Raw genomic sequence first — 106,292 nt, forward strand, 5'->3', positions numbered from 1 at the left:
AGGACACGTCCTCTTTTTCAGGATGAGATTCATCAAAGATAACAACATCAACAACAACAATGTGGTACCTCGGGTTAAGAACTTAACTTGTTCTGGAGGTCCAGTCTTAACCTGAAACCATTCTTAACCTGAGGTACCACTTTAGCTAATGGGGCCTCCCACTGCCGCCACCACGCGATTTCTGTTCTCGTCCTAAAGCAACTGTAACTTGGCTTCTCGCAGTGAGGGAATCGCCAGAAGGCCCTCGGCGCTGGACCTCACACACATGCCCACATACCTGCATGCTTCATGCATGCCATCTAGGGCTTTTTAAACAATTTTGTGTATGTGTACACATTCATCCATTTAGAAACAGGACCTCAACCATTTAAAATAGTTGCAATAATAATAATAATAATAATAATAATAATAATAATAAATTTTATTTATACCCCGCCCTCCCCGGCCAAGACGGGGCTCAGGGCGGATAACATCAGGTACAAAAGCAACTGATTAAAATGCAACTTAGAAACAGAATTAAAATACAACTTAAAATGCAGCCTCATTTCAGTGGAAGCCCAGATCAAAAACTGTTTGGGGGGAGAAAATGTCAAATCTTCACCAAGGCCAGGTCCTATCCAGACTGGTCCTACGTGGGCCAGAAAAAAGCCTGGGAAGTCCCCAAATAGGGGTTCCATCACAGAAGGAAAAGGAAAGAGGGGGAGGGGATCAGGCTGATTCCAAGCCAAAGGCCAGGCAGAACTCTGTCTTACAAGCCCTGCGGAAAGAAATCAGATCCTGCAAAATGTACTGAGGAATGCATTGGAGGTAGGTTGGTGCTGTCATGGGCGCTAGCCCTTCAGTGCCATTTACAAAGTTGGCTTTTCTCTGATGCAAAATGGCCCAGCCAGGGCTTTCAGGGCTCACCTTTGGAAGAGAAATTGGTTTGTCTGTCCTATCCATCTGTGGTGGTGCTTCCAAACCAGCCTTGCTAGTCTGAAACATTACTGCCTTCCCGGGCTGGCTCAGGGTCTTTTGGCACCTGAGGGGAACCACAAAATGGCACCCTCCAGTGAAGAAGGGGTGAGTGGAGATCTGAATAAGGAACAAGTGGGAAATGAAGTTCTACACTGGGATTTGCTGTCCCTGTGGATCCTGCACCTGCCCTGAGGTGGTCACCTCGCCTTGCCTCATGGGTGGGCCGGCCCTACCGCCTTCCTTCACCTGAAAGTGTTCTCCCGTTGCCTGTCAGAGCAATTGCTGCTGCAGGATGTGCCCTTAGGAAGACTTTGTGGTGATTCTTGAGAGTCCCTGGTCTCACTGACCTTCCCATATCCTTTTCAAAACTTCAGTTCCGAGGCAAAGCACTTCCCAGAGGAAGTCTGCAATCAAATTGCTGAGTAGAACTGAAACGCATGAGGCTTTTTATATTCATGAATCAAATTCAAGAATTCATTTCCTTTGATGAATGCCCACATTTTGAATCTGGGAACCTTTGAGAACCTCCACAGACTTCAACAGATGTCAAATAACTCATTGATTTATAGTTTGTGAACTCACTCTTTGTAATTTGTTATTTCTATATTTATATGCTATGTGGTTGACAACCTGCTTGCTTTTGCTATTGAAGTAACATTCGGCAAAGAACAAAATGCAGATAGCAAAAAAAAAAAAAAAGCACCGTGATTTTGCAGTTGGTTGAACCTGCAGATGAGTCTTAACAAATGAAACACTGTGGGCTATAGGGGTGGGGGCAACAGGCAAAATTTACCGCATCAACTCTTTACTTCCATTCTTTTAGCATTTCAACCATGAAGTTAAGTACAGAGGTATCAGGAGAAAGTTCCCACGGCCATTCATGGTGGCCAAGTGTCTTCGCACAAGACAGCTTTCTCAAGACCTTCTGTCAATGAGCGGCTGATATCCTACCTTGGAGAAACAAAACACGCCCCGGAGTCCAGAATAGTGCTGGATTTAGGGCAGTGCAGGCAGGTTTGAGCCAAGGTGACTCACTATTGTTGTCGTTTGTTGTTGTTTAGTCGTTTAGTCATGTCCGACTCTTCGTGACCCCATGGACCAGAGCACGCCAGGCACTCCTGTCTTCCACTGCCTCCCGCAGTTTGGTCAAACTCATGTTGGTAGCTTCGAGAACACTGTCCAGCCATTTCGTCCTCTGTTGTCCCCTTCTCCTTGTGTCCTCAATCTTTCCCAACATCAGGGTCTTTTCCAGGGAGTCCTCTCTTCTCATGAAGAGCCAACTAATTCTACTTTTGTTCCCTTCCTCTGCCTGCTGAATTTTACACTGCCAATCAGCAGTGCCACTGGCTGTAAGAAAGAGGGCAGACTGGTGGGGGCTGGCCGAGGGCAGGGCAAGGTTGGTGGGGCAGTGCCCATTCCTCTCTAATAGACAGCCTCCACTGGCATCAGCCTGATTGCTATAATAATAATAATAATAATAATAATAATAATAATAATAATAATAATATTGAGAAGATCCATCTATAAAGCAACTGTACTAAAGGGAATTATTTGGAAAACAATAAATATTTAGTAGGCGGTGCCAAATTTTGTCCTCGCTAAGGGCGCCACATTTCCAAAGTCCATTCCTAGCCAGATTGCTGTAGATTGGGGATGGAGGGACCCATAGTCTTCTCTATGTTGTCATACTCCAACTTCTATCAGCCCCAACCAAACTGGCCAATGGTCAGCAGTGATGGGAGCTGGAATCCAACAGCATCTGCAGGGGCTGCTCAGTGGTGGCACCAAGGCTCTGGAATGCCTTTGGTTGGCTCCCTCTTTTTTAGCTTTTAGGCTAGTATGGATAACCTGCGATCCTTCAGATGTTTCTGGCTCCAGCTCTCATCAACCCTGATGATTGGCCACACTGGCTGGGGCTGATGGAAGATAGAGACTAACAACATCTCCATACTAATGGGATCCTCATTGATGCCTTAGGCAAATGGTCAAGATGTTCTTATTTTTCCAGGGCTTTTGTGTGTTCTAACTTTGTATGCTGCTGCAAATACTTAATAGCATTGCTCTAGTTTTTTTTTTTAAAAAAACCTCTCTGATCTTTTCTATTTTATTGTGATATCATTGTAATTTTAATTTACAGTGGTACCTCAGGTTAAGAACTTAATTCGTTCTTGAGGCTCATTCTTAACCTGAAATGGTTCTTAACCTGAGGTACCACTTTAGCTAATGGGGCCTCCCACTGCCGCCGCGCCGCTGGAGCGCGATTTCTGTTCTCATTCTGAAGCAAAGTTCTTAACCCGAGGTAATATTTCTGGGTTAGCGGAGTCCGTAACCTGAAGCATCTATAACCCGAGCTACCACTGTACTTGGTTTACTCTATGTTGTAAGTCACCTCAGGGTCCCTGTAGCTGAAATTTGGGATCTAAATCTTCTAAATAAATAGACAATCTCTTCAGGGCTGGATTCAGACACGTAAAGGCCCTAAACTATGCCAGGTTTAAGAGACCCCATTGCATTACCTAAAAAATGTGTATTATTCTAACATAAAGGAACTGTGGGATGAGCGTTCTGAAGACTCTCTTTGAGATCCCTAGCCTTCCCCATCACCCGCAATCACAGCACTACAAATCCCAGACTTCCCTGGAAGAGTGTATTATTATTAATAATCATCATCATCATCATCATCATCATCAAACAATAATTAAATTACCCCCTAAAAACAGGTCAAAATCAAATTAAAGTCTAATTAGATGGCTTTCCGCAGGGTTAGGGTTGGGAACAGTAAAGCTGAAAGTTCAGCCACTGTGACTGGTAGGGTAATAATAATAATATAATAAATGTTATTTATACCCCGCCCTCCCCAGCCAAGATTGGGCTCAGGGCGGCTGACACCAGGTATAAAAACAATTGATTGAAATACAACTTAAAAAGAAGATTAAAATACGACATTAAAACATTAAAATGCAGCCTCATATCAGCAGGAACTCAAATCAAAAACTTTTTTGGGGATGAAAACGTCAAGTCTTCACCAAGGCCAACTATACAGACCGGTCCTACGTGGGCCAGAAAAAAGCCTGGGAAGTCCCCACATAGGAGTTCCATAACAGAAAGAAAAAGGAAAGAGGGGGAGAGGATCAAGTTGATTCCAAGCCAAAGGCCAGGCGGAACAACTCTGTCTTACAGGCCCTGCAGAAAGAGATCAGATCCTGCAGGGCCCTGGTCTCATGAGACAGAGCGTTCCACCAGGCCGGAGCCAGTGTTGAAAAGGCCCTGGCTCTGGCTGAGGCTAATCTAACTTCCTTTTTTTAAAAATAATAATATTTTATTAGCTTTTATCAATAGAAGAGTAGGAAAAAACAGAAAAAAACCAAATACAAAACAAATACAGAATACAAGGATACAAAAATACAAAATACAAAAATACAAACATTAAACACAAAGAAGAAAAAAAGAAAAAACACATATAAAAGAAAAACAAAAATTCCCTCTTTCTTATCTCCACTTTAGTTAACTTATTTTCCTGACTTCCTCACGTCTCCCTAATTTAACTTCCTTAGGACCCAGGACCTCTTTGTTGTTGTTGTTTAGTCGTTTAGCCGTGTCCGACTCTTTGTGACCCCATGGACTCCTGTCTTCCACTGCCTCCTGCAGTTTGGTCAAACTCATGCTGGAGAACACTGTCCAACCATCTCGTCCTCTGTCGTCCCCTTCTCCTTGCACCCTCCATCTTTCCCAACATCAGGGTCTTTTCCAGGGAGTCTTCTCTTCTCATGAGGTGGCCAATGTATTGGAGCCTCAGCTTCACGATCTGTCCTTCTAGTGAGCACTCAGGGCTGATTTCCTTCAGAATGGAGTGGTTTGATCTTCTTGCAGTCCATGGGACTCTCAAGAGTCTCCTCCAGCACCAGAATTCAAAGGCATCAATTCTTCGGCGATCAGCCTTCATTATGGTCCAGCTCTCACTTCCATACATCACTACTGGGAAAACCATAGCTTTAACATTGCAGCCTTTAAAAGCCTCTACAAAAAGGCAGGACTTCGGCTAGTGCCGAAGGTGGTACAACGTGGGAAGCCATCTTAGCTTCCAGGGGCAGGGAAGGTATTTTCGCAAGTTAAAAAGACAGAATGGTTCTCCAAGCTGCAACCTAAAAAAACCTCCAAACCAACACACATGCTGAATTTGGGTTATAATCTACTACCCCTCTCCTCGCATTAATGGCACCAGAACCCTGTCTTGTCTTGAATCCTTTTGAACATTACCAAACTTCTTTGCTTTCCTTGAATCCTATTATCCGAGTGAGTGCCATTCTTCTTCCAAAGATGGCCTCAAGACAAGACAAGAGGCAATTTTAAAGTTTCCCAGAGTCTAGCATATCTAAATGATCCTGAAAAGACAGGTGGGGTGGAAATCCCATTGGGCACAGACCTAGAGCCTGGAGCCCTCCAGATGTGGTTAGACTACAACTCCCATCATCCCTGGTCATTGATCATGTCATATGGGGAGGATGGGAGCTGGAATCCAACAATGTCTGGAAGGCTACATGTTCCCCACTACTGTGCTCAATTCTCTGGTTTAGAAAGTTTGGAGCTATTGTTTCCCAGACCAGAAGCTTCTAAAGGAACAACAGGTTTCACCCCTTCCTGGCTCTCAGCAAGGCCCTGATCCAGACAGTTGCTTCCATGCACATCCCCACTCCATCCCAAATAGCCTCTCATACAGCTGTGTGGGCATTTTGGTGGCAACCCTGAATCTCCCACCTAGCTTGCAGTCTCCTTGACTTCTAGGGCCCAGAGGGAGCTATAGGGTCAGCCAGAAACCCAGTGTCAGAGACCAGGCTGAGAAGTACTGTTCTGATGAGGAATGCTGAGAGCCTCCCCCTCGCCCTGCTCCTGACCAGGATCCTGAAGCTGCCCAGGAGCAGTATAGATTTGGACCAGTGGTTTGCAGAGGGGCACAGAAGTTGGGAAGAACTGGGGGGGTGAACAGCAAAGCGAAGAAGAACTGGAAGAGAGAGAGCTAACAGACTCTCTCTCGCTGGAAAGTGTCCAGCCTATCAGTCCAAGGTCACATAGAGCAGATAAGGTGGGCTACACCAAAAGCACGGTGGTTGCGAGATCAGGTTGCAAGGCATGGAAGTGACCAGGCGGAGAAGTGAGTGAAAACCTTAATTGGGAGCACCTTCATTCCGAGAATGGCTGCTTTGTTCTTTTGCTGTGATCATTAAAGACTCCTTAAATGATAAGGGACCCTTTTCACTTTGTCCTTTGCTTATCTACGGCCAAAGCGGGGGGGGGAGGAAACCGAGGCCCCACAGACTGACACCCAGGCAGCCGGTGCACTGATGCAGTGACCCCTAGCCCTGCTCCAAAGACCCTTTAGGGTCCCTGGGAGGGTGGCGATCTGCTGCGGAAGGAGTAGCCTTCATCCCCTTCCAAAGCGAGGTCAGGTTCCAAATCTGGCCAAGGTCAGGGCTGAACCCTTTGGCAAGATGGCAGTCCTTGCGAAAGGTATGAACTCGCAAAACAGAAGGTCATTTTATCCACCTCTTCATGCACACCACCAAAACGCCAAAATATCTGCCACAACTGAAAAACAGCAGAGAGTGGGGAGAGACCCCAATTTTGCATCTCTGTGTCTTCTTGCTTTTCCTGCGCCATCATTTCCACCTTTGACCGGTGTTGCGGGGGGGCAGGGAGGCTGCGTCTGCCAGAACTTTTATTTCCCAGTTTGTTTCCATCTTCCCCCTTTGCCTCTTGTCTTTCTCTCTCTCTCCCCTCCACACACTCTGCTCCCCCTCACTTTCCTCCTCCTCCTCCTCGCCCCGCTTTCTCCTTTCGTCGGGCACCGTAATGCGGATCCAGTTTTCAGGTCATGTTTTCAGTAATAACCTTTAATGCAGCTGGCTGAGGTCCAAATTGTTGCTATGGTGCCGTGCGTGTAACTGATCAGATGGACTATGAAGTGTTAAGCTGCCTCGGGGGTGCACTCCCACATAAAGCTATCATTAATTTCTCTGAATTACACCAATTCCGGGACATTCTTTATGGACAGATAGTGAGGGAGACAGTTATATGACAGGACTTGCTGTGCTAAGCAGATGTGCCTGCTTTTCGGCTATTCTATGAATACTAAATGACTGCTCTGGAGAGCTTACATTACAGCACGGCTTTACTGCCAGACAGGAAAATGGCCGACCACGTGCCTCTCTGCCAAAAGGGGAGGGGAGGGCAGGGTTTATTTCGGGGGGGGGGTCTTCAGAAGTCGACTTGCGTTCAGATGCCAACTTTGAGGGGATGAGCTGATGGGGAGAGGACCAAAGAAATGGGGGGGGGATGCTCCCCCCTCCCCTCCCAGAGAAACTTCAAGCAGCCATGGGGTCATTAGCATATGTGAAGTCACCGAAATGCCGACAAATATAAAAAAAAATGTGCAGCGAAGCTTTGTAAAGGGAAAGGGAAAGGATGAAGGCAGGTGGCAGAAGACGAAAACAAACCTGTCGAGGTGGTTTAAAAATTGGCCAGGTGACAGCTCCAGTTTTGGGGTGTTGCTCTGACAGGGCTGCATGTTTTCCCCCTCACAATCGCCTCCTTGTTCTTTCCCTCCTTCCCCCAAATTTCACTCATCTTCCCTAAAAGCTGTCCCTAATGGAGGACAGAAGGCCTAAAGGTGTATTTGGGCAAGGTTAGGATTTATCAGTGGTGGAAGAGTGCCAGAGCAGTACAGTGGTACCTCGGGTTACATACGCTTCAGGTTACAGACTCCGCTAACCCAGAAATAGTACCTCGGGTTAAGAACTTTGCTTCAGGATGAGAACAGAAATCGTGCTCCGGCGGCGCGGCGGCAGCGGGAGGTCCCATTAGCTAAAGAAGAAGAAGAGTTTGGATTTGATATCCCGCCTTTCACTCCCCTTCAGGAGTCTCAAAGCGGCTCACATTCTCCTTTCCCTTCCTCCCCCACAACAAACACTCTGTGAGGTGAGTGGGGCTGAGAGACTTCACAGAAGTGTGACTGGCCCAAGGTCACCCAGCAGCTGCATGTGGAGGAGCGGAGACACGAACCCGGTTTCCCAGATTACATGACTACCGCTCTTAACCAACAGTTTCAGGTTAAGAACGGACCTCCAGAATGAAGGTAGCACTGTAAAGGGATGAGGTAGCTGTGGAGGAACACAGGATGTTGTTTATCATCAATGGGAATTGGAGAACCTAAGGGCAGACATCATGACACCACACTGTATCGACTCCCATGTCTGTCTTGAGATGCTGTGTGCTTCCAGACTGTCACTACGGTATTTTAGGGGGGGATTTTGGGGTTTTCCAAACTTCCCTTTGTCCCACAATTTATTCCAGTTGCCCTGTGATTCCTAGGCATGGGTCTGAGAGGTTTTTACTTTTGTCCTTCCATTTTCACCTGGAAAACCCATGGTTTACTGCTGGATCGGAACAAGCAACAATCTGCAGAAAACTCGATAGACAGTTGGTCTGATTCATTACTAAACTGTGAGTTTTCCTGGGGAAAGCGGTGGGCCAAAGGAAACCTAGAAATCACGGGGCAAACGGATTTTGCTCTGAGTCGCGTGTCGGCAAATTCAGGTTGATTTAGAGCTCCTGCACAAAAACCCCACTTTCCCCTCCAAACGGAGGCTTTTTGCAGGAAGGCAAAGAGATGAGTTAGTGTGCTGGAAAATGCGGGCTAGCGATTTCTGGTTGCCATGGCACAGAACCTCCCTGCAAAGCAATCAGAAGGACCACTCATCCTCAAGCCTCCCTGCCAACTTTGTGCAAACAAATCAGGAGAAATGTTCAATAAGCAGGTTGTGTGGGAGAGACCTCTGGGCAGCCACAGTGACAAAAGGAGTGACATCATTTTATTTTAATTTTTCTATTTAACAAGTGCTTTTCTAGCATTGCAGGGGGTTTGGAATAGGGAACCCTTGACGTACCTTCCCATCTCTGCAATTGTAAGATTCTATGATTAGCCTTTTGTGTACAAATGCATTGATTTGCCGCTTCCTGCTGAAAGAGTATGTCATATTTCCATAAAAAGAAGTTGCAAAACTGACCAAACACCCCAAAAAAACAACCCCCCGTGTCTGAACTTGAGACTTCCTATGAGCATCAGGCCTCAAATGACCCTCCTTTCCTTCCCGATTGGCCCTGCTGGCATATGCTGAAGATGTACCTATGCTATACATTATACTGCCTTCCCTCCCCAGAGGAATCCTGGGAAATATTATCTGATGAAGGTGCCCAGAATTTGTTGCTGAATGTTACTGACATACTGTCCAACTTTGGGAGACCCCAAACCGGAATGTGTGTCTTCTGGGATGTACTATTGGGCAAGTCACGTGACCCATGCCTGCTCTCACCCCAAAATTGTGGCCCCCAAAAAGTTCTTTTGGGTGGCAAGAGCACAGAGTGAGAGTGCATGTGATTGTGGCACCCAAAATGGCTGCCGCAGTCTTGCACAAAAGACACGATGTTGTGTTTTTCCTGGGACACTTGGAAGGAATGTACTAGCCTCCCTGCTCCTTGCCAATTTGTCAAAGAATCAAAGTTCCCAGCATTCCCCAGGCAAGGGATTGATTGTGAAACTAGTTGAACTCTGTGTAATGCAGATATACCCCCATCTTCAACAGGGTTATTGTTCCACCAGCACTAGAGAACCAGGGTGGTGTAGTAATGGCCTGGGAGATTGGGGTTCAAATTCCCATGTGGCCATGAAGTTCGCAAGATGACCTTCATGTGACTGTCTCTCAGCCACGCTTCGGCTTGCCCCACCGCTTTCTCCCAGGAAAACTCATTGCTTACCACTAAATCAGAATAAACGTCAATCAGCTTTTCTGCAGATTAATATTTGATTCGATTCAGCAGTAAGCAGAGGGCTGTCCTGGGAAAAGAAGCAGGACGAATGAAAAACCACTCAGACCCATGCCTAGAAACCTCTCAGACCCACGTTTTATAGACACGGGAGAAACAGAAGTGTGGCAGATCACCAGTGTCAAAGCAATGATTCTTCAACATCAACCTCGTTGGGCTGGTCATGTTGTGTGGATGCCTGATTATCAACTTCCAAAGCAACTACTCTATTCCAAACTTAAAAATGGAAAGTGCAATGCTGGTGGTCAACAAGCGAGGTTTAAAGACTCTCTCAAGGCAAATTTTTAAAAATGTAGTATAAACACCAGCAATTGGGAAACACTTGCCTGTGAGCGCTCCAATTGGAGAACAGCCTTTACCAAAGGTGTCATGGGCTTTGAAGACACTCAAACTCAGGACGCCAGGGAGAAACGTGCTAAGAGGAAGGCACGCTTGGCAAATCCACACTGTGATCAACTCCTGCCTGGAAACCAATGTCCCCACTGTGGAAGTATGTGTGGATCCAGAATTGGCCTCCACAGTCACTTATCATTGTTAAAACCCTGTTTATGGAAGACAATCTTACTCGGCTACGAGTGATCGCAGAAGAAGAAGAAGAAGAAGAAGAAGAAGAAGAAGAAGAAGAGGAGGAGGAAGAGGAAGAGGAAGAAGAAGAAGAATTCACCTCATAGCGCTGTTGTGAGGCCATTTGCCCGAGGTTTCCTTTTACACTGTTGCATTGTGGAACGGTGGCTTTTTGAGCGATTTCCTACCATGTTGCGCTGAATTTCACACACATCAGCGAGCATGGTGTGACATAGCAGCAGGAATCATGAGACATGTCATTACCCCTTTTGTGCATGTGTGCTTCTGTTCTCCCATAATTCACCCATGAAAGAACTGTATGCTAGAATACCACCACCCCCTCCTCAGCTTCTGTCACATGGTGTGAACTGTGAAAACTGCAGGGAAACTATAATGCAAAACTCCCATGATCTTCCAGGTTTGCGGGTTGTAAACAGGGTTTTTTTCTGGAAGTGATTAAGGCAGAAATCACCTCTCCCTAGATTTCCAGAAGTGCCTCTTACACCCTGTGAAAGATCACGTAAGATGTGGACATTATCAGGTAAGGAAATGTTGCAGAAATGGAGTGTTTTCTGAAGGCAACCTTGGTAAGAAAGCTCAAAGTGACTTATGTGGAGGGGAAAGACCCCATTTGCTTTGTATGTTTAGGGAACTGAGTGACCTGCCACAGGTGGAGTGATGGGTGAGCTGGCCACGAATGGGTAAAATGGGTTGAAATCAATACTCAGATGGTGATGGAAAAGGTAAATGGGAGCCCTTCCTGAAGCACACAAACCCCGCTCCTTGACTTTCCCCTGTTTTTTAAACAAATATTTGCAACCCCACAAAGCATTCTAAAAAATGTAGCTAAGGGGCTGTCATGGAAGAATAGGGGGCTGCCCCTCTTATAGCTTGCACAGTACTAGAAATGATTTCCTGGCTTTGCCAAACTTTTGTTTTTAACATATACAGTGGTACCTCAGGTTAAGAATTTAATTCGTTCTGGAGGTCCGTTCTTAACCTGAAACTGTTCTTAACCTGAGGTACCACTTTAGCTAATGGGGCCTCCCACTGCCGCCGCGCGATTTCTGTTCTCATCCTGAAGCAAAGTTCTTAACCCGAGGTACTATTTCTGGGTTAGCAGAGTCTGTAACCTGAAGTGTCTGTAACCTGAGGTACCACTGTAGTCTGATCTTTTTCACCTGGAGCCAAGAAGACCTTTTTCTCTTAAGAGAATTTATGATACCCCCCCCCTCCACCACTGTTGAAAAAGAAAGTCACTTTTCAGAATCGTCTCTGAATATTCCTCACCATTCCACGCCCCGCCCCCCGGAGGGCCTCCATTTGTCACCCACAATGCCCCGGAACGATGCTAGGCCCAGGGCATTGTGGGTGATGCAATGGTGACCAGGCTGCCAGCACAGTTGGTGAGGTCATAGAGGACAGGGCTTCTGACAGTCGGAGTACAGTTTCCTGCAGAGTCTCTGCCCCTCAGTGTAGACAATACTGAACTAGAAGGGCAGGTAGGCTGGCTCAATAGAAGGATGCTTTTTGTGTTTTCTGTTCCTCTGCAATGGCAGCGAAAAAACTAAATACCTAACTTTGGTGTTGGGGGGAGAAGCTATTGATGTGAGCCTGCTGAAGAATTTCTTCTTTCCCTGGAGAAATTCGGTGAAATGGTCCCCCAATTTCAGGACAGTTCTTTTTTTCACACAGTTTCAGTTTCACACAGTTCTTGTTTTACCAGACTATACATTATGGTCTAATAATAATAATAATAATAATAATAATAATAATAATAATACATTTATTGTCAATGTACAACCCGTGTACAATGAAATTAACCGAGCCTCCCTCTTCCCCACACAAACACTCAATCTCATTGCACTCTGTGTGCTTGTCGCACAACACACCAACCCCGAAAGTCAGTTGCACTATATTATTTTCCATTCAGCAGCCTAACAGCCAATGGATAGAAACTGTTTTTTAGCCTGTTGGCACGACTGATTATACTTCTATATCTCCTGCCTGGGGGTAGAAGATTAAAGAGGTGCTGGCCGGGGTGTGATTCGTCCCTGAGAATTTTTCTCGCTCTCTTAAGGCAACGATCCCTTGTGATGTCATCTAGCAGGCTCAGGGGACAGCCCATGATATTATGGGCTGTATTCACCACAGTGGCGTAGCGTGGGGGTGCAGGGGGGGCGGCCGCACCGGGCGCAACATCTGGGGGTTAGGGTTAGGGGGCGCAAATCCACGGGTTAGGGGCGCAAATTACTTGCCTTGCCCCGGGTGCTGACAACCCACGCTACGCCACTGATTCACCACCCCCTGTAAAGACGTTTCTGTCAAGCCAACATATCACACTGTGATACAATATGAGAGGACACTTTCTATTGTGGACTGGTAGAAGGAGGTCATCAATTGTTGTTTAACATGTATGTGTGTAGCTCCCTGTTAACATTTGGTTAAGGAATTCAGAGTTCTCCTGTCCCCTCCCCTGAAAATGAGAGCCAATGAAATGGAATTGAGATAATGACTTCATGTTCTATGTCAGCCTTAATGAAAGATTGCCTGGCAGATTCAGGTGGAGAGATGGATTCGCAGCAGACACACATTCATCACTCATGTCCATGTGTCAGTTGAGCCTGACGAAGACAATTCCTGCCCTCTTGTCGGACCTGGCAAGGAATACACACACACACACACACAATTCCACTGAAGGGAAAAGATAGTTGTGTGTGGACGTGGTCTGAGGCAGGTGGGTGGGATGACAGGATTTACAAAAAATAAATTCTATTTCTCCCTCCCCAGCAAAACAAAACAAACCTCTTCCTTCAATACAAACAAATCGAAAAGATATTTGGCTGGCTGTTTTTCCCCCTGTAAAGGAAAGAGCTGGGGGGGGGGAGAGAGAACCTTCACCTGAATCTCTACCTTCCCTGAATAAGAAAACAATTAAAATTTCGTAAAAGAGCCTTGATGGGTCCCTGAGCTCCATTCAAAGTCATCGGGTCTCTGCCGCCGAAAGGCTACGATGCACAGAGACTTATATATAGCTGGTAATTTACGTAAAGCAAGTCAGCAGATGGTTCAGCAATTTAGCAATTACCGGGTGTTAGAACATGTAGATCTCGGCTTTATGTAGAATTTTATTATTCCTAATTGTCTCACTTTTTTTTTTTTTACCTTTGGCTCTTTTTTTTTAAGGGGGAAAAAATCTTAAACAATTTCTGTGGCTTTTGGTCTTCCTTGCTGCTGCTGCTGCTGCTTCAGTTGAGGGGTTGGCTGAAGGAGGCCTTCCCAGGAGAATCTGTGGAAAACCCTTGTTTGTCTGGGGGGTGGGGTGGGTAAGAAGGGGCATTTAGTTACAAGGTTGTTGTTTTTTCAATTTGTCCTTAAGGATAAGTCACGTTAAAGGTGTAATCGTAAAAAATAATTGCCAGGCATAAAGCTTTCGCGAAAATGTTGTGCCCATTACAAATTGCCGTTGCTTTCTTATTGGGCTCTGGTGGCACTGCACGCTAATGCACTCAGCTATTTGCCTGGGGAGAGGCTGGGTTCAAATCCTGGGTAAGGTCGCTCACGAAATGAGCCCACAGGGCCTCGGCGCTGCTGCCGTAGAGGGCATTTGGCTGCTGCCTTTAACAGCCTGGTTCCGTAGTAATTGGAAGGAGGACGGTCTATTTAGTTACAGCAAAGAAGACCAGAGAGGGAGGGGGACCCAAGAGGGCCTTAACACAGCTCCTCTGAACTTGTTGTGTCTCTGCCAACGCAGCGAGAAATTCAAGAGGAAAGAGAGAGAGAGAGAGAGAACGAGAGAGCCCGCTGAGCAGGAAGTTCTTTGGCTCAGATTGCATGGCAATTTGGCACATGGTCGCTTGATGCCCACGTGCTAAGGAACAACCCTAACCTTCCACAAGGACTTGAGGTACAATCGTACCTCGGAAGTTGAACGCCTTGCAAGACGAACATTTTGGCTCCCGAACTCCGGAAACCTGGAAGTGATTGTTCCAGTCTGCGAACGTTCTTTGGAACCCGAACGTCCGTCGCGGCTTCTGCAGCTTCTGATTGGCTGCAGGAGCGTCCTGCAGCCAATCAGAAGTCGTGCCTTGGTTCCTGAATGTTTTGGAAGTCAAACGGACTTCCAGAATGGAATCTGTTCAACTTCCAAGGTATGGCTGTACTTTGCTCCAGGGCCAAATCAGTGGGGTTAGGGAGGGGGCAGGTGGGTTAGGCCCTCAATAGTTGAGTGACAGGGCCTGGAAGCCTGGACTCACCGAGCACCTAGGGGAGGAATTTGATTTAGCCAAATTTCCTCAAATCCGCACTTTCTGAAAAAATGCATGAACCGAAACAAAGCCAGCCTTCAAAATTCGCACTTATCTGAATTTTGTAGCACAATTATCCAGCCAAGCAACAATTACAAAATTGTATATATTTGCGAGAAATGTGCAGAAAAAGTGAATATATTTGTGAAAATAACATGAAAATGCATTAGATCATAATAGTCAAAACTACAGACAGAAATGTGTTTGTAAGTCACGAGGATTAAAAAAGCAAAAACAAAAATTGCTGCAAAAAAGTGGGCAACTGAATTTAATATTGGAAAAATGAGAACCAAATTAACATATCCTTCTATCACTAGTGTGGTGAGAGAGACAAAGGCAGCCAGAAAAAGAGGGTGCATTGGTGGGGGCCACAATCTGCCTCCCCTGAATCTCACCCCCCCCCTCCCCAAAATTGTGCTCCCCATTTTGTGGCCGGAAAATTGGCCGGAAAACCAGAGGAGTGGGATTAAGGCCCAACTCAACAAAAGCAAACTTGTGGAAAGTGGTGACTGAAGTGACTATGAAATTTTGCAAAAATATCAGGTTGAACTTGGAGACTCTCAGATGCTTTTACCATTCACTTCTGACAGAAGAAAAACTAGATTTCAGTTAGACCAAAGAAATGATTGGGTTGTATTTTCAGCTGTACCACAGTGTCATTTACATTTTGAAGATTTTGAAGTGTTGGGCTACTGTCATGGGACATGTTGGGCAATTCACAAGATGGTTTGCTGCATCAGAGATGGTGTCAGAGAATGCTTATAGAAAAGAACCCTAGATCAAATTTACTTGCAAAAAATTAAATCTGTTTTCATAACTCAAATCTCCTCCAATTCCATAATCCATCTTTCCTCAAAAAGTCAAAGTAAAATTGGAGAATGTTCACGTTTTAGAAAGTTACCTCTGAATTCTGAAGTTGTAACAAATTTCAAATTTGTGTGAATTTCTTTCTTTTCTTTCATGGTCATCATGATTTTTTAAAAAAAGATTCATCCCATAGATAAATCCACCCCCTTCATTGTATCAGTTGACTTGTTACTAACATGGGGAGCTGGTGGCAGTCAGGGGGTGAGGACCATGTATGCTCTTCAAAGGAAGAACAGGACACAAAATGGGATGATGAAGACACAGGAAATCTTAGTTAAAGGAAACGAAGATCTGGGTCAGTTCTGAGCATCCTTCTTTGTTGTCAGGTCTGAAGAAGAAGAGGAGAAGCGTTTGGATTTGATATCCCACTTTCCGAAGGAGTCTCAAAGCAGCTAACATTCTCCTTTCCCTTCCTCCCCCACAACAAGCACTCTGTGAGGTCAGTGGGGCTGAGAGACTTCAGAGAAGTGTGACTAGCCCAAGGTCACCCAGCAGCTGCATGTGGAGGAGCGGGGAATCGAACCCGGTTCACCAGATTACGAGACTACCACTCTTAACCACTACACCACACTGAAGGACTAAGATTCAGGTGGTTCGACAAAGGATGATGAGATCTGTGGTCCAGGAACATCTGGGAAGATTCCCCACCCCTTTTTCCTAGCACATAGCAATAGCATCAGCCAGGATGCTCCGTGAATAAGGACCTGCAACATCAGGACTTTTTTGCTTCTGCCTCTTTAATCTCCCCTTCGGGTCCTTTCTCCAAGCTTGCTTCTCTCCCCTGATGTTCCTCGCCTCACCCTTGGCCACGCTTGGCCTTTACACTTGAGACCCAGTCAATTTTTTTTATAAGCTTCACAACAAGGGATGCAGCAAGGAGACACAGCAAGGTCATCCAGCAATGTCGTTTTTAACAACATCAACATACATGAGAGCTCTTAAGCAATGAAGGCAGCGGCTTTAATGGGATGATCAACAGAAGCATATGTACAATTTAAAAGAATAATGGAGAAGCTACAGCTTTTGACTACTGAAAAGGCGTCACAAGTATTCCAGCAGGAATGGATTGTAGTTCATCAAGCTGTAATCCTAACCTTTGGGGAAATGGAACATTTGTCCCCAAGCCAACGCCATGAGGTGTGCCCTCCTGACTGCCCTTCATGTGTTGAGCTGTGACTGAATGGGGAAGGCCAAATTTAGACAAAGGGGGTAAATAAGGCAGCTAACACCAATAGTATACTTCTTCTTCTCTGGCGATCACTTGTAGCCAAGTAAGATTGTCTTCCATAAAAACGGTTTTAACAATGAGCCCGTAAGTCACTGTGGAGGCCAATTCTGGATCCACACGTCCTTCCACAGTTGGTTTCCGGGCGGGAGTTGATCACGGTGTGGATTTGCCAAGCGTGCCTTTCCTCTTAGCATGTTTCTCCCTTGCATCCTGAGTTCTAGTGTCTTCAAAGCCTGTGACGCCTTTGATAAACTGGAGCTCTCACAGGCCCGTGTTTCCCAGTTGTCTGTGGTTATACTACATTTTTTTAGATTTGCCTTGAAAGAGTCTTTAAACCTCTTTGTTGACCACCAGCACTACGCTTTCCGTTTTTATGTGCTCTAATAGTATTAGCACTGAGGCGTCATTTGAGCCAGGACTCATCAAGTCTTTGCTGACATGGGTGGGTTTGTTTTTTTTCCATCTTTCATCTTGTTATTTATTATGGGTGGTTGTTGTTGTTGAAACCCAGCCCAGTAACCATTTCAAACTGAGAATGCTTCTGAGCAGAAGAAGTCAAGACAGTGATGATACAATGGGCTAGAGATTTTGGATATAATGTTCAAATTTCATCTTGGGAAAAGTTATGGAAAGAGGAAATAAAATTTACTGCATGCTGTTCGCTTAAAGAAAATTATATGAAAATGATATATCGCTGGTATCTAACACTGAGTAAAAATGTATAAAACTAGTTCAGATCTGTCTTGGAAATGCAAAGGGAAGGCGGGTACTTTTTACCATATGTGGTGGACTTGTGCACTGGTAAAAGTTTTCTGGGAAATGATACATAATGAATGAAAGAAAATGTTTAAAAACACATTTGTTAAAGAACCAGAAGCATTTTTGTTAGGTATAATAGGTGAAGAGATACCAAAAGAAGATAAAAGACTTTTTATGTAAGCAGCAGCGGCAGTGAGAATGCTTCTAGCCCAGAGATGGAAGGAAAAGTACCAACAAAAGAAGAATGGCAGACGAAACTGATGGAGTATGGAGAGATGGCGAAACTGGCAGGGAAGATCAGAAACCAGGAAGATCAAGTATTCTTAAAAGACTGGAGTAAAATTTATTTAAAAGACCGTTGTAAACAGTTAAAATCACTGGCAGGGATGTAATGGCACTTGTAATGTGGAACTAAGTATGGGAACTATAGATATTTATCAGAAGGATAAAGGGAAAAGATACAGAAAACTTTATATTGAATATGGAACCCACGGAGGGAGGGAAAGAGCTCCGAAGGTTCAATAGAAACTTTTATTTTAATGTTTGAAATGGTTAAAGTTAAAATGAATAAAATTTTGTAAAAACAATAAAAATGCTATTTAAAAAGAAAGAGAGAGAATGCTTCTGAGCATATGAAAGATTGATATCCCTCCCTGGTCATTACAAACTCAAGACTTTGGGGGGTGATCAGTGACGTGGGTTTTCCAGGAAATTTTCTGATGCAAATTACTGTAAAAGTTTCTGAAGCCACAGAAAAGGATCCAATCTGTCATGTGTTGTTTACTTGTATTTAGTAAACATCCCTTAAAAACGTTGGAACTGATAAGCTTGCTTAGTATTTATTTGCAATTGACATCCGCAATAAACTTAAGGAATGGATTCTTTTTTGCCCGCAGAAAAAAATAAACACTGGAAATGTTTCCATTTTGGAACATTTTCCACCCCACATTCCTGGGGGGTTGAAGGCAAGAAAGCTTTCTGTTCTGTCTGATTTCCGGGCAAATGTTGTTCTGGAGAGGTCACATCCAAGCAAGATAATTTGTGTGGCCTCAGTTTTTGAAGCAGGAACCTCTGTGCAACGCTTTCTCCTATACAGTATTGCTGACATCCAGTGTATGGAAAACCTGTTCTCCTTCTCTGTCCAACCGGCTTCTCTCTTTTGCCTTATCCTTTTACTCTCACACCATGCCTAGTTCCTGGCTCCAACTTTACCCTTCCTTCCCTTCTCCAGGGGCATATGACTTGACTCACTTGCTCGAGTCCTTTGGAGCTATTTATTCATTAGATTTCTTTCCCACCCTTCCCCCCAAAGGAGTCCAGGGCAGCAAACACCAACGTCATAAAACAATGCGTTTTAAATTAAAACACAACGTCTTATAAAAGATCTAAGAACATCAAGAACAAGTAAAAACATGTAAAAGCGCCAGCCTCTGTCTCATCTGGGAAGTAGACACAAGGTTTCTTTCCTCCAGCCCTTTTCTGCTTAATTAGGGTTTTTAAACCCTAATTAAATAGTAGCCCCATCCCTAAACTTAATTGCAATTGGATCCGAGGCAGGGGCAAGGTCACCAGGTTATTCCACTGTAGGCAAACTGATACCCCTTGAGTCAGAGCCATGGGGCAGATTGGGCAATGTCTACACATACTTATTTAACAATTTGATTCCTCATTGTGTACTTTATTTATAGCCTGTTTCACAACTTGGATGCACAACTTATTCACACAATTTTATACTTTGTTGTTGTTTAGTTGTTTAATCGTGTCCGACTCTTTGTGACCCCATGGACCAGAGCATGCCAGGCACTCCTGTCTTCCACTGGCTCCCGCAGTTTGGTCAGACTCATGCTGGTAGCTTCGAGAACACTGTCCAACCATCTCGTCCTCTGTCGTCCCCTTCTCCTTGTGCCCTCCATCTTTCCCAACATCAGGGTCTTTTCCAGGGAGCCTTCTCTTCTCATGAGGTGCCCAAAGTATTGGAGCCTCAGCTTCAGGATCTGTCCTTCCAGTGAGCACTCAGGGCTGATTTCCTTCAGAATGGAGAGGTTTGATCTTTTTGCAGTCCATGGGACTCTCAAGAGTCTCCTCCAGCACCATAATTCAAAAGCATCAATTCTTCGGCAATCAGCCTTCTTTATGGTCCAGCTCTCACTTCCATACATCACTACTGGGAATCCCATAGCTTTAACTATACGGACCTTTGTTGACAAGGTGATGTCTCTACTTTTTAAGATGCTGTCTAGGTTTGTCATTGCTTTTCTCCCAAGAAGCAGGTGTCTTTTAATTTCATGGCTGCTGTCACCATCTGCAGTGATCATGGAGCCCAAGAAAGTAAAATCTCTCACTGCCTCCATTTCTTCCCCTTCTATTTGCCAGGAGGTGATGGGACCAATGGCCATGATCTTCGTTTTTTTGATGTTGAGCTTCAGACCATATTTTGCGCTCTCCTCTTTCACCCTCAATAAAAGGTTCTTTAATTCCTCCTCACTTTCTGCCATCAAGGTTGCATCATCTGCATATCTGAGGTTGTTGATATTTCTTCTGGCAATCTTAATTCCGGCTTGGGATTCATCCAGCCCAGCCTTTCGCATGATGAATTCTGCATATAAGTTAAATAAGCAGGGAGACAATATACAGCCTTGTCGTACTCCTTTCCCAATTTTGAACCAATCAGTTGTTCCATATCCAGTTCTAACTGTAGCTTCTTGTCCCACATAGAGATTTCTCAGGAGACAGATGAGGTGATCAGGCACTCCCTTTTCTTTAAGAACTTGCCATAGTTTGCTGCGGTCGACATTTTATACTACACTACACAATTTTATACTATGCTACAATAAATATGGATGCATGGATCTGATCATAATCCCAGGCATGCACACTGCTTGTTCAGTGGGCAGTGAGGCTGCAATTTAACAAACCGTAAGAAAGAATGTCAGTTTGCCAGCCATGCAGGTCAATGTTGCCAGCTTTACAAGTGAACTTGAACCGTTTGCGCTGCTGGTTTCAGCCGTTGAGTGGCAGGCAGCTGGGAAAGGGCTGGAGCTCAGTGGCAGGGCATCTGTCTTGCACGCAGAAGGTCCCAGGTTCGATCCCAACCATCTCCAGACGGGGTTGTGAAAGACTCCTGCCTGAAACCATGGAGAACTGCAGTCAATCAGTGTAAGCAAAGCATACAGATGGAGCCGTGGGTTTGACCCAGGAGAAGACTGCTTGTTCCTAAAGCTGAGTAGACAGCCAGGGCACCTTCTCAAGTCTTGTAGCCACAACGGTTCCCTGCAGCACCTGCCCTTAAATTCAGGCCCGGCCTGTTGCATGCAGCTGCATGGAACAGGAAGGTTCACTGCAACGCTGTGAGTTTCTGCTAAAGAACTCTCTTGCAAAGAAACTTCTGGTTCTCCTCTTACGTAGCCAGAGATTGATGGAAGAACTTTCACACGGTTCGCAGATTGATGGAGCCAGTTCCAGGAAAACAATTGCAGGTTGATGGCTCAGGGCTTCGCTCGGAGCCTTACCCTCTGGTCTCCGCAGCAAAGATTTAATTCCTCCAGCTGGCAAAGAGGGGCCAGATGGGCAGGGCCAACAACCTTTCCCTCCCTGGCTTCAGCTGGTGCAGGACCTGCCCAATCCGAGCTGCCAAGATCCGACACTTTGCCCCTTGACTTCCTCTGACAGATGGGACAGACTTTTCCAAGACTGGCATGCTACTTGCCAGAGGAGGGGGGAAGCCATTAACCCCGAGGAGGAACCAAGATTTCATTTCTCCAGATGGCAAAGAACTGCCAGCTGGGCAAAGCCAGCAACCTTTCCTCGGATTTATTGCTCTTGGGGCCAGATCTTCCTCCCCCAGCTGCCCTCTGATCCGAGCTGCCAAGATCCAGTGCTTTGCCCCCTTGCCTTCCCGTGACAGATGGGATGGCCCTTTTGGAGAACAGCATAATGTCCCTTCAGCGCATGCCAGAATCTACACATGCACGCACAGACAGAAGAGATCCTATTCATGAAATGGCGCTGAGATCCCTCAATCAAAGATAGAAACTCAGGATGAGCAAAGTTTGCTCAGAAGGTGAGCTTCGCCCATCCATCCCCAAATAGATAGAGCAAAGGTAGGCTTGGATCCTGCCGTCAGGGCAGGTCATGAACTAAGATATGCAAAGGACTATGGATACGGATACACCGCAGGTGGGGAGACTCAGGTTCCAGGGCCAAATAAGCCCTCCAGACCTCTCTGATCTTGCCTTCAGCACTCTTCATTGTCAGGAGTAAGCCAACAGTAACTCACACCGTGTGCGTTGAAGTTAGCTCTTTATTAGCAAAAACCCAATTTGCACAGGAGTGTCAGGCCTAACGAGCACAGCAACCCATCTATGGTAGGTCTTGCCCCTATGAAGCAGGTGTTGAGGCTGAAGGTCCATCCCCCCTCCAGGATTCCCCCCCCCCAAGCAATCGGAGACTGCATCTACGGGTCGGCAATCTCTACTCCGCACTTTTCATGCCTCATCTGGTTCTGGGAGGCAAGTGAGGAGGGAAGCTTGTCACAGGAGGGGGAAACACTCGTGACTCTTTACCAGCCTGGTCCATCTCTGCCTCTTGGTCTCTCTCCTCCCACCCTCCTTGTTTCAGCTTCTGCCTCTGATTCTGGACTTCTCTCTGCCACTGACTCTCCCAGCTCTCTAAGACCTGTTACCTCTTCACCTTCTGAAACCTCCTCTTCCCAGTCTTTCCCCTCTTCTCCCTCGGACCACTCACTGTTGTTCTGCCACCACTCCCTGGGTTCTGAGCCTTCTTCCCCTGGGGGTTCCCCAGCTGGTTCCTCCCACCATTCCTCTGTATCCAGCCAGTCCATGACACCACTATTTCTTCTCCCCAAGCCCTGTCCATCACTGGTCCTGCTCCACCCACTCAAATGCTTTCGTCTGGCTGGAATCTGTTTGTAAACTGCAAGGGCCTCTTGCTTGCATGGATAGAAGGTTGCGTGGGTGGGTGGGTGGATTTGGCAAGAGGGAGAGGAGAAAGTGGGGGGGGGAGGTGCATCTTGTATTTGCATGGCTGGAATGCAACCTATTTTACACATCCTTCACTCTTCCCACTTTTCCCTCTGGCCCTGCCCATCTCTGCCATGTGGCCCTCAGAAGGTTTCCCCATGAAGGAATGTGGCCCTTGTTTCCCCATCACCCACACCAGCACCCACTCGCCCTCCAGGGTAGTGGAGACAACCCTGTTGACAAGTGGCAAGTGTGCCACCGTTCAAATCTAAGCATCCCACAAGTTCTATGACGATGGTTTTATGGGAGAATAAGTTAAGGTTTGCAATGGTACAGGTCAGGCTAAGGTCAGATTGCCAAAGGAACAACAGGGGTTTCAGAACGGCATCAGGGGTCTGACAAAAGCTGAGATGTCTCAACAAATGGTGTAGTGCGGGGTGTCCCAAAGTTGGGTCTCCAGCTGTTGTTGGACTACAACTCCCATGATCCCTAGCTAGCAGGACCAGTGGTCAGGGATGATGGGAATTGTAGTCCAAAAACAGCTGAAGGCTGTTTGGGAAACACTGGTGTAGTGGTTAGAGTATGGAACTAGGACCTGGAAAACCAGGGTTCAAATCCCTATTTGATCCTGGACCAGTCCCCCAGTGCTCAGTCTAACCTACCTCACAGAGCTGTTGTGCGCATAATATGGAGAAGGGGAGAGCCACCTTGTGCGCCATCTTGGAGGAAAGGTGGGATGTGGACGTAATGACAAAATAATAAATAACCTTTTCTACTCAGAAATAAGTCCCACTGAAGTCAATGGGGCTCCCTCAGGTAAGGGAGTTAGGCTTGCAGCCTTACTCATAGGCAATTGTGTTCAAGGTTGCGACCCGAGAGCCTGAAAACCTTTTGAGGATGTGCAGTGCAGGCTGGCAGGAACTCAGTACGCAGGAAATAAAAACTGTGTCTCCTGTGATACCAGCCCAGGAGATCCTGCAGGCAAAAGCTGGACTTCCGCCCTTCCAGAGGATGCTGAGGAGCAGTGTGATTAAGCAAGCCACTGACTGGATAATTGCAGACTGTGCATGGTGGCACTCTCCATGTTGCTCGTTCAGCTGCAGCGGAGAGCCATTACCCGCCAGAGCAGCTCTGCAATAACACACCGAATCCCGGGGACAACAGCCACCATGTGCAGCCTGCAATTATCCAGTCAGTGGCTTGCTTAATCACCGGCTGCCCAAACAACACGGGGAGAACCAGGAGGCACAGAATAACTCTGGAGTTCCAGAAAGGTGGCTCCTAACAAGAAACGAAAATTCACCAAGCAGAGCTAGAGAAGGCATTGGATTCCACATTGATGGCAGCGGGCGAAGGCTCAGCTTCCATGTCGTAGTCTCAGGTTCTGTGCTCTTGGCTGCGAGCACCAAGATAATCAAGGCATCTCTCAGACTGATGAGACATATCGTCATAATGTGAATAGCAACTGTCAGGTTTGGTCTTGGATGGCTTTGGACAAATTCACAGGGTTGGACAAATTCACAGAAGACAAGGGTGGCTATGACCCACAATGAATATACAGTGGTGCTTCACAAGACGAAAAGAATCCGTTCTGTGATTCTCTTCGTCTAGCGGTTTTTCCGTCTTGCGAAGCAAGCCCATTGACGGATTAGCGGATTAGCGCTATTAGCGCTATTAGCGGCTTTTAGCGGCTTATCGGCTTATCGGATCAGCTGATAAGCGGCTTAGCGGCTTAGAAAAAGGGGGGAAGGGGGGAAAACCCGCAGGAACTCGCAAGACATTTTCGTCTTGTGAAGCAAGCCCATAGGTTTTGCGAAGCACCTCCAAAACGGAAAACTCTTTCGTCTAGCGAGTTTTCCGTCTTGCGAGGCATTCGTCTTGCGGGGCACCACTGTAATGTCTCTGAATAGCAGTTGCTGGAAACCATAGGAGGGGAGCGTACTGTTGTGCTCATATCCTTCTTGTGGGCTTCCCACAGACATTTCTAATGAGAGGTCGGATCCGTCATGAATGCATTAGTTGAGATTCCTGCCTTAATAATAATAATAATAATAATAATAATAATAATAATAATAATAATAATAATAATAATAATTTATTATTTATACCCCGCCCATCTGGCTGGGCTTCCCCAGCCACTCTGGGCGACTTCTAGCAAAACACTAAAATACAGTAATACATCAAACATTAAAAGCTTCCCTAAACAGGGCTGCCTTCAGATGTCTTCTAAAAGTCTGGTAGTTGTTGTTCTCTTTGACATCTGGTGGGAGGGCATTCCAAGGGAAGGCGCCACTACCAAGAAGGCCCTCTGCCTGGTTCCCTGTAACTTGGCTTCTTGCAGCGAGGGAACCGACAGAAGGCCCTCGGTGCTGGACCTCAGTGTCCGGGTAGAACGATGGAGGTGGAGACGTTCCTTCAGATATACTGGACCTTGCAGGGGGTTGGACTAGATGACCACCAGGACCCCTTCCAGCTCTAGAGTTCTATGTTTCAGCGATCTGGTTGGTCACCGTGAATACAGAATGCAGGGCTAGATGGGGCTGATACGGCAAGTTTTTCTTATGGTCCTGTGAACATTTAGACTGGGTACACATGATGTTTTATTCTAGCATCAGTAGAGACTTAGTACTTGAGGGTTTTATTTTGTTTTTAATTTAGTCTGCACACAATTTAGATCTACTGCATATTTTTTGCCCCTGAAAAGCACTTACAATGGTACCTTGGGTTACATACACTTCAGGTTACAGACGCTTCAGATTACAGACTCCGCTAACCCAGAAATAGTACCTTGGGTTAAGAACTTTGCTTCAGGATGAGAACAGAAATCGTGCTCCGGCGGCGCGGCAGCAGCAGGAGGCCCCATTAGCTAAAGTGGTGCTTCAGGTTAAGAACAGTTCCAGGTTAAGAACAGGCCTTTGGAACGAATGAAGTATGTACCACTGTATTGAGAAACTGGCTTCATTCCAAAAATAAAAACTCAATTTGAAAATGGATGTAGGTAACTCTGGCAATGGGTGAGGGGCTATATCTACACCTGTCCAATAACATTGTGGGTGGGCATATAGCAATATCACAATCCCCACTTCCTACTTCATTTGCCTGAGATGTGCGTAGGGAAGAAAAAGGTGTGGGTAACCTAATGGGGGGGTGGGGCAGGTTTTCAAATGCTATCAAATGGCCATACCCACCCGGAGGCATACCTAGATGGTGGCCCCCAGAAAGGGCACAAAAATCACACCTCTCCACTCTGGTTAGGCATCTGCCCACCCATCCAAGTGCTCCCTGGGCCACTCCTCCGCTGCCCTGGGTGGCTGGGCAAAACACACAGGTGCCTCAATACGCCTCTGGTCACTGGTAGAGTTTCTCATCCATGATCTCTCCTGGCTTCAGAGCCACCGATACATCTTGCCAAGGGTGCAAGAGATGCCAGATATGCCTCTCTACTCACTCTTGCAGATAGCAGGATCTAGAATCAATCTAGATTGAAAGCAGCATGTTGTGGATGCGGGCGAACCATTTCAGATTGGGGGGAAACTACATTTTTTGTGCTGCAAATGGGTTAGTGTGTATGCAGGCTGACTTTGAAGGAAGTACCTCTGAGTTCAACATGTACAACAAGGATGGGGGTGGGGGGCATCCATTGACCACGCTGGTTGAGGTTGATGGGAGCTGAAGTCCAGCAACAACATCTGAGGAGGACAAATGGTAGCCATCTTCAAATATCTCAAGGGCTGTCACATGGAGGGTAAGACTCAAAACACCAATGGCTTCACATTACAATGAAGGAGATTCCAATTAAACATACAGAAAAACTTTCTGACAGTAAGAGCTGTTTGATAGTGGAATGGTCTCCCTCTGGAGGTTGTGGGCTCTCCTTCCATGGAGGTTTTTAAGCAGAGTTGATGGACAGCTGTCATGGATGCTTCAGTTGAGATTCCTGCATTGAAGGGGGGGGTTGAACTTGATGGCCCTTGCGGTCCCTTCCAATTCTACAATTCTATGATTTCACAAAGAGCCACTTGTTCCCTACCTCTGGCACAAGGTTATGACCATCAGTAGATTTGACTGTGAGCCTAAGCCATTTTTCTGGGAGTCAGCCATACCAAGTTCAGTAGGACTTACTTCTGAGCAATACATGTATGAGAGTATGTTTCTCAGTTATTTTATATCTCAGGCCCAAAGTAGTTCAGTTTCTACTGTGGGACTGCATAATGTCCTTTTCAGAATCATTATCTGGACTCCTTCCCCAATCCCTGCTGAAAGCAGAGAGTCAATACATCTGTGTCAAATAATTTGGTTTATCCGTATCATCCTATTGAAGAGCTATTAAAAGCTAAAACACTCTCCTGTTGTCATATTTTATTTAGCGGTTTGTTTGTTTTGATTTATAACCCACTCAGGGCAGCAGATCTGAATTGTACAGCAGTGTCCACATCCTTAAAGGACTCTCAATAAATAAAATGTCCCCATAAATATATGCAGGAGTAGAGAACGCAAGGGGGTGGTAACAGCAGCAGGGGAGGGAAAGAGAATTTTGTAATGTTGATTTCAGAAAAGGAAAAAGCTTTCCAACACACAAAGCAGTAAGCAGCAGCAACAACAAAAAATAGATATTTACCCCACTGTTCTTATTAATCTATGACAAGTTGTGCACATGTTTCTCTAAAGCTTATGTTAATTCAACTGCAGAAATGTTGGGCAGGTGCACAGGCACCGGGGGTGGAGAGTGAACATGCCCACAACGCTAGCCCAGCCCTTGCCGCTGACACTGCAAAGAGGCTCAGGGCTGGCAGAGCAGCATGAGCAGTGCCCCCCACAAAAATATGTCCAAGGCCATTGCCCCAGCATTCCCCATCACCACGCTATGCCCCTGCATTGAAGGAATAAGTACCTGTTGAGAATAAGGTTACTTTGAAGAAGAAGTTTGGATGTACAGTGGTACCTTGGTTTAAGAGCAGCTTAGTTTATGAACAACTTGGATTAAGAACGCTGCAAACCCGGAAGGAGGTGTTTTGGTTTGTGAACTTTGCCTTGGAAACAGAACATGTTCCGCTTCCTGTTGAGTGTGTTCCATTTGTAAATTGAGTCCCTCGCTACTATGGGAAAGCACGCCTTGGTTTAAGAACGCTTTGGTTTAAGAACGGACTTCCGGAACGGATTAAGTTTGTAAACCAAGGTACCACTGTAACGGGCTACAAAATATTAGATGAAGGTGGCCTGTGCTAGAGAGAACACCAGTTTTTCCTTAGGCCTGCTGCCCAGTAAATATCAGGTCACACCTATCCTCTCAGTACAATAATGGTGGCTGATCCCACCTGTTGCTGTGGTTTGCGGTGAGAGCTCAGAGGAAGAAATGGGTCTCTAAACTCACTGCACTCCACATGACCACAATATTATCTCATTTGAGTGTTAAGGTGGAACAGGTGAATTCTCCCTGACACCTTGGTGAAGGTGAACTGGCCTCTAGTTTGATGGAATCTGTAACTTCGTACAAGAAGGAGCCTGTGAAGATGTGCAGCTATTGCCAGCAAGCCTTTGCACTGCAGCAAAGCCTGTCTCACTGTGGCATGGGTCCCATCTGGCATTCGCCACACTCACACACAGCCTGGCCAAACAGGGCCGTCTGCTCAGACCAGCTGGCCCCAAACAAGGAGGTGCCAGCAATGTGGCAGTGTGACGGAGCCTTTTGAACCCCCCCCCCCCCGCAGATGCCTTGAGTGATACCAGCCAAGCATCCATGTAGGCAATGCGCATGGTGAGGTTCAGATGGAAAAAAGCTACCATGTGGCCCAGCCATACTTTCTCCCGACAAGTCACTCGGGTAGGAGATAACATGGTAAATTCGTGTTCAGACTGTAAGTTGCATGTTTGAATGCTCCTGTGTCGGGAAGGGAGAATCCTGCATTGAGAAAACTAGTGTTTTAGGGAGAAGGCTCAGCCAGAACTTTGATTCCTAACATCCAGTGCAGGGAGATTAGTTGCAGAGCCTCCACGTGCCCCTATTTTCCAGGGACAGTCCTGGATTTACAGATGTCATCCCATTTTCTGATTTGATCCCGGAATGTCCCGCTTCCCCTATTTTCATTGGAGAAGTGTTGGAGAGTATGGTTATGCAATCCCTGAGCCAAGGAGATAAGTAACTATACAACCTTTTGAAAACTGCTGAAGGCAGCCCTGTAAAGGGAAGCTTTTTAATGGTTTGATGTTTTAGTATGTTGGCGCTGTGGTGTAAACCACTGAACCTTGGGCTTGCTGATCGGAAGGTCGGCGGTTCAAATCCCCAGGACGGGGTGAGCTCCCGTTGCTTGGTCCCAGCTCCTGCCAACCTAGCAGTTCAAAAGCACATCAAAGTGCAAGTAGATAAATAAGTACCGCTCTGGCAGGAAGGTAAATGGCATTTCCATGCATTGCTCTGGTTTTGCCAAAAGCGGCTTAATCATGTTGGCCACATGACCCAGGAAAAACTGTCTGCAGACAAACGTCGGCTCCCTCAGCCAGTAAAGCAAGATGAGTGCCGCAACCCCAGAGCCATTCAGGACTGGACTTAACTGTCAGGGGTCCCTTACCTTTTTATGTTTTTATATATGCTGGAAGCCACCCAGAGTGGCTGGGGCAATCCAGTCAGATGGATGGGGTATTATTATTATTATTATTATTATTATTATTATTATTATTATTGACGTCCCTATTTTCATTTTTGACTGTGTTGACCACAGCAAACTATGGCAAGTTCTTAAAGAAATGGGAGTGCCTGATCACCTCATCTGTCTCCTGCGAAATCTCTATGTGGGACAAGAAGCTACAGTTAGAACTGGATATGGAACAACTGATTGGTTCCAAATTGGGAAAGGAGTACGGCAAGGCTGTATATTGTCTCCCTGCTTATTTAACTTATATGCAGAATTCATCATGCGAAAGGCTGGGCTGGATGAATCCCAAGCCGGAATTAAGATTGCCGGAAGAAATATCAACAACCTCAGATATGCAGATGACACAACCTTGATGGCAGAAAGTGAAGAGGAATTAAAGAACCTTTTAATGAGGGTGAAAGAGGAGAGCGCAAAATATGGTCTGAAGCTCAACATCAAAAAAACGAAGATCATGGCCACTGGGCCCATCACCTCCTGGCAAATAGAAGGGGAAGAAATGGAGGCAGTGAGAGATTTTACTTTCTTGGGCTCCATGATCACTGCAGATGGTGACAGCAGTTACGAAATTAAAAGACGCCTGCTCCTTGGGAGAAAGGCGATGGCAAACCTAGACAACATCTTAAAAAGCAGAGACATCACCTTGCCAACAAAGGTCCGTATAGTAAAAGCCATGGTTTTCCCAGTAGTGATGTATGGAAGTGAGAGCTGGACCATAAAGAAGGCTGATCGCCGAAGAATTGATGCTTTTGAATTATGGTGCTGGAGGAGACTCTTGAGAGTCCCATGGACTGCAAGAAGATCAAACCTATCCATTCTGAAGGAAATCAGCCCTGAGTGCTCACTGGAAGGACAGATCGTGAAGCTGAGGCTCCAATACTTTGGCCACCTCATGAGAAGAGAGGACTCCCTGGAAAAGACCCTGATGTTGGGAAAGATGGAGGGCACAAGGAGAAGGGGACGACAGAGAATGAGATGGTTGGATGGTGTTCTTGAAGCTACTAGCATGAGTTTGATCAAACTGCGGGAGGCAGTGGAGGACAGAAGTGCCTGGCGTGCTCTGGTCCATGGGGTCACGAAGAGTCGGACACGACTAAACGACTAAACAACAACAACATTTTCATTGGAGAAATGTTGGAGGGTATGTAGATGGGATTAAGTCATGTGAGCCCCTTAACTCTGAAGTAGTACCAGCCCTCATTCTCAGCCTTAAATCCCCTACTGTTAAATGGGAGCACTGGTAATCTTTCTCACAGGGCCGCTCTGAAAGTCTGCTTTCAACTTGAGCCTCTACGTGGGCTATCAGTCAGAGCAAACAAACATAAGCACCCATTTTAAACTTTCGCGCACAGCCAAAAAAGAAGGCCCACCACTGCTTCAGTGGCCCAGTTCATACAGTCAACAGTGTCAGTGATCCAGTAACATGAGCCATGGTTTATTGAACTATGGCTTAGTTGCTATGGTTTAGCACATGGGCCAGCAACCTTTTTGGGGACCGGGGGGGACATCTGAAGTTCTGAGGAAGTTCCATGGGTGCCAGTCACAAAGGGGCCATGACACAAAATGGCCGCCAAAGCTAAAAGAGCAGAAAAACGGAAAGGACCACAAAATAGTGTGGGCATGACCCCCCAGCTACCCCTCAATGGGGGAGGGGGGAAAGCACCTACATCAACCACCACCACACTTGCTCTTTGCACCTCTCCCCTGTTCAGGACAGGTGAACATCCTGATCTTGCCATTCAATGAAATGAAATCTGTTCAATGGTCAAAGGCCTGGAAACGATGCCTTATGAGGAACGGCTAAGGGAGCTGGGCATGTTTAGCCTGGAGAAGAGGAGGTTAAGGGGTGATATGATAGCCATGTTCAAATATATAAAAGGATGTCACATAGAGGAGGGAGAAAGGTTGTTTTCTGCTGCTCCAGAGAAGCGGACACGGAGCAATGGATCCAAACTACAAGAAAGAAGATTCCACCTAAACATTAGGAAGAACTTCCTGACAGTAAGAGCTGTTCGACAGTGGAATTTGCTGCCAAGGAGTGTGGTGGAGTCTCCTACTTTGGAGGTCTTTAAGCAGAGGCTTGACAACCATATGTCAGGAGTGCTCTGATGGTGTTTCCTGCTTGGCAGGGGGTTGGACTCGATGGCCCTTGTGGTCTCTTCCAACTCTATGATTCTATGATTCTAAGGCCCATCCCACTATGACTGGCAGATTAAAGCAAATATACACTTGTTTATTTGTAGGAGAGACTGAGCCAATGCAAACAGGAACTGAGCAGGAAGAGCAATCAGTCTTAGGAGGTAGTGGCATGCATATTGGTGCCTGCAGGCAGAGCCGTCTTTCCCATAGGGCTTAGTGGTGTGTTGCGCCAGGGCACCGGCCTCTCAGGGGCGCCCCAGCGAGTGGGGGAGCTGCACAGCTTTACCGGCGGCCTCCCCTTTCCCTGCACGCCCGCCAGCTGTGCCTCGCCAACCATATGACTGCCGAGCGCACAGCTTGCCTTCCAAGCCTCCGCGGGAAAAGAGCGATCCTTGCAGAGGCTTAGGATGGAAGCTGTGCCCCGCCAACTATATGGCCGGTGGGTGTGCAGCTTCCTTCCCAAGCCTCCCTCCCTTACCCCACACCCCCAGTCTTCCCTCTGTGAAAGTAGCATTTATTACTACTCAGGAGGAGGAGGAGGCAGCAGCAGCAAGATAAACATTTGGGAGCGCTGGGCGGATCCTTGCACCCCTGCGCCGCATATGCTAAAGACGGCCTTGCCTGCAGTTGTGGTGTTGGTGAGCCCCAGTTTCCCATTATCTGTGAATCCAGCGGCTTAACTATGGTTCATTTACTGCCAACAAACCACAATCTGAAACCATGGTTTGTTGTTGACTTATGAACCTTGGTTTTAAGTATACGGCTTCCAGGAATTCCCAGAGTTCCCCGTGAACAGGGATTGATTGTTAAGCCACTCGGAGAGTTACAGCTCTGTGACAGGAATAGGGGTCTACTATCTGTTCTCTGTGCCCTTAGCAAACTATAGCTCCCAGAACAGATCTAGTCCCAAGGAATTTATAGTAGCAAAGGAAGAGAAGAAGAAGAAGAGTTTGGATTTGATATCCCGCTTTATCACTACCTGAAGGAGTCTCAATGCGGCTAACAATCTCCTTTTCCCTTCCTGCCCCACAACAAACACTCTGTGAGGCGAGTGGGGCTGAGAGACTTCAGAGAAGTGTGACTGGCCCAAGGTCACTCAGCAGCTGCATGTGGAGGAGCGGGGAATCAAACCTGGTTCACCAGATTACGAGTCCACTGCTCTTAACCACTACACCACACTGGGAGGCAAAAGTGATGGGATGAATGTGAGCAAGACCCAACCTTAAATACATACAATAATCCCACAACTTAAGTGGGGGTTATGTTCCAGAGACCACGCCTAAAGCCAAATTTGTGTATAGTCAAAACCCATTGAGTTCAACGGTGAGTGAGATTGCCAAAGTCATTTTTCCCCAGGGCCCTGTACACTTTAAATATATATATATATATTTGCCACGCATGTAAAGCTAAACGTGCACAAATTAAATGCACATAAGTTGTGGACTAACAGTATATATTTTGAGATGGGGGTGCTGGACTCGGGTAGCATCATCATCATTATTATTATTAGTTCAGTTTACCGTATTTTTCGCTCTATAACACGCAGATTTTTTCTCCTAAAAAGGAAGGGGAAATGTCTGTGCGTGTTATGGAGCGAATGTGTGGTCTCTGGAGCCGAAAAATAAGGCAAAAATCAAACCGCGCTTCAGGGAGAAGGGAGCTCCGTGAGACAGGAAGTTGCTGCTTTCCTGCATTCTGCCTCAGGGTCTTACTGCCCACCCTCCTCTGTTTCCTTGCTGTGTTTGCTCAAACGGAACAAAGAGCAGGGGAAGCCCCTCCCCTCCAGGCAAGTAGAGGGGAAAAGCAGAGCGTCGCTCTATCCTGTCCCTGCTCCGGAGGGAACAATGTATGTGAAGGGAAGAGAGATTACAGGTTCGGCTTAAAATTCTGATTTGACTTCCTGCTTTTTGTTTTTGGAGACACACAGCATTCAAATATGCTTTCTTCCATTTAAAAGGATGAAATCCTTAAACAGTGGCTGGCTTGTGTGGGTGGGTGGGGGGAAACTTTTGCCTTCCTTTCCTCACGTTATAGCCCTCTCCTGCATTCTTAGCCTTCTGTGTTTTTCCTTCCCTCCCCACTTAAAATGTGGTTACAAAGCATGGATCCACATGGATCCTCAGGATCTTTGCATTGGGTCACCCCAAATTCACCATCAGATCACATGTCTGTGGCCACAGCATGAAGCACAAAAATGATACGTCCACTGTTTCATTCAGAATATTTTTTCCCTTGTTTTCCTCCTCTAAAAACAATGTGCGTGTTATGGTCAGGTGCGTGTTATAGAGCGAAAAATACGGTAAATATCAGGGTTGCATTTCCAGGTTTGCTCGTTCTGTATGATGTGAAGAACGAGAAAAACAGTAAATCAAATCCTTTAACTCGCCTCAGGAACAAATTGAAGGCTGGCAGAGATGATAGATAGATATAGATGATAGATAGATAGATGATAGGTAGGTAGGTAGATAGATAGATGATAGATAGATGATAGATAGATGATAGATAGATAGATAGATAGATAGATGATAGATAGATAGATAGATAGATAGATAGATAGATAGATACAGATAGATGATAGATGCTGGATGAATACTGCACTGCCAAATGTTCTTCTGATGAGCATTTTCACTTTAAGCCCAGTGATTGGCAGGCTAGAGGAGGACAGGAGCAGCCTGGCGAGACGAGGCGAGCTGGCACTCAGTGCGGGGCTGGCCACGGAATGCTGAGCCAACAACCCCTTCTGTTCACTTTAGTGCCAGGCCTGGCATCAGAGGCACTAATGAGAGGCAGATGAGCCAGCCGGATCGAAGACTAATTAGGTCCCTATCAAGCCGTGGTCTCTGTTTTTTAGCACTGCGCCGCGTCATCACCCTCCAAACGGCAGCCCCATCTACAGCATGCTGGGGCGCAGGAAAACATTTTTTATGTCCAAGTTACGACGCCCTCAGCCTACCCACCAGCGCATAGACGCACACACTCATGCACTCTCAGCACACATCCATGCGCTCCATGCTAGCCTGAAAGCTGCTGACATGGGGCTCTACGGGATCTTAAAGCACTCTCTCAAGATACTCCAACTCCAGCTTAAAACCCAACAAGACTCTTGTTGCTTTTTACGGCACGAGGCCCCAAGCAGCTATAACAAGCAAAGGCTTATAGCGGCAGATATTTCTTGCTGTTTCTTCTCTTCCGCTGAGCAAAACCTGTGCAGCGCGCCGTCAGAATTAACTCTGGCCAAAGCACATAAGCAGGGTTGTGTCCTCTGGGGATGAGGCTTATGGGTCCAAAATGGTAGGCCTCTCTGCCAGCGCCCACAAGGGGAGCAGCAGTGTTTGAAACTCCCTTTGTTCTAGGCGCATTTTGCAACAGGGAATTTCATTAGCGCCAGTAGTTTCTGAGCTCTGGGCGCAGTACCGCGCCTGAGATTTCAGATTAAAACTGCAGAGTGGAAGGAAAGGGGGACCTTTTTCTGCCTCCCTACTTCTAGCTACTCTCTGAAGAATGGAGAAGAGACCCTCTTAAAAATATTAGGGGGCTGGGCAGGGGCAGCATGGCTTTGGTTGTTCTTGTTGTTCTTGTTGTTGTTTTTTGCAGTCTTCAGTTGAAGACTAAACCATGTGAAAAAGGAACATAATACTTTGAGCTGCCATTCATTCATTTTCATCTTTGTATTCTTGTACAGTGGACGCTCGGGTCGCGAATGTGACTCATGCGGGATGCACGTTCGCAACCCGCAGCATTTGCAACCCATGTCTGCGGGTTGCGATTTGGTGCTTCTGCACATGTGCAAAGCGCGATTTAGCACTTCTGCGCATGCGCGACTGCCGAAACCCGGAGGTGACCCATTCCAGTACTTCCGGGTTTCGGCAGTCCGCAACGCGAAAAAAATGCAACCTGAAGCAGACGCAACATGAGGTATGACTGTACTAAAAAAAGTGTGCCTAGACATTCCATTGTTGCTCCCATAACCGAGGTTTGAGGAGCCATTTAGCTCCTAGCTCTCATATCTCAATTTCTAACACTGGGTAGCAGTTCCTGCGCGATCATCTAGTCTGGCTGCTTCTTCCAAGTGGTTCTGAAACAACAGGAGTGCTGTTTTTGTGCTGCCATTTCCATTTAAAACTGCAGGATGCTTCATAATGCTTCCCATCAGCCCATCTGCCTGACAGGAACCAGGAGTGTACTCATATGCCCCAGCATGGGCATAGCTGAGATTTATGTTAGGGGGACACGATGACACCCACCCGTCATCATCCTCTGTCTGGCTCTGTACAGCAGATTCAGAATGAAATGTCTCAACAACAGTTGTTTTAGATTACTTTCTTTTGACCGCAAGTGCTCAGAAAAATCTGTCAAAATCTTTCTACAATTCCTACTTTTAGTTAAGTGTTTTGATTTGTTTACTTGATGGGGGACAGCTCCCCCCTCCCCCGGCTATATTCATGTGCCCTAGTGAGATTCAGGACAGAGTGCAGGGAAACAAATGAAATTCTGCATCAAGGTTCACCTAAGCTAACACATTCTGCAATCTGCATAAATTCAGCCAATTAAACACATTTGTGTTCGTTCCCTTTATTTTGTATGATTCTGCCATTGTTTTGCACATTATTCTGTTTTGGAGAAAAGTAAGGGACGCGGATGGCGCTGTGGTCTAAACCACAGAGCCTAGGGCTTGCCAATCAGAAGGTCAGTGGTTTGAATCCCTGCGACGGAGTGAGCTCCTGTTGCTCAGTCCCTGTTCCTGCCAACCTAGCAGTTCGAAAGCACGTCAAAGTTCAAGTAGATAAATAGGTACCACTCCAGCAGGAAGGTAAACGGCGTTTCCGTGCGCTGCTCTGGTTCGCCAGAAGCAGCTTAGTCATGCTGGCCACATGACCCGGAAGCTGCACGCTGACTCCCTCAGCCAATAAAGGGAGATGAGCGCTGCAACCCCAGAGTCGGCCACGACTGGACCTAATGGTCAGGGGTCCCTTTACCTTTACCTTTAAGGGAGCCTCTGATGGATGGAAATCATATATAAGCAGCTACTTCTTGAGCTTTTAAGATTTCACCAGACATTACACACATGGACACACGCATACTTTTAAGTATATATTTGCAGCCATAAGGACTAGAAACTTGTTTTGTTTTTGTTTTTAAGCATTGAAACCTGAGATGCCTGCAGTCAGTTAGTCTCATGGTTTATGGTATTTCTGCATTCCCACAAAATCACAGCATGAATAACCTGGCCCAGGAGTGTTGGCAGGGAGGAAAACAAGCCCCTACCTAGCTCGGAGGACAGAGAAGCCCGTCAAGCCTATCCTCACCTTCAGTGCAGGCAGAGTCATATCTCTATCCCTTGGCACCCTCTAAATTTATGTGTGTGATGCCGGCCACAGCATGACACAAACAGGCTAGGGATGCCTCACGGAAAAGTCCTTGCAGAGCCACTTCTTTCAAGGAAGTAGCTGACAAGGCCTCCCTCTCGCCCCCACCTAGCAGTGCCGCCAATGTTTGGATTGGCTCTGCTTTCCTGCTTTAGTCAGCAGCCTATCTCACTGACATTTTCCAGATGACATTTTTCCTGGCATGGAGACGGAGGAAGCTTAATTTTCTCCCTATCTTTTGTCAGGCTTCTATTAGGCATAAGAGCATGGATGACCTCGCTTCCTCTTCCTCCTCCTCCAATTGTTGCTGGATTGGTAGCAATGGTAGCTCCCCTTCACAATAGCCAGAGAAAAGCGGGAGGAGAAGGAAATGAACCCATCCAATAGGGTTTGGCTAATAGAATGAGTATCAAACACTGATGATGGGAGTCAGGTTGCTGTCACTCATGATAAGGATATGAGGGAAATGCTATTTGGCTCAAATTTAAAGGTTAATCTACCTATTTGGCACTTTCTGAAACACAACGTGAACTGAAGTGCAGGTGTCTTTCAAAATTCACTTTTTTCGAATTTTGCAATGTACTGCAAATAACGTGCACCAAAATATACCAAGGTGACATGTGCCTAGAATATGTATTAGTGGAAATAACTTTAAAATCATGTGTTATATTGTTGCTGTTGTTTAGTCGTTTAGTCGTGTCTGACTCTTTGTGACCCCCTGGACCAGAGCATGCCAGGCACTCCTAACTTCCACTGCCTCCCACAGTTTGGTCAAACTCATGCTGGTAGCTTCGAGAACACTGTCCAACCATCTCGTCCTCTGTCGTCCCCTTCTCCTTGTGCCCTCCATCTTTCCCAACATTAGGGTCTTTTCCAGGGAGTCTTCACTTCTCATGAGGTGGCCAAAGTATTGGAGCCTCTGCTTCACGATCTGTCCTTCCAGTGAGCACTCAGGTCCGATTTCCTTCAGAATGGAGAGGTTTGATCTTCTTGCAGTCCATGGGACTCTCAAGAGTCTCCTCCAGCACCATAATTCAAAAGCATCAATTCTTCGGCGATCAGCCTTCTTTATGGTCCAGCTCTCACTTCCATACATCACTACTGGGAAAACCATAGCTTTAACTATACGGACCTTTGCTGGCAAGGTGATGTCTCTATGTGTTATATTAGGGGAAATATAAATCTTGGGGGAAATCCGCTTTGCAAAAAATGTGTACATTGGGGGAAAATGTATACAAACATGTACGTATTAGGAGAAACGCGCATTAAATCACTGAAGAATTTTCATGAGGACTTTTCGAAACAGAATTTGCAAACTGATGTGGAAATGAGGACAACTGAATTGAAGATTAGAAAACTAAGAAAATGTGAGAAACTGTAAAGGACAGATTCACCTGTCCCTAATCACAGATACTCTCCCTGAATTCTTATCATGTTAATAATAATAGCAAAAACACTAATAATAAAATCCTGCAAACCTGAAGTCTTTCCAACCCTCTTTTTGTGTGCATGTGTGCATGTTGTTGTGTTCTAGTCAATACCCATCTTGTAGGAATACAAAACCCTGCTTTCACCTTGAAATCCTTATCCCCTAGCTTCTATCTAATTCTGGTGACTTTCCCCGTCATTGAAGTTGTGTAAAGACCTGGTCTTGCTAAATCAAAGCAGTACCATGCAAGAGCTCAGCTCCTCCGCTAGTAAACTGAGCTTTGCAAAAACCCAAGTTGCCACATCGTGAGCCCTTTACATAGCTGTCAACTTTCAGATTTGAAAAGAAGGGATCATATTGATTCCATTGTTCCCATCTAAAAGGAACAAATTGTTCGCATCTAAAAGGAACAAAATATTGACAAAATATCTGAAAAAGGAAACTTTGTTGTTAGATTTGCTTTAAAAGAGAGAGAGAGAGAGAGAGAGAGAGAGAGAGAGAGAGAGAGAGAGAGATGGATACAAATAGAAGCTTTTTCCCCTAGAGGGAGCTTGTGAAACTGTTATTAAATTCAAACTGGGGAGCTTTGCAGCTGCAATAGATTAAGATCGTGGGAACAGACTCTGACCTTCAACAACAATGTATTCGGAGACTCTGGTGTTGGCCTTTTGTAAGACAAGTGCTTTATTGGAACAGTTACATGAGAAGATGGATTTGATGACTGTTGGGATCGGAAAGTTTGGACAGGCAGTGGGCACTTATATAGAACCCACTCAGGAATTAACTCAGGAGTGTGCTTTGACAGATCAGATGAGGGAGGAGGTTGTTGCTGGACCTAGTGAGGCAGAGATGGAGGGAACTGTGGCCTAGCAGGAACATGAGTTGTTGGACTTGACGAAGGAAGCCAGATTTGGAGAGACAGAGTTCTGTTTGGTTTGGAGATGGGGGGCTGGATAGACCCCCCTATGCAGGGATGTTTTGACCTTTCAAGTCTGGCTTTGGGCCGGGAGGCGTTTGGAGTTGTGCGGGCCCTTAACTTTGGAGGGACTTTGAAACATGCTTATAAATACCACATGGAGTTCAGTGCTGACTTTGGGAAAGGGGCTGATCTGTTGAGAAGGGACAAAAACATTGTCAAGCAGGAGTCTCCCCGAGTGAAAGGAACAGAAGACAAAGTAAAGCACAGGTATAAATATGAAGAAGATCTGCGGATGGGACATGGAAGAGAGCCAAGGGCCTCGGATATAAGGTTACCAGGTTGATGGACTAGATGGATGGGATAGAAAGGACTGACAAAACCCGAGACCAGGAGAAAGAGACGTTGGATGACGATTGGAAGAAAGTTTTAAACAATTTATTTAGGAAAATCTTGTAAAAGTAAAGAGTATTAGAAAAATGTTGGAATGAAATTATTTGGCTTTAGCAGAAATGTTTAAAAGAATTATGTAAGAATATGTCATGGTTAAGAGAATTTGGTATAAATAAGATTTAAGTTTTAAGTTTTAGGGCCTTTTATGGTAAGATAAGTTTAAAATAGATTAAGGTAATTTAATGACAGAATATTATGAAAGATGGAAAGGATTTGCTGAGATAATTAATAACTAGAATACAAAAAAGGGAGGTGTGAGGAGGTCGATGAAACAAGGTAATGACAGTTAATGATTTGGGAATATTGGATTTGTTTTTAATTTTTTTGTCTATTTTTGCTTTTTGATCTTGATGTATTATGTGTTTTGTTTTTTTTCCTTTTTGACCTTGTTTTTTTTTATTCGTATTGTTTAAATGTTACTAGTTTTTTCCTTCTTTCTTTTTTTCTTTGTTTCTTTGTAATCTTAAAATTCTCAATAAATATTATTATTTATTTTTTAAAAAAAGAAGGGATCAGAAGCCTCGAAAAGAAGGGATCAGCAGCCTCACCTGTACCAGGGACAGTCTACGGGATATCTAACAATCTGGGAAATGGCGCACAAAGTTGTAATGCTTGCAGCATAGGTCAGAAGGGCCATGAGCAGCAAGCCCTGCCATTCCTCAAGCTACACAAGGCCAGGAGGAGAAAGAACTTGAAAGCCAGGAATTCCAAGGAACAGGGAACAGGAAAACCGGAGACCTGAAAATGAAGAAGGGCAGTGGCGTAGCATGGGGGGTGCAGGGGGGCCGGCCGCACCGGCCGCAACATCGGGGGGGGGGGGCGCTCGCCGCCTCTGGAGTCGCCGAAGAGCCTCGGGCGCAGGCTGTAGCAGAGCCCCATGTCTCGCGGAACCGACAAGCTGGCAGCGGCTCTCAGCGCTGGCGGCGGTCCCCGCGCGTCAGGGCCGCGGAGGGCGCGCCAGGCAGCCCCTCCTCACAGCTCCGCCGCCGCCACCACTGCTGCTGCAGCTGCTGGGCCATGTTGCATTTCCCTCGCCTCTCTGCCCTCCTCCTCCTCCTCCGGGCAAGCGGCGTCGTTTGGGCGTCAGCTCGCCTCAGATCACCTGACACGGACCCGCCACCGCCGCCGTGGCTACCTTACCGTAAATACCCCAGCCCAGGCAGCAGCAAGAAGAAGCTGGCAGCGGCGGCAGGTTAGGGGTTAGGGGTTAGGGGTCGCTAATTACTTGCCTTGCCCCGGTTTAGGGGGCGCAAATTACTTGCCTTGCCCCGGGCTAGGGGGCGCAAGTTACTTGCCTTGCCCCGGGTGCTGACAACCCATGCTACGCCGCTGAAGAAGGGAACAGAAAGCAGAAGGGGCAGGTGAAACTTGCCTGAGGCTTTGGAGGCAGGCAACAGCTTTTGCATGAAACACCGAGAGCTTTGCATTGCATACCGCCCATCTTTTCCTATCAATTACACTAGAACAGGTGCAGTTTGGCTCTGGCGATGACTCATCACACATGACACCGACTTCCTGTGCACGATTTCGCTCTCTGCGGGTTTTGGGCGGTATTTGAGAATGCCTCTCTATAGAGTTTCGCACACCTGCGGGTGCACGCGCATTTGTTTTTGTGGATGCGGCTGCAAACCAGCTACTCCCTTTCATCTTTGACTGCATGTATAAACTCTCCATGTGCATGTCGGGGGTGTATGTGTATGTATACATGGAGCTGCACATTTTTTGCACGCGTCCCTCCGCTTATCCCTTGCTATCTGTGCTCCATCGTTGTGCTTCCACGTCTCTTTTCCATCCGTGCAATTGCCCCCCACGAACCCGCGTGTAAACTGCTTGCAATGTTCTTAAAGCACCCAGGCCAGAAGCGGGGCCCTTTACTCCACAAAACCTCCTCAGGATCCCTCTCTAGGGCAACTTGTGCCCCCTTCTGCATTATCTCCTTCCAGCAAACTGCGCCCGTGTTCCCCCCAGCCAATGCTGCTCCCTGGAACTTGGAGTCCCCGGGGCCCCATCCTCCCCTTGGTTCTCCGAGCCTTGGGACTACGAAGCCCACAATCCTTAGCGGCCTCCCCTGCCTCGCGCGGCTCTTTGGGAGATGCAGTCTCTGCGCTGCGCTCCTGCCCATTTGCGAGCAGGCGGCGAGGACTACAATTCCCAGCAGCGCTGCGAGCCTCGCCTGCCTCCGCCTCCCCAGCTGGCTTGAAGGCTGTTATTGTTGTTGCTAAAAGGTTAGTGGAACAGCTGGTTGCTCTCTGGGTAAGAGACGTCTTCGGGATCGGGGAGGGGGACGTGGCTACTTTCTCTCCTCCTCGCCTTTCCTTTGCTGCTCGGAAAGCGGATGGCTCAAACGGACTCGGGGTGCAGTGGGGCGCAATCCTCTATTCCAGGAGCTTTTTAACCCCCCCACCACACTTCCTGCGAATGCTGTGAGCAAAACAATATGTAAGCAAAGAGGGGGAGTGACTTGCCTCCCCCGCAGTCAAAGGAGTCGTTTGCATTGATTTCCACTCCTTCGTCGCTGAAATGAATCTGGGGAGGGCTGGGGAAGGCAAGAAAGGATCCAACGGGCCTTTAATCCTGAGCTTGCGGCACAAAGGGTTGAGGTGGTGATGGGGGAAAAAGACCAAGGGAATCTCTGAACCCCTGTACCAGATGCTAAGGTCTTTCCTGGCTACTTTTACTTTTCTTTCTTTCTTTCTTTCTTTCTTTCTTTCTTTCTTCCACCCCCCTCTTTGCACACACAAGCCTCCAGAATCTCTCAGTTTGGAGACAGCCCAAGCCCTCCTGCCTCCATACTTAATAGGCCTGGGATATTCTATGCCTGCCATGCCTCCCTCCCCTCTGTTCTTCTTATTACTCTCTCTGTCTTGGATATTATTCCTGTCCTGGGGCCTCCCAGAAAATGTATTAACTGCGAATGAGATGCGAGGTCCGCTGCGCGAGAGGCTTGTGTTTATTTGAAGACAGCCTGGGACTTCTGGTTTCTTGAAAACAAAGTTTCACTTTGTTTGGCTTCCAGCCGCAGGACTCCCAACCCTGACGCCTGCTAGGAGGACGCTTTTACAGGAGAGTCATAATAGCCTTTCCCGAAACAAGGTGGGGATTGAGCACTCCAAATGGCAAGCCATTTCACCATCCCCTTGTAAAGGAGGAGGATGGGCTCCTCTTGCGTAAGCCTTGCAGCAGGCCAGCCAGGTCCTCTAGGCTTCTCCTAGAGCCTTCCCACGCTTCTGCCTGTTAGATGGAGAGATCTGATTGCTGGTTTGTTTTGCTGTGCCCTGCACAGACATGTCTGGGCTCTCTGCTGGGCTCTGATTGGTGCTCCTCTTGCAAAAGCACCACCCAGATGCTCCGGGAGAAGGGAATTTGGCCAAAAGTGCTGGGAGCTGCCAGGCATTCATTACCCATGTGGTTTGGCCGGGACTCTGCCTGGGTCATGGGGCATATTGGGATAAGCTTGTTGCCTTGACTTGTTGTGTAGATCCGAAAGCATCTCGTGTGACAAGGTTTCATCACAGGCTTCCGCTACTGAGAAAGGTTGGAAGGCCTATTTAGAATCGATCTGAGAAAAAGTGGATTGGTGAGGTTGATCAAATTACGTATGGTGTGTGGAAAGTATATAGAGAAAATGTGTCCGTCCCCCCCCCCATTCTCTCTCTCTCTCTCTCTAATGTACAAAGGGACGCGGGTGGCACTGTGGGTTAAACCATGGAGCCTAGGGCTTGCCGATCAGAAGGTCAGCAGTTCGAATCCCCACAACGGGGTGAGCTCCTGTTGCTCTGTCCCAGCTCCTGCCAACCTAGCAGTTCGAAAGCACGTCAAAGTGCAAATAGATAAATAGGTACCGCTCTGGCAGGAAGGTAAATGGTGTTTCTGTGCGCTGCTCTGGTTCGCCAGAAGCGGCTTAGTCATGCTGGCCACATGACCCGGAAACTGTACGCCGGCTCCCTCGGCCAATAAAGCGAGATGAGCGCCGCAACCCCAGAGTCGGCCACGACTGGACCTAATGGTCAGGGGTCCCTTTACCTTTACCTTTACTCTAATGTACACACTACCTGGGGTCATCCAAGGAAGCTGAGAGGTGGGACAGCCAAACAGACAAAAGGATGTACTTCTTCACATATTCATGGAGGGTAACTCTGGCAGTCTGGTCACGGTCGTCATAGGGCTATTTCTCTCCTGCTCTGCTGTATGGACTTCCCATGTGCCCCTGTGAGAAACGAGATGAGGAACTAGATAAGCCTTTGGTCTTTTCCAGCAGGGCTGCTGTTAGGTTTCTGTGCACTAAACGATATGTTTGTATGTGTTAAAGTAATTGTCAAGGGTCCGTTTCATGCGCTTGCAAGCACCCAGCCAAGAGATCTGTGCTGTGCACTCCCATCCCTGTGCAACACGCCTGCTACTCCAGCAGCAACATAGAACTTGGTTATTTGATCCTTAAGTTACGCTAATAAGAATCTAAGAATTGCTTTGCCCTTGCCGGGTGACAGCAACGTTCATATCACTCCGCATTCCCTCTTCCATCCCATTGTGCTAGCACAACCATTCAGTTGAATATCACCCATATTTGTGCAAAGTTTGGGGTGACAATAATAATAATAATAATAATAATAATAATAATAATAATAATAATAATAATAAATTATTATTTATACCCCGCCCATCTGGCTGGGCCTCCCCAGCCACTCTGGGCGGCTTCCATAAAAACCAAAAATACAATAAAATATCACACATTAAAAACTTCCCTGAACAGGGCTGCCTTAAGATGTCTCCTGAATGTCAGGTAGTTGTTTATCACCTTGACATCTGCTGGAAGGGTGTTCCACAGGGCGGGCGCCACTACCGAGAAGGCCCTCTGCCTGGTTCCCTGTAGCTTTGCTTCTCGCAATGAGGGAACCGCCAGAAGGCCCTCGGCGCTGGATCTCAGTGTCCGGGCAGAATGATGGGGGTGGAGACGCTCCTTCAGGTATACTGGACCGAGGCCGTTTAGGGCTTTAAAGGTCAGCACCAACACTTTGAATTGTGCTCGGAAACGAAACCCTCCTCTTTCTAAAAAAGCTATTGTGCTACCATGAAGACTAGAAACTTTTCATTTTTTTAAAAAATACTCAGTGCTGCAGCATGCCAAAGTTTCACATGAGACCTCTTCATTACTAGTCTGGGCAGGCTCCAAGATTTGCAGGCAAGGGAGCAGAGAAGTATCAGATATGGTTATATCATTAGGAAACAAATCAGTTCCTTGCATTGTCTCAAGGCCAAAGTTAATAATAATTGCTGTATATGGTAAAAGTCAAGAGTGCTGGTATCTGGACTACATTCCACCGTAGATGACTGATGCCTTACCTTGATGACAAATAATTCTTTTCACCCTGCCTTCAAATTTACAATGCTATGAGCCTGGGTCTCTGTTTAGCCGCTTTGCAGCTGGTCTTTATTGTTACAGTGGTGCCCCGCAAGACGAATGCCTCGCAAGACGAAAAACTCGCTAGACGAAAGGGTTTTGTGGTTTTTGAGCTGCTTCGCAAGACAAATTTCCCTATGGGCTTGCTTCGCAAGACAAAAACGTCTTGCAAGTTTGTTTCCTTTTTCTTAACACCGTTAATACAGTTGCCACTTGACTTCGAGGAGCAACTCATAGAACGTGGTGTGGTAGCCTTTTTGGGGGGTTTTGGTGAGGTTTTTGAAGCCTTTCCAAAACTTTTCCGACACCGTGCTTCGCAAGACGAAAAATTCGCTAGACGAAAAAACTCGCGGAACGAATTAATTTCGTCTTGCGAGGCACCACTGTATGTTTTGTTTTTATAAATGTATAAGCTTGAGGTCCCCAGTAAAACGCATTTTCTCTAGTGCAGCAAATTCAAATCAAAATAAATAAACAAGACCAGTAAAGTCACAAAACCAGCAGGCCATAGCCAGATGACAAAACTCTAGAAAAGCCATCCCATTAAAGAAAAAAGAAAAAGTTGGAATGTCTGGGCAAATAAGCAAATGTCTCTTGCCTAGTAGCAACATCAGTTTGGGTACCAGATAAGCTTTTCTGGGGGAAACGTCCCAAATATGCAACACCACAATCAATAAAGACCTTAATCTTGTTATCTCCCACCTGACTTTTGATGTTCATATGTTGACCCTGAGGATGCATATAAGGGGACTCTTATAATGACCTCTACCATGCGCCCAGTGAGTTCCAGCAGCCCAGTTTGTCAGTGGGATCTGCTCCCTTGTAGGCAGAGGCCAATAGTTAACACCTGGGAAGACCACGGATGAGGGCAGGAAATGCCAGCGAAATAATCTGGGCACCCTAGGGACGCCGTGTTATTTCTGTTGCTGAAACCGGACATGAATGTTGTTTTTATTCTGAGAATCTTCTGTGAGCCTCTTTGAGAGCCTCTCAGGTCTATGATGCGGGAAATATTAGTGTTCTAAAATAAATACATATAGAACAGGCTCATATTGTAGGAGCAGTCCTTTATATATGCTGTGCTCTGGGCGAAACTAAAGAGAGTGCTGTCTGCCAGTGGCCCACACAAGAAAGAAATCTCCAGTTCCTCGATTCTTTAGGTTAAGTCGGTGGTTTTCAAACACTCTGCAGGGAATTTTTCATCTGTTGACTTCTGTGCTAAGGAAATCCTATACTGTACATTTGCCACAGAACCAATTAGTATTGCAATGCATTCTGGGATGCGTGCCAGTCGCCCAGTAAATTTATATGCAGTGCCAACTGGGCCTGTTGGGTCTAGCTGTTGCCCCACACCAAGAGTGGCTACAGGGGACACAAATAGTAGTGGGTAAACTGTCTTTCAAGGAAATTTGGTCACCTCTGTTGGTGTTTTGAGTGAGGAGCCCGCAGTGAGCTGTTAAGGAACCCCTGAATTTCTCCTCACAACACAATTTGAAGACTACTGGGTCCAATGAAATCAGTGAGTGTCCGAATTCTTACTCATCTCTAAGCCAAGTCTATACTAGTTTCTAGTCTCTTGGCTTTCCCAGCTATATGCCATGGCACTGCTACCAGGGGCTGGGGAAAAAACTTCATGGAGAACACCAGCAAATCGTTCTCACCTCCGTCGCTGGTCTTTCAGTTCCAGTTATGGGCAGCACTGGCAAAACCTGAACTCTTAATTTCTTTACTGCCAAAAGCCTTTTCAGCCGTGCCCCACCCACTTGACAATGGAAGTGCAGCAAATCTATGTGAAGCAGTGGAGACCTATCTCCCTATTACATAATATTATATAGCATTTTTGTAAGATGAAATGGAGCGTTTGAGCAAAACAAGCAGGCCAGCGGCTCCAGTAAGCAGAGGAAAAATGAGTGGCCCAGGCTGGCTTTCTCGTGTTCCCTTGGTTGTTGCCGCCACCACCCGCATTAATAATAATAATAATAATAATAATAATAATAATAATAATAATAATGTCCCGTCCATCTGACTGGGTCGCCCCAGCCACTCTGGGCAGCTTCCAACATACAGTACAGTGGTACCTCAGGTTAAGAACTTAATTCATTCTGGAGGTCCGTTCTGAACCTGAAACTGTTCTTAACCTGACGTACCACTTTAGCTAATGGGTCCTCCTGTTGCCGCTGCACCTCCGCCACACGATTTCTGTTCTCATCCTGAAGCAAAGTTCTTAACCTGAGGTACTCTTTCTGGGTTAGCGGAGTCTGTAACCTGAAGCGTATGTAACCTGAAGCGTCTGTAACCCAGGGTACCACTGTACAGCCATACCTCGGATTACAGAAGATTCAGGTTGCGTTTTTTCAGGTTACGAATGCGCTGAAACCCGGAAGTATTGGAATGGGTTACTTCCGAGTATTGGCGGTCACGCATGCACAGAAACGCTAAATTGCTCTCTGCGCATGTGCAGAAGTGCCAAATCGGAACCAGCGCGTGCACAGATGCACGCTGCGGTTTGCAAACGTGCCTCCCCCATGGATTACGTTCGCAATCGAGCGTCCACTGTATATGAAAACACAACAAAACATTACATGTTAAAAAGCTTCCATATACAGTGGTACCTCGGGTTACATATGCTTCAGGTTACAGAGTCCGCTAACCCAGAAATATTACCTCGGGTTAAGAACTTTGCTTCAGGATGAGAACAGAAATCGTGCGGCGGCGTGGCAGCAGCAGTGGGAGGCCCCATTAGCTAAAGTAGTGCTTCAGGTTAAGAACAGTTTCAGGTTAAGAACGGACGTCCAGAACGAATTAAGTTCTTAACCCAAGGTACCACTTCAGATGTCTTATAAAGGTTATAGTTACTCGTCTCTTTGACATCTTATGGGAGGGCATTCTGTACTTGTTTGCATGCATGCACAGCAGGGTGAGGGAAGTCTGGGGTCCGAGAAATCAGGCATCCCAGCTGAGCAAGCAAGCTAACAGGTGAAGGGGGTGATCTAGAGCGAGCAGGCAGGCATCGTTGTCACCAAGGAGGGGGAACAGTTTCCCCCCTTTGTCTGCCACCACCACCATCAGAAGGAAGTGTGCCCTTCAAAATGCACCCTTCCATCTGTCGGGATCAGCACAGGGCGAAGGGGAGAAAGACTTTCTCTTCGTTCCCTTCTCCATGAGTGGTGTCAGCAGTGGGATCCTGGGATTGGGCAAGCTGTGAGGGGATGGGGGATTTGGAAGAGGGTAGGGGATAGGCAGGATTGGTGAGCAACGCATTCAGGGGCATAGCTGTCAAGCGTCCCTTATTTGGAGGGATAGTCCCTTATCCCAGTGCCATGTCCCGCTGCTGTCCCTTATTGATGGATGTCCCTTAAATTTCCCGGGTTTCAAAGGAAGCAGCTCCTCTCCCTGCCGGCCAGGGAGGAGGGAGGCTCCAACTGTGTTTCTTGGCTGCCCGGCCCGCCCCCCTCCGGCCTCCTTTCATCAGCCTCAACCCCTGGGAGCCCCTCCCCGCCAGGACTGGCGGGAGCCTTGGGCCTTTCTGCCGCCATCCTCCTCATGGCCGTCAAACTGAGTGTCTCTGCCTGGGGCCTCACCTCTGCCTGTCGCCGCTGCTCCCGCTCCTGTTAGGCCGTACTGCGTGGGCAGCCTGGCATGGCCTATGAATTGCTAAGGAGCCTTGAGAGGAGAGTGAGGGCAACCATAGAGAATGCAGTTCAGAGAGAGGAGGAGGCGAAGGAGTAGGCGTGGGCAGGTGTTCCAAGGGCTACAAGGGAAGGACCGCAAGCGCTTCTCCCATAGATTTGTAGTGGTAGACTAGCATAGATGGTCTGATCTGCGGCTTTACTTCGGGCGCTATTTCCCCCCCCCCTTCCTCCCACCCCACCTGATGGAATTGAGAGCTGCAGATGGAGCACGAGAAAAAAGATACAGAACTGCAGCAGCGTCTTTGTAGCTTGGACTTCGTATTTGTGCAAAAAGTGGTTGCTGCTTGTAGTTATTTAATTGCAGTGTTTCATCGGCTGGTGTCTTGAGCAGCAACCTCTGGAAACGAAGGGCTAAAAACCGGCGCTGCTCTCCCAAATTATCTGGTCCCTTTTAACTTTGTATTTCAGCTGGTTGACTAAAATCCCTTTTTTTGGCTGCTCTTCCCTTATTTTCAAATCTTTAAGTTGACAGCTATGCTCAGGGGTGCCAGCCCCACTTAAGAACACAATACAAACCCTGCTAGATAAGGCCAATGGCCGATCTATTCCACCAGCCCGTCCTCACAATGGCCAGTCTGTGGGCAGCCTACACGCTGGACCTCAGCACAACAGCACTTCCACATTTCTCGGCAATTGGTATTCAGAAGTCTATTGCCTCTGACAGTGAAGGGAACTGTCGTGGGAGATCCTGATTCAAATCTCTGCCCATTCAGTAATGAAACTTGCTGCGTGGCTCGGAGGCAATGTCTCCCTCAGCTTATCCTCCTCCTATCATATTGGTTGTGTGAATAAAAGATTTGGATGCAGCCATGTGCCCTTTCCACTGAAGGTGCCAGAGACATTGTTACGCTTAATTATAATAATGCCAAACGAACACCGATAAAGGTGGCCAACCTGTCTGGGTGTGGCTGTTCACTCCCTCCCACAACTCTGCATTGCACAGTTATTGTCATTAGTTTTCAGGACAGGAATATGACCTGGTTGTGTCATTTCCTGTAACCAACATTGGTCTACCTCTGTGATTTTACAGAGCGACGGAATCCAATCTCACGCTAAGTCTCTTGTTCTCCTGGTGCAAGGATTTCTCCTTGCCTGACAGGGCATTAACCCATCTCTCCTCCCCACCCCCAGTCTAAGTCTGCTGTAGGGGTTACCTCAACCCTCTAGAGCAAATTTGGGGAGGGTGTGGCGTGCACGATTGGGGGTGCGTTGGCATTTGTGCTGCACAAGCAAAATTCCTTGCATTGGCAAGGCACAGTTGGTGAATAATCCGGAATCTCATGCAAAAAGTGGATTCCAGGCATGTTCGTTTTCTAAATCCCTCACTCGCAGAATATCAACACATGATCGCCTCTCTCTTTCTCCCACCAAATTCCCCACTGCCACCACCCCTTGAAGCCTCATAGCTGCATATTCCTGCACTGATCCTGAGTCCCTTCCAACTCTATGATTTTCTGCCATGTCCTTAACTTAACCCATTAGCCCTACTGAAACAACGCCTTATACACAATGGCGCTGAATCACATTCATTCACTCTTTAACTTTGCCTCTCCTCTCCCTCTGTTGACTTTCCTCATTGTCTCAGGGCAGACTGTAAGCTCCTTGGAGCAGAGATTTGCCACACACACACACTGCAATGCAGCGGTATAAATCAGTTGTGACACTTTATAATGAATAGGTCCTCGTAGTTGTGGAAATACAATCTGCAAAAGATCGAGGGGGTGATATTTCTGTGTCCTGCGTAGCTCTGACCTTTCCTCGTGATCTCTATCAACGCTGCTCTGCAAATGCATCCCCCACTGCCCATTGCATCTTTACATTTCCCCTTCCTGCCTGAAGGCAACATTTTGCTGAAAGTTTCCTAGTTGCGCAGAACAAAAACACAAAACCCAGTTATTGGATTGGGAATGAAATGCGTCAGGGGTGAGGGACCTCAGGCCTGGGCCCAGAATGTGGCCCTCCAGGGTTCGCTATCTGGCCCTTAAAACTCTCACCAGGCCATGCTTCACAAACTTCCTTGAGTGCTTTGACTGCCGGAATGAGTTCTTGTTTGCCTGGGTGGGAGGTTAGAGAGATATGTGCAGAATCTAGCCTACTTTACAAAGGTGAAATTCGTGTTCATTCCTCACCTGCTTTTGCATACTCTCCAATATTTATCTGATGAAAGTAGGGATATCCTATTCCATCGTTATCATCATTTTACTATTTATACCCCACCCATCTGACTGGGTTGCCCTGGCCACTCTGGGCAGCTTCCAAAATATATTCAGATATAATATAACATTAAGCATTTTTTTTTAAACTTCCCTATACAGGGCTGCCTTCAGATGTCTTCTAAAAGTTGTATAGTTTCTTCTTGGCTCGGGGGTAGCATAACTCCAGACCCTCCAACATTTCTCTGATGAAAATAGGGACGTCCTTAGGGAAAGCGGGACATTCCAGGATCGAACTGGAAACCAGGACGGCTTCTGTAAATCTGGGACTGTCCTTGGAAAATAGGGACACGGGTCTTTTTTGCCCTTGATCCCTCCCACCAGTGATATTTGGCCCTTGAAAGATTGCCCAGAATGTGGCCCTCAGACGGGAAATAGTTCCCCACTTCTGAAGTACATGGGATTAAGCACACATGCATAATAAGCAGATAATTGCACTGCAGTCTTATTTTGAGCCACGGAATTTGTAATTTGTTGGGGTAGGAGAGGATAACAAGGTCAGGCCAGAGCTGCGTGCCTGATGCAATCACATCATCCAGATGTGGAAACCGAAACTGTGCTGAGAAGTTTGCATCCAAAGCATAGTGCAATCCTGTTTATTATTACAATCGTACCTCGGATGTTGAATGGAAATCCGTTCCGGAAGTTGGATTGACTTCCAAAACATTCGGACACCAAGACGCGGCTTGTGATTGGCTGCAGGAAGCTCCCGCAGCCAATTGGAAGCTGTGTCAGACATTCGGGTTCCAAAGAACATTCGCAAACTGGAACACTCACTTCTGGGTTTGCGGCATTCAGGAGCCAAAACATTTGACATGTAAGGCGATTGGGATCCAAGGTACAACTGTAAAGGTAAAAGACCCCTGACAGTTAAGTCCAGTCGCAAACGACTCTGGGGTTGCGGCGCTCATCTCGCTTTACTGGCCGAGGAAGCCGACGATTCTCCGCAGATATTTTTTCCGGGTCACATGGCCAGCATGATTAAGCCGCTTCTGGCGAAACCAGAGCAGTGCACGGAAACGCCGTTTACTGCTGGAGCGGTACCTATTTATCTACTTGCACTTTGACGTGCTTTCAAACTTCTAGGTTGGCAGGAGCTGGGACCGAGCAATGGGAGCTCACCCCGTCACTGGGATTCGAACCACCGACCTTCCGATCGGCAAGCCCTAGGCTTAGTGGTTTAGACCACAGTGCCCCCCACATCTCAGGAATAAATTCCATATTATTCAATGCAGCGTACTCCCATAAAGGTTGCGGCCTCGATGTCCCCCCCCCCAAGCTGGGCAGATATTTCTGTTGTGGAAGACAACTTTCCACCCCACCGCCCTAAAAAGAAAAAAGACTGGCCCCTGCCCCACTGAGCTTATAATCTCGATTTCAACAGTGGGGAAGAGAAGCCTGATGAAATGTCCAGATGTTTGGTGGGTGGGGTGTCCATGCCTATGGAGCTAGTTCAGATTCATGCCTTGCAGGGGGTTGTACTAGATGACCCCTGGGGTCCCCTCCAACTCTACAATTTTGTGGGCTTCCTTCCCCCACTAACCACCCTCATTTGCCTCACAGCCGCCAAGATGGAAGAAGTACAGTCCCAACCTGGCGTGGCTTTTCTGAATGTGACCTCGAGCTACGTGCCCCACACCAAGGTGGAGTGTCACTACAGCCTGCCGCCTGGCATGAAGCCGTCCGCCAGAGACTGGATTGGGATATTTAAGGTATTTCAGCTGGGGAGTTGGGGGGAGGGAAAGTGGGACACACGGCAGTGTTAGAAACTCAGATATACAGTGGTGCCCTGCAAGACGAATGCCTCGCAAGACGGAAAACTCCCTAGACGAAAGAGTTTTCCGTTTTGGAGGTACTTCGCAAAACGAATCTCCTATGGGCTTGCTTCACAAGACGAAAATGTCTTGCGAGTTCCTGCTGGTTTTTTTCCCCTTTCCCCCCCTTTTTCTAAGCCGCTAAGCCGCTTATCAGCTGATCCGATCAGCAGATAAGCCGCTAAAAGCAGCTAAAAGCCACTAATAACGCTAATAGCGCTAATCCGCTAATCCTTCAATGGGCTTGCTTCACAAGACAAAAAAAATCCGCTAGACGAAGAGAATCACAGAACGGATTCTTTTCGTCTTGCGAGGCACCACTGTATAAGCTAGGCGCCAAATGGCTCCTTAAACCAAGGTTACAGTCACCAAAACGGAAAGTCTAGTTGCCCTTTGGGGGCAAGATGGCTCTAAAGTCTTGTTTTTTCAAATGATGGACTGACTGTGATTGAGTCTCAGTTAAACACCTGGCTAATTCAGATGACAAACTTGAGCTAGGTTAAGAGCTTTGAGAACTTGAAGAAGAAAAGGCACTTGATCCAGGGATAATCCAAATATCTATTGGCCTATTCCGACTTCTTTTTCTTAATGGTGACATGGTCCATTCATAACATAAGAATGTTCTTCACAATTGTGAGGTGGGGTAAGCTAAGACAAATGGCAAGAATTTTTATTTTATTTTTTGAAATAATTTTGATTTGATTTTACAACTGTAAAATTATAACAATACAGTGGTACCTTGGGTTAAGTACTTAATTCATTCTGGGGGTCCGTTCTTAACCTGAAACTGTTCTTAACCTGAAGCACCACTTTAGCTAATGGGGCCTCCTGCTGCTGCCGTGCCGCCGGAGCACAATTTCTGTTCTCATCCTGAAGCAAAGTTCTTAACCTGAAGCACTATTTCTGGGTTAGCGGAGTCTGTAACCTGAAGCATATGTAACCCGAGGTACCAATGTATGGTAAAAAGTGCCTTCCTTTTCTTCACATTTTCAGCTGATATTTGTACTTATACATTTTTGGTGACATACAAACTGCAACAGTTGTTCACTGCTCCTGCTCAGTCTGCACAGGAAAGAAGCATTTTTGTTCCAGAAATTCATTCCGGTTGTGCAGACAAAATATAACAGATAGAATTCTACAGGATGGGGTATTAGCGTGTGAAAACAGTCCAGATTCAATGATCCCCAGGCATGCCTCTCCAGACAGTGGAGGTGTCAGGCATCTTTACTTGGTCATAAGTGGTTGGAAGCTAGGTGTGAAATGTGCCTGGCACCTGGCTAATTTCGAACACAGGACACATACCGTATTTTTCGCTCTATAAGACGCACTTTCCCCCTCCTAAAAAGTAAGGGGAAATGTGTGTGCGTCTTATGGAGCGAATGCAGGCAGGAGGCTCTGCTCAGCACTCCCTTTAAAGAGCCGCGTGGAGCGTGTGTGCGGCTCTTGGGGGCTTTTCCCCGAGGAGGGAGAAGGGGGAAAAGCCCCCAAGAGCCTCACACACGCTCCACGCGGCTCTTTAAAGGGAGCACGGCTCTTGAGGGAGCCTTCCTCCCGCTGCCCGGGAGAGGCTGTGTGTGGCTATCCCATAAACCAGGACAGCAAGCGGGATTGCTGCGCAGCGATCCCACTTGCTGTCCTGGCTTCTGGCTTAGCCCTGAGCAGCCTCTTCCGGGCAGGGGGAGCCTTCATCCCCCTGCCTGGGAGAAGCTGCGCGCGGCTATCCCATAAGTCGGGACAGCAAGAGGCTATCCCAGAAGCCAGATCCCTCTTGCTGTTCTGGCTTCTGGGATTCAGAATATTTTTTTTTTCTTCTTTTCCTCCTCCAAAAACTAGGTGCGTCTTACAGAGCGAAAAAATGTGGTATGTTCTTGTGATGAATATGGGTTGCTCGTGCGTAAGTTACCGCCACTCCTGGCTAAGTTGGCTTGTTAAACCTTTCCTGTCTGGACAGCCCTTCACTTCGTGGCTGCCTCAGTCGCTAGCAGAATCCGTCAGTGGGCGTTTCTTAAACCTTTTCCAGCATAAAAGCTGTTTGACGCCAAGTCTCCTCCTACTCTCCCTGCGCGGAAGTCTTCTGCGCAGGGAGGGTGTGGGTAGCGGAGGACCCATGCTCTCCCCGCTGGTGTCCAGCGAAGAGTCCTGGAGCCCTCTCGCCGATTCCCCCATCTGCCCCCCCTTTATCCCTGGTGTTGCGCTGATTTCCTTCCCCAGCTGATGAGCTGCCTCTCTCCCTGCTGGGTCCCTCTCCAGCATCAGTTGAGAGCCTTCCCTCCGCCTCTGGCTCCGATGTCAGTTCCCTGACAGTTCTCATTTCCCTCAGCTGTTGCTTTATTGCCTTTATATATGCCACCCTTTTCTCCAAAGAGCTTGAGGCGGCATATCCTGCTCTCCCCCGCTCCATCCCCACAACAACCCTGCGAGGTGAACAAGCCTGATAGGCTGTCATTGACCCAAGGTCACCCAGTGAGCTCTATGGCCAGGTAAGGATTCGAACCCTGGTTTCGTGGATCCTCACTCAGAGAGGGCCTTGACTGCACTGTTGATGCACACAATTGCCAATTCTGGTCTGCACAAAGAGCAGAATGAGATGTGAGAGTCCTGAAGGTGGAGAGTGGGCTATACCACTTCAGACTGCCAGTGAAGAGGGTGTCTCATTTTCACAGTGCTCTTCTGCATTTTATTTTTTTAGGGAGCTTTGTAAATAGAACACCAACACAGTAGGAGGTTGATTTTCTCGTTCTCCCGCTTTGAGCCTGCTGTTACAGGATGTTCTATATACAGGGGAGCGTTAAAAATGCCATTTCTTCCCTTCCACCCTGCTCCATGTCTTAAGACCCAGCGTCCATCCAGTGTGGTCCCTGGGGGAAGGGGAAGGGAGGAGAGAGAAAAGGAGGAACACAGTCCCTTTGTGCAGCACAGTGGAGGGCTGTTTATGCAGGCGCAGGCTGCGGGTTTCCTTTTCTGTCCCGCTCTCATTAGAAATTGAAATTCAGGGACCCAAGTCAGTATTCTTCCTTCCTTCCTGCCCCCAACAGTACTGGAGAAATGGCTTCCCAACTCAAACTAAATTTTTTTTGGGGGGGGCAGGAAAGCCTGGGATAGATAGATAGATAGATAGATAGATATAATTTATTATGGCCAAAGACCAGCTTGTATATCAGAATAAAAACAGTGTTCATAAAGATAAAATATACAATTAGAGCAGATTGCAGCAATAGCTCATGAGTTAAAATTGAGATACAGTGTAAGACTCAACTGAAGAACTACCGCCCAATTTCGTTATTGAATGTGGATTACAAAATTTTTGCAGACATTTTAGCAAAAAGATTTAAAAGAGTATTGATGGAGAAGATTCACAGAGACCAAGCAGGCTTTCTCCCAAAAAGACACCTCTCAGACAATGTTAGGAATATAATAGACATTTTGGAAAAGTTAGAGGTGAACATAAATACTAAAGCAGTTTTGATATTTGTGGATGCGGAGAAAGCCTTTGACAATATTTCGTGGAGTTTTATGAAAAAGAATCTTCATGGGATGGGGGTAGGACAAGGATTTGAGAATGGTATGGGTGCAATATATTCCGAACAAAAAGCTAAGTTGATTGTAAATAATGTAATAACTGAGGAACTTAAGATAGAAAAAGGAACACGACAGGGGTGCCCAATTTCCCCATTGCTTTTTATTTCGGTCCTGGAGGTGTTGCTGAACATGATTAGAGACGACCAGCAGGTTAAAGGTGTAAAGGTCGGAACCAAACACTATAAGTTAAGAGCGTTCGCAGATGACCTTGTTTTGACCTTGCAGGAGCCAAACACTAGTACAAAAAGAGTGTTGGAAATAATCCAACAATTTGGACAGGTAGCTGGATTTAAATTGAATAAACAAAAAACTAAAGTCTTAGGGAAAAACCTAACAGATATGGAAAAGAATAAGTTTCAAGAAGAGACAGGTCTGACGGTGGTTAAGAAGGTGAAATATCTAGGGGTTAATTTAACATCTAAAAATTTGAATCTGTATAAGGACAATTATGAAAAATGTTGGTCAGAAATTAAAAAAGATTTAGAAATATGGTCAAATTTGAGATTGTCAATGTTAGGCCGAATTGCAGTGATTAAGATGAATGTACTGCCTAGAATCCCCTTCATGGATCACTGCCTTGCCGTGGCGAAGGGGCTTGAAGAACTCAGAGAAGCTATGAACTACGCCGAGCAGGGCACACAAGATGAACAGGTCATAGTGGAGAGTTTTGACCAAACGTGATCCACCTGGAGTAGGAATCGGCAAGCCACTCCAGTATCCCTGCCAAGAAAACTCCATGGACAAAGACAACAGGCATATAAAAGTTATGACACTGGAAGATGAGCCCCTCAGGTCAGAAGGTGTCCAACATGCTACTGGGGAAGAGCGGAGGACAAGTACAAGTAGATCCAGAGCTGATGAAGCGGCTGGGCCAAAGCCGAAAGGACGCTCAGTTGTGGATATGCATGGAAGCGAAAGGAAAGTCCAATGCTGTAAAGAAAAATATTGCATAGGAACCTGGAATGTAAGAACCATGAACCTGGGTAAGTTGGATGTGGTCAAAAATGAGATGGCAAGAATAAATATTGACATCCTGGGCATCAGTGAGCTAAAATGGACGGGAATGGGCGAATTCAGTTCGGATGACTACCATATCTACTACTGTGGGCAAGAAACCCGTAAGAGAAATGGAGTGGCCCTCATAGTCAACAAAAGAGTGGCGAAAGCTGTACTGGGATGCAGTCTCAAAAATGATAGAATGATCTCGATACGAATCCAAGGCAGACCTTTTAACATCACAGTAATCCAAGTTTATGCACCAACTACTGGTGCTGAAGAAACTGAAATTGACCAGTTCTATGAAGACTTACAAAACCTTATCGAAGTGACACCAAAGAAGGATGTTCTGCTCATTATAGGGGATTGGAATGCTAAAGTAGGGAATCAAGAGATAAAAGGAACAACTGGCAAGTTTGGCCTTGGAGATCAAAACGAAGCAGGGCAAAGGCTAATAGAGTTCTGTCAAGAGAACAAGCTGGTCATCACAAACACGCTTTTCCAACAACACAAGAGACGACTCTACACATGGACATCCCCAGATGGGCAACATCGAAATCAGATTGATTATATTCTCTGCAGCCAAAGATGGAGAAGCTCTATACAGTCAGCAAAAACAAGACCTGGAGCTGACTGTGGCTCAGATCATCAGCTCCTTATAGCAAAATTCAAGCTTAAACTGAAGAAAGTAGGAAAAACCACTGGACAGGTAAGATACAATCTAAACCAAATCCCTTATGAATACACAGTGGAAGTGAGGAACAGGTTTAAGGATTTAGATTTGCTGGACAGAGTGCCTGAAGAACTATGGATGGAGGCTCGCAACATTATACAGGAGGCAGCAACTAAAACCATCCCAATGAAAAAGAAATGCAAGAAAGCAAAGTGGCTGTCCAACGAGGCCTTACAAATAGCGGAGGAGAGAAGGCAAGCAAAATGCGAGGGAGATGGTGAAAGATACAGGAAATTGAATGCAGATTTCCAAAGAACAGCAAGGAGAGACAAGAAGGCCTTCTTAAACGAGCAATGCAAAGAAATAGAGGAAAGCAACAGAACGGGAAGAACCAGAGATCTGTTCAAGAAAATCGGAAATATGAAAGGAACATTTCGTACAAAGATTACCATAATAAAGGACAAAAGTGGTAAAGATCTAACTGAAGCAGAAGACATCAAGAAGAGGTGGCAAGAATACACAGAGGAATTATACCAGAAAGATATGGATGTCTCGTACACCCCAGGTAGTGTGGTTGCTGACCTTGAGCCAGACATCCTGGAGAGTGAAGTCAAATGGGCCTTAGAAAGCACTGCAAATAACAAGGCCAGTGGAAGTGATGGTATTCCAGCTGAACTGTTTAAAATTTTAAAAGATGATGCTGTTAAGGTGCTACACTCAATATGCCAGCAAGTTTGGAAAACTCAGCATTGGCCAGAGGATTGGAGAAGATCAGTCTACATTCCAATCCCAAAGAAAGGCAGTGCCAAAGAATGCTCCAACTACCGCACAATTTCACTCATTTCACATGCTAGCAAGGTTATGCTTAAAATTCTACAAGGAAGGCTCAAGCAGTATGTGGACCGAGAACTCCCAGAAGTGCAAGCTGGATTTAGAAGAGGCAGAGGAACCAGAGACCAAATTGCAAACATGCGCTGGATTATGGAGAAAGCCAGAGAGTTCCAGAAAGACATCTACTTCTGCTTCATTGACTATGCAAAAGCCTTTGACTGTGTTGACCACAGCAAACTATGGCAAGTTCTTAAAGAAATGGGAGTGCCTGATCACCTCATCTGTCTCCTGCGAAATCTCTATGTGGGACAAGAAGCTACAGTTAGAACTGGATATGGAACAACTGATTGGTTCCAAATTGGGAAAGGAGTACGGCAAGGCTGTATATTGTCTCCCTGCTTATTTAACTTATATGCAGAATTCATCATGCGAAAGGCTGGGCTGGATGAATCCCAAGCCGGAATTAAGATTGCCGGAAGAAATATCAACAACCTCAGATATGCAGATGACACAACCTTGATGGCAGAAAGTGAAGAGGAATTAAAGAACCTTTTAATGAGGGTGAAAGAGGAGAGCGCAAAATATGGTCTGAAGCTCAACATCAAAAAAACGAAGATCATGGCCACTGGGCCCATCAACTCCTGGCAAATAGATGGGGAAGAAATGGAGGCAGTGAGAGATTTTACTTTCTTGGGCTCCATGATCAGTGCAGATGGTGACAGCAGTCACGAAATTAAAAGACGCCTGCTCCTTGGGAGAAAGGCGATGGCAAACCTAGACAACATCTTAAAAAGCAGAGACATCACCTTGCCAACAAAGGTCCGTATAGTAAAAGCCATGGTTTTCCCAGTAGTGATGTATGGAAGTGAGAGCTGGACCATAAAGAAGGCTGATCGCCGAAGAATTGATGCTTTTGAATTATGGTGCTGGAGGAGACTCTTGAGAGTCCCATGGACTGCAAGAAGATCAAACCTCTCCATTCTGAAGGAAATCAGCCCTGAGTGCTCACTGGAAGGACAGATCGTGAAGCTGAGGCTCCAATACTTTGGCCACCTCATGAGAAGAGAGGACTCCCTGGAAAAGACCCTGATGTTGGGAAAGATGGAGGGCACAAGGAGAAGGGGACGACAGAGAATGAGATGGTTGGATGGTGTTCTTGAAGCTACTAGCATGAGTTTGATCAAACTGCGGGAGGCAGTGGAGGACAGAAGTGCCTGGCGTGCTCTGGTCCATGGGGTCACGAAGAGTCGGACACGACTAAACGACTAAACAACAACAACTGCCTAGAATGTTATTTTTATTTCAAACTTTGCAGATTATTGACAAGATGGACTGTTTCAAGAGGTGGCAGAAAGACATTGCGAAATTTGTCTGGCAGGGCAAAAAGCCCAGAATAAAATATAAAATTTTAACAGATGCAAAAGAAAGAGGGGGATTTGCCCTGCCGGACTTAAAATTGTACTATGAAGCAGCAGCATTCTGCTGGCTGAAAGAGTGGATGCTCCTCGAGAATACAGATATCTTGGACTTAGAAGGTTTCAATAATGCATTTGGCTGGCATGCATATCTATGGTATGACAAAATCAAAGTGCATAGTGCCTTTAAAAATCATATTGTAAGGAAAGCGTTGTTTAATGTTTGGATGAGATATAAAGATCTGTTGGAAAACAAAACCCCTAGATGGTTGTCACCCTTAGAGGCTAAGGCCCACAAGAAAGTTAATATGGAGGTCGGATGGCCAAAGTATTGTGAGATCTTAGAACAGGATGGAGAGAAACTGAAATTAAAGAGCCATGAAAAATTAAAACCCAAAGTACAAGATTGGCTCCACTATTATCAAATAATGGAGGTTTTTAAACAAGACAGGAAAATTGGCTTCCAGGTGGAAAAATCAAAACTTGAGACAGAATTGTTAGAACCCAATACTAAGAATTTGTCAAGAATGTATAACTTGCTGTTGAAATGGAATACACAAGACGAAACAGTTAAATCAGTTATGATTAAGTGGGCAAAGGACATTGGTCATAATATTATGTCTGCTGACTGGGAAAGGTTGTGGAACACTGGTATTAAATTTACGGCATGTAGTGCTTTAAAGGAAAATGTGATGAAAATGGTCTATAGGTGGTACATGACTCCAGTTAAGCTAGCAAAAATTTACCATTTGCCTGATAACAAATGTTGGAAATGTAAGGAAACTGAAGGTAATTTTTATCATCTTTGGTGGACATGCCCGAAGATTAAGGTTTTCTGGGAGATGATATATAATGAAATGAAAAAGGTATTTAAATATACCTTTCTTAAGAAACCAGAGGCCTTTCTCTTGGGCATTGTCGGCCAACTGGTGCTAAAAAAGGATAGAACTTTTTTTATGTATGCAACAACAGCAGCAAGAATACTGATCGCAAAGTATTGGAAGACACAAGATTTACCCACCTTGGAAGAATGGCAGATGAAAGTGATTGACTATATGACATTGGCGGAAATGACGAGCAGAATTCGTGACCAGGGAAAGGAGACTGCGGAAGAAGACTGGAAGAAATTTAAGATTTATCTTAAGAACTATTATAAACTTGATGAAGTTTAGAATGTCGAGATTTTACAGAGAGAAAGGGTTGCAGTAATATAAGATTAGATTAAGAAAGGACTATGATGAATTAAGATCGGAAAAAACATTTATAAGTTGCTATAAAATTTGGACATGAGGATGCAGAAAGGGGAGGTATGGGGAAGTCCGAGGAAAGAAGTTTATGAAAGGACATTTTGAAATTATATTTGTTTGTTTGTCTGTTTTTCTTTTATGTTTGTTTGTTACAAAAACTCTTGTAAAACCAATAAAAAATTTTATAAAAAAAAAAAATTAGAATTAAATTCAGAATACAATTGGAAAAAAAAAAAATTGAGATACAGTGTTACCTCGGGTTAAGTACTTAATTCGTTCCGGAGGTCCGTACTTAACCTGAAACTGTTCTTAACCTGAAGCACCACTTTAGCTAATGGGGCCTCCTGCTGCCGCTGCACCGCTGGAGCACGTTTTCTGTTCTCATCCTGAAGCAAAGTTCTTAACCTGAAGCACTCTTTCTGGGGTAGTGGAGTCTGTAACCTGAAGCGTATGTAACCTGAAGCGTATGTAACCCGAGGTACCACTGTATATACATACACCCTTACAACTGAGAATTGGGCTGCCATAAAAGTTGACCCTGAGGTGCCTCAAAGGGTGACGTCAGCATTTCCCTAGTAAGCTATTTTATTCCAGAGGATGATCTGTGCCTACAAATCTGGGCGCAGAATCTGGCTACCAGCCAGGTCGTCTTGTGATCTTTGCCTAAGAGGAGAGAATTAAGTTTAGACTTGTCTGAAAGACCGGCGAGCCTCTTCAGCAAAGGATCAATGGTGTCTCTACGAATCTCAGCTTTAAAAGGACATCTAAATATATATATATGTTCGGGGCTTCCTATTTCCCCTAATGGGCAGGCGCAAAGTCTCTGTGCGTATGGGACTCTTCTATAGGAGCCTTCCAGAACCGGTGAGGGCAAGGCTGAGCTTCTAGCAAGAGTGAAAGCCCTTCTTGGGTTTCTGGATGCGAGGAAATAGAGATATGTTGCTGGAGCGGCTACGTATCTCCCGTTTTCTATGATTTTATAATCGGGGACCCTTGTACAGTCCTGTTGTCTCCCTATGCCCATGATTCTTTGCCTAACCACGGAAGCCTAGGTTTGCGTTGAGACTCAGGACTTGAGAAATTCCTCCTCCAACCTGGAGGTGCCAAACAGTGGTTGTTTAGTCCTGTTGCTGCTGGTGTTAAGGGTGAAATGTAGATGCAGTTGTCACTGAGACAGTTCAGAATGAGGCAGAAGATTCACAGAAGGTTAGAGCCAGGTGTGACCTCTGAGCTCATCTGCTCTGCTGTACCCAAAGAACCCCGGCTCCTACCGCGTTTTGAGGATGGGGGGGGGGGGCAAAGGGTAGCCCAAGCCAGATTCAAAAGTGAACGAGTCTGTAATATTCCCTGAACCTCTTGTGCGTCCCTCATCCTGTATAATAATGTGCTGATCTAAGCAAGATGCCCTAGGGACGCGGGTGGCGCTGTGGGTTAAACCACAGAGCCTAGGACTTGCCAATCAGATGGTCGGCAGTTCGAATCCCCGCAACGGGGTGAGCTCCCGTTACTTGGTCCCTGCTCCTGCTAACCTAGTAGTTTGAAAGCACATCAAAATGCAAGTAAATAAATATGTACCGCTCCAGCAGGAAGGTAAACGGCATTTCCGTGCACTGCTCTGGTTTGCCAGAAGCGGCTTAGTCATGCTGGCCACATGACCCGGAAGCTGTACGCCGGCTCCCTTGGCCAATAAAGTGAGATGAGCGCCGCAACCCCAGAGTCGGTCATGACTGGACCTAATGGCCAGGGGTCCCTTTACCTTTAAGCAACATGCCCTTGGGGAAGCTCTGGGGACATGGGCTACTCTCCTGCTCTCTTCCCATTCCCTTTCCCAGCTGGAGTCCTCTTATTTTTTCCCCCAATTTTTTTTTATTCATTTTATAACACAACTAAACAACCCAAACAGAAAAAAACAAACAATACAACCAAATTCTTGTCTTATCCTTATTGTTTCTAAACATTGTTAGGTGGGCTTCCCCAAGTCCCCCCTATCTGATTTTCATTTTACCTCATCTTTAGCTGTTTACAGTGGTACCTCGGGTTAAGTACTTAATTCGTTCCGGAGGTCCGTTCTTAACCTGAAACTGTTCTTAACCTGAAGCCCCACTTTAGCTAATGGGGCCTCCCGCTGCCGTCAGAGCACAATTTCTGTTCTCATCCTGAAGCAAAGTTCTTAACCTGAGGTACTATTTCTGGGTTAGCGGAGTCTGTAACCTGAAGCGTATGTAACCCGAGCTATCACTGTACATATATCATAATTTTTAACCATTTTTTAATCACACTTTTACCATAAAAATCTTCACATTTTATCACTAGGTGGAGTCCTCTTCAGTGCGTGATTATTATACCTTTGTGTGGTGCACAGTTCCAGATGGAGGAGCTTCCGCAGGAGCCCTTCTTCACTGTAATGTTCAGTTCCAAGGTGGGTGTTAGGAGTCCAATGGTCCGCATCAGGTTACTCATGGCTAGAGATGCCAAAGCAATGCTTAAATTGTGCTTTTCTAAAACAAGGCGGGTGGCGCTGTGGTCTAAACCACAGAGCCTAGGGTTTGCCAATCGGAACGTCGGCGGTTCGAATCCCCGCGATGGGGTGAGCTCCCGTTGATCGGTCCCATCTCCTGCCCACCTTGCAGTTCGAAAGCATGTCAAAGTGCAAGTATATAAATAGGTACTGCTCCGGCAGGAAGGTAAATGGCATTTCCGTGCACTGCTCTGGTTCGCCAGAAGCGGCTTAGTCATGCTGGCCACATGACCCGGAAGCTGTCTGTGGACAAACGCTGGCTCCCTCCGCCGCCATCGCCATCAACCCCTGCCACTTGCAAGACACAGGTAAGCAGGCACCAGGGCTCATGGTGCTCTTGAATCATTCCCCCCAAAAAAATATAGTCTGGCCCCCTACAAGGTCTGAGGGGCGGTGAACTGGCCCCCTGCTGAAAAAGTTTGCTGACCCCTGCTCAAGAGCCTCATTTCTTTCCTTTGCTGCAGTGTCAACCATTTTGCTTTCTTCAGACTGTACGTAACGCAGATCAGTAAACAGACCAATTTGTTGTGTTTACAGCCAGCTACCTGCCCAAGCCAGGCCCCCAGCAGTACCAGTTCCGCTATGTGGATCGCCGTGGGGAGGTGCGTGGTCAAAGCTCCCCTTTCCAGTTCAGCGAGCCGCGGCCCATGGATGAGCTCGTCACTCTGGAGGAGGCGAGCGATGACGGTGGGGGCACCGACATGTTGCTGGTGGTTCCCAAGGCCGCCCTGCTGGAGGTAACGTACTCCCAAGCAACACCCTAAATTTCAGAAGCCCCCTGACTGTTCAGCCTGGCGGATCATTTGCCCAACGGTGCCCATCATCCATAGCCCTTGGCTGTGCCGTTCAGTGCTGATGGCAGCTGTGAGCCCAGTAAAATCCACACAGGTTTCCCAACACTAAAATAATGACTTGGCCTTGAAAGCAACATGGTATGGTCTTTCCCAAACTGTACCACATCGGTATGCAGGAGGGAAATCGTATCTTTGAATTCTCCCTGTGGAAGCAAGTCTTCCCGTAGATGGAAAGCTAATTCATCTAGTAAAAGACTACGCTAATCTTCTTCTCTGTGATTTCCATGTCCAGCAGGGGTGTGTGTCTCTTTTAATAAATTTAGAGGACTCACATATCTGCTCCTTCAAGTCTATTTTTCCCATTTCATTTCACTTTTAATTTGTATACCGCCTTTCTAAATTACTATATTCAAGGTGGTTTATGAGCTCTGGAAACCACAAAAGAGACAGCAAAGATCACACACCTAACAACAACCTGATCTGATGATCTGATGAAAGCCATGATAAAAGCATAACTTTAAAATAAACAGCCTGTATCAAATAAAAGCAATATGCAACAATCCATTAGAATGTAATCGTAAACAGTAAAATTAAATATCGGCAAATAATTATTGAACTGTTTACACTGGACCATTACAATAATCACTAAAAACAAGTCACAATGCATACAAACCATACAAAAGAATCAAATTGAGGGGAAAAGGGACACACAGCTTATAAATATATACAGTGGACACTCAGGTTGCGAATGTTCACAACCCGCAGCGTTCACAACCCGTAGCGCTGCGTCTGTGCATGCGCGGGTTCTGATTCGGCGCTTCTGCGCATGCCCGACCTCCAAAACCTGGAAGTAACTTCCAGGTTTTTGGCGGTACTTCCAGGTTTTTGGCGTGTCCATAACCTGAAAAAACCCAACCTGAAGCGTCTGTAACCCGATATATGACTGTGTGTGTGTGTGTGTGTGTGTGTGTGTGTGTGTGTATATATATATCCCTGAGCTTCTGTTTTCCCAGCTGCTTCTGCTGTCCTCAAAGTCATGGTCTAGGAAAGGCTCCAGGACTGGAGGGTGGGGCAAGGCAGGTGGAAAAAGTCCTTACCTGACAACCAGCACAAAGTTTCTTTCCGCTCATCAGTTAACAGCCCAGAGGGGCTCTGTCATGCTGTTTCTTCTGAGCCATCTCTCAATTCCAGCCCTGTGTGATAGCAACATAGGGACAGTGACTTTAAGGTAGCGGCTTAAGCCAGTCTGCTGAACGTGTTCCCTGGCCTCTAATGAAGCCTCGCGGGTGTCTCTCCTTATATCCTGCACAGACACAGTTGGAAGAGAGCCGGCAGGAGCAAGGAGCCCTGCTGCAGGAGTCATGCCGCCTGAAGGATGAGGTTCAAGAGCTGAGAAGCCGTGTGGCGGAGCTGGAAGCAGTCCTGGGCACGCTTCGGGATGAACACACCAAGCTGGCTGCACAGTACAAGGCAAGAGAGGAAGCCCAGCGATCTGGGAATTCTCAATCTCTCCAGGTCCCGAAAGCTACTCAGGGCTAGAGGGGAATTGTGCCCTGTTCTCCTGCCCTGAGGTTCATTTCAAGGAAGGTCAAGGAACCTTCAGCTGAAATTTGCTATGACAGGGTCTGCCTGTCATAGCCCCTTTGTTAGACACGGGCAACTCCTCACGCTGTCACCGTGGCTCGTGGGATTCATTCCTTCATTCATTTAGATTTACGCACTGCCCTTCAAGCACTTTGAACGTTAAAATGTTTTAAATGCCATGAAGTACCTAATACACAAAATAAAAGCATCTGATCTGTGAAAATAACACCAAACTAGTCCGAGTAAAATGAATCAACGGAAGTTATAAAGCCTGGAAAAAAGAAAAAAGTTATTGCTTTAAAGACATCAGAGTAGTTGTTGCTCTTCAGATAGCTGGGGCAGTAATGTAGCGGGGGGGGGGCGTGAGGGACTGTTGGCAGTAGTGTAGCGGTGGGGGTGTGTGTGAGGGACTGCTGTCCAGGTGCAAAATTGGGGGGAGGGCGCATGCCACAAATTTCAAAAGAAACACAAACCACTTTGAGGGGTATATTTAGCAAACAAGTGGTGTAAATATGTCATGAAATTAATAATAATAATAATAATAAATGGCTGCCTCAGCTGTCCCCTCCCCAGCTTCCCTCTCCCTGCTGGGAACACCCTTTCCCACCACCATGACCACCACTGCCCCAGCCCTGACAGGAACCGCACATTAGTAGGTGTAATACTTGCCTTGCCTTGGGAGCCAGCAACCCACGCTACACCACTGATATGCTAGATTATGATAGTCTTTTTTTTAAATAGAAGCTGCCCATCTAGTTCCACTCTGATCCATCCATCTGACCCATTCATCTTGGCATCACTGTCATGCTAGCTCCTGATTCTTTTTCTTCTTGGGGCTGATCCCATCCAGTCAGGGATTCAGAGTGGACAGAATGGTGTCACAATGCCACCTAGCCAGACACCACCTAACCAATCAGCTTTAGTTGCATAGTGATATTACTGTAGGCAAGAAACAGCAAAGAAAAGTAGCAGCAACCTAAAGAAATGAAAAAAATAAGTAAATGGACGTGTGCTGAGAAGCCACCGAAAAGGGAGGTGTAGATTTCAGGGTGCAGAAAAGAAGTAGGAAGAATTTACGTGATGGTCGCCTTGTGCTCAGATACTACCCATGCCTGTAGGCTCTGTTTCCTTCCTTGGAAATACCAGGTTTTCTGCCACACACACGTTATCAGAAATATTGCGTTATGTCTCAAGCATGCACCCAATGCCATGAATGTTGCTCACTCCTCCATCTCCCCACACTACCAGGAATTATCGAATTCTTTTGCGGAAGTATCCGAGCAGAGAGATACACTAAGCCTCCAAGAAGCTGAGCACGTGGCCCGAATCCGAGAGCTGGAGGGTGACATCCAGGCCATGGGTGAGAAGATGCTGCAAAGAGAGACGGAGTTAGACAGGTGAGGGTCATGGCTCAATGTTTGGTGCCATATGGCCTAGTTGCCACGGCACCATGTAATTCCCTAAGCCTACCTGCCCACCATCAGAGTTGGCGGCCTCCACTATGGTTTACAAACTGAGCTGAGTCCATCAGAGGGTGCTAATCGTTTTTCCAGCCTGGTTCATACTCTGGCCCACAAGCTGAGTAGGTCCACTGCTTCTCACCCCACCCTCTCCTTTCTCCTTTTGGGCCCCAGAATGAAAGATACTGTCAAGTCTCTGCTGCGTGAACAGGAGCAGATTCACAACCAGCTCAAAGAGGAGAACGCGGAGAAGGAGCAGTACCAGGTGAGTGCTAAATCTCAGGCGTGTGGGCCAAATGTGGCCCCGGGGCCTCTCTGCCTGGCCCTCAGAATTCTCTCCAGGCCACACCCCTCCCTGGCCCTTGAGTGTTTCTGCCTGGCTAGAATGCATCCTTGCTTCCCTGGATGGAGGACAGAGCGGGGTGTGAGAGTGTGTGTAGAAGCTAGCCTACTACACAAAGGTAAAATTTGTGTCAGTTGTTCTTTGCCTCTGGACCTGCCCACTAGGGCTGGGCGATATATCGAGATATCATCCAAAACCGATTTGAACTCCATATTGATATATTGGTTTCATAGTTTTTGACCTGGCAATATATCACAAATCAGGATCTGTGTTAGGGCTGATCAATATAACATCCAAAACTGGTTACAAGTCCATATAATGATATTGGTTTCATAATTTTTGACCTGGCAATACATGATGTTTGTGTGTGCTATGCAAAAATCACAATGTGGGAAAACTGTGAAGCCAGCCCATGCCTCTACATAGCTCCATCTTTATTTCAGACATTGTAAATATATCAGTAAATCGTGATGTTTAGTTGGTGATATATCACAAAGTTGAAAACCAGCTCCATCCTTTTTCCAGGCATTGTTAAAATGAGTATATTGTGATGTTTAATGAAGTTGGAAACCAGATATCACCCAGCCCTACTGTTGGCGTCTACATAGCTCTATTCTTATTTTAGACAACATGATTTATTGGTATGTTTAGCTGGTGATAAATCACAGTGTTGAAAACTAGATCTCACCAAGCCCTACTGCTGTTGGGATGTGGACCCCAAAAGGCTTCCCAGAAGGGAATGAGGTCCTTGAGTAGACCCAATCGGAGAGTAGGAAATCTGAGTCAGTGGAAGGGCAAGTATTGCAGCCTCAACATTGTGACTACGACCTCCTTTCTCCTCCTCAGGTAAAGCTGCAGGCCTCAGAAGAGGAGAGCCGCAGCCTGGCCTCTGATCTGCAGGAAGCGAAGACCCTCCATGGGGAGAAGGTCTCGCAGACTCTGGGGCTGCAGGAGGACATCAGCAAATTGCAGCAGAAGCTGACGGCTGCTAATCGCCGCACCGTAAGTGTCGGGCAGCAGAATATGCAGAACCTCAGCAAGGCACTCTCTCTCCAAGGCAGTGGTGGTTACAGTGTTGGGCTTGGGAGACCAGGTCTCAAATCCCCACTCAGACATGAAGCTGGGCTGGGTGACCTTGGGCCAGTGACTGTCTCTCAGCCCAACCTATCTCACTGGGTTGTCATGAGGATAAAATGGAGCGGGAAAGGACCGCATATGTAGCTTTGAGCTCCTTGAAGGAAAACCATGAAATAAAGCAGTGGGCACTCAAATTTTCCCCTCCCACCCCCATTCTAAAGGTAAAGGGACCCCTGACCATTAGGTCCAGTCGTGGCCGACTCTGGGGTTGTGGTGCTCATCTCGCTTTATTGGCCGAGGGAGCCGGCGTACAGCTTCCGGGTCATGTGGGCAGCATGGCTAAGCCGCTTCTGATGAACCAGAGCAGCGCACGGAAACGCCGTTTACCTTCTCACAGTACCTATTTATCTGCTTGCACTTTGATGTGCTTTCGAACTGCTAGGTTGGCAGGAGCAGGGACCAAGTAACGGGAGCTCACCCCGTTGCGGGGATTCGAACTGCCGACCTTCTGATCGGCAAGTCCTAGGCTCTGTGGTTTAACCCACAGCGCCACCCGCATCCCTTTACCCCCATTCCAGAGGAGCTCAAAATAGGGTGAGGTAGAGATAGCCTGGGAAGTGGGGAAATAGCTGAAAATTGGGCTTGGATCCTGATAAGGAAGTTCACGGACCCAAAACCCAGATAGACTCCTGGTCCACCATAAACTCTTGCTCTGCCAGACCTTGTAGAGGAGAGTAGGGTTTGATTCTTGTCTCTGGGAAAGAAGTCAGGTGGTAGTCTCGGGTTTAGGAGAGTTGGGTATCAGTGGAGAAACAAGGAATGAGAGAGGGATTAGGGTGGGAGTAGACAGCAGGGTGGGACACAGGTGGCGCTGTGGTCTAAACCACGGAGCCTAGGGCTTGCCAATCGGAAGGTCAGTGGTTCGAATCCCCGCGACGGGGTGAGCTCCCGTTGCTCGGTCCCTGCTCCTGCCAACCTTGCAGTTCGAAAGCACGTCAAAGTGCAAGTAGATCAATAGGTACCACTCCAGCGGGAAGGTAAATGGCGTTTCCGTGTGCTGCTCTGGTTTGCCAGACGCGGCTTAGTCATGCTGGCCACATGACCCGGAAGCTGTACGCTGGCTCCATCGGCCAATAAAGCGAGATGAGAGCCGCAACCCCAGAGTCGGCCACGAATGGACCTAACGGTCAGGGGTCCCTTTACCTTTACCTTTACCTTTACCTTAGACAGCATGGTACAGCATGGAGTCCACCTCCCATCATCCCTGACCATTGGGCATGCTGGCTGGGGGCTGATAGGAGTTGGAGCCCAACAACACCTGGAGGGATAGCATATTGGCTCTCTCTGGATTAGGTTGTATATTGATTAGCGTCACTGGTGGTTACAAGGGGTTTGGGCCACTAGCTATTGTACCACAGTTCCCGCGAGGCCTCGCTGCAGGCAAGACATCCCATAATAGGGTGTGGCTGAAAATTTGCCAAAAAGAGAGAAAATTTCTGACAGATTTTTTTTCCCATGCTGCTCCCGAACCATTGGCAGAACGTCAATCCTTCCCTAGGGAATGTTTTGCAAAATGGCCTCCGTAATTTCACCATATATTTTGGCAGCAACTGTGTTTTAATAATCATTCAGTATTATTTTAATAGTGTTGAAGGAAGCAATAAGCTTGGCCCCCTACTCCTTCCAGTCCTCCTCTCTTTGCCCACTTCACCCACCAACGGAAACCAACTGTAAATAGTTCCATTCAACATGAAGTGAGTCCAACTTTGTCAAAAGAGAAGATTCATGGAAAGCATATTGGAGAACTTCACCTCCCCACTCCATCAAAGCCAAAATCCACAAACCCACACATCAGTTACACTGGCAGCAGCTTTTGAGGGTTTGAGGTGGGATATGATCCAAGCCCTACCTGGAGATTGAATCTGGCACCTTCTGCTTGCACTAAGCTGCCACGCTTCCCAAAAGTAGCATGGAGAATTCTGGGAGGTCGTATGGGCTCATCCCTACCCACGCACCCCCTTGTTGCCTCCCTTGCCCCACCTTTGCCCCATCCTGTCTCTACTCAGGTGCAGATGGAGTCTCTGTGCGAACAGCTGCGCTCCACACAGGACGTTCTGGCTGCCAGCCAGCAGAAAGTGGCTCTCTTGGGGGAAGAGTTGGCCAGCGTCGCCTCCATCCGGGACCGCACCATCTCCGATCTGCACAAGAGCCGCCTGGAGGCAGCCGAGATCAACATCAAGCTGGCTGACATGACTCTCAAGTGGAAAGAGGGCAAGGGCCAGTGGTGGAAGGAGAAGGCCACACTGTTGCAGAGCATGGAGGTTTGTTTGAGCCACCCCAGGGTTCCCCAGTCATCCTTAGTAGCTGATGGTAAACCCTATCACTTTGGCTGCCCGGGAGGGAGGCGAGGGAGGATGAAGGTCAGCGCAGTGCAAACTCGCCCTTGGGAGTTCTGCGTTGCTTCTGCACCATGCTGACATTTCCCTTTTCCATCTCAGTAAGTTGCAGCGACGCTGGTGATCAGGGGCGCGGCGTCCCATTTTGCCACCTGAGGTTGCATGGTGGCACCTGCAAAGCAGCAGTGACCACGGGAGGTTCCAGTGAGATCTCGCAGAGTGCATGAGATCTTGTGCGATTTTGGCGAGAGCCTCAGCCTGCCCCTTGCCAGGGATGGGAGGTCAGGGAAGCACTCTCAGCCCAATAGCTGCCACCTGCTTCAAGCACGCATTCAGCATTGTCTTCTGTTTTTTAGTGGGGAAAGGGGCAAAGTGCCATGGATGAAGTGGAACGTAGCATACGCAGATTCAATCATAGAATTGTAGAGCTGGAAGGGAACCCCAGGGGTCATCTAGTCCAACCCCCTGCAAAGCAGGAATCTCAACTAAAGCATCCATGACAGATGGCCATCCAACCTCTGCTTTAAAACCTCTAAGGAAGGAGAGTCCACAGCCTCCCAAGGGAGTCCGTGTCAGGAGCTTGGCCTACACATGAGTAGGACCCTGGTAGAGGCACATGCCCAACTGGCATGTTCCTTCCCTCCTGGTCGATCATTCGGGAGTTTCAGAAGCTTTCTTCTGCCTAAACATCACAGCGACCGATGCCAACCGACACCGGCACACTTAGGGATCCGCAGAGTTTGTGCAGTTGCGTAACAGACCTCAGCAACTCAGCATTTTGGCTAATCTACTTTATTTACATATAAACACACACGGAGCCCTGCAACATGGCTCCCTCTCCCTCTAGCATCAGACAGCAAAGCGAGAGAACAAAGGACAATAGTCCCACTTCACGGAACACAGTAACACAAACATCCTGTCTCCATCACTTCCCACTCTGTGGAGTCAAAACATACACTGTCATGTGATAGACAACAATCCCATAACTGCAATCACGGAGCAGGAATTCTAACAGACTGTTCCCCTGTCAAACAGTTCTTACTGTCAGAAGGCTTTTCCTGATGTTTAGTCGGAATCACTTTTCTTGTAACTTGAAGCCATTGGTTCAGGAGCAGGAGAAAACAAGCTTATTCCCTCTTCCATGTGACAGCCCTTGAGATATTTGAAGATGGGAGTCAATTCATTCATTGTACAGGGATTTTGATGGCAAGCCAATGGTCAGGGTGGAGGTAGGGAATCAGGAAACTCGGCGTTCTGTGTTTTCAAACATAAAATAATCCCCCAAGTAACTTCTTCCCTATAAGGCATACAGAGATGTGAATAAACATTTCCAGGTATGCTGAACTAGACAATCTGATTTGCAAACTAAAGCTACGGTTTAAATGCAGGGAATGAATGGGAGGGACATTCTGTCATCTCCTGTGTTACTTGTAGAAATCACGTTTTTGAATTGATAATAAATAATTTATTATTTATACCCCGCCCATCTGGCTGTGCTTCCCCAGCCACTCTGGGCGGCTTCCAAAAAAATATTAAAATACTGTAATACATCAAACATTAAAAGCTTCCCTAAACAGGACTGCCTTCAGATGTCTTCTAAAAGTCTAGTAGTTGTTGTTCTCTTTGACATCTGGTGGGAGGGCGTTCCACAGGGAGGGCGCCACTACCGAGAAGGCCCTCTGCCTGGTTCCCTGTAACTTGGCTTCTCGCAGTAAGGGAACCGCCAGAAGGCCTTCGGAGCTGGACCTCAGTGTCTGGGTAAAACGATGGGGGTGGCGACGCTCCTTCAGATATACTGGACTTTGGAACTGTGTGTATATATTTGACTTTGGAACTGTGTGTTTTAAATGTCGGCACGATTTCCCCTCCGATTTGCGGATTCCATCCACCCCCCAAAATGATTCCAAAACTAATGCATGATTACTTTGCTGCATTGGGGGATGAGTATGGGGTGGGGAGGAGTCCCCTCCAGCCCCTCCCCACCCATTCAGTGCAACCCTGTGGTCTCTGCAGGCAGAGAAGGACAAGATCCTGAAGCTGAGCGCCGAAGTGCTGCGCCTGGAGAAGAGCCTGCAAGAAGAGCGGGCACAGCGCCAGGTCTTGCGTTTGGAGTTGGCACAGGAACGTGACTCCAGTCTGGTAAACTGGGGCCCTGAGGGAGTTGGGGGGGTCCCCATTGCCCTGGGCGGGAGAAAAATAACAATCCCTTTGAGTTCTGATGGTTTCATTATACAGCACCCAACACCCGCCAGTAGAAACTACTTGCCCTTGTTTATTATTAGTGTCACCAGCTCAGGTCCATTAATTTTGGTGTCTCTGTTCTAAGCCTAGGTTGGTTCAATACAACACAGTGTCCTTACCAGTTGCAAAGCCCGCATCAGATACATTATACAGTGGTACCTTGGGTTACAGGCGCTTCAGGTTACAGACGCCACTAACCCAGAAATAGTACTTCGGGTTAAGAACTTTGCTTCAGGATGAGAACAGAAATCGCATGGCGGCGGCAGCAGGAGGCCCCATTAACTAAAGTGGTGCCTCAGGTTAAGAACGGTTTCAGATTAAGAACGGACCTCCGGAATGAATTACAATGGTACCTCGAGTTAAGAACTTAATTCGTTCCGGAGGTCCGTTCTTAACCTGAAACTGTTCTTAACCTGAGGTACCACTTTAGCTAATGGGGCCTCCCGCTGCCACCGGAGCACAATTTCTGTCCTCATCCTGAAGCAATGTTCTTAACCCGAGGTACTATTTCTGGGTTAGCCGAGTCTGTAACCTGAAGCGTATATAATCCGAGGTACCACTGTACTCTTTGGGGATGCTTTTTTTGCCTTCCCCTTTAGGGGGTTTTGAATTAAAAAACAAAAACAAAAAACCATTGTACTTCTACAAGCCTTGGGGTCCCCATCACCCAAATTTGCTGGCACCTCCCACTTCTGTGTGGATGCTGTCGTTTTGGCTCCAAAGGGATTGACACTCGCTCTCGAACATTTGAAATAGAAGGAAAGATGGTCAGATCCCAACAGGAGGAACGTAACAGCAGGTATTTAGGGGGCATTTGTTGGAGAGGGGTGAGGTCTGGCTCATAGTTGAAAACAGCCGAATCCTTAGGGATGCGGAAGACTCTGCAGATTGGATATTTGGCTCCACAGCCACTTCCAAAGCTGATGCAGTTCCAAAGCTGAGAGCCAGTGTGGTGTAGTGGTTAAGAGTGGTGGACTCGTAATCTGGTGAACCGGGTTCGCTTCCCCGCTTCTCCACATGCAGCTTCTGGGTGACCTTGGGCCAGTCACACTTCTCTGAATTCTCTCAGCCCCACTCACCTCACAGAGTGTTTGTTGTGGGAGAGGAAGGGAAAGGAGAATGTTAGCCGCTTTGAGACTCCTTCGGGTAGTGATAAAGCGGGATATCAAATCCAAACTCTTCTTCTTTTTCTTCCTTGGCTCGCCACCCACCCTGCGCTGCATCCCACCCACTGCCTTAATATTCTGGAATGTGCAAACTCTCGCTTTTGCCCCATCAGGTGCAGGTCTCTGAGAGCCGTCGGGAACTGCGAGAGCTGCGAGCTGCGCTTCAGGTTGCTCAGAAGGAGAAAGAGCAGCTCCAAGCCGAAAAGCAGGTTGGTGAGAGGCTGTCTCGGAAAGCTTGCAGAAGAGGTGCAAAGGGCAAGAGCAACCAGAAAGCACAAGTTTGAGAAAGAGGGGAAAGGCAACCGTGGGTTGTGTCCAACCTAACACAACATCGTGGCCCCTATCAGGACCCTCCCTGCCCTCGCACACCCCCTAAATCTGTTCAAGGGGTTGCCCTTGCAGCCCCTTTTGGGGAGGGTATGGAATGAGTGGGGGGGGGAGGAGAGGAGAAAGTCCCATTGTGCAAGTGGAAATGCTTGCGCTGACAGGTCACATTCGCTGGATGCTGCCCACAGCCCATGGCTAGAACTTGAACACAGAACTTGATTTGGGGACATGTCCACCACATGTGGAATAAGGTTCCTTCGTTTTGTTTCCATCTCCAACACATGTTGCTGTTATTTTCATCCAAATTAGCAAAAATAAATAAAAATAACAGCATTATGTTGTGGAGATGGAAACAAAACGAAGGAACCTTATTCCACATGTGGTGGATATGCCCCATTTTTGAGACATGATCTATGAGGAATTAAAAAGAATGCTAAAACACACATTTTTAAAGAAACCTGAAGCTTTCCTACTAGGCATTCTAACGTTTAGCATCCCAAATGAAAATAAAAGAGTGTTTCTTTATGCGATAACAGCAGCCAGAATGCTAATAGCAAAATACAGTGGTACCTCAGGTTACATACACTTCAGGTTACATATTCCGCTAACCCAGAAATAGTGCTTCAGGTTAAGAACTTTGCTTCAGGTTGAGAACATAAATCGTGTTCCGGCGGCGCGGCAGCAGCAGGAGGCCCCATTAGCTAAAGTGGTCTTCAGGTTAAGAACAGTTTCAGGTTAAGTATGGACCTCCGGAACAAATAAAGTACTTAACCAGAGGTACCACTGTACTGGAGCAGTGAGTTAATACCAGCAAAAGACGAGTGGCAATTAAAATTACGTGAGTACCTGAAACTAGCCAAAATGACAGAATTAATAAGAGATCACTCAAGTGACAAGGTAAAAATGGAATGGGATTGCTTTAAAAACTACCTGACAAAATATGGTTCCAAAAACAATATTTGGTTGTGCTTAGATTAATTTCACAGATATAATAGGAAAAACTGGTTTTAATACACGAATACAGAATATTTGTCACTTAAGAGAAGTGTTGAAGCCGCAAAGAGATAGAGAGAAGTCATCTAATATAGCAGGGATTCAAACTAGTTTTCTGGAACAGAAAGAAAGTGACTGTAAAGATAGAATGGAAAGAAGGATTAAAAATGTATTTCTTTCTGAGAACCTGTAGAACATTCAAATTAGTGTTTGTATCTTTTGAACAATTTTGTTCTTGACTAATTCTTTTTCATTTTTTATTATTTATCAATTTTCTTTCCCCCTCCTTTTTTGTTTTTTCTTTTGATTTTCTTTTTATATTTTTTCTTTTCTTTTCTTCTTTTGTATTTTTTTTTATTTTTATTTTTGGATATCTGGAAGTAATGCTTAATTTATGCTTTCTCTGTAATTTTTTAAAAATGCAATAAAGTTAATAATAATAATAATAATAGTAATAGTAATAGTAATAGAACTTGATCCCAGAATGTGGGAGGTGTACGGGGATGCTCTTTAACAGAAGGTGGGTTTCTGCAGTTGGTGCTGACCTTTTCCCAATTCCCTGCCCCTCAGGAGCTGCTGGTATACATACGACGCCTTGAAGAGCGTCTGGAGAAAGTGGCCGACGAGAAATGGAGTGAATCTATTCTCTGCGATGAAGAGGAGGCAGCGCCAGAGACTCCTGGTCAGTCTCCCCGCCACCCTGCCTCGATTTGCATGCCCAATTACACGTACCAATCCCCATCTCCACTCAGTGTCATGGCAAAAAAAAAAAAAATCGTTTTCTTTTTACAGCTTGAAAGCTCTTTAGATCCTAGAAACCCAAACATCTATTAGCTCAGAATTCCCAAGTGCCAAACCACCACCGCCTTGCCCCCAAATCCCAAGGGCCCAAGTAGGGGGCCTCAGACTCTAAGCTTTTCTCCTTATTTTTTTAAGTAAATCCCTAGCCCCCCCCCCCCCCGAAATGAAGTGGGTACCCTTCTAAGCAGTTTCTATGAAATGAATAAGGTTGGCTGCTCCCGCCTATTGGTATATTTAGCCAATAGTGAAGTCACAGCTATGATTGATGAGTAAGTTGTTTGGCCACCAGCCAGTAGGAATCTCTAGAGTCCTAAAGGGCTGGTGTCCCATCCCCCCAGTTTAATGCACTTTTGCTGCTTCTCTCTTAATTTTAAAAAAAGAAATCCAACAAGTTAAGCCTTTTCTCATATGGAAGTACAATTACAGAAAAGGCTTCTCTCTCTAATTTTGTGTTATGCATTGCCCGTGGCAACCATGTTGTATTGTGCAACAGCTTCCCATAGCATCCATTTTGTGCCTCCAGCTGCTCAGAATTCAAAAGGTGCCCCCTGATCCAAAAAGGGTGAGTGACCCCTACCCTAAAGCAGGCACCCCCAAACTCGGCCCTCCAGATCTTTTGGGACTACAACTCCCATCATCCCTATGTAACAGGACCAGTGGTCAGGGATGATGGGAGTTGTAGTCCCAAAACATCTGGAGGGCCGAGTTTGGGGATGCCTGTCTGAAAGGTTTTCCTGAGGGCCAACATCTAATCTTTTGGCGTCTAAGCAACCCAACACCTGAGATTTTTCCACCTGTGCCTGAAGCGGCCTGGTCTAATTTTGCATCCTAAAATAAATTATTTGAGAGAGACGGATTTGCTTCTGGAGCCACAACCTGGCAGCAACTGCACCATTGTTCTCTAGGGAAATTACCGTATTTTTCGCTCTATAGGACACACTTTTTCCCCCTCCAAAAATTAAGGGGAAATGTGTGTGCATCCTATGGAGCGAATGCAGGCTCCTTGGCTTCAGCAATAGCAACGCGAAGCCTCCGAAGCGCAGAGGGAGCGCTCCCTCCACGCTCCGGAGGTTACGTGTTGCTTTCGCCTGAAGCCTTTGGAGTCCAGTGGGAACTCGCGCTGCTCTCCAAAGGCTTTGGGTTCCTTTTGCTGAAGCCGGGAGAGCAATACTCTCCTGGCTTCAGCAGAGAGGGAGAGCTGCGCAGTGCCCCTTCAGCGAAGCGGGAGGAGAAATGGAAGGGGCTCCGTTTCTCCTGCCGCTTCGCTGAAGGGGCGCTGAGCAGAGAGGGGAAGTTTTTTTTTCTTGTTCTCCCCCTCTAAAACAAAGTGTGCCCTATGGTCGGGTGCGTCCTATAGAGCGAAAAATACGGTAACTCTGACACACACACACACTTTCACCCTTGACCGTGTGTTTTTGTTCTCCCGTCCCTTCTCCTACACACCTCCCAGGCTCCCTGGACTCGCCGCTGTCCGACTCTGAGGATGAGTGTCCCGAGGACATGCGCCTGCCTGCGCAGCTCGGGTCCTACAGTTTGTGTGACAACCGGGCAGCTACTACCACTCCGCCTTGTGCCCGGGGACCCGCTCACACCGTGGTGATCAGCCAGCCGGCACCCATTGCCAATCAGATCAAGCAGCCGCCCGAGGATTCCAGTTCCGACTCGGTGAGGCCCTGGGAGGCAGAGAAGGGTGCAAGTCATGGATCTGGCCAAACTTTTATGAACCTAAGAACGGAAGAATTTCCTTGCTGGTTGTGGCCAAAACTCCATTTAGCTAGTGTGTTGTGTTAATCAGCAGCCAGTCAGATGCTCCTGGGAAGCTCTCAAGCAGAGCATGTTAGAGAATGCAGAAGTTCTTATTTTAGCTAGCGCAAGTGGAACCTGAAATAAACTGTTTCAGTGCAGACTGCTCTTGTTCACTGCCAGCCAGCAAGCCCTTTGCCACAACACTCCATTCCATCCCTCCTCCTCCTTGCTTTTCCTCCCCACTAGGGCTAGGCGGTATATTGATAACAGTGGTACCTTGGCTTGGATTACAGTGGTACCTCGGGTTAAGTACTTAATTCGTTTCGAAGGTCTGTTCTTAACCTGAAACTGTTCTTAACCTGAAGCACCACTTTAACTAATGGGGCCTCCTGCGGCTGCCGCACTGCCGGAGCACGATTTCTGTTTGCATCCTGAAGCAAAGTTCTTAACCCGAGGTACTATTTCTGGGTTAGCGGAGTCTGTAATCTGAAGTATCTGTAACCTGAAGCGTATGTAACCTGAGGTGCCACTGTAGAACCATTTTGGATTACAACCACGTCAAACCCTGAAGTGCGTGTCTTTTTTTTTGGATTACAACCCTTTTCTCCTTTTTTTTGGGGGGGGGAGGCCCCATTGGTGAAAGCGTGCCTTGGGTTACAATCTGTTTTGGTTTACAACCGGACCTCCAGAACGGATTATTGTTGTAAACCAAGGTATCACTGTATATCATCCAAAACCGGTTTGAAGTCCATATTGTGATAATCAGTTTTATAATTATTGACCTGGCAATATATTGCGAATCATGATACGTATGTGTACTTATGCAAAAAATCGTGATGCAGGAGAAACTGTGAAACCAGTCAATGCCTCTACCTAGCTCCATCCTTATTTCAGACATTCTGATATATCAGTATATCACAATGCTTAGCTAGTGATATATCGCGATGTTGAAAACCAGATATTGCCCAACCCTACTCCCCACCCCACCCCCCAATAGTCAGTCACCACTCTTTAGCCACTGAGCATGCTCATTCCTCAGTGGTCTGTTTTATGGGAGGTGGGCAAAGGGGTATTTAACCTCCCTAGTTTTTCTGTTTTCCAAGTATACATTTGTAATGCTGCAAACCTCAGGGTTCCCCCCCCCTTGCCCATGGCCCAGCCTGATTATATACCTCCCTTTTATGTGCGGCTAGCAGGTGGCACTGTGGTCTAAACCACTGAGCCTAGGGCTTGCCGATCGGAAGGTTGGCGGCTCGAATCCCTGCGACGGGGTGAGCTCCCGTTGCTTGGTCCCTGCTCCTGCCAACCTAGCAGTTCGAAAGCATGTCAAAGTGCAAGTAGATAAATAGGTACCACTCTGGCGGGAAGGTAAACAGCATTTCCGTGCGCTAATCTGGTTCGCCAGAAGCGTCTTAGTCATGCTGGCCACATGGCTGTACTCCGGCTCCCTTGGCCAATAAAGTGAGATGAGCGCCGCAACCCCAGAGTCGGCCACGACTGGACCTTAACAGTCAGGGGTCCCTTTACCTTTAGTGGCTTCTCATTTGCTCACATATGCAAGAGAAAACCCAGGACAGCCTCCCCTGCCAACCTAGGCATGCCGTCATCTGTTTCCCCTAAGTGATGGGCAAAGGAAGTTGGGGGCTGAGCTGCGTGGGGTTGGCAGAAGCCAGGCCTGCTTCTACCTCTTCTTACTTTTTTGTTCCATATTTAGGAGGCTGAGGACGAGAAGGCAGTGCTGATGGCAGCTGCCCAGAGCGGTGGCGAAGAAACCAACCTGCTCCTTCCAGAGCTGGGCAGCGGCTTCTATGAAGTGGCCAGGTAACGGCAGCTAGGATGCTCCCGAGTCTATCTTGACTACAGTTCCCCCTTTTCAGAGCGAAGGCTGTACACCAGTGGTGGGGGACCTGTGGCTCTGTAGATGCTATGGAGCTCCAGTTCAGGGATGTTGGGAGATGTAATCTTAACATCTGGAGGTCCGCAGGTTTCCCAGACCGGCTTGCACAGGCTCTTAGTGAGCTAGCCCCTTGAGATAGGGTGTGTGCATGCATATGTCTAAAAATGGGACTGTACCTAACGTGACGGCCCCATCAGTATCTCCAAGAATCATGCACCTTGTCTGCTATCGCAGCAAGCTACAAGACTCTACTCTACCCTGGGTTTGCATGGCGTAGTCCAAGGTTTCCCAAACTTGTGCTTCCAGCTGTTTTAGGACTACAACTCCCATCATCCCTAGCTAGCAGAACTAGCAGTCAGGGATGGTGGGAACTGTAGTCCAAAAACCGCTGGAGGCCTAAGTTTTGCAAAACCCTGGTGTAGCCCCATGCCAAAGCAACCCCTGCCACCCCGAACCCAGCCAAGACATCATTTTGCCAGATTTCCAGTCCCACAACGTAGCACTTCAGCAGCTCATTTTGCACTGTTTCCTCTTTCTCCCTCCCTCTGTTTGCAGTGGCCTGACAGGGCGGCAGATGTCGGAGCCGGGGGCTTGCGGCATGGGGGTCTCTCCCTTAGACCTGCCCTCGCCGGCCCATTGGAAGGAGTGCCCCATCTGCCACGAGCGCTTCCCGCCCGAGAGCGACAAGGAAACGTTGGATACACATGTTGACGGGCACTTCTTTTTCAGCACCCATGACCCCTTCACCTTTGAGTAACCGTTTCTCTCCCCCCCCCCCGAACCCCCTTCCTCCCAACCACCACCATGCCCCTTCTGTTTCCCCTCTCTCTTCCATGGGAGCCAGGCTGGGCATATATTCACTCCCTTCTCCCTTGATAGTGAGATTGCTATGAGGAATGCTTTGCCCCAGGAAGGGTAGCTTCAGATGCTAGGTGGTAGCAAGGGACTCCCAACTTCCTGGAACGCCCTCTCCATGGTCAGAGTCAACTTGCATTAGGAGCAGCAAAGTTAGTTATGTACACACACACACACCTATATGTGCACACATTAAGCCAAGTTGAGTGTCAGTGACTGAAAGCTCAGAAGTTAAGAGCGTGTCTTCATGGCACCCAGGGTAGGCACATGTGTGCTGGGGGGGGGGCAGAACGCGCCAGCCTCGCCACCAATGCAACGCCAGCCCCGATGATCCCAGCCTTGCAGAGTGGCTCAGGGAGGGTGGCGTGAGAAAGACACAACAGCCTTGCACCTCTTGATCCCAGGCTCACCCTTGCTTTGCAAGACTGGGACAGAAGAGCACATGGCTGTTGTGTCCTTCTCATGCCGCCCTGCCGGTGCGGGCTGGAGGGGCAGCGTGGGGAGGGTGCAGCGGGGCAGGCAGGCGCCCTTTGGTGCATGCCCGTTGTGCCCTCCTGACGCCCTGCCAACCCTCTGCTGTTTTGTGAGGCTGGGATATGGGATCAGACCCGCAAAGCAGCACAGGGCTGGCAGGGGCAAATTGCACCCTCCAAAAAACGGCACCCAGGGCAACGGCACCCCTTGCCCCCCCCCACGCTACACCTCATGAGACCCTGTTTACTCACAGCCAGTTATCCTGCGATGGCAAGCTTGTTTGAAAAAGGGGCCGTCAATCCCTGGCAAACTCAGAGGCCTCTTGGCTCTCCTCCTCTTGCTCATCCTGGTGAAACAATAACAAAGGGGTAGTTGACGAGGCATCGTCCATTGGACTCCAACTCCCATCAGCCCCGGCCAGCCTGGCCAGTGATGAAGGGTGATGGGAATTACAGTAACAGCGATAGCTGTTGGCTGCCCCCACCCAAAACAGGCCTTGCAAACGGTTGCCACCTTTTGGTGGGCAGAGCTCTCCGTTCAGCGGAGATTCACTGCAACCTCAGCGAAAGGGTGTCCTGTGATTCTTTGTTCATGCAACATGGGTTGCTTGTTCTTTTAACCACAGAACGCTCTTAAAATGGTAAGCACAGCCTCATAGTGTTGGGCGGTTCACACATGAATCGCCCGTTCCCGGAGGTGGTGCTATCATCCTCACATCCTTTTGCAGTTGTAGCCTGGGGACAGAAGAGTCACTGGGACACGTGGCATTTCAGTATTCCACTCTGAGCACCAGAATGCCAAAACTTCACACAATCATGCATGGTGACACATGCACATGGGTGGGTTTCTCACTCAAAGTCCATTCGCTCCAGCTGTTGGCCCTGGAAGTGGGGGAAGCAACACGGGTCAAGTTGTTCAGGAAAACCCAAAACACATTTTAAGAATTATTGAACTGCTAAGCCCCATGGGCACCATGACTGCGATCCCTGCACTGATAAGCTTAGAACCGGCTTTGGCCATGAGTTTGAAGCATACTGTATACATGGTGGTAAAGGGATTCATAGCGCACCCACAAGTACACATAACATGCACCCGTCTTAAGACCCTTGATGGGGTCTGGACGTGTGCCATCCTCCCCACACACTTGAGATCTCAGTCAGAGGCCCTCTTGGGGAGTCCACACCTTAGCTCTGTCTCCTCTGTAGCAGCTTCATGCCTTCGGAACTCCCTCCCACTAGAACTGTGGCATGCCGCAGGGTTTTCAGAAGGCCTCTGAACCTGTTTTGCATTGGCCAGCCTTCCTCGAGTAATGTTGCCCCTTTAGTTGGATCGAAGCTGGAATGTTACGGAGGGTTTTGAGTGTGCTTTATCTTTTTTCTTTTCTTTTTTTTGTAACACTGGTTATATATAAATACATATAGCTGCAGTTATGTTCTTTATTGTTCTAGACGTGCTTGACATAAGATAATTTTTAAATAAATGAAGAGGGAGAGGGAAGGATATATCTTCGCAAGGAGAGGGGCTTTGGGGTGAAGCAAATGAGCAGGAACCGCGCGCCCCCCTGCCCCCGAATAGCAGCATCCCAGACTACAGGTTGAATGATTTGAGCGCTCTCCTCCCATAGAATGCCCCCTATGTGTACAACATTTACATGTCAGGAATAATGGAAGCCGTCTTAAGCAGAGTCTGCCCGTTGGTCCACCTAGTTTAGTTCAGTACTGGCTGCGCTGTTTGGCCGCAGCTCCTCAGGGTTTCAGGCAGGGTTTTCCCCGAGGGATTGAACCTGGGATTTTATGAATGCACAGCAAGATGCCCTCCCACTCAGCTGTAGCCCTTCCCAAAAGTAGCTGGACCCAACTCCACAACACGCCCCCCCCCCTCCAAGGCCATAGGAAGCTGCCTTATATTGAGTTGTCAGACAATTGGTCCATCTCACTCAGAAATGTCAACTCTGACTGGCAGGTTTCAGACGGCATCTCTCTCTCTCCCCCTCACCCCCTTCCTAGAGATGTCTAGGATCATGGGTCAGCAAACTAAGGCCCAGGGGCCGTATGCAGCCCAATCGCCTTCTCAGTCCAGTCTGCAGACGGTCCGGGAATCAGCGTGTTTTTACATAAGTAGAATGTGTCCTTTTATTTAAAATGCATCTCTGGGTTATTTGTGGGGCCTGCCTGGTGTTTTTACATGAGTAGGATGTCTGCTTTTGTTTAAAATGCATCTCTGGGTTATTTGTGGGGCAAAGGAATTCGTCCATCCCCCCCCCAACAAAATATAGTCTGCCGCCCCCCACAAGGTCTGAGGGACAGTGGACCGGCCCCCTGCTGAAAAAGTTTGCTGACCCCTGCCTAGGACTGAACCTTCTACATAAAGAGTGGGTGGTTCACGGCTGAGTTACAGCTAGTGTTCCCCTAGCGAGGATGGCATTTCCCTGGTCAGAGTATGTATTCCCCACTCTTCCCCGCAGTCTGAAAAGGGCCAGCCCAGTCACAGATGCCTAGCAAGGTTTCTGTTCACCTAACCTTTAATTCTTGAGTGTGCGTGAGCAGAAAGCAAACAGATGGCTGCAAATGAACAAATGTGTGTATTTATCGTTCTAGCTATAGCCCATACTCCAGCAATACCCAAAAGATTTTATTGCTTGCATTTATATGGTATATGGCATTGTGTGTGTGTGTGTGTGTGTGTTGTTTTGTTTTAAATAACAACTAAAGCAACCAGGGTAGCAGACACATAAATTAGAATAAAGCAGAGAAAGACTTCTAATAAAAACCTTCTGTATGCCTCAACACCGCCAGGGAAAGAAATTATATAAATTCCAGGCAGTTCCCCTCCCCCTTTAAACATGATCAATATATTTCCTAAATGTAGCTGCTGCCTTTGCATAAGTAGCTAAACACTAAGGTTATTTATTCCATGATAATTCAAGCTCAGAAAATAATCCAGCAATATTATTTAAACTTTGGGGGGAAACAGGAGCGCTAGAGTGATGCGGGGTAAAAGCCATTCCTTTCTTAACAAGGAATAAAAAGTAGTGAAGTTCACTCACAAGTGGTATTTTTAAATTAAAGATGAATCCACACGCTGTTGATCAGAGTGGTGGTCTGCATCCCCCTGCCCCATAATAAATTGGGCAAATTGTGCACATTTGCAGAAGCAGCAAAGTAATTCTGCATCCACAATAAAGAACAGCAAATCTTTGGATTTCAGAAGCAAAGGCCGGATTGGGCTACTGCAGGAAAGACAGTGCAGCAACTAATTTATTGCAGGGTGCAATAAGAAGAGCTAAAAACATGGGCAGCATTTGGGAGTTGCTTTAAAAAAGAAATTAAGGAATCTGCATTGTGTAGGGTGCAGAGTTAGAGACTAGGCATCTTAGTCCTGATTATCAGAGTTGTGTGTCCTACCCAGCCCATATATCCACATTCCTCCCCCCAAAAAATAAATTAGGCAGAGTATGAATATTTTTGCACCATTGGCACAAATTCTCCTTCCAGAATAAAGGAAAGCAAATGGGGTTAAATTTCAGAAGAGAAGCAAGAAAAGGTGACTACGGGAGAGAGAGAGAGAGGCTAGTAGCACCTTAAACGATAGGCTGATTCATCAAAGCATGCATTTTAATAGGGAAGAGCCCGCATCATCAGAAACAGTACCAAACCACTGTGGGATCTTTTCAAGAGAATGAGAAGGGCAGAGAAGAGCATGGAGACTGATGCCGCAGCAGAGGGATGTTAGTCAAGAGTAGCCACAGAGGAAAGTTGTGGAGGGAGGATGCCAAAGACATACCTGGGCAGCCAGAATCACATTCATCAGCCTACCTTTGCCATCCTAGGTGCCTGAAACGTGGAGAGCTTTGGGGTTTTTCTGAGCTGGGATCCACTGATGTGCAGAATACACACGAAATGGCTGTGATGATCCCCATTCTAACATGGAGGAAACCCAGTTTCTTTAAAAAAAAACACATTTGGCATGTCTGGGCTATTGTGCAACAGGAAGATAATGATCATGAGTGTGTGTGTGTTTGCTTGCCAGTACACACAGGTTTGGGACGCTGGTGGCGCTGTGGGTTAAACCACAGAGCCTAGGGTTTGCCGATCAGAAGGTCGGCGGTTCGAATCCCCACCACGGGGTGAGCTCCCGTTGCTCGGTCCCTGCTCCTGCCAACCTAGCAGTTCGAAAGCACGTCAAAGTGCAAGTAGATAAATAGGCACCACTCCGGCGGGAAGGTGAACAGCGTTTCCGTGCACTGCTCTGGTTCGCCCGAAGCAGCTTTGTCATGCTGGCCACATGACCCGGAAGCTGTACACCGACTCCCTCAGCCAATAAAGCAAGATGACCACCACAACCCCAGAGTCGGTCACAACTGGACCTAATGGTCAGGGGTCCCTTTATCCTTTACCTTTACCTTACACACAGGTTTGACATGGGCAGGACATGTGGGATTTCTTTTGTGCCCAATTTCCACAAAACAGGCATCTCCACTATGGTCACAGTTAGGTGTGTCATTGGTGCCATGGGGAGCTGAGTCAAAGGTTGACTCTGACATACCATTTCTGGTTGAGCAGTTATTCCCCAAGATCTTCCTGCCTCCGCTGAAACAGGAGCAAAACCCACATCTAGCTGCAGTGATAGTCAAAGCTAGGAATACTAGTCTGCCCCCCCAACCAGACGACCTTGTCGTCTCCCAGCCTGGTTCCCATTGTTGGGCAGTTGTCTGACAGCCAATCTACATGTGTGGCCGGCCTGTACCATTTAAACTGCAGGAGGGGAATTACACCTTTGAACTCCCTGCTCACCGAAAGCTAGCGTGGCAGGGAGAACGATTCAGTTGGAGCCTTCCTCGCTTTCTGGTAGTTTCTGCAGTTTTTGGGGGGGAGAGCATTTTGAACACTTCAGCAGTCTGAAGTGATACCTTAAAGCAGTGTTTCCCAGACTTGGCTCTCTGGCTGTTTTTGGACTACAGTTCCCACCGTCCCTTACTACTGGTCCTGCTAGCTAGGGCTGATGGGAGTTGTAGTCCAAAAACAGTTCGAGACCCAAGTTTGGGAAACAGTGTCTTATGGGGAAAGTTGCACGCTCCGATTCTGCTGGATGTTTCAACGGGCTCTGAGACCAGTTTGGAGTCCAGAGTCCCTGATGGCTCATCACATGGTGGTTGATGATAGCAGATTTACACCGTGGAATTGTACTCTGTGAGAACTGCCAGAAGCAGAGAAGGGATGAATGAAGAGGTGACCCTCATCCCCCAGTCATAGTTCCTTAAGTAGACTTGGTTCCCTCCCCTTTTTCCTTCCTGTTTTGTTGTTTTTAAGAAACCCTTTCTCAATAGTGCCCTGCCACTGCCTCTCCAAACTACCTACTGGCTGCTGCTACTGCATGCATCTCCCTTCCAGTACATTTGCACCCCTTGCTGGGGTCCCATTGTGTTTGGTTTATTGGTTCCCTCCCTTTTGATCCCTCCCCATCTCATCCCTGTACATATACCCTCTGGCTTCCCCCCGTTAGTTGAGCTTTGCACTGGCTTTCTGCTAATTTTTGGTTGCAAATCCTTCATTTTATTCTGCCTGTTCTTCCTGGCGTCTGTGCCAGGCCCTGAGAAGAAGGATGCAAGGCTTGTATGCAGCGGGAGAGAAAGGTCGCATCCGTGGCACTCATTTAAAGCACTCGTAGGCCGTCTCCTCCCCTCTCAAAAAAAAAAAAAAGAATGCTGGGAACTGTAGTTAAGAGTGCTGACCTCCCGGAACTACAATTCCCAGAACCCTTAAACTACAGCTCCCAGGATTCCCCATTAAAGTGGTGTAGGAGGGCTTTAAATGCATGGTGTGGACATGACCAGAGATGGTGACTCTCTAGCGACTGTGCCTTTTGGGGAGGTTGTGACACCTCTGTTTGCTTGCGCGGGAACCTTTTGATTATGTGACGCATTTGTGGCTGCGAGCTCTTCCCACCTGCTTTTTCCCCACCCAGTGGTTGGTTTGTTTTTTACTGAATATAATAGTCAATGGCGAAAAGTTCAAAGCAATAACCCTCTTTCCCCTCCCCTCCCTCAACATCTTGACATACCCCCAAGTCTATGTATAGGGTGTACATATATATATTTATATTTATATTTATATGACATGTTGCAGCTATTCTAATAAAATGCGGCTTCTCTGCAACAACCTGCCTATCTTGTCTGTTGAATATTGTGGTTCCTGGGGGAAACACACACACACACACACACACACACACACACACACACACACAGACAGACACAATGTTCCTTGGCTCCTCTCTCTGTCATCAGTCCTGCCCAGCTTGCTTCCAGCGCCTGGAAATGACATCATCCATGGATGCCAGCAGGCCACAAGTTTTGCTGAGTGGGAAAAGCAAATATTGATAGTGATGGAGATGCAGTCAGTTTTCATATGATCAAGAGCAATACCTGGGTTTTGCCACCATGAAATTTGCCAGTACCAGTTCCCATACCTATAGCTGTGGAAACGAATTGACTAATTGAGCTTGGATCTAGCCTCCCCTGCCCTGTGGAAATATTATTATTATTATTATTATTATTATTTGTCAGGGCTGCTACCCAGTCCCAGCTCACATAGGACCACGTTAGCCAGCGTTCACGTTAAAAGAGTCTTTATTGGGTTACAGGTTCCATTTCCAAACTGCAATGTGCAGCCCTACGTCTTCTATGTCAGACCGGCGAAGACCCGTCTGAGTCTCCGCCTCTAGCACACCAGCTTAATACCCTAGCCTTGCTCCACCTCCTGCGCCTTTCCTTCCGTCTCTGGGTCCTTCTGCCCCCCGGGGTCTCTTCTTTCCTACTCTCTTCTGACGCGGACCCCCCTGACCCTTCCGCCTCCTTGCGGCGGGCTTTGGGACCTGGCTCACTCTCCGGGCTGCTTACTGCGCCAGCTTCCGCTGCATTTGAACTTGGCGCGCGCGCCCAACTCTCTACCTTCCTCTTGATAGTTTCGTCGCTCCCCGAGGTGGGCGTGACTACTCCTGACTCATGCCCTCCCTCCTGCTGAAAGCCTCCGGAACCCGATGTCTGGTCCCCTTTCTCCCCGCTGCTCCCGGCTGGGCACGTGGGTCCCGATCTCCAACTGCTGCTCTCTGATCCCTCTCTGGACCCTTCTTCCTGGGGTGTCCCCCTGCTTTCCCCCCTTGCTCTGACCACTGGCGCTCCCTTCTGGGAATCCTCGGACTCACTGGACAGGCTCGGTGACCTCGGGTCGTCATCCCCACTCATCCTTCCTTCGTATTCCTCCCCCTCGCTCTCTGTCTCCTCCCTTCTCTGCGTCTTTGCTCCTGAACCCCTGACATTATTGAAACTGAAAATGATCAGGAACATACTAGACAGTAAACCCTATTGAATTCCGCGAAACTCAGAACAGAGTAAAAATATTCAGGTTTGCAGTGCAAGGCAGCACAGTCTTTACCCAGTTACCTGGGAGTAAGCTCCATTGAAGGCTCAATTTACAATAAAGGCATAAAGACTCCACGTGTTTCCTTAAAAATGGCTCGCTGCAGAAGCATTGCAATTAAATAATTTAAAGTGGATGGGATACATTTCCCTTTGAAATTATAGGAAGTGTTTGTATGCCAGCTTCATTGTTTCCTTCATTTTGTACAGGAATTTTGTTTTCAGTATAAACAGGACTCTGTTTTTGCACCTACACATGTTTAGTCGTGTCCGACTCTTTGTGACCCCATGGACCAGAGCACGCCAGGCACTCCTGTCTTTCACTGCCTCCGGCAGTTTGGTCAAACTCATGCTGATAGCTTCGAGAACACTGTCCAACCATCTCATCCTCTGTCGTCCCCTTCTCCTTGTGCCCTCCATCTTTCCCAACATCAGGGTCTTTTCCAGATGGCCAAACTATTGGAGCCTCAGCTTCACGATCTGTCCTTCCAGTGAGCACTCAGGGCTGATTTCCTTCAGAATGGAGAGGTTTGATCTTCTTGCAGTCCATGGGACTCTCAAGAGTCCCCTCCAGCACCATAATTCAAAAGCATCAATTCTTCAGCGATCAGCCTTATTTATGGTCCAGCTCTCACTTCCATACATCACTACTGGGGAAACCATAGCTTTAACTATACAGACCTTTGTCAGCAACGTGGCACCTACACCAATTGTTCTCCAAGATGTGGAGGGGTGGAAAAAGGAAAACTGGAACAGTCCAGGCTCAAATCAGAAACTGGGATGCCTTCTGTAATTCCAGTAGTGTCCCTGGAAAATTTCTAGCCTGGAGGGTATGGAATCATCCTCCAGAAGTGCACCAAAGCAAACCAGGCTAGAAAGGGTGATGGAGACAGGCAGAAAGGGGAGATGGGTCAACAAGACAAACATGGGTAGTGGAGAGGGGCCCTAGCTCAGTGACAGAGCACATGCTTTGAATGCAAGAGGTCCAAAGTCCTGTCCCTGGTATCTTGCCATAAGCCTCAATGAACAGGCACCTGTCTGGTTGAGACCTAGTTGGTGGAGAACCTTGTGGTCTTCTGGATGCTGTTGAACTATGACTCCCATCATCTTTTTTTTTAAAGATATTTATTGAGAAAATTTTTTGAATATAAGAAAAAATAAAAAATAAACATACAAAATAATAAGCAGTTAAAAACACACATTAATTTTCAATAACATAACTTCCATACCCTTATTTCCTCCGACCTCCTCATACTTCCCTTCTTTGTATTCCATTTCAGTTTGTTAGTTCAGCAAATCCTTACCATTAAACTTTTACCCATTTATAATCCTTTTTTCATATTTCCTAAAGCATTACAGCTGGAAACCGCTTAGTTTCTATCCAACATCTTTCTAACATTCATTAATTTTACAGTATTTCTTTAAGTAGTCTTTAAATTTCTTCCAGTCTTCTTTCACCGACTCTTCTCCCTGGTCTCGGATTCTGCCAGTCATCTCAGCCAATTCCATGAAGTCAATCACCTTCATCTGCCATTATTCCAGAGTGGGTAGATCTTGTGTCTTCCAATACTTAGCAATGAGTATTCTTGCTGCTGTTGTAGCATACATAAAAAAAGTTCTGTCCTTCTTTTGCACCAATTGGCCGACAATGCCCAGGAGAAAGGCCTCTGGTTTCTTCAGGAAGGTATATTTAAATACCTTTTTCAATTCATTATATATTATTTCCCAGAAAGCCTTAATCCTAGGGCACGTATGACTCCCATCATCACTGCTATCAGGGAACTTCCCACCCTTCTAAACCAGGGTTACCAGACATCCCCAGTTCCCGGGGACAGTCCCCAGATTTGCAAATCTGGCCCCGGGAAACATGGCATCAGCAGCCCAGAGCCAGCCTGGTAGCACAGTTGGCTCTGGCTGGCTTCAGGAGCTGCTCGCTGCCATTTTTCCTCACCGGAAGTCTCCATATGATGTGTCTTGTGTGCAACACATTGTATGGGGGAAGGGGGCAGGAGATTGGGGAAGGCTCGGGAGTCACAGGCAGGCGACGTGCCATTGCCCTGGAGGGGCACAAGGCGCACGGTTTCTCTGCTGGGCAAGGTGCAAAGCCCTTCTTTCGCACTCTGTGAATGGCACACTGCCTACCTGTGACTCCTGAGCCTGCCTTGATCTCCTGCCCCCTTCCCCCTTTGTTTTGACTGATCAGGGGAGGCTCGGGAGTTGCGGGCAGGCAGCCATTGCTCAGTTTTTAAAAAACTGTGTATTTATGTTTCACAAGGTGCGAAAGAAGGGCTTTGCACCTTGCCTGGCAGAGAAACCGTGCACCTTGTGCCCCTCCTGGGCAATGCCCGCCCGTGACTCCCGAGCCTCCCATGATCAGTCAAAACAAAGGGGGAAAGGGGCAGGAGATCGGGGAAGGCTTGGGAGTCACGGGCAGGTGGCACACCGTTGCCCAGTTTTTTAAAAACTCTGTGCATTTAAGTTTCACAGGGTGCGAAAGAAGGGCATTATACAATATGCATGTGTGCTTGGGCCCAGGGTCTTTTGCCTCACCATCCCCACTATTGACTCCCTGTTGCTACTCAGCTTCCAAAAAAAAAAGTGTCCCCAGATTCATAGGAAAAAATCTGGTAACCATATTCTAAACGTAATTGCGACATTGAACTGAAAAGGGTATTTAAATATACCTTCCTGAAGAAACCAGAGGCCTTCCTCCTGGGCATAGTTGACCAATCGGTGTTAAAGAAGGATAGAACTTTTTTTATGTACGCTACAGCAGCAGCAAGAATTCTTATAGCAAAACATTGGAAGACAGAAGATCTACCCACCGTGGAAGACTGGCAGAAGCAACTAATTGACTACATGGAGATGGCAGAGATGACTGGCAGAATCCGAGACCAGGGAGAAGAGCAAGTGGAAGAAGATTGGGGGAAATTTAAAATCTATTTGCAGAAATATTGTAAAATTTCTGAATGTTGATGACATTGAAATGAACTGTGGGGGTTCTAGCAACAAGATAAAGTTTAAGATTAAACCAACAACAGATAAATTAAGGGCTATGAATTTGCTGAACCAACTTTTAAAAGGGATACAAGAACGGGGGATGTGAGGAAGTCAGGAAAATATGTGAATTTAAGATATAAAACTAAGAAAGAGGGAATTTATGTGTTTTTCCTATATGTGTTTTTTCTTTTCTATTATTAGTTTTTTCTTTTTTATTATTAGTTTTTGTATTTTTGTGCTTAATGTTTGTATTGTTGTATTTTGTAGTATGTATTTTGTATTTTTATATCTCTTTTGTTCTTGTCTCTGTATTTTTTCTTTTATACTGTGCATTGTTAAAACTTAATAAAAAAAATTACAAAAATAAATAAATAAATAAACGTAATTGCGACATTGCGGGGAAGGGCAGGGCCAAGGAGGGGAGGTTAACATGGATCAGATCCAACCCCTGAGCTGGCGGTTCCCTATCCCATCCCTGCCCTACACCACATTGGCTCTTGCAGTAGAGAGCCAGGTTGTGCTGGAATATGGAGGTAATGAACTTCCATCATCTCTCTCTCGTCCCATCAGTAAGCAGGCATCTGCTGCCAGGAACCCACGCCAGCGTGGCCCTTTGGATGAGATTCATGTTGGCCCAGAGCCTAGTTTCCCTTTCTGAATTCATTCCTGTTTCCAGTCTCCAGTTGCAAGGGGGTTTATAAATCCTTCGGATCATTCAGAGCTAATCATCAGTTCATTCACGAGAAGACAAGTTGTGGTGGGCAAGTCTGCTTAAACATCTCTCACTGAAAAGGTGAAAAAATCACTGTTGGCGTTGGTTGTTGTTGATGCTAAGGACAGGTTTAAGAGGCTCACTAGCAAAGGTGGTAAATGGATTCCCTTTGCCATCTCTCAATCAATCAACATTTACAGTGGTACCTCTGGTTACGTACTTAATTCGTTCCGGAGGTCCGTTCTTAACCTGAAACTGTTCTTAACCTGAAGCACCACTTTAGCTAATGGGGCCTCCCATTGCTGCCGCGTGGCCACCGCACGATTTCTGTTCTCATCCTGAAGCAAAGTTCTTAACCCGAGGTACTATTTCTGGGTTAGCGGAGTCTAACCTGAAGTGTCTGTAATCCGAGGTACCACTGTATTGACATACAGAGAAAACGGGAATATGTGGGTCGAAACATAAAATTGGCATCTCGTCGCAGAATCAGAATTGTTGACTTGGAAGGAACCTCAAAGGCCATCTAGTCCAACTCCTTACAGCGCAGGAATTGCAGCTAAAGAACGCCTGACCCATGGCCAACCAGCCTCTGCTTAAAAACCTTTGATGAAGAAGTGTCCACCACCTTCAAGGGAGTCCATCCCACGACATCAACACCTTTCTTGTAATTTGAATCCTTCAGCTCCAGAACAATGCAGTGGCAGTGAGTTCCGCAGTCTTAAATAGGAGGTTGAGCAGGAAAGCCATCTTGATGAGTTTGCTGACAGTGTCCTTTTCAGAGGCAACCTCTGCCATGCCTGTTCGTTCGGACTACCGGGTCCCTTATTTACCGCAGACTTCCCCACCCAGCCCAAACCCAAGCCAGGGAAACTAACATCCCCTGAAAGGAGGGGAGCAGCGCTCTCCTTGTTCCAGCACTAGAGCAGATAACGACAAAATCAATTTTTATCACCCTTGGCTTTTATGGACCCTTTAAAATATAACAGCAAATCATTGAGGAATTCATTATTCTCTCCCCACCGCCACCGCCACCTTCTTTCTCTCCCAGTCTGTGTACATCTCGGGTTGTCTGTGTGTGTAATTTTATTTAATTAGAAATGTAAAATACAAAAGACCTGCGGGCAGGTGAAGACGGACAGGCGGAGTGGTGCTGAGTGATGGCTCAACGAGGCCGGATTTACGGCTGCACGGATGGAGGCTTTGCCCTTGCATAGCCAATAGTAATGGAGTGTTGCAATCCAAGTCTTAAGCGCAATGGGTGACCTGGGATCTATAGATCATTAATACAACCTGACTCACGGCTGCCGCAATTATCCGGGGTGAATAAGATGGAAGCGCGGCAGAGCGGGAGGGGCAGCCAGCTTAAAAGAGGCCAGGGGCTGAGCTGCCGAGGCTTCTCGGAGGGTGATGGAAATGGCTCAGTGATGCAAAGGGGGTGGGGAGGTAAGGAACAACTGCATGCAAAAAGAAAAAAGAAGTGGGTGTCAGATTTTTTTTATTATTATTTAAAAAATCCCTATAAATGTCTCAGCTGTATCTGCAAACAAGTCTGTGGGGGAAGCCTCGTCGCATCTCGTTTTCCATCTGTCCATTTTATTATGTTCTCTTTTTTCCTATTTTTTTTAATTAAGTTTCCAAATTTATAACAAACATATCAACAAATAGAAAAAGAAAACATCAACAACAACAAGCAAACACAAATCCTAACTATAATAATTCCACTTTTGTTAACATTGTTGGGTGACTTCCTCGAATCCCCCTGGCTGAATTTCCATATATATCATCGTAGCAGTTTCCCAAAACTAATTTCACCTAAAATTTACTTAGTCAATTAACCTCTTTCTTTCTTTTCATTTTAACTTTAAACATATTATTCTATAACATCACATATTTAAATCCTAGGCCAATCTGATACTTGCAAGTAATTCTGTTTAAGTTATCTTGACATATTTGGCTAAATAGTCTTTAAATTTCTTCCATTCCTCCTGGTATTCCTCCTCCTTCTGGTCGCGAACTCTTCCGGTCAGGTCAGCTAGCTCCCCAAAGTCCATCATCTTCATCTGCCATTCCTCCACTGTTGGTACTTCTTGTAATTTCCAGTTTTTTGCTAACAAAATTCTAGCTGCAGTTGTGGCATACAAAAACAATCTGACACCTTTCTTGGGCAATTCCAAACCTGTTATTCCAAGTAGAAAGGCTTCTGGTTTCTTAATAAATGTATATTTCAACATTTTTTCCCAATTCATTATAAATCTTTTCCCAGAAGTCTTTCACCTTGGGACAGGTCCACCACATATGATAAAATGTACCTTCTTTTATTATGTTCTGCATTAGAAACATAGAGGCTAGTATGTTGAAAACAAAAGCCAGCATTCCGGCTCAGGTGTTGATGGTAAGCGATGCTTCTCCGCTACAAGGCTGCAGCAGGTTCCCTTCTGGAGAGAGATGGGTTTGTGCAAAGGCCTCTCTCCCTCTTTCTAAGAAAGCTCTTGCAATTCCTTTCTTGGACCGCACATTTGTACTTTGGACAAACTAGGCCGAACCCCAGGAAGTGGCAGAAGCAAGGTGCTGCCCACGTAAGCATGAGAAGAATAAAAACTAACTCGGAGCGATCACCGTTAAACTGAGCCATGTTTTAATGAAAACATGAAATGGTGGTCCTGTTGCAGGCTTTTATTTTCACATTTGCACGGCTGCATTTGCAGGCTCAAACCCAGCAAGCAGGTCAGCAACTGGGGCTGGGTGGGAATAAAGGTAAAGGGTAAATGGATCCCTGACCATTAGGTCCAGTCATGGCCGACTCTGGGGTTGCGGCGCTGATCTTGCTTTATTGGCCGAGGGAGCCGGCGTACAGCTTCGGGGTCATGTGGCCAGCATGACTAAGCTGCTTCTGGAGAACCAGAGCAGCGCATGGAAACGCCGTTTACCTTCACGCCGGAGCGGTACCTATTTATCTACTTGCACTGGTGTGCTTTCGAACTGCTAGGTTGGCAGGAGCAGGGACCGAGCAACGGGAGCTCACCCTGTCGTGGGGATTCGAACTGCCGACCTTCTGATCGGCAAGTCCTAGGCTCTGCGGTTTTAACCCACAGTGAAATCCGCATCCTGGGAGTGGGGATGGCCCCCCTGGGGGGAAAAAGAAATTAAAAAAGATGAATCCCATTGTGGAGGAAGCAGCTGAAAGAGGGTGAATCCAGCCCATCACACACATGAACAGTTGATTAGTGCAATTATAACCTTTTAGGAAGTCTACCCAGCCCAGGCTCCTGGAATCTCATGCAACACATATTTGTGTGAAACAGCAGACCTTCCGAGTGTCCCTATTTTCCAGGGACAGTCCCGGATTTACAGAAACTGTCCCAGTTTCTGATTTGATCCCTGAATGTCCCGCTTTTTTTTGGGACATCCCTATTTTCATCAGAGAAATGTTGGAGGGTATGGAGTTACCCAACCCCAAAGTCAGAGAGATAAGTAACTATTCCACCTTTAGAAGACACCTGAAAGCAGCCCTGAATAGGGAAGTGTTTGAATGTTTAATGTTTTATTATTATTTTATATACAGTGGTGCCTCGCAAGACGAAATTAATTCGTTCTGCAAGTCTCTTCGTCTTGCGAGTTTTTCGTCTTGCGATGCACGGTTTCCCATAGGAATGCATTGAAAATCAATTAATGCGTTCCTATGGAAACCGCCTTCAGACCAGGTCCGGGGACAGTCTGTCCCTGACCTCTTCTGAAGGCTGGGGGGGGACAAGGGCTTTTCTTCCCACCCCCAGCATTTTAAAAAACCCCGGGACAGCGGAGGACTTCTCCGCTGTCCGGGGCGATTTAAAAGCCCCTGGGAAGGCAGGCAGGGGGGACAAAGACTTTTGCCCCCCGCCAGCCTTCAGAAGAGGTCCAGGACCTCTTCTGAAGGCGGGCGGGGGGCGAAAGTCTTTGCTCCCCCCCCCCCACCTTCAAAAGCTGTCCTGGACAGGCTTCGCGGACCTCTCCCGCTGCTTGCGGAGAGTTGCCAGCATGCCGAAGCCTGCGCGCACTGAGATCAGCGCGCCCTGAGATCAGCGCGCCCAGGCTTCGCGGCCCCGCCGCCCGGCTTCGGAGCATCGTTCGGAAGCCGGGCAGCAGGTGGAGGTGTTCCCACCCCACTGCCCGGCTTCAGAGGAGCCTTCCGAAGCCCGGCAGCGGCGGGAGGAGGCGTTCCCGCCCCACCGCCCAGCTTCGGAGGAGGTCCGAGGACAGTGGGGAAGACGCGCTGCGCTTCCCTGCTGTCCCGGAGATTTCCCTATGGGCTTTCGTCTTGCGAAGCAAGCCCATAGGGAAATTCGTTTTGCGAAGCGCCTCCAAAACGGAAAACCCTTTCGTCTAGCGGGTTTTCCGTCTTGCGAGGCGTTCGTCTTGCGGGGTACCACTGTATGTTGGAAGCAGTCCAGAGTGGCTGGGGCAGGATATAAACATTATTATTATTATTATTATTATTATTATTATTATTGAATAGGACATCCCTCTTTTCATTGGAGAAGTGTTGGATGATATGAAACAGCCTTTGCCAACCAGGTGCCCTCCAGATATTTTGGACTAAAATTCCCATCAGCCCCAGACAGCACATCCTGTCTGGTGAAAGATAGTATAAAAGGCACACATACAGACCTGGTTCTAAGTCCTTACAGTCTAGCAGGACCAGGGTGCATTTTAGAAATGCATGAGCTACTTTTTAAATAGAATTCACCCCTCCCCCCAACCCCCCCCAACAAAGCAAATATCACAGACATAACTGGTGACAAGCCAAGTACCTGCTCAACCCATTAGCCCCATTGAAATAAATGGGTTTTAGAGATTATATAAGTTCATATTGTACCAATCGTACCATATTAGCAGAACTTGAGTGATACCTGTAAATAAAAACTTATAACAAATACGGATTTTGGAGTAGACGGGAATAACATTAAAGAATATAAAACTGTGCAAAAAACAACAACATTATAAATAGTACAATGAGAACGATCAGAAGGCTTGTTTTGTCAGAAGTCTGTTTTATTTAGGTGTTTATTTAAGTGTTAACAAGGAAGATTATTCTTTTCTATTTATGTAAATCCCTTTTTCCCCTTTTTTCTTCTTTTGTATTTTCTTCATTTTTTATTTCTTAATTGCTTTTTTAATTTTCTTGTAATTTTTTAAAAAATTCTGTGTATATGTGTATAATTTCAATTACGTAACAAAGATTATATGGGGGGAATAAATGGGCTTTAGAGCACCTAACTGTTCAGTGCATTTAAGTCTACGCCCATTAGCCCAGTTGAAATAATCGCGCTTAAGAGGACTTAACTATCGTGTGCACTTAAGCCTATTAATTTCAGTGGGCTAATGGGCTTGAGCGTGCTTCACTTCGGTGTCAGATTGTGGCCACACATTCAAATACACATTCAGTAAAAGGAGAGCGTCACGTCCGTGAGTTAAAACACCAAGCTTATGGCTGACGACCTTTTGCACAGCCTCAAACTAGATGAATTGAAAGACCTTGTGAACTGGAGTAATAGAAATGGAATGGAATTCAATAGTGCAAAGTGTAAGGTCCTCTGTTTGTTTATCGTCTGCTCTCAGGCAGAGAGCCTGGGTAGCAGCTCAGAGGATGTGAGCTGTGAGTTAAAGAAGCATCTTGCCTCAACTCTCTGGACAGCCCTATAGTGCAATCCTATACACGTCTACTCTGGGATAAGTCCCATTGAGATGGATGGGACCCATTCCCAAGGAAATGGGCACAGGATCACAGCATTAAAGTGCAATCTTACATCTCTACTCACAAGCAAGTCCTATTGCGTTCAGTGGTGCTTACTCCCAGTAAGTGGGAGTAGGATTGCAGTCTTAGGTGAACTGCTATCTATCTATCGATCGATCGATCATCTTTTTTTTCTGTCTATCTGTCTGTCTGTCTGTCTATCTTGTAACAAACAGAAGCAATAACCCTTCTACACATTTTAACAGACCATAGATTTGTTTAATTAGCCAAAGGACTGGGAGAAGAGGGATGTTTTTGCCTGGCACCTAAAGATATGTAATGAAGGCACAAGGCAAGTCTCCCTGGGAAGACCGTTCAGCAATCAGGGAGCCACCACAGAAAAGGCTCTCTTGTGTTGCCGCTCTCCGGACCTCTCATGGAAAGAGGCCCGTGAAGAAAGGCCTCAGATGATGGTCGCAGGGTCCAGGTCGGTTTATCTCAGCTGCCCACACAGACACAATCTACTACGTAGGGGAAATAATATTGGTTAGGCATTTTTAAGGTTTGCTGGGATAATGTATGTTATGTACTGAGTTGAATAGGATCCAAAAGGCAGCAGTCTGATTGGTCCTAGAACAATAGGATTCAGAATGCAGCACTGTGATTGGTCCTATAACAATGCAGCAGTCTGATTGGTCCACAGGAGCCACCCAATCCAGCTCCAGGTGGAAGTCATTCCGCAACCTGATTGGCCTACAGGAGAATCCCGGAATTAGCCAATCACGTGGGGCCCATTCTGTAAATGATGTATATAAAGCAGACATTCTGGGGGAACTTCCATTCCTCCTCACCACTATGAGCTGAATAAAGAGCAGGAAATCCACTCTCGACTCTGAGTATATTTCACTGTGCATGGCATATTTTGAATGGTCAGGAAAAGGAATATATAGATATGCTACTTGTAATAGTGTCAGAGACTCAGCTGAAAAGCATGGGGGGGAAAGGTCTTGGGAGACTAGTGTAGGATGAAATGGCCATGAATTAATCATATGATTTCAGCCACAGTGAAGATGGATTCTGTCATTAAATTATCAGGCATTTTCACATGCCCGCCAACATTTCTCCAGTGAAAATAGGGACATCCTATTCCATGCCCTCCAATAGAGGCATCTCCTCCAAAATTTCTCCAGTGAAAAGAGGAATCTCCTATTCCATGCCCTCCAACATTTCTCTGATGAAAATAGGGACATCCTAAGGAAAACCAGGATTTTTGGGTTCAAATCAGAAACTGGAACAGCTTCTGTAAATCTGGGATTGTCCCTGGAAAATAGGACACTTGGAGGGTCATAGAATCATAGAGTTGGAAGAGACCACAAGGGCCATCGAGTCCAACCCCCTGCCAAGCAGGAAACACCATCAGAGCACTCCTGACATATGGTTGTCAAGCCTCTGCTTAAAGACCTCCAAAGGAGGAGACTCCACCACACTCCTTGGCAGAAAATTCCACTGTCAAACAGCTCTTACTGTCAGGAAGTTCTTCCTAATGTTTAGGTGGAATCTTCTTTCTTGTAGTTTGGATCCATTGCTCCGTGTCCGCTTCTCTGGAGCAGCAGAAAACAACCTTTCTCCCTCCTCTATATGACATCCTTTTATATATTTGAACATGGCTATCATATCACCCCTTAACCTCCTCTTCTCCAGGCTAAACATGCCCAGCTCCCTTAGCCGTTCCTCATAAGGGTCTGTTTTCAGTGGAACATAGCATTGCTGAGGACAGATCTGGAGCACCTTGTTCAATCTCTATCAGCTGTATTCAAGAAGGGTGGATTCAGATTGGTACAGGAGAAGAAGAAGAAGAAGAAGAAGAAGAAGAAGAAGAAGAAGAAGAAGAGAGTTTGGATTTGATATCCCGCTTTATCAGTACCTGAAGGAGTCTCAAAGCGGCTAACATTCTCCTTTCCCTTCTTCCCCCACAACAAACACTCTGGGAGGTGAGTGAGGCTGAGAGACTTCAGAGCCCAAGGTCACCCAGCAGCTGCATGTGAAGGAGTGTAGAAGTGAACCCAGTTCACCACACTGAGTAAAGGGCAGCAGCAGAGCGGTTGCATGGGTGGAAGAATGGCTCTGGCTGGGTTTCCCCAGCCACTCTGGGCGGCTTCCAACAAAGATTAAAAATACATTAAAACGTCACACATTAAAAACTTCCCTAAACAGGGTTGCCTTCAGATGTCTTCTAAATGTCAGGTAGTTGTTTATCTCTTTGACATCTGGTGGGAGGGCATTCCACAGGGTGGGCGCCACCACCGAGAAGGCCCTCTGCCTGGTTCCCTGGAGCTTCACTTATTGCAGGGAGGGAACCACCAGAAGGCCCTTGGCGCTTTACCTCAGTGTCCGGGCAGAACGATAGGGATGGAGGCGCTCCTTCAGGTATACTGGGCCAAGGCCGCTTAGGGCTTTAAAGGTCAACATGTTTCTGCACACCAGAGAGAGAGAGACAGCCACCTCCAGGGTCACAAGCCGCAAAACCAGTGGGGTGAGCCTTGCTGCTCAGCTCCTGCTTGCTATGGGGCTTCTCCTTTGGGGCAGCTGGGTGGCTGCTATGACACAGGAGGTTGCCCCTCATTCCAAGGACACCAAACCCAGGGAAAGCCCCTGGAACCCCTGGAATCTCGCACCACCTGGAGATTCGGGTGGCATGCAACTAGAGTTTGCCCCCTAACCTACACCATCTGGCTGGTTCTTCTGCACTTTTGCTCAGGGAGTGGGCAACAGGCCTCCTGCTCCTCCACTTAAAAAGGTAAAGGTACCCCTGCCCGTACGGGCCAGTCGTGTCCGACTCTAAGGTTGCGTGCTCATCTCGCTTAAGAGGCCGGGGGCCAGCGCCATCCGAAGACATTTCCGGGTCACGTGGCCAGCGTGACGAAGCTGCTCTGGCGAGCCGGCACCAGCGCAGCACACGGAAACGCCGTTTACCTTCCCGCTATAAAGCGGTACCTATTTATCTACTTGCACTTAGGGGTGCTTTCGAACTGCTAGGTGGGCAGGAGCTGGGACCAAACGACGGGAGCTCACCCCGCCGCGGGGATTCGAACCGCTGACCATACAATCGGCAAGTCCTAGGCACTGAGGTTTTACCCACAGCGCCACCCGCGCCCCGCGCCCCTCCACTTATGTGGGGGTAAACTGCATATAACTCAATGGGACTTATTTTTGAGTAGGCACACACAGCCTTGCACTGTTCAGCCTGTGTGGAAAGAGAGCTTGAGAGGGGAGATCCAGTTGCCATACACAACTGTATGAGGACACGAGGGAAGGGAGAGAGCAGGGGAAAGTAGCCACTGGCCAGGTAGCCAAGATAGGCTAGAAATTCAAAATGCAGTCTCTTCGACAGCAAGCAAAGACCCTCACTCCTTTCAAGACAAAAATTCAGGAACGAAACCAAACAAGGTAGTAGTTATTGTTGCTTCTGAGCTTTAAACCGTGGTGCCGCAGGTCAATTCACAAAGTTATACTGATGTTGTAAAGTCATCATATAATAACAGGATGCAGGGATCATTAAGACTAGCACTTGCTATGTGATGTGGTAATTTTGAAGTTGTGGGGGCAATCCCATATTCCCCCGTGTGAAAAACAAGGTCAGGAAGCCAAGAGCTTATAGACTTAATCTCAGACAGACAGATACGTTTTGATTTGATATAACAAAGGGATACACTCTCTACTGAATCAGCTACATCACAAGGAACGCCAAATGTGAGGTTTTCCCTCCCCTGAGGCCCACACCTCTCTGCCCATTGGCTCCTGCTAACCTCTGCTCCCTAAATATTTCCAGGTCCTGTTCAAAGTTCTCGGGATAACTGAGCATGCAGCTCTTGCTTCCTACGCCTGTTATCACTTCTTCTTTGCTTGCACTTATTTACATGTGAAATATACTCGGATTTCCTGCTCTTTATTCAGCTCATAGTGGTGAGGAGGAATGAAAGTTCCCCCAAAATATCTGCTTTATATACATTATTTACACAATGGGCCGCACGTGATTGGCTAATTCTGGGATTCTCCTGTAGGCCAATCAGGTTGCGGATTCACTTCCATCTGGAGCTGGATTGGGTGGCTCCTGCAGACCAATCATACTGCTGCATTGTTCTAGGACCAATCAGATTGCTGCATTCTGAGTCCTATTGTTCTAGGACCAATCAGAGTGCTGCATTTTGGATCCTATTCAACTCAGTACATAACAACATGGTTCCGTCTCACACACTCAGGATGCGAGAATCCCACAAGCAGAACGTGAGCACAGTAGTCATAGAATCATAGAATCATAGAATCATAGAGTTGGAAGAGACCACAAGGGCCATCGAGTCCAACCCCCTGCCAAGCAGGAAACAAGTCCTTTCCCCACTTCTGATTCCTAGCGCATATTTTCTTCCCCTTAAGAAAAAGAGCTTGGGGAAGGTTAAATTCCATTATGTCTGATTCACATCTCGAGTCTATTGCGTGTCGAGACCCCGCAACCACCCCTTCGTTGGAAAATAACTCACACAAGAGCACAGATATTAGGTTTATGTTACTGGGCAAATTTGGCCACAACTTTATTGAATTACAGAATGTGAGCAGTATTGGCTTAGGCATTGATTGGACCCGACTATATCTGACTCCTGGCCGCTGCGCAGGAAGTCCGGTAAGGGTAAACCACCGGTATGGGGAGCCCTGTCGATGCAGACCAACTCAAGCTCCCCCTGGTGTTCCCGTCGGGGTCGTGTCATGGCCCTAGCCCCCGACCGGGCTTCAGACAAGATCAACACCCCCGGATTCCTTTAACGGAATACCCTTAAGCATGGAGGGGCAGGGGATGGCCACACCTCCCCTCCCCCCCACAAGGTCAAACTATGCCTAACTGCAACCCTAACAGAGTCGTGACGATTGCTACGAAGGTAGGCGGAAACCAAGTGGCCAGAGCCAATTTGCCAAGTGGAAAAAATTCCTACCAGGCCCTTCGGACAACCAAGGCGACCAACCGAAGTCCATAGCAAGGCCAGTGTCTAACCTGCAATTAGGGAGGGAGGGTGGGTGATTGAGGAAGCGAGCCAAGAGGAAGTCCTCCAGCTCGCTCCTCGGTTTAAACTGTCACGGCCACAAACACACACACACACACACACCCCAGCCAGCGGATTGGCTGGCCGGGCTCTGATGTGGCCGAGATCCCCGGGCAACAGGGGACAAAGTCCCTGGTGGGGAGTGGGTGGCTGCACTGTCCACTGCAACGCCTCCCCACTGGGAAGTGGAGCGGATTTGCCTACGGCCTCGGTCCTGTATACCTGAAGGAGCGTCTCCACCCCCATCGTTCAGCCCGGACACTGAGATCCAGCGCCGAGGGCCTTCTGGCGGTTCCCTCATTGCGAGAAGTGAGGTTACAGGGAAGCAGGCAGAGGGCCTTCTCAGTAGTGGCGCCCGCCCTGTGGAACGCCCTCCCTTCAGATGTGAAGGAAATAAGCAGCTATCCTATCTTTAAAAGACATCTAAAGGCAGCCCTGTTTAGGGAAGTTGTTAATATTTAATGCTGTATTGTTTTTAACACTTGATTGGGAGCCGCCCAGAGTGGCTGGGGAAACTCAGCCAGATGGGCGGGGTATAAATAATAAATTATTATTATTATTATTATTATTATTATTATTATTAAGCAGGTGCCGCTCTGATCAGCTGCCTTCTCCAATACCCAATAATTTCTGCACACTCTCTCAAGTGAATCCAGTACTCGTAATCTGGTGAACCGGGTTCGATTCCCCGCTCCTCCACCTGCAGCTGCTGGGTGACCTTGGGCCAGTCCAGGGGTCTGCAACCTTTAAGACAAAAAGAGCCACTTGGACCCGTTTCCGAAGAAAAACAACAACTGGGAGCCACAAAACCATTGCGACATTTAAAGCATGCACGCCGCTGCCCTCCGATCTGACAGCGGGCGGGAAGGTGACGTTGGGATGGTGCGTGACTAACGCACGCACCGCCCCCATGTGACGTCACAGCCAGTACAGCGCCCGCCACAGTGGGGAGTGTCGGGGCGCACAATGCGCCTCCTCCCCTCGCTAGTATCCGCCCCGGGAACCACGGCAAAGGTGTAAAAGAGACACGTGCGGCTCCGGAGCCGCGGGTTGCAGACCCCTGGGCCAGTCACACTTCTCTGAAGTCTCTCAGCCCCACTCACCTCACAGAGTGTTTGTTGTGGGGGAGAAAGGGAAAGGAGAATGTTAGCTGCTTTGAGACTCCTTCGGGTAGTGATAAAGCGGGATATTAAATCCAAACTCCGTCCTTGCCTTCCTTGGCACCAAACAGCAACCCCAAGCAGATTTGTGCTGTGTGATCCCTCCCTCATTGCCATAGTCCCCCCCCTCCGCTCCCCGCCGCTCTAAGCCTTCACCTTCCCTTGCTGACCCAATTGAACCTGACCCCGTGTGCGCATGTTTTTTTCCCTTCCCCGTGTGTTATTTTCTTTGCCAAACATGGTGTCTAAGGTGGCAAGGAATGGCTGTGAGAAGGAAAGGATATATGATGTCGTCAGTGCCCTGTGACACCCCTATTTGTCAGGGGAGCAGAGAAACACTTTGCCTGGGTGATGAAAAAGCTTTTCTAATGAGGGTTGATCAATATCGCTCCCACTGCACCATCCATCAGGGGTTGTTAGGAGCCGGCGTGTCCGTTCCTGACTCGCTCCTGGTGTTGGGGGCTGCACTGTGGGGGAAGGGAGAATGGGGGAAGGGGAAAGCTCTGGTGGCTGGGAAAGAACGGGCACTGCAAGCCGCCCCTGAACAGCGGTGAGAACCCCGTTCAGATTCTTGGGTGGAGAGAGGTGTGCTGAGAGATTGATGGGGCCGCAGCTGCGGCTGCCTCCAATAGGCAGAGCGCCTGTGCCTGGCCTTAAACAAACAGCACTGTAAATCAGGAGCAAGAAAGGCGTCTCTAGGCTATGCAGCCTTGAGAAGCTCCGCGAAGCCAGGACATCTCCAACATGGCTTTCGTGGAATCTGGCTTTCCTACCAAAACTGAGCTCCAAAGCAGAAGAGGGCTGTGAGACTATGGCAGTGTGTCTTATGGCACCATAAAAATTCAAGATTTAGCACTGGAATCAGAATTCAACATCTTTAAGCATCTTTCTAGTCCTTTTGGCTCCTTATTATTATTATTATTATTATTATTATTATTATTATTATTATTATTATCATTATTATTATTATTATTTGCCTTGCCTTGCCTTGATTTATTTTTCAAGGTATTTATATATTCTTTTTCAGACCTCAGGAGTAGAACCTGGGAAATGTCTATACCCAGAACTGGGCATTCCGGCACACAACTTGCAATGATTTTCAGGAACAGATCTGCAATACCCACATCATCTTTCTCTTCTGCAATGTTTAGCACCACATTTTCCAAAACGCTATGCAGTTTGAGAGAG

At 47.1% G+C, this 106,292-nt stretch overlaps 1 protein-coding gene across 3 annotated transcripts; it reads left to right on the plus strand.

The window, feature by feature from the left end:
- The first annotated feature begins 41,606 nt into the window (after positions 1-41,606).
- On the plus strand, positions 41,607-88,176 carry CALCOCO1 (calcium binding and coiled-coil domain 1). Of its 3 annotated transcripts, none has more exons than XM_082212488.1 (15): positions 41,607-41,713; positions 52,355-52,503; positions 63,660-63,765; positions 64,402-64,601; positions 65,970-66,128; positions 67,491-67,639; positions 67,877-67,967; positions 68,892-69,047; positions 71,189-71,443; positions 73,532-73,657; positions 75,039-75,134; positions 76,816-76,927; positions 78,497-78,711; positions 80,507-80,613; positions 81,245-88,176. In XM_082212488.1, exons 2-15 carry the CDS (start codon positions 52,363-52,365, stop codon positions 81,444-81,446), a joined length of 2,115 nt encoding a protein of 704 aa, XP_082068614.1. In that variant the 5' UTR covers positions 41,607-41,713; positions 52,355-52,362; the 3' UTR covers positions 81,447-88,176. The 3 variants fall into 3 exon arrangements, with proteins under 3 accessions (XP_082068614.1, XP_082068613.1, XP_082068615.1); XM_082212487.1 differs by having other exon boundaries at positions 41,662-41,741; XM_082212489.1 differs by lacking the exon at positions 41,607-41,713 and adding an exon at positions 41,767-41,927.
- The last annotated feature ends 18,116 nt before the right edge of the window (positions 88,177-106,292 follow it).

This window comes from Podarcis vaucheri (genome assembly GCF_965113315.1).
Source record: "Podarcis vaucheri genome assembly, chromosome: 2".
NCBI classification, from domain to species: Eukaryota; Metazoa; Chordata; class Lepidosauria; order Squamata; family Lacertidae; genus Podarcis; species Podarcis vaucheri.

Bases quoted from the DNA above. Each gene is read 5' to 3' on its own strand.
- CALCOCO1 (XM_082212488.1), top strand. From the start codon at position 52,363: ATGGAAGAAGTACAGTCCCAACCTGGCGTGGCTTTTCTGAATGTGACC. The intron at 52,504-63,659 runs GTATTTCAGCTG...TTTTATCACTAG, and splicing joins ACTGGATTGGGATATTTAAG to GTGGAGTCCTCTTCAGTGCG. The intron at 64,602-65,969 runs GTAACGTACTCC...TATCCTGCACAG, and splicing joins CCAAGGCCGCCCTGCTGGAG to ACACAGTTGGAAGAGAGCCG.